Raw genomic sequence first — 144179 nt, 5'->3', positions numbered from 1 at the left:
TCACAATGACTGAAACGAACAATTAAAAGGGCATTCTCTGATGATGTTCCAAGATGTTAAAAACGCTACGCTGATCATAGACAAACAGGGGAAAAATTAATATCTACCGCACCGTCAGGTTTTTTTTCTTATCATAGCCTACAAATGTCTTCGTTCATAGTCTGACATATATTAGAAGCAATGTGTCTGTCATGGATTTGCACTGATTCTCAAAAAAACGGAACAAAGGTAACAAAATCACTAGGTCGGTACTCCCGCCTACGTCATGTGGCGCATCGCAGAGCTAGTGCAAGATGAGCATTTGTAGTTTTTAATTTTTTTTTTTTTTTAAAAGACCCTTATTCCTCGGCTGGGATAGTGTAGAGCCTTTGAAGCTGCATTGAAACTTCAATTTAGACCTTCAATTTCTTTTCGTCTGAAGAAAGAAAGACTTGAATATCTTGGATTACGTGGGGGTGAGTAAATTATCAGTCAATTTTAATTCTGAAGTGAACTAATCCTTTAAAACACAGACCACAGCTGTTACAACAGGAGCAACTTCATTTACATTAGTAAATGAAACAGGATAAACTGTAACAGGATAAAAGGTTTGAGATTTGGATGTTCTGGGTTCATTCTGACACCGGTGAACCCAAGGTGCTTCATGTACTTTGTCAATATGCTGCAATTAACTTCTTTGAGATCTTCAACATTCTCATATTTTTTTCTTACATTCTCTACATACTTGCTTCTAGTTTGCTCAGGAGTAGAAGCAGTTTCAAATTCATTCAGTCTCCTTTCATAGATTCACTTGACTATGGGAACATCCTCCAGGTGTGATGATTGTCTGAAGCCTGTGTTATGGCTATTCATTGGCCGATGGCGTGAACGTGCACCCACTGAGGTGTTCCTCAACAGGACCTGTCCGTGCCATTACTACTCAGATTTCTGTTCTTCAGGAATACCAATCTGCCAATGCTTTTTGAAAAGCCTTGGGTTTATTATTTCATAATTGGATGTTTGTATCATGTTTCCTGTAGCGTTTTGTTTTTCCTCGAAGTAACCTCTCTGGCGCTAGAGGCCGTTCCCTATCCAGCTGTCTGCAGTGATCACGAGACAGCAGAAGAGCAGTGAAGCAGTCCGGACTTCCCCTCAAAAACACTCAGGTCTGTGGACTCACTTTGCAGTGCAGTTACACTCTCGCAGGAATGTAGACCTGAGGTCAGCAACTAAGGTTTCCCATGGGTCCAGAGCGCCATTCCTAATCAAATGGCCCAGAAATGGGGGAAATGGGGTTTGGGGGATTGTGTCAAACTGCAGAAGCGTATTTGCCTTTCCTCCCTCTAGATTCTGTTCTGTCAGTCCCAGAGTCTTTAGAGTTTCGGGCAACAGCAGACTGTGAGACTGTGTGTCTTGAATCTTCTCGTCATGCTCCATGCGATGATGCCTTCATAGTAGGGTACAAAGGCGCACCAGGGTAAAAGGTGCCTTTGAGTTTATTTTCGTTTCCACTAGATGGCACAAAAACTTGCCGCAGTACTTTCAAAAACATCCACTTTTCAAGATGCACGTGGAAATTTGGCTGAGCCTTGACTCGATCGCGGACAGCAACGCAAAGTTGATTCTGCGCTAATTTGATCTATTATTTATTGTTTCTTAAAATGTTGTAGATTTAAGTAACAAATAAAAATCGCTAAAATTATTGAATATATTTTGAGACAAAAGTCTTGTTAATGATTTTCAGTTTTGTCCAAGGTAATTAAAGCAACAGTTGTTCAAACGTAAGAATATGTAAAAGTATGGTATGTGGGGTAAAAGACACCCCTGCTGTCGGGGATAAAAGGCACAATAATTAACATGATAATAAACAGCTGGCTGACTTTAGCATTTGTTGACATGACATGGTTAGATTCAGATGGTAAATATAGAGATTATCACTATTTATAATAAAACCATCATATTTAAAAATATGATATTAATCATATTATATAATAAAATATAATTTATTGTTACTACTGTAAATCTTTATTAAATTATAATGGGATCTCCTTCAATGCTTTCAGAATCTTTATTTTTTTAAATAATTTTGTTTCTGTATTTTAAAAATATATTTTGATATTAAAATATTTTAATGACAGTACATTTATTGAACAAAAATGAATTATTTTATTTATCAAAATAAACAGAAAATAGTACCAACTTTGCTGTTTGTGATTGTTTTGAACAATTATTAACTTAGATATGATTAAAAACATATTATTTTACCTAAAGCAGTGGTTTCCATCCACGTCCCTGCAACACTGCACATTTTGCATGTCTCCTTTGTCTGACACACCCATTTCAGATCTTGGATCTCGTTTTTCACAGCTAATGAGCTGATGACCTGAATCAGGTGTGTTTGATTGAGGACATGCAGAACGTGCAGTGTTGGGGGCCTCCAGGAATGTGGTTGGGAACCACTGACCCAAAGTATTTGCAATAATGTGTGGGGTAGAAGGCCCACCTCATACATTCACAAGATTTTTAAACAAAATAAACCACTTTTATGATTTATTTTCACACAAAATCTGTTTCTCCATCAGTGTTCAATACAAACATTTTTCGTAAGGTGTGCCTTTAGCCCGTTGTACCCTGCAGGAGATGTGCCTCGTTTATGTCATTTCAGACGGTCTCCCTGAGACTGGGAGGGGTTTTCCCAGTTCAAGGAGGTCTGTGTAAGCATAGAGCGATTCTGAATGCCTCATACATAACAGGCTTTCTCTATTCTGCACGCCCTGTGCCCCAACCCACTGACAAGGTGTCTGTCGTGACCCTCCTGCAGCGACAGACTCTCCACATTGAAACACCTTAAGCCAAGAACTGGGGTTGTTTCCATTGTAACAGGTTTTGGTTCTCGGATCTGTGTCTCTCTTAAAGGGGCAACCTTGGAGGATCCTAATCAGAGCAGATCTACTTTCCCAGGTTGAGCGCACTGTGGTGGCGTCCCCAGCTGGAAACATGGAAACATTGTTTGTCTGTTAATGTGCATGTGGCGATGATTGATTGTCTTATCTATAGTCAGGCAGCCAGGGTAACTCATGTAATCGATAGTGTTGTGTGCGTTTCACCTCATATTCTTTAAGATGCTGTTTTCAATGGTTTCGTGGTTTTTCATTGGTTTAGTTACTTAGTCTGAACCTGAGTTCAAATCCACCCACATCCCACTGCCCCCACAGACCTTTTTTATTGTGTGTTATTTGGTTGTGAACTGTGATATTTTTGCATAATCATTATGAGTATGTGATAGCTGCAATTATTTACAACTGTATCTCAGGAGATGACACCTAAATCACTTTATTATTGAACTATTTGTCTTGAACTACACACTGCATGAGATCCAAAGAGTGTGAGGTTCTCTGAAAGCCATTTATTTGGAGACAAGCAACACAGACAAATGCACTATTATGATAGTAATCTTACTGTAACTGGGAACATGCAAATATTGCGAAACGCAAACTATACGGTACATCAAGTTAGGATTGCTTTCACTTGTGAACCATACCAAAGTTCAGATGAACTGCACCCAAATCAAATAAGATACAATTGCATTGAAAAACAGGCATTTCAGTTTGAGTAGGATCTTATTGGATTCTTAGCTGACACTATTAGGATCCCTATGGATTGTCAGTTCTGATTTATAACAGACTGTTATTGCAATTTTTACATTCCTTCAGGAATCTTGTTGCTCAGATCATCTGGTTTGAATTCATTTTTAGAAGTGTCTGTACAGGATTACTGGAAATCTGATCAGTTTGAGACAAATAGTTGAGATCTCCTTTGAAGGTTTGGGATCATTAGCCCCGTTTGCACTGAGTAGTTATAGGAACTATGGCCATTTTCCTTGTTGCATTCACACCGCCAATAGGAACTCTGAATATTGATGAAAGCCACGTTTGTTGTTGTGACCTTTATTTTGACGACAGATCCTGAGAACAGTGATCCCATTCTCCGTCTTTAGTTTACGATCTGTTTAACTGTCCTTATTAGACAGAACTGTTATACACAGAAAGTAGACATTATATAAAAACGTATTAGCGTTTGCGTGTGGTTGATGTCCAGTGCTAGCTGAGCAGAACTACATGTTAACTTGGTCCTCTCAAAATTGTGTTGGATTTTCTCCTCAGCGTAAAGGTTGAGAGGTCCATCTATCACTGTTTTCCATGTTCCTAGAGTTAGTTTGTGGAGTAAATATATAGGCGATAATAATCTTTAAATGTTTTGCATGTGCTCGACCAATCAGCCTTCACTTCAGCCTCAATGGTAGTTCCTACTGTGCTGGGTTAGACCCTACTCTGAAGTAATTAAGGGGCTGTTTACACAACACTGTTTTTTAACTAAAAACGTTAAACTTTTTATGCGTTTTGGCCGTTCTTTTACACGACAATGGCGTTTTGGGTGCCTGAAAACACAAACCTTTGAAAACGGGTTTCAAAGTTCTAATTTTTGAAAACGGTCTCCATGTAAACCACAAAAACGAGAGTCTCTGAAAACGATGGTGTCATGCACATGCGTATTATATATATGTTCAGTCTATAGTGTCTATAGCATCGCCATCTAATGGCCTGGCAGCAGAATACATGGTTTTTAGTCGTTTTCGCGGATCCGTGTGAATGGGGATCGTTTGGCAATGGTGTCGTCTGTAAGCGGAAAACTCAAAGGAAAAACGTTTTAAGCATATCGTTGTTATGTAAATGTACCCTTAGTTCCTTGAATTAAAATCACTCCCAGTTCCAGCGGTCCAAACACACCTAAAAGCAGGTACTTCCGTCATTATTTATAGGAACTAAGAAAAGGTTTGTCAGGTGCGAGAGCCACTTTTTTCTCTGTAGAAAACTCAGACAAGTAGGACACTTTTACATTTGAACTCACTTCTGTCTTGAAGAAACAATCGCAACATTAACGTGTCTAAAACATTGGGGGAATTTTTTTTGGGGGGGGGGATTTTTTCTGTTCTGGGGGGAAATTAGTCTTTATATTTCAATTAATTAAATAATTAAAGGATTTAAAGGGATTTAAGGGAATAAACAAAAAGAAATAGAAACGGTAAACAGCTCTATGTCTAATTTTCGTTATGAAATATTCTATTTACAAATAATATTTTATTTAAAAAACTCGCACACATTCACTTTTATTCACATGTCTAATATCTCAAAAACTCAAAACATTTCTTGTCTTGTCACATTCAGTTATGAATTACATAAATCATGTAAATCATTCATACAGGCAACTCTTGATAAAGTTTGAGTATATACTGTCAGCTTTAAACATTTCTACCGTAAAACAGTTGTCAAATATTAAATGTTTAGCTCTCCATATCTTACCCCGCACTCTTTCAGTAGTAAAACTAAAGCATTGCGTTGGAATTCGCACTAGTCTTTTGTGGAGCACCGCCTCCTTTGATTTGATTGGCCATCTCAATCTTTTTGACATTTATGATACCGTTAGACCGCTGAGGCAGGGCAGCCTAAAAATATGAGTTTAAAAACTTTTAAAACAGAGAAGTGTGTAACAGAGTGCGGAATATCAAGTATTGGGGGGACAATTGGGCCATATCTAATTATTGATGGAGACTAGTCTATGGTGGTTATGGCCCTGCATTAAAGTTTAATAATTTTCTACTTAGCAAACAGCTAAAACAGAAGGGACACGCAGCAAAAGAAAAGCACAGGTCATCAGTCCCGAAGCTGGAGAGTTTCTTCCTCTCTTTCTCAGGCTCAGCAGATAAGTTTCAAACCCCTCTCTGTCACTGCCTACTTTACTTAGTAAAGCTGCTCAACTGAGGCACCATGAGGCACCAAAGCTGTGCGCTTTCCTCTGAGGATGTGGATTATTAGGGTGAATCAAATGGAAAAGTCTAAGTAAAAGTCTTTGAAAAACCCCATTATGATCATTGGGGGATATATCCTCCTCAATGCCTATGATGATTGTGACTTTGGCTCACGGGAGTTCAGAGGCGGGCCGAATGGCTTAACAGCTGCGCCTGGACCTTATAAATAACACAAGCACACAATGCAACAAATGATACCGCTGGCCAGAGTGAAGGATCGACAGTAACACTGCCATTTAATGCTTAGATGTCTTTTAAAACCCACTGTAATAACATGCATCTACGACACACATAAAGTCGATATGAAATGGCATTTGCAGCCTATTTTACTTCTGCAGTTAGACATATTTCCAATTAAAACAGGGAAGTGATATGATTGTTTAAAGTCTGTGTTACGTAACAGTATTTTTCTTCTTTGGAATTAAATGCAGTGATGATGAACAGTAAGGCCAGGAACGAGTATTAAGAAAAGTCCAGCTAACCATCCATTTTCCAAATTGCTTACAGGGTCGCGGGGATGCTGGAGCCGGTCCCATGGCCAGATGGTGTTTCATCTCCATCTGATTCAGCCTGTGCGGTGTCTAAGTATCATTACATTTATTAGCAAGATCTATGAGCGTTTGCAGCATGTGTTTGAGATGGTTGGCTGTAGAGTTGTCAAAAGTACTAAGTCGATACTGAAATTTAAAAAATGTGACGATACCAGCATTTCCCTCTAGCATTTTCTTAACCACCTCTGATTGGCCATTGTGTTCACACGCTCAACATATGTCTGTGATTGGCTACAATGATCAACGCTTCCAAAGCATGTTGTAAATAGACATCTTTGACGCTCTTCACCAAGCGCTTACATCGATACACACGGGAGTGTTTGAAAGCAGGCCTCTATCAGCGGATCCCTATATAAACTCATAGACGTCGCTTTCAAACGCTCCCATGTGTATCTGTGCAAGTCGGTACTGAAATGTGGCGATACCAGCATTTTGAGCGCTGTTGAATGGATTCTTAACCCTTCGTGTGGCGGCCAAAAATGACAGAATTATTAAAATACTATATTTTAGTTTGACAATGTTTTTTATTTCATATTTTTAGGGGATTTTATGGTGCTACATTTTATTTACGCAGTAGTTGTAATCCATTTATTCACGTTTTGAGCATAGACCTGAAAATTTAATTTCCAACTTAAAACTGTCGTAAATCTTGAATGCTTTAAAGCACAGACTTAAGTTTGATCTCTTTTTAAAGACGACACTTGGCAAACTATTGCTGAAGTGAAAAAAGTTTTTAAAAAGTGAACTTTTTGAACGCAGTACCAAAGGTTTTCACTCGATGAAATCCGTCTCCCATTCATTTCCAATGCGCTCATTTTTGACCGTGAGGAGCACAAGTGTGACTATTTTGTTTCAGGACCATTTAACCTTTTCGAATCATGTCCATGATTTTTTTGTGTGTTCACATAGCAAATGCCAAAACCTTTAGTCTCTGATTGGCCATTGTGTTCACGTGCTCAACATATAGTCCTACAGTATGTCTCTGATTGGCTACAATGATCAATGCTTCAAAAACATGTTGTCTTTGACACTCTTCATCGAGCGCTTGCACAGATACACACGCGACTGTTTGAAAGCGGCGGATATATTAGGGATCCACTGATAGACGCCTGCTTTCAAACGCTCCCGTGTGTATCTACGTAAGCGCTCGATGAAGAGTGTCAAAGATGTCATTGTTGATCATTGTAGCCAACCACAGACATATATGTTGAGCGTGTGAACACAACGGCCAATCAAAGGTGTTTAAGGATCCGTTCAACAGCACTCAGAATGCTAGAGGGAAATGCTGGTCACATTTTTTTAAATTTCAGTACCGACTTGGTACCAAAGTAAGTACTTTTCACAACTCTAGTTGGCTGTACTGAAGTGGGGTTTCAGGTCGTCTGAAACCTCACTTTCTCTCATCATATTCCAGCTCAGAGATGTTGATGTTTCAGACACCTGGACGATAGCCCTCGTGTCAGTGATCTCAGGTTATCTGTTTGAACTGTTGAATGGCTTCTATAATAACTGAGCTTTGAAGACGTGATGTTCCCTCACTGGAGTGAACTGTGAGCTGCTCAGTGTTCCAGCACAATCTTAATTAGATAGATTAGACACAGCAACACAAAGGCTGGTTGGGTAATCTGCTTTGACTGAGCTGGTTATAGGTTTGTCCTGGTTTTCACGCTTTGAAGTCTCGGCGGAGAGGACGCAAGAGCAAAATGAAAGCGAGAAACCGGGAGGAAGCATGATAACAGAGGGTTCAGCGGAGAAGAGACTTTGGGGGACGGAGATTTAATAATCTGATCTAATGCTTCCGTTTTTCTTTACTTTCACTAAGCAAAGCAGATCTGCCAAATTCACCCTTCAAAAAATTGCTTCCAGGGTTTATAAGACGGAATAAACAAAACAAAATTTAAGTCAGTGAATCTCATGCTGTTTCTGGCTGTTTTTACATGGGCTTAATCTTTTATGCTTGCAAATTGGTATTGAATATAGACATTTCTCTGGTGAATAAGGCTCAGAAATTGAGACACGAAAGACTGCCTTATCTAAATACAGCATTCACTGTTGCTTTCATTTAAATTTGACTTCGTTTTATTGATGAAACTGGAAATGTGTTTGTACAGTATATCATTTTTGGCCTGTTTCGAATAATGTTCAAATACATTAAATGCATACATTTGTTTTATATTTAGGACACATATACCTGTTGAATAATTGTGTTTTATTCATGCTTTCATAAAGACACTTTGAGGTTAGCAAAACCGACTATCAGGAAATTAAGATTAAGGGATTAATTTAATTTCTGATTGACATAAAATAAATGACTGGATGATATTTATTATCCCAAATGGCATCTCATAACTAAAAGCCCACTGCAAGATTTTGTGTTACAGTTTATAATTCAAGCCTGAGATTACAACGGATGTGCTTGTAGGAAATACCTGAAATTTAAAGCTCTAAAAAACACAAATCACACACACAAAAAAAAAACCCTAATCTCACCTTCATGAATTAAAAATATAGGCTCTTGCTTAAATATCCAAACATCAATTACTGAATATAATTGATGATACATGTATTATCATTACATATGAATAAGATAAATTTCAAAAGACATTAAATTCATTAAACAACACTAATATTAGTATATGAAAAATTAGAAAGGTAAGCAACTGAAATGTTTGATTGATAATAAACAACAAAATACAGTATGGCTATGGTTCAACTGAACTGGAAACTTGACTTTTCTGAACTCACGTCCTCTAACCGTACACACATATGAAACACTGAAAGCTTCTAACACAGCCAATACAGCCCTGATACTGTCAGGTGACGCTATACCGTTCTGCTCAATTAATGCCTACTTTATAACCTTTATAAGCCTTCACAGTTCACTAGATGTATAATGCTAGTTAAAAATTAACATAGTGTGACACGTGAAAATCCTCAAAGCAAAACACCTTTTTTTCCACTTGAAATATTTTGTATTATTACATCTTTTGGTCTCACAGTGACACTTGAATATCCACATGCAGTAACTGCATCTATTTGTAAAGAGGGTTTTATAACCTTTGGTTACACATTGTACTGACTCTAAGTATTAAGGGTAACACTTTATTTTACAGTGTCATATATGTTACATGTACTTAGTAGTAACAGTAAATTATGCATAATTACATGCAACTGACCCTTTAACCAATAGTAAGTACATGTTGTTAATTAATATTACTCAGTACTTAAATACATAATTACACTGTAACAATGACACCTTAAAATAAAGTGTAACCGTATCAAGTAATGTTAATTAACTACATGTACTTAAAATAGAGTTACGGTTAGGGTTTGGTTTAGTTACTTGTAATTATGCATAATTTACTGTTATTACTATAGTAAGCACATGAAGTAACTATACGTCACCTCAAAATAATAAAGTGTTACCAAATCTTTTTAAATGCTAAAGGATTCCCTCTCCTTTTGGCTTCAGGGTTACACATGATGATAATAATGACTTAATCTATTTCTCATCAAAAAATGGCCATCAGCTCAAAAGCTTTATAATACGTCCAACAATTTGGCTGACAGAAGAGAAGCCCTTTCAAATGGCTCAAACCTCCTAGATTAGCAGATCATTTCCGGACAAAATATGACAACAGAGCAACACTGTGTTTCTCACAAGCTGTGAAAGCAGAGAAAGGGGAAGGCAGTCTCTTGGTGAGGGGAAGATCAATGGGGTTCGAGAGGTTAGTTGAGAGACATTAAGGGCTCGGACGTGGGAAAGTCTGGTGAAGGTGGTGGGGTTTGAGATCTAGAAGCTTCTACGTGTATTGCAGGTGATCTCTGGTCTGGGAGGCGGGGAGGAGACGCAGGAACACGGGTGTAAGTTCACTCACGGTAGAATACATATTCGGTGTAGTTGGCCCAGATTTTGTCATCAGTCTGCTCATGGGCGAAGGCGCAGGTCCCTGTGGAGTTGCAGGCCACCATGTGGAAACCGGCGTCGGCTAACCTGTCAAACGCCTGCTCCAAGAAAGTAAACTTTAGGTAATAGCGCGACGTGTAGCGCTCTGGGGGGCGATCAGGGTCACGGCTTTCGTTCAACGTCTCCCCAAAAACCTCCTTGGCAAGAGAAGTCTTCCCGCACACCATAATGCGAGCCACTCGTCGAAACTTGGCGTCTGTTTGACTGTCCCGGCCGAGAGTGTAGGAGCCCCGGTAGCCGATGGTGATGAACCCGGAGCACTTGCCGTCTCCGGACGGCAGGCCTGAACACGCGGCCGCCCCGAGGGAGGCGAGGTTTCGGGGGATCTCGGCGCTGGGCGAGGGATCCTCGGGGTCGCTCTGGCAGCCCTCGTCGCCCAGAGAGTTCTGCTTACTGATCTTCGGTGCCAACAGTTTAACCAGATCCGGGAGGTTGAAGAATTCGGCCTCCCGCTGAAGCCGTCCACGCTCCGGGAAATGATCCGGCAGGACGAGCTGCTGGTCCCGCATGTAGTCCAGAATGTAGCGAAACAGAAAGCCATCTCTGTCGACGAAAAAACGACCTTTGGTGTCACGAGCCAGGTTTTTGGTGCTCTTCTGGCTAAACATGTCCCACAGGAGGGAGTCTGGCACACTTGTTAAAGTCGAGTAGCGGGTTATATACACCTGACCTCCTACGTTCAGTTCGATAATTTCTGGAAAGGCCAGTTCCTCTACGGGAATGCCAGAGGCGTTGTCGGGTAAAGCCATAATTCAGAATACTAAGACGACACTTGGTGAAGGATTTAAAAAGTCTGTCGACCTGGAACAACAATTCACACTGTGTAGATAGTGGAGTAGGCTATTGTAAGGTCAGAGATATGTGACAAATACGTCTCCAGTTCACAATCACAGTTGCAAAACACAATTTATACATAATAATCCTTCAGAAAATGAGTTCAAAATTCATGTAAATTAGCATACATGGCTCAGAAAAGCTCACCGATGTCAAACACTGCCGAGCAAATGCACATAGTTCTCAGATGATGTTCCTTTCAATTATCCATGTCCATAATCGAAGGTTTTCCAAACGTCCAATTCACAGACACCTACCGTCAGTCACTGTTGAAAATGCCATCTAAAGGGCTGATTTTGCGTATTACATGTCCGTGGAAGAAATAGATGTGGATAATAAAGCGTTGTGATGATCCATTTCTCACAGGATGAGTGTAACGGAGCTCCACTCGCTCATTCTCGCACTCTGTGCTGCGCACTGCAAACTGGACCATAATAATCCCGCGCTCTGGCCACGCCCCTATATTGCCACGTCATCGACGCTAACCCCGCCTCCGCGTTTGTAGCGTCATCCGCAATCGTGTATTGTAAATAATGCATAGGCTACTACATGAGATGAAAACTCTTGCTGCTTTACCAGAAGTCTTTTAATTTGCAATTTCTCACACTTTGTTAGCTCTTAAACGTATCATTGCAAGAAATAATACATTTTAAGGCGTTTCATAATTGTGATTTATTTTTCTATATTCATCATTATCACTTATCTTTAATAATAAAGTTTTTTTTAATATAATTTATTACATTATTTCTCTACTAATAACATTATTATTAGTGTTACTAACATTATTATTCAATTGATCTAATTTTTTGGAAGTTTTTCCTGCATTTTATTCGCATTAGTTAATCATATATTTTTAGTATTTTTTTTTTTTTAATTACATTCGGATTAAGTTTAGAAAGTACCACACAATAATACAATTTTATGAAACACTGACATCTAGTGGATAGAAAGCCCTGACCAGATGTTTCAGAATCACAATCTAAAAGAGCTTCATTACTCACATCTCTCTCTCTCTCTCTCTCTCTCTCTCTCTCTCTCTCTCTCTCTCTCTCTCTCTCTCTCTCTCTCTCTCTCTCTCTCTCTCAGTTTTAAACCAGTTTTAATGATAAAAGTATGGGACTGATTATCTAATTGCACAAGCGATGTTTTCCTCTAAAAAATATTTAACCTAAGGCTCGCAACTAATAATATGAGTATTTTTACATATAGGAGTCAGAAACCTAGTTCCTTTAACACAGTTTGTACAGTTTTTACACTCTCTTACAAATATCTTCATCAACATGGACGGTTAAAATGATAACTATTGTTTTGTTCAAAATTAATTGACCATATTGCAAAAAAAAGAAGAAGGAAAAAACCCGCAATGAAATGAAATCAACGTGACACGGCCTCGCTTCATTCATCAGAATGGAGAAGCTCGGGCTTTAATCAATTGCACCCTGCGTTCAGTGTCAGCATTTCTCCAATCTTTTGTTTCTGCTCTGTAAACTGCAGAGAGTTCTTGGTGAAAGCTATTGAAGCTTGAAACTAACCTTGAACAGACTATTCTGTTCCACTGAATGAAAGCAAGTCACAAGGGCATTTTGTGATTTATTTTCTATTTAATCAGAAAAGCTGGTGACTGCACTTTGTGCCATGCAGGTGAAAAATGGATCCCATTCCTCTCCCCTTTCCATCATTGTCTGTAAAATAAGAAAAAATGAGACTATAAAAGAATGAGCTAAAATCATAAAACGATTTCTGAATTTGTAGTCAACAAAACAGACGCAGAGGTTGAAACAGAAAGTGGCAAACCGAGACGACTACAAAGGCTTCGAATTTACATTAACAAATGTGACAAAACAAGCATTTCCAGATGATAGATTAAGTTCATAATGCTGCAGACTAACTGTGAATATTTGCTGTTCTTTCTTTTGCTTCAACATTATTGGGTTATTGTGGGAGACTAGTCACTGAAACACTGAATGAATTAGTGATTGCAATCAATCACTTACAGTTTACAGAGGAGCTTGTTAAAATCACTGCAAGCTTATTTTGATAAGAGCGTCAGGTGTATGGACTGAGAAGGTCAACAAAGGGGGCGTCCTCAGCCCACATATCCTTCATGAGTTTCCCCACACACTCTCTCAGCAAGAGAGAGAGAGATCCATCGCATTCACTCATCCTCAAGTATGAGTTTCTTCCTTCTGCTGAACACAAAAGAAGATATTTTGAAGAATGTCGGTAACCTAACAGTTGATGGACCCCATTGACTTATTTTTTTTCTTACTATGGAAGTCAGTGGGTTTCATTTTTGTTTCAATGCTCAAACTTTAAAAAAAAAAAAAAAAAAAAAAAAAAAAAAAAGCAAAAGCAATTGAAAATTACTGCTTCACAACGTCATTCTATGACATTAAAACCTTTAAATGGAGACGTTCTCTTATCTGTGACTCATGAAGACATACAGAATGTGTGTCCCTTGAAACCACAAAGAAAATAAAACCCAACACAGATGTGTGGCGGCTCTCTTGAAGCTACACACAGGTTGCTATAAGAAGCCTTTAAGGGCTTCGAGCCACTTAAACAGTGCTGAAAATCTATTGGAGGAATGACTGTAAATCTATAGGGGAGGAAGTAGATGTCAGAAAGACGAAAATACGTTCAACCACCTCCTTCTTCCGCTGAACATCTAACCGCGTTACAGACATGTTGTTGGTCATGGAAAGAATAGCTGATTTGTATTTGAATGCAATACTGCGCCTATTTAAGAAAGCATTTATCCTCCTTCGTGGAAACTAATAAACATTTCTGTCTTTAAGCCAGCATAAGCATAATGCAGCCAACTAGGCTTATCACATTAACATCAAATGTGTGTGTGTGTGTGTGTGTTTTATTTATTTATTTATTTATAGTTAATGATTGTGGACTGAACTATGTGTTTGAAAGATTAGTGCAGCTTCTGTGAATAATGCAGTAGATTCTGCAGTATATGTTTAGAGACAGACATAAGGCACAAGTAAACAAAGAAGGTATATTTTTATGCTGAAAATGTATATTTTTATTTTTGAAAAGACATGCTAGGAGGAACTGTAATAAAGTTAATGAAGCAAAGGGGTTAAAGGTATAGGTTAATGATTAATCGGATAACTAGGCCTATTTTGCTTGATAGAACAGCTCAGCTAAGGGTTGGATCATCATATAAAATATATAAATGGTAGGCTACAAGTAAATGTGTGCAGCTCAATATTTTTTAATATCATGATAAATTATGTTTTACTAAATATTAAAATAGGCCTGAAGATCTCAAGCTGACCAGATGTCAAAGGGATATTTCCTAGTTCAGTGCTCAAAATACCATTGAAATTTCACTTTGTATAGGCTTTAGGTTGAAGTTTTTATATCTTTACTTTATTTTTGTTTTGTTTTCTTTCCTTACACTAACACTCCAGTCGGTGGCGATGATAAAGTTCATCTGGTTTGTCAACCGCCATTAAATCGAAGTAGAAGGAGGAGGCGTGGCCAGCAGGTGACGTCACGCGCGCTCCGTCTGAGATCAACAATGGCCGAGAGGTAGTGGAGACTCGCACTTTGGGATCGACATCGAATAGAACATATATCAACAATTACACCTCTCTCTGTTTATTGGGATCTACTCCATTTCCTGTACGACCTTTAAAAAAATAAACAAACAAAAAAATGCCCAATATTAAAATTTTTAGCGGGAGCTCCCACCAGGATCTGTCCCAGAAGATCGCGGACCGCCTCGGACTGGATTTGGGGAAGGTGGTAACGAAAAAGTTTAGCAACCAAGAAACGTGGTGAGTTATTCCTAGAAATTATCTGGTTAACATTATATGTTAGTTTATGATGTTGGAGTGCCGTTACTCGCGGGCTGCTGTGAGTTGTAGTTCACATAAAGAGCACCAGCGGACCACGTGGGTTTGAAAACACTACAATTCCCAGAATGCTGTGCGTCCGCATGCGAAGCGATGCCTAATATGCTTCAGTTTCAACGTACATTTTGTGACTAAAATTGCCATTAAATATTATTTAAATACTAAACGTCTGTTGAATGGACAATTATATTAGTATCGATTGAGTTTATGCACCTTGAGACCAAGAGCATTCAGTCATTCTGTGATTGCTTCGCTTACGCTCCCCACCCCACATGATCGATTTAATTACATTTCCCACGATGAGAGTCTGGTGGGTCACTTAAACGTTGTCACAGGGCCGTAATGTGCATTTATTCGTTCAATAGGGGAATAATTCTTTGTCTGCTTTCTGACTCCATGTGAAATATCCCTGAGCGCGCTGTGTGACAGTAATTACTGCTTATCGGTTTGCTATGAGAAACATTGATAAAGAATGTTTTATTTCATAGCACGCCTTCGTGCACCGGTGTACTTTTACAAAACAAGAACAATGTTTCAGTGATGGTTTCACGGTTATACAGTAGCTTAGATGTAAGACGATACTTAGTGATTAAGTTACCTGATTCAGATTGCATAACTTACACGTTGCCCCACGGTTACATGGTGATAACAGTGTTTATCAATATTTTTTGGCAATGTAGCTTATGATATACTCCAAACTTTTTGCCTCGCATCGTTAAAGGTGTAGTTCACCCCCCCAAAAAAGAAAAAAATACTTTTTATTAAGATTTATCATTTACTCACCCTCAAGTTGTTCCAAACCTGTACACGTTTCTTTCTTCTGTTGAACATAAAATATGTTTTAAAGAATTAGACAAACAAAACAATTGATGTGCCCCATTGACTTCCATAGTATAATTTCTTAGTTTTACTATGGAGTCATTTGTGTTCAGTACAAGAAAGAAACTCATACAAGTTTGGAACATGAGGGTGAGTAAATGATTTTTCGGATGAACTATTATTGGGGCGATATGACCAAAATCCATTATGATATGAGTAAGTTTATTTCATGATAACTAGCCTATCACAATATAGTTATTTTTGCTGTAAATAAGGTTTTTATGATATACATTTTTGATAACCACTAAAATGTAATAATTCTTGTCACCACTTTAAATATCACAAAAAACTAATACTGGCCTAAGTACAAAAAATAAAATAAAAAGCTTACTAAGCTCTCCAGCTTACTGAAGAAAAGTAAACTGTGATAAAGAAAGAACAAAGAAACTAACTTCGAGCATATAGGAAAACAAACTACAATAGAAAAAGACACAAATGAAATAGACCTACCAGAAATAAATACATTTGAATTGTATAAAATAATCAAATGTATTAAAAACACTGCATAGTCTAAAAAAAAAGTTTATTCTTTTTAAATTTACAAAAGTGATTCAGTCAAGTGCAGTGAGATATTTTCTCTCTTTTTTTGTTGTTGTTTGATTAGCATTAATAAGGACAGCAGGTAAATTAGGCTGCTGTCCCTTTAAGACCGACTGCACGGATCAAATACACTTGTGCGTTTTCTTTCTCAACTGTTCACATTCACTTATGTACGTGTTTACTTGCAAATGCATGGTCACTTTAATACACAAGTATGTGTGTTTAACTGTTAAACAGTTGCTCAGACAGCACGTGCATATAACGAAATCAGTTGTATTTCGCTGCTTACTCCGCTTCAACATTTAAAATCACTGTTTTTTTAACCGCAATACTTAAAAACGCAAGCCTTCATGACCACAGCAACGTCACATGAGCTAAAATCTACCGGTGGACAAATTTCACCACTACATGAAACAAATGTTCTATTTGTAAGAGAAGTTTTATTTGTTGATGTTCAAAGTGGGACATCTAAATAGTGTAATGTTTTCCAGTATAATGTACCCGTTGATTTGGGTCAGGTCTATACGCAGAGGTGCTTTGCTAACTTTGACCCGTTCCTCCTCGTGTGCAGTGTGGAGATCGGTGAGAGTGTCCGCGGGGAGGATGTCTACATTGTCCAGAGTGGCTGTGGTGAAATTAATGATAACCTTATGGAACTTCTGATCATGATAAACGCCTGCAAAATCGCATCAGCCTGCCGAGTCACAGCGGTCATCCCATGCTTCCCGTACGCCCGGCAAGACAAGAAGGATAAGGTGGGCTGAAGGTTAAATGCCATCATTTGGGATGTAATCTGTGCACATTTGTGTGCATGCTTGCTGGATGTTTTGTAGTTTGTTGGAAAGTAGGTTGCATACTTTAATGAATCAGTCAGTTGTCGTGAAATAATGTGTGATCTTCTCATTTGTCCTGTGCAGAGTCGGGCACCCATTTCTGCCAAGTTGGTGGCAAACATGCTGTCGGTCTCTGGTGCCGACCACATCATAACCATGGATCTGCATGCATCTCAGATACAGGTGGGTTTGATGGCACTGAAAACCGTTCAGTGATAAAACAAACAAACTTAGTGTGTTTTAGATTGACAGGAAAAAAAAGTGCAGATTATAGTGAACACACTTCCTCCTAGATTTTTGGTGTAGAATGAGAATAAGGGGCAAAAAAAGGTATTTTTTCGATAGTTCCCTTTAGACGTCCAGGGCTTGACATTAACACACATCAACCGCCAAATGTGTGTGTGTGTTTCAGCAGTGGCGTGTAACACAGTCACTTCTGCGAGCCACTTTGGCGGGTTGAATTTTATATATAATGTATACATTTTTATATTGTAGTCTTTTGAAAAGGCATCTGAAATAATAAACTAAGTGCAATGTAGTGTTGTCAAAAATAACAATACAATACATTCAATACATCTCAACACTAAAATATCTGAAACGCTTCCAATACAAATTTTGGTTACACTTTATTTTAAGGTGTCATTGTTACAGTGTAATTATATATTTAAGTACTGAGTAATATTAATTGATTACATGTACTTTCTATAGGGTTTGGGCAGGATTAGGATTTGGTTGAGGGTTAGTTGCATGTAATTATGCATAATTTACTGCTATTACTACGGTAAGTACATGTAACATATGTAACAAGGACGCTGTAAAATAAAGTGTTACCCAAATTCTTTTGCAGAATAGATACATGGCACCAGCTGCTCTTTCTCTCATTTCTCCGACAGCAAGTGAAACACAAACCCCGTCTCTCTTCACTCACTCGATTCATTTGCTCCGGATGAATATTGTTGGTGTTAGGGTGCTTGGGAATGCACGTATTGCGCATAATTTGACTCATTCTGGCTAGTTTTGTGCTCACACCCAAAGTGCAGCACATAAAGCCTCTCAGTACTAAATTTAGTTGCGCTTAAACAGTCAAATACACACAAAATAATGTCAAAACACAAGTCTTGATGTAAACACACAGTCAGTGATGCTGAAGTGAACAGAAAGAAAAGGCATGTGTAACAATATAATGGATCCGTGCGTCGGGTCTTAAAGTGACAGCAGCCTAATAAACCTCATGCCAAATTATGAGACAATATAAAAAATACAAAATAAATTTCTTATGGTATCGATGTCAAAATTGTGGCCAGCGAAAACGCTGAATGGCTAGTAACCTTGGAAAACCACTAGTGGCTGGTGAACATAAGTTGATGAACTATAAGTAACTTTGCAACTACATGTCAACTAACTCTGAGTATTAGTACACTGTTAGGTTGACATGTAGTCACAAAGTTACTTGTAGTTAGTGATGCTATCTTTGTACCTACACATTATCTTTCAGTAACCACTAATGACCAGAATGCATGAAGAGGTGTGGGAATCGACCTCAAAGATCTGAATTGGTTCTCCTCCTATTTCAGGGGTTTTTCGACATTCCAGTGGACAATTTATACGCAGAGCCGGCCGTTTTGAAATGGATTAAGGAAAATATCCCAGAATGGAAGAACTGCACTATTGTGTCACCTGATGCTGGAGGAGCCAAGAGGTCTGTCGGCCGTCTGAATTATGGCATGTTCGGTTTTGCTCTTAGCACGTGTAACTGCTGACTGAGCTGTTTCTCCATTGACAGGGTGACCTCCATTGCAGACAGGCTAAATGTTGACTTTGCCCTTATTCACAAAGAAAGGAAAAAGGCAAATGAGGTGGACCGCATGGTTCTGGTTGGAGATGTGAAAGACCGGGTGGCCATATTGGTTGATGATATGGCAGACACATGCGGTACCGTCTGCCACGCTGCTGATAAGTAAGAAACTAGCACATATAATAATAAAACATGTTATTTGAATAGCAGATGCTGTTCAGAATACTTCACTGGTCATGGAGAAAAAAAACAGTTAAAAGCAATATATTATTAAAAATTGTAAATAAGAGAAAAAAAAAAAAACATGGCTGTTTCCAATGTTTTTAGTATATATTGCATCATTTATTTGTGTTTTTCTTGTGTAATTTAAGAGTTTAATGGATTTTTTTTCTTTATTTCTGCATTAAGGTTAATATCAGCGGGTGCAGTCAAAGTATACGCCATCCTGACCCATGGCATCTTCTCTGGACCGGCCATTTCACGCATCAACAACGCTTGCTTTGAGGCTGTAGTCGTGACCAATACCATTCCTCAGGAGGAGAAGATGAAACACTGCCCCAAAATACAGGTTTGTCACGCCAGGAATCTTTCATTCAAATCGAAGCACTGAATTCAGTCTGTACTGAATCATCATAGTGTTTTTTTTTCTTCTTTTTTATTTCAAAATGGATAATTTGGTCCAAAACAGCTAAATGTCTAAACAAAGGTGGAGATGAAAACAAAAAGGTTTTTTTATTAGTTTTCCCTGTCATGAAAAAAAAAAAAAAACTCTGAACAAAAGCACAGATGCATTAAAAGTTTGGGTACCACGGGGATAACGAAGTTACCTGGGCCAAAATAATCATGCTTATTTGTCAGCAAAAGGGGCATTTTAAGTTATCCAGGGCACAGATCCAGGGCATCCGTGAAATATACAGTTTGTACTTCAGTATTTCTGTATCGCCGCTACGGACAGTCGGATCAACAGAGGGTTATTAACAGAACAGATATTGTAAGAGTAGGTTTATCACTGAGAACTGTATCATCATACCTTGTCTACTATTTAAACGGCATTGTGGCATAGAGGTGTAACGATTCACTCAAGTCACAATTCGATACTATCCGAATATTTTAAGCCAAAATAAAGAAGAGTTTTTTTTTAATCATTTATTAGTCAAGTCAAGTCATCCTCATTTATATAGCGCTTTTAACAATGTAGATTGTCTCAAAGCAGCTTTACAGAGACAAGCGTATAATTTAAGGTAAGATTGTTTTGGCTTTATAGCGGTTCTTTAATAAAGTTATTTTCCAGCTAAAGTTAGTTTTGATTGATTCGCTTCCGTCGCAACGATCATTTATTATTAAATTAGGGGCCGCTAAGACGACACCATTCTCTCTACATAAACTTTAAACACGAACCTGTGAGAAACGCTGATGGCGTTCACATGCGCATTAAGAATTGGTTCTATAGTTATGTGCGTTTGAATATATGTGCGCAGGTTTGGAATTTCCTACAGACCAAGCCTAAACAAAGTACTGGTCTTTCCTTATAAATTTTGATACAGAATTTTATTTTGTCACTTCGGGGTAGGTACGTGAAACGAATTTTCCCGACAACGCTTTATCTGTAGAGTGGTAGTGGGATCCTCCATAGGGAGAGACTAGTTGGCACTTCAGCACTGCGTTGTCATCGGGTCCAGGCGAAGGTCCTTCATCAGATCTGGATACGGCCCGGATCCGGCAGGCTGCAGGAAAACCTCGGGATAAACACAGACACTAAAATTAGCGTAGATGCCATTCTTCTCATGATGTAACAAGTACATCAGGATTTATGGGAAGTGTTCCCGGTTCCAGCTGACCTAATCTATGCAGCCTAACATTAAATTATAGAAGTCTATAATGTATTATGTGAACGCTAGGTCAAAGAGATGTGTCTTTAATCTAGCTTTGAACTGACAGAGTGTGTCTGCTTCCCGGACAATGTTAGGAAGACTGTTCCAGAGTTTTGGTGCTAAATAGGAGAAGGATCTACCGCCAGCAGTCGATTTTGATATTCTAGGTATTATCAACTGGCCGGAGTTTTGAGATCGCAATAGACGTGAAGGACTATAATGCGTTAAGAGCTCACTCAAGTACTGCGGAGCTAAACCATTCAGTGCTTTGTAAGTCATCAGCAATATTTTAAAACTGATGCAATGTTTAATAGGGAGCCAATGCAGTGTTGACAGAACCGGGCTAATATGGTCATACTTCCTGGTTCTGGTAAAAACTCGAGCTGCTGCGTTTTGAACTAGCTGTAGTTTGTTTATTATTACATTTATTGTTATTAAAATTATATTATTATTTATTATTATCAGGACCCACATATATTCCCTCACTGCATTTTTATACATTATATTCAGAATTATATATATAATAGTTTAATGTCACTGAAACTCTTCTCACGCAGTTCTCACGCTTTCAGTTCAGGCTGAAAATAACCGGATCCTGTTTTCAAGTTTTGCAAAAATCCTGTCTATTCATTGTATGCTTTCGAAATATAGAGTTGGCTTCTGTTTTAATATACCTAAAGTGTACCTAAAATAAAACGAGTTTAATATACAGGTTTGTGGCACTTAATTTCTTTTTATTAATTAACCATTTGTAAACTTATGTTCACTGTTCTTTTTTATAAATATATTTGTATTAAATCTATATTCATTGAGTCGAATCGGGAATCGAAATCGAATTTAGAATCGAAATCGAATCGAATTGGAACATCTGAATCGATACCCAGCCCTAGGTATAAGTGACTCAAACTCACAGCGCTTTAAGACGGAGCAGCGTTTACAGAGCCGTACATCAATGACAAGCTGCGCATAAAAAAATAAAAAAAACCTTTGCACTTTCAAAATCGCGATAAGCCAACTCGATTTAAGTCAAGTCATCTTCATTTATATAGCGCTTTTAACAATGTAGATTGTTTCAAAGCAGCTTTACAGAGATAAAGTATAATTTAAGGTAACAGAGAATGTTTTGGCTTTATAGTGGTTCTTTAAAGGAGAACTCCGGTCAATTTTAACATTGAGCTAATTTTTTTGTACATTTGGAGTGCTGTCAATACAGAGAACAACGACAAAAATCGGTGTTGCCTACACCGTGTTATCCTCTTTTTAAAATTTGCACCCTGTTGACTTCAATGGGGCAAGTTTTAAACCTGCTTTTAGCCTCTTAACATCCTTGATGTGTCATTACAAGTGCACAGGTCATGTGAGTGATTCCTTCGGAGTGAACGCGGGTGAATCTGACTGCAGTAGATGTGAAAGATATGAATAAAAATGATATTTATTTATCCAGCGCTCATACCTCTATTTACATCCTGTTTTCGGTCAAAGTCCATAGTAATCGATTGTCGAGTTCACGCGCATGATCATAGGTACTAAACCAATGCGCGTGAACTCGACAATCGATTACAATGGACTTTGACCGAAAACAGGATGTAAATACAGGTATGAGCGCTGGCTAAATAAATATCATTTTTATTCATATCTTTCACATCTACTGCAGTCAGATTGACTCGCGCTCACTCCGATGGCGTTCACATGCGCATTAAGAATTGGTTCTATAGTTATGTGCGTTTGAATATATGTGCACAGGTTTGGAATTCCCTACAAACCAAGCCTAAACAAAGTACTGGTGTTTCCTTATAATTTTTGATACAGAATTTTATTTTATTTTATCAATTCGGGGTAGATACGCGAATTGAGTTTCCCAACGACGCTTTATCTGTAGAGTGGGAAAGGGATCCTCCATAGGGAGAGACTAGTTGGCACTTCAGCACTGCGTTGTCATCGGGTCCAGGCGAAGGTCCTTCATCAGATCTGGATACGGCCTGGATCCGGCAGGCTGCGGGAAGACCTCGGGATAAACAAAGACACTAAAATTAGCGTAGATGCCATTCTTCTTGTGATGTAACGAGTACATCAGGATTTATGGGAAGTGTTCCCGGTTCCAGCTGACCTAATCTATGCAGCCTAACACTGAATTATAGAAGTCTATAATGTATTATGTGAATGCTAGATCAAAGAGATGTGTCTTTAGTCTAGCTTTGAACTGACAGAGTGTGTCTGCTTCCCTGACAATGGTAGGAAGACTAACCATTTAGTGCGATTACATGTAAATTGCGTTTAATCGTGCAGCCCTAGTCATTATGGGAATGATCTGACTGCATCTGCATCTGTGTAGGAAAGCTAATACTGGCATTTGGGTGATAGATAAATAAATATGGGAAAAAATAGATTCGTGGCTTTTGAGAATCGATTTTGAATCGACCACATATTTAAAAAACGATGAATCGAAAAATCAATTTTTTTGCCCAGCCCTACTTATAACCAGGGTTCCCACGGGTCCTTGAAATCCTTGAAAGTTTGTGAATCTGAAAAAAAAGTTTTCAAGGCCCTGGAAAGTTTTTGAAAATGTCCTTGAAAGTGCTTGAATTTATTTTGTGCAAGAAGTTTTCTTTAAATTCCATATTATTCCCTCTGATCCGCTAATGTTATTTCGTCAACACTTCGTGGCCTGTGTAAACTAGCTTGCTTGATTTACGTTAGTTACACGCATTTACGCGTTACGTTGCTTGAGGTACTTTGTGTTGTACATTGCCATGTTCACGCCATGCGCAAAACTGCAACGATGTATCTTACAAGGTAACACGATGTAACCTTGCTCTCACTTGAAACGTGTCCCCACATTAAGTCCTTGAATTTGAGGGTATTGGACCTGGAAAGTCCTTGAAGGGTCCTTGAATTTGAAGTTAAACAAGGCGTGGGAACCCTGCATAACGTGCATTTGAAAAAGCAACACGCGTCAAACCGCTCTGAGAAGCATTTAATAACCTCCAACAAAAGACATTTAATAACATGCTTTTACTCTTAACTCACTTCATAACGAGAGCTGAGCTCATTCTTCTGTGAGATGATGTGCTTCTTACACAGAAGAAAGCAGTCGTGTGTTTATAAGTCGTGTTTCAATCTTCTGTTTATTCAGCTCTAGCGATAGGGATTTCCTGGAATGACGTGCGTTATCTACTTCTGCGGCGGGGCATATTTGGTGTGTGTGTGTGTGTGTGTGAGAGACGTCCTCTGGTGTTCAGATGGATATGTGGTGTGTGTGTGTGTGAGACGCCCTCTGGTGTTCAGATGGATATGTGGTGTGAGACGCCCTCTGGTGTTCAGATGGATATGTGGTGTGTGTGTGTGTGAGACGCCCTCTGGTGTTCAGATGGATATGTGGTGAGAGACGCCCTCTGGTGTTCAGGTGGATGTGTGTGTGTGTGAGAGACGCCCTCTGGTGTTCAGATCATAGACAGTATGAGAAGTGGACAGAGCCATCTCATTGGAACTCAATTGAGACAAGTGAAGCCCATTTTTAGCGATTTTTTTTTAGCACTTCCATTCCTGACTCAAACCGACTCAAACTTAGCTTGATGACGTGAGCAACCTGTCTGACAGATGTAAATCTTCTAGTAGCTGTGCGTGCAAACTGCCAACGTTAATCTTGCAGAGACGGCGAGCTTGAGCAAAGAGTTCTTTGGCGTGAGTGAGCAGGAGTAAGTATTCTGATTAATTATTATGTATAGTATTTATTTTAAAATGTATCTATGTGCTTCTCCCTTGACGTCCCCCCGATTGCCCGCGAGCTTCTCGCGAGGTAATTTCTTTACTGTGCGACAGAGAGTCGAGTGGTTATGACGCAATCGTTAGCCTATTTTTACAAAAACTGTTTCTACGGGGCCATAATGTAACATAGAAGGTAATGGAGCCCTTTATACATTGTTGTGTTTCTTTAGAAATAAATAATGGACAAATGGAGTCTTTAAACGCCTCAGATGTAAAGTTATTCGCTGTCAAAGTGACGCCAAAATGAATGGGAGTCAATGGAATGCTAACGCAAGTGAAGTTCTGCTACAAGATGGCGGCACGCGGCCGGCTTCAACTTCCGGTCGATGGATTACCCGCCTGGTTCAGATGGATGTGTGTGTGTGTGTGTGTGTGTGAGAGACGCCCTCTGGTGTTCAGATGGAGCAGCGTTTACTACCGATCAGCCGCTGCACTGACAAACTGCGCATAAAATAATTGCAGCCTTTGCCAAATCGCGTACGGTTTCAGTGCGATTAATTGTGCAGCCCTAATAATGACCAACACAATCTACCAGGCAGCGTCTGGTTTAAGACATGTTTTTTCTGGGCGGTAAATAATGCCGCAAACACCAGTAGATTGACGAGCGCAAACCTTAGAAAATCAACTTGCGAGATTCATTTAAATACTCTCCTCCCATAAATAAGGTCAGCTGCAAAAATGACCCCGTCCACACATGTTCAGCGCTAATTTCTCACTTCAGGAAATCCTGACAGTAGTTTTTTTTAACACCAAAAGAGTGTTCGTAAATCTGTCCCAAAAGACACTGTTCTCCACTCCTCAAATACATAAAACATTAGTCTTTCCACACAGTGTTCAGAATAAAGAAAACTCTGAACTTATTCATAGACCACCTTTATTTACCCTGGCACTGCAAACAAGCAGAGACAGTCTCCAGTACAGTCTCTCTGTACGAGCTTTAATCACAAGCTCTTAGTGTTTAATTCAAGCTCTGGTATATAGTATAGGCAAAAAATAACTTTATTAACCGGTATTTTTTCTTATCAAACTGTTTTCAGAACGGTAATGTTACAGCAGGAACGCATGAACAAACGTTAAAATACTGATTCTGCTCTGAGTGAATCCATTTCATTTTCTTTGTTTTTAAGCCCTGATTAATACAGATTATTATTTGCTACATACATCTAAATATATTTTTTGTAAATAATTAAATATTAGATCAGATTAGCACAGATTTGCCCATGGTTGTGTGGAGGATCAGCATAGTTCCCATGTACTGAAACGTGCTGTGGCGAGTTTTTGTGCAATCTAGTGGTTTAAAAGGGAATCATGCGCCTTTAGCTTCCCTATAAAACAGAAGAAATGTCATTTAAAATGTTTTAAAATGCATTCGAGATGCTGTCATACAGATGTTCTGTCTTTACGATATGATCTGATCTCTGCAGGTTATCGACATTTCCATGATCCTGGCGGAGGCCATCCGCAGGACCCACAACGGCGAGTCAGTCTCGTACCTCTTCAGTCACGTGCCGCTGTGACATCTCCAGCTCCGGCTCCATGACTGCGTTCATCATTCCCAAAGAGATCCCACCTGACGCCATGTGTTTCCAGAGCAAGACTTCAACCGTTCCCTCCTGAAAGTTAAACACGGGATGTTTTCATAGTCTGTTTTACTTACAAATCGCTGTTACAATCTGTGACTGAAAGTTAGACGTTAGCTTAATCGTGACGACAACCTCATTTATTTATTTGCATCCATTTCTATGCTTTGAGAAACGTCAAGTCACATTATGAATAAGTTGTAGAGAGAAGACTTTGACAGCCTTCTTCAAATGGACACGGTTTATTTTGAAATTCAAGATTTTGTTCACTATACAAAGGTGATTTTTAGCTTGTTCCTCTTGCAGGCTGGAGCTCAACAGTAGAGTCTGAAAGAATTGGCTGGTTTTATTTCATTTTCCTGATTTTATTTTGCAAAGAATGTTTTTATTAACTCTTTTTATGAACATTTCTATGAACAATAAAAATCTTTTTGGTTACATTACTCCATTCTGATTTCCCTCAGATTTGTTTCTACTGTGTGGTTGATTTCTTTGATGTCTTTATTTGAATTGGTTATCATATTTCAGAATACTGGGCTAAATGTAAAGAAGTGCTGTGGTGACACATTTGCTCTGGTAAACTTTTACTTCAGATCGCTTATTTTGAAAGCATTTGAATGTGTTTGAAATTAAATGCAAGCAAGCATTGCTTTTTGCTAATCTGTTTAATAATTAATTTATTATGAAACGGGATGTGCACAGATTACAGGAAGTAAAACCAAACCAAACCATTAAAAAAAAAAAAAAAAAAACCTGTTTACAAGAACGAGTTGTACCGTTATGTTGGAGGTTTGGCGTGAATAAATTATAGTCCATGAGCCAGGGCCCCAAATTTGGTCCATCGGTATCAACAGGGGGGCAAATGCTATCATTGTTTTTTGGCAAGGTATACACCCCTAGTATTAGAAAAATCACGATAGCAGTGCAGGGGTGGTAGCGAAATCACTTTTTTGAGCTCATGAAGTTACTAACCCCCTAAAATAAATTCCGTTTTTGAAATCTGGTGTATATCTGGTTTAGGCTCATGCCAGGGATATTGTCAATATTCTATAATATGGTGCTTGGTATCGTTGGAAAGGGGACCTTTTAGGCTTTCATTTAAGACCAGTACTGAATCTGTCTGACAAACACAGAGGTCACATGACTTCTTTAAACCAGAAATAACACACATTTTTCCACAATTTCCGCCTAAACTGTATGCTTTCTTTTATCCCTGTGGCATGAAAGAACACCACGGACACAAAACTCAACAACTTCAATACTCAAGGCACTCTGATGACTCAGAAAATGTATAATATACCCATACTATTTATTTGTGAGAGCCTTAAATTAGACGTGTGCAGCCAGTACAAGTCTTCAAAATAGAATAGAGCCAATAGAATGGACAAATAGAATACCCTATTAGTCCAGGGCCAAATGGCCTATTTATTCATGCACAGTTGTAATAAAAAGTAATTGTTTCAATAGTGTAGTCAATGGTGTTGTCAACATAACACTTGTAAGTGGTTTAACAAAATGTTTCTATCATGTATTTTGATATTCACCCACTTTCAGTTAGAATGTCAGAAAGTAGCTCATGCACGGAATGTTGATGGATTTTGACAGTTTGACGAGGTTTTGTCAGTTTTGTGAAAAGATTGTTGGTTCAGTTGACTGGTTATAACAACACTACCAACTGTGCCATCTTCAATCAACTTCCATTGAGTTCCAGGGGTATTAAATGTAAGTACAAAATACTTTTTCTCTTGTGCTTGTGAATTGGTGGGGAATAGTAGCAGTAGCTAATGTAAGCTTGGTGTTTTTCACACTTAGTATACTTCTTTTAAACTTAAAATAAGAAAGTATACTTTCAGTCTACATTTTATGTACTTCTCAGAAATATACTTAAAATTACACTTCAGTGTAGGCCTACTTGATTTATACTGAGAGAAAAGTCCAGGGCCCGTATTCATAAAGATTCTAAGAATCCTCTCAGAAAACTCTTAAAGGACAAGTTCGGTATTTTACACTTAAAGCCCTGTTTTCAGATCGTTTCTGATGAAATAGAACGGTTAAGATTGAAATTTGGACACATGCTGCTGGCCTGAGAATTTTCGGTTTCTGTGGTAGCACGTGAAGACGTGAAACTCACCGAGTGGTCAGGGGTGTTCACTGATATGCTCACACAAAAATAGCTGCAAAAGATGCTTTCCAACAGGTGTTTTACCATTCGTTGTAAAACTGTGGACCTATTTTTCCAAACGCCTCACACCCGTACATTTTTCCGTTGAGAGCTTGAATAATAGATACTCCGGCAGCGGAGTAATACCGTACCTCACAGCACATCCAATACAAGTCAATGGAGTTGGACAAAAACTACGATAAAACCTGTTGGAAAGCATATTTTGCTGCGATTTTTGTGTGAGCATATCAGTGAACACCCCTCGGTGAGTTTCACGTCTTTGTAAACGAAAGTTGAATGTGTTTTAGGAAGGATTGTTCCAGTGCACCTATGCAGCCATTGTGGAGGTGGAGGTGGAGGTGGAGGTGGAGGTGGAGGTGGAGGTGTGGGGGGGGGGGTTGCTACCACAGAAACCGAAAATTCTCGGGACAGCTGCATGTGTCCAAATTTCAATCTTAACCGTTCTATTTCATCAGAAACGATCTGAAAACAGGGCTTTAAGTGTAAATTACCGAACTTGTCCTTTAATTTAGCTTAAAAACTTTTACATAGGAGTCTTAGCTTAAGAGCGATTCGGGGCCAATCTGAGAGCAACTCTGAGCAAGGAAAAGACAAAAACTTTCATCTTAGTGAGGAGGCGGGGCTGACCCCGTTGCTATGTATGACACAATCTTTTGAAGACTGTGATTGGCTGGTTGTCCAAGAAGGAAAAAAAGAGTGATTTTAAGTATAGGGTCTATTCAAAGCCTTCACTTTGAAATTACATGTGACTGTGTACATTACACACTGCTGCATTGTTGCATTTTCCCAGTTGCCAAATATCGTAATGTAGTGATTACTTACTTTCATTTCTGGCGCTATGGCATTTCTGCGCTGTGTCGGAGATGTTAGCGCGTCTCTATAAGATCTGTCACAAACATGATCCCTGCACGATCTAATCTATAGCGCCTTATTAACTCACTGTCATCCATTGTCTGCAACACATTTCTTCTCCCTCTTCGTCTTTCTGCCATGTTCTCCTCTGCTAAAGAAACTCTTCAGCCTCTGAAAAGTCCTCGTCCGTACTCCTTACAATTTTGACCTTAAGACCTCTTTTAAGGGTTAAGATGCTTTCTGAATTACTTTTTTCTTTACTGGGATTTTTTCTTTCATTTTAAGAGTAAACGCCCACATTTCTAAGAATTTTCTTAGAATTTTGTCACTAGGAGCTACTCATTGCATTAAGATTCTTTTTGAATACGGGCCCAGGTATATTTGGCCTGTACTTGAACTCAATCTTTTGATCCAGATATACTTAAAAGAATAATTAAGAATTCAAAGTATACTTGTCTTGTAGTTGTGTTAACTCTTTTGATTGAGTAGTCAATTAAATATACTTTTTTACATAGTTTTTCATATACAGTCTTATGAAACTTACATTGTTTGAACATATTGATTAGAATATTGATATAAAACAGATATGTTTCTAATTCTGCATATCTGAATTTTTGTGTAGGCTAGTCCACTGGTAGTGTATAGCAATTTACTCTAATTCTACTTTTTTGTTTAAAATGTTGCCTTTCTTTATGAAACTTACTGACATTCAAGTGTTGATTAAAAAAGGATGCATGAAGCTAATACAATGTTTTTAAAATTAAAGTACAGTTAAAGGTATTTTTCAAGTGCCAAAATAATATATAAAAATAGTAAACTATAAGTATAATGTTATGTTCACTTAAAGAAAACTTACAAGTATACTTGCAGTATAAACTACGAAACTAGTAGTTTACTGAGAGTACACATCAGTGTGTACTTTCATAAACTAAACAATGTACTACTTGTATTAAAATAGTAAACTACTAGTATACTTATAAGTTCACTTGTAGTACAGATGCATTACAAATGAGAAACCTAGTTGTGTACTTAGTTTACTACTCTTACAAATACTAAAAATACTAAAAGTGGGCCAATTTAGTCCCAAGCAGTATTGAAATAGTACACAAGTTTACTACAAGTACACATTGATATTAGTATACTTAATACATAAAGTATACTTAAAAAATATACTTGAAAATTACTCAAGTATACTTCATAAAATGAACATGAAGACATGCACTTTTATGATGAAGAGATGCTCTTTTATAATGGATAGAGGCACTTTTATGATGGACAGATGCTCTTTTATAATGGATATATGCACTTTTATAATGATAGATGCACTTTTATGATGGATAGATGCACTTTTATGATGATAGATGCACTTTTATAATGGATAGATGGACTTTTATGATGGATAGATGCACTTTTATAATGGATAGATGCACTTTTATGATGGATAGATGCACTTTTATAATGGATAGATGCACTTTTATAATGATAGATGCACTTTTATAATGGATAGATGCACTTTTATAATGGATAGATGGACTTTTATGATGGATAGATGCTCTTTTATAATGGATAGATGGACTTTTATGATGGATAGATGCACTTTTATAATGGATAGATGCACTTTTATAATGATAGATGCACTTTTATAATGGATAGATGCACTTTTATAATGGATAGATGCACTTTTATGATGGATATATGCACTTTTATAATGGATATATGCACTTTTATAATGATAGATGCACTTTTATGATGGATAGATGCACTTTTATGATGGATAGATGCACATTTATGATGGACAGATGCTCTTTTATGATGGATATATGCACTTTTATAATGATAGATGCACTTTTATAATGATAGATGCACTTTTATGATGGATAGATGCACTTTTATGATGGATAGATGCACATTTATGATGGACAGATGCTCTTTTATAATGGATAGATGCACTTTTATAATGGATAGATGCTCTTTTATAATGGATAGATGCACTTTTATGATGGAGAGATGCACTTTTATGATGAAGAGATGCACTTTTATGATGGATAGATGTACTTTTATGATGGATAGATGCACTTTTATGATGGACAGATTATGATGGAGTGATGCACTTTTATGATGAAGAGATGCACTTTTATGATGGATAGATGCACTTTTATGATGGAGAGATGAACTTTTATGATGGAGAGTGTTGGAGAATTTTCCTTGATTCGTGTCTAAGTATGATGCAATGAAAATGACAAGCATGAAAAAATAGGTCTGAAAAAGATGAGAGAATGGAAAAGTACCCAGTATGCTTAAGAAATGCAAAGTGTCAAAATACTGTATGATACAAAGCACCATTATGTGAGGTTTGACCAATAGAGAAGACATGTCTAACTGTGTCAAGGTCACCAGGCGTGACAGAGGGGAAGAGATAGATTTGAGGGTGCCCATTGGGCACCTAGAGATAAGAAAAAGTATAAGACATGAACACTGGCCAATGTAACTTTAGATGTCCGGACGGCCGGCCGGCTTCTCACTTTGTTGCTTGTCAATAAAGTTAATTCTTCTGACCTGGAACCTCGACTCTGAGAAACTACTTTGAGACCTGAACCAAAAAGAACTATGAATTTGTCACAACAAGAGATGCACTTTTATGATGGATAGATGCACTTTTATGATGGATAGATGCTCTTTTATAATGGATAGATGCACTTTTATGATGGATAGATGCACTTTTATAATGGATAGATGCACTTTTATAATGGATAGATGCTCTTTTATAATGGATAGATGCACTTTTATGATGGATAGATGCTCTTTTATAATGGATAGATGCACTTTTATGATGGATAGATGCACTTTTATGATGAACAGATGCACTTTTATGATGGATAGATGAACTTTTATGATGAACAGATGCTCTTTTATGATGGATAGATGCACTATTATGATGAACAGATGCTCTCTTATGATGGATAGATGTACTTTTATAATGGATAGATGCACTTTTATGATGGACAGATGCTCTTTTATAATGGATAGATGCACTTTTATAATGGATATATGCACTTTTATGATGAACAGATGCTCTTTTATAATGGATAGATGCACTTTTATGATGGAGAGATGCACTTTTATGATGGAGAGATGCACTTTTATGATGAACAGATGCTCTTTTATAATGGATATATGCACTTTTATGATGAACAGATGCTCTTTTATGATGGATAGATGCACTTTTATGATGGATAGATGCACTTTTATAATGGATAGATGCACTTTTATGATGGACAGATGCTCTTTTATGATGGATAGATGCACTTTTATGATGGAGAGATGCACTTTTATAATGGATATATGCACTTTTATGATGAACAGATGCTCTTTTATGATGGATAGATGCACTTTTATGATGGATAGATGCACTTTTATAATGGATAGATGCACTTTTATGATGGACAGATGCTCTTTTATGATGGATAGATGCACTTTTATAATGGATAGATGCACTTTTATGATGAACAGATGCTCTTTTATGATGGATAGATGCACTTTTATAATGGATAGATGCACTTTTATGATGGACAGATGCTCTTTTATGATGGATAGATGTACTTTTATAATGGATAGATGCACTTTTATGATGGACAGATGCTCTTTTATAATGGATAGATGCACTTTTATAATGGATATATGCACTTTTATGATGAACAGATGCTCTTTTATAATGGATAGATGCACTTTTATGATGGAGAGATGCACTTTTATGATGGAGAGATGCACTTTTATGATGGATATATGCACTTTTATAATGGATAGATGCACTTTTATAATGGATAATGGATAGATGCACTTTTATAATGGATAGACAATAATAGATTTTTACAGCGATTGATTCCTGCCGGTTCCATAATGAGACTGGCGCGGCCAGAGACATTTTGGGCGCTGCGGCATATTAAATATATTATAAATAGTTTTTCCGCGTGAGAAATACAATGTGTGGCGAGAGGGCCGAAATGAGTGACTGTCACGTGACACTTGAGAGCCCTGACTGCACTGTAGCAGTTACTGTTACACTGTTTAACCTGCAAGCTAGCTAGCCTGCTAGATAGCTAGCCTGCTAAAAACACCAAGCTTACATTAGCTACTGCTACTATTCCCCACCAATTCACAAGCACAAGAGAAAAAGTATTTTGTACTTACATTTAATACCCCTGGAACTCAATGGAAGTTGATTGAAGATGGCATAGTTGGTAGTGTTGTTATAACCAGTCAACTGAACCAACAATCTTTTCACAAAACTGACAAAACCATGTCAAACTGTCAAAATCCATCAACATTCCATGCATGAGCTACTTTCTGACATTCTAACTGAAAGTGGGTGAATATCAAAACACATGATAGAAACATTTTGTTAAACCACTTACAAGTGTTATGTTGACAACACCATTGACTACACTATTTACTATTACTATTTACTATTTACACAATTACTTTTTATTACAACTGTGCATGAATAAATAGGCCATTTGGCCCTGGACTAATAGGGTATTCTATTTGTCCATTCTATTGGCTCTATTCTATTTTGAAGACTTGTACTGGCTGCACAAGTCTAATTTAAGGCTCTCACAAATAAATAGTATGGGTATATTATACATTTTCTGAGTCATCAGAGTGCCTTGAGTATTGAAGTTGTTGAGTTTTGTGTCCGTGGTGTTCTTTCATGCCACAGGGATAAAAGAAAGCATACCGTTGATACCGATCAACCCCCCTGGCTCATGGACTATTAACTGAAAAATATTTTACGTAAATAGATTCTTGAAATATCGCGCCAGTTATTTCGGAGCTATCATTTAAAATATAATAATAGTCACTTGTTTATCAGTCAAAACACATTTTCAAGAAGGACAGGAAGCATGACATCACGCAAACGTCACGAGGAGCTCGAGGAGCGTCAAGTGCTTCGACAACATCTTTAGTCGTGGGAGAGATGATGTGTATCTGTCATATTGCAGATTGTAAAGTTGTTTTTCTTTTATTTCAGACGAGTCTCTTTAAATAACGCATGTATATTCTTAAAGTAGGCTATCAGAGCATTCATTCGCCCAGAAATCTCAGATTGGAGGTAGTACGGTTTTTTTTTCTTTTTTTTTTTTTCTACATTGTAATCCTTCCACATTTCCTCAAAATGATTTTTTGTTCTTTTTTTTTTTTTTTTTTTTTGTCACTTTCAGTTCACTTGAAGTATCGCTGTATAGCGGTATATTTATTATAAACAGCACGCGACTTATCAGTACGATTGAATATAAGATCACTCGAATGAATCTGTTTTGTTTATCATTTTACAGGAAACATTTAACTTAAAGAGACCTTTTCAAAGGTAAGGAACATTAAAAAAATTAATACTGTCTGCAATAAAAGCTATTGCACATTTACACTGTTACTGCTATCCTCATTTGTAAGTCGCTTTGTTTGAATAAAAGCTTAATGAATTAATGTTGGCTAATGACATTAAGATATATTTCTGTTTTTTTTTTAATCATCACTATTAGCCTACAATTCATGGGAAGATGACACAGTTTAAATGTATGTTTGTGTAAACATAATACATTCGCTTTCGATATCATTAGAGTAGCCTGAATAAAAATAGTGTAACATTTAAGCATCTATAGCTAACCGATTTCACTGCAAACTGATTATATTGAACTGTATAATAAGCTAGAATGAATGTATATGCATTTTGTTTACTACTAGTCTATCTAATCGAACCGTTTACACCCATTTTAATCAATGAGACCTAAAATATTTTCTTATCACGTGCCGGCTCCCTCTGGTGGACAACATTAGTATCATGGCCTTCATCTATCATTCCCATTATATACTTGCAAAGAAGGACTTGCTATTTATGTTCGGGGTAACGGGGATCAGCCAATCAGCGCTTTCGTTCTGGGGTCACCGAGGGCCGAGGGGACACCTGTTTGCGCTGACTGATAAGTTTCGTTTTGAGAGAGTGGCCGGGAAGCACCGTAGATATTTCTGAAGTGCATAGTTGTCGTCTGTGTCGCTATCTGTGCATGTGTGCGTTCCATAGACAGTATAAGAAGCGTGCGTTCAGATACATAACCACACATACTGTACACTCACGAAGACATAATCATCTGCTGGCTGTCAATCCATTGAAGAGGATTAGAGCATTCGATTGCATTCTTACCGATGCACCACAGTGGTCACCGATTCTCAACTAATTAAGGCAATCGGTGTCCTCAAATGTAAATAAGTTAGCTTAACTTATTGAATTTGACTTTGTGTGTGACATTGTGAGCTAACAGGAACAGCAAGTGCTCTGAGTTCATTTAAAGTTTGTCATTTCACTGTTTTTACTCAATAAAGTGAAGTTTTTCAGCTATATAAAGTATTTAAATGCAGTGTAAAGTTTAATTGTGTATTAAGAAATATTATTGTTTTAGTGAACTCGATTAAAATAAGTTCAGAGTACTCATAACTATTGTTTTTATAAACTTAATTGAATTGAGGCAATCGGTTTCCTCAAATGAAATGAGTTAGCTTAACTTGTTGGGTTTTACAGTATAGCTACAGTTACAGTCCTAGCTATCAAGTCACCATTACAATACTTCTAAATCTTTTCTTTCCCGTATTTATTTTTAGTGCCAGAGATTGTTATTTACACTGCAAAAAATGCTTTTCTTACTTAGTATTTTTGTCTTGTTTCCAGTCCAAATATCTAAAAATTCTTAAATCAAGAAGCATTTACTAGAGAAGTAAAATGACATAAGAAATTCTGTTTTGTTTTAAGATAAAAAGAACGTAATTTAAGTAATTTTTGCTTAAAACAAGCAAAATTATCTGCCAATGGGGTAAGCAAAATAATCTTGTTTTCCATTTGAATTAAGATTTTTTTTTCTTGTTTTCCATTCTTAATCAGATTTTTTTGCTTACCCCATTGGCAGATAATTTTGCTTGTTTTAAACAAAAATTACTTAAATTACTTTATTTTTATCTTAAAACAAAACAGAATTTCTTATGTCATTTTACTTCTCTAGTAAATGCTTCTTTATTTAAGAATTTGTAGATATTTGGACTGGAAACAAGACAAAAATACTAACTAAGAAAGCATTTTTTGCAGTGTAGTAACCACACGCGTGTGTTTACACGAAGATCTTGTGTTGGGGACAATAGAGCTGATAGATGATTAGCAAATAAGTTTGAAACAGCTGCTGTAGCCTATTGAGTATGACCGATTGTTGTTTACTGCGAGTAAATTAGCACTGCATTGAGTGGCTATACAGGGTTTTATATCCTATTACAATTGTGCATTGATTTATCGTCCTCGTTATAACTTATAACACTGACATTTTTTATTTGACTTTAAGGTCTGTGTGATTAATTTGAATAATAAAAGCAGGATTTTTGTCTTGGGTTTAGTAATTCACTTGATCTTTATGAGTTTCTAGTGTTATAGTGGGTTGAGCTTGGCTGTACGAAATGGTATGTCAATATGATTACTATTGAATAATCAATTGGGCCTAGGCTGTTTTCTGGCACTTTCGTTTTTGGGAGGTTTTAATAGAATTATTTGGATTTATTGTGGTCTATTTATTAACTAATCTTCATTGTGTGAATTTAATGATAGTCCAAAATGACTTTCATTCAGGGATTGAATGTAGAACTTTCTGAGAAGTTTCTAGATAGGTGCACCAAAGAACAACTTTTAGACATCGCAGAGAGTCATGCAATCATTTTGACTGGCAATGATAAGAAGCGCAAGGAGGATTTGTTAAGGGCTGTTAAAAGCCAGCCAAGGGAATTCTGGTTGTAATAATAATAATAATAATTCGTTACATTTATATAGCGCTTTTTCTGAGACCTCAAAGCGCTTTACATAGATGGGGGAATCTCCTCAACCACCACCAATGTGCAGCATCCACTTGGATGATGCGACGGCAGCCATATTGCGCCAGAACGCCCACCACACACCAGCTTACTGGTGGAGAGGAGACAGTGATGAAGCCAATCAGTATATGGGGATGATTAGGAGGCCATGATGGACAGGGGCCAAGGGGCAAATTTGGCCAGGATGCCGGGGTTACACCCCTACTTTTTTTCAAAGGACATCCTGGGATTTTTAATGACCACAGAGAGTGTAGGAGATGAAGCTGGTCTTGGTAAGTGTATCCACTTGTTGAGAGAGATTTAATGTCCATAGAGAAACAAACACGGTTTGAAACAGAGAGACTATCGTTTGAAGGTACTCAAGCATTAGAAGATTGGGAATGGGAAAACGTTTTCAGTTAAAAAAAATTAGAGCCTGAACAAGAGCGTGAACGTACACAATTTGAGTTGAGGAAGTTAGAGTATGCATGTGAGATTGAACGTGAACATAGGCAGTATGAGTTGAGGAAGCTAGAACTTGAACTGGAAGTAAACAAGCTGAAGCTTCAAAATCCGTTCAGTTTGTGCATTCTTCTTTTGATGTTGGTCGAAACATTAAGATGGTTCCCCCATTTTGTGAACGTGATGTGGACAAGTGTTTTGCCCATTTTGAAAGAGTTGCTTCTTCTCTAAAATGTCCAGGAGAGGTCTGGACTCTACTTCTGCAGTGTGTCCTGACGGGGAAGGCTCAGTAAGTGTTTTCTTCTCTTTCTGAAGAAGAGAGTGTAGATTTTAAACCAGTCAAAACAGCCATTTTGAGAGCGTATGAGTTAGTACCAGAGCCTTATTGCCAATGATTTTGTGGTTATAAAAAACCTGAAAACAAACATTGAATGTTGAATTCGCTCGGGAAAAAGAGATTATGTTTACAAGGTAAAACGTATAAAGGCTTTTCAGTTGTAGAACTCACTATAGGTGTAATTTTGATGCGAGTTGGTGTGGATCCTCAGAATGCCCTGTGGTCTGTGTGTATCAAATTTTGTTAAGTTTGGACGTTGCAATCAGGAGATATAGGTCAATTCCTGAAAAAGGTTTGCTAATATTTTTGCATGAATCAAATCAATGAATCAAAATTCTTTTGATAATGTTTTTTGCCGGCACCGTCTCTTGCTGTTGTGAGTAAAATTTGGTGAAGATCGGACCAATGGCCTAGAAAGAGTTTTAAAAAAATTACATTTAAAACAGCCTAAACATTGATAGATGGAGATGAAACTGGAGATATACAAGTACATCTTTGACTTTGTAGGGTTTGACTCAAGGAAAAAATAATAATTTTGATTTAAAACACGAACCGCCATCTTACTTGGTGTCGGATGGATGTGTGTCTGTGTGTCAAATCTATGATTTGAGTCCTGACCTCACAATCTTCCTCCGAGTCCAGACTTTTGTGATGTAACACCGCTGTGACTGTCTGGTAGAAGTTCACTTCAGTGCGGGATCGGCGAAAGTGTGCATCAAAGGCACATATTGACCTAAAAAAAGGGGGCATTTGTGACCAATCTTCTGAAACCTATAATGGCATTTGGGACACCCTGCAGTCTTGTGGACTTACAGGGATAGTTCACCCAAAAACATCTGTCATTAATTACTCATCCTCATGTCGTTCCAAACCTGAAAGACTTTCGTTCATCTTCAAAACAAATCTAAGAGATTTCTGCGTAACACGAGAATGAACCTCATTGGGTCTCTCGCGTCAAGCGAACATGCTTGAGCTTCAGTTTACCACAACTGATGTGTGCATTGATGAATGTGTATATGTGAATAAAAGCCTAAATTCAATCTGTTAATTTCACTGAAAATGTAAACCGCTCGATTCAAATCGATTAATTTTACGATCTCTTTGTGAACTTTTTGAAGTGTCAAAGTGTTAGTTGCGTAGCTGAAGGAATGGAGGGACAGAAATCTCTCAGATTTCATTAAAAAGATCTTAAAATATCTTCATTTGTTTTTTTGAAGATGAACAAAAGTCTTACAGGTTTGCAACGACATGAGGGTGAGTAATTAATGACTTGTCTTGTCCCAAATGGCACACTGACGCCTATAAAAAAAAATTTGGGACACAATTTTTGTTAGTATAAACTAAACTGATGTTTCGTTTTTCTATAGTGTTTCAACTCTCACTGGTAGTGGGGCGGATTGCAACAACCACACTGTTTGTGCTTAACGTTAATTTACAGGGCCCTATCTTGCACCCAGGCAAATTGACTTTGTACACCGACACATGTATCATTCCTATTTTGCACCCGACGCACAGCGGACTTTTCCCTCCACAGACGCACGTCTGTAAATTACGGAATGAACTTGCGCTCCTGGGGGGCGATTCAGCGAAAAGAGGAGGCGTGTTCCAGCGCAAACGATCCCTGGTGCTATTTTGCAGTTTCAGAAAACAATTCCGCCAGAGACCAGGAAAAACCTAGTCTAAAGTCAGTGGCGCGATATTCAGAAGCTATTTTAAGGGCGTATGCTTGGCCATAATGTAGTGTGTGCACAACGCGCATACACTTTGCTTCTCTCATCTACACAGACGCAGCAGTTGCCATTTTTGCAAACCATACATAATTACAAGGAAAAATATTCCACACGAGGGAAATAATTGTGGTGTCCATGAAGATGTGAAAAAATAGGCATAAATCTAGTTTACAGATTTACCCAAATTATTATACGCCTCTGTAACTTTGTCACAATGTCACTTCTCTGTCTTTTACGGCCCTGACGAGAACGTCGGTCTCCTCGGCTGTGAACCACTCCTGGCAAATCCGCCGTTATAATAGCAATCCGCCATGGAACAAGCGTGCCTGCTCTTAAAGGGAATGTGAGACGCTCTGATTGGTTTATTTCAAGTTACGCCCAAACCACACCTATGAGTAGTGAAGCTACTTCAGACCAACCCATTTTAGATTTGAGATCCATCGAGATCCGCCCACAAAGTTACTTTTGTTTCACGTTTGATTCTTGTGTTTCAGATCGTTAAAATAGGGCCCACAGAGTTTAGGGATAAATTGTAGATTTCAAAATCCAATAAAGCAGATAAATGTGGGGAAATTATCGCAAAGTTTCTGATGAATGGCGAGTTACAGACTTTACTGCAAAAATGTTACAACCACCACCCTACTATATAAAAGATTCATCTGTATTAAAGATAACATACGAAAATATCGCTAAAAACTGAAATTAGAATGTATGAATTGTATACAATTGCAACGTGACCGAATCAGGGTTGCTTTTTGTTCACTAGTTTACCAACAAACAAACAAAAAAAGGTTGATACTGCATTTTTTACTTTCTTAAAGTATTTCCTAATGTAATGTACCGTATATTGATGCAGTTTGACTTGTCACTTGCCCCAGCAGATCCGGAGATGGCAAGCAATTCGCATCGTAACCAGGACGATGTCCTCAAATCTGCCGACTCCACGGCCTGGTTTCGCAGCTACTTGCACGGAGGGACGTCTAGCCTGATCTCCACCCTCATCACATTCCCTTTGTACAAGACCGTCTTCCGCCAGCAGCTGCACAGCACTTTAGTGCGAGAAGCGGTGGCCCAGTTGTTCAAGGAGGGTCCAGTGAAGCTGTACCGTGGAGTGGCGCCACCCTTGCTGATGAGATCCCTTAACGGGACGCTTCTGTTCGGCCTCCAGGACACCTTCCTTCATCAGATTTCCCTCTTCTCTACGACTCCTCTTCCCAGGAGCGCTCTCCCTGCCCTGGCAGGCTTCAGCGCGGGTGTGGTGGAGGCCTTGCTCTTCACCCCGCTTGAGCGTGTGCAGAACGTCCTGCAGAACAGCAGGAACGACAGTCGTCTTCCCACCTTGAGAAGCATATTGCTCAAACTAGCTTCGAGACCGTTAGCGTCTGGATACTACACAGCCTTTCTGCCTATACTCGTCCGTAATACCTTAGGGAGCAGCCTGTATTTTGGCCTGAAGGACCCCATGTCTAACACCCTCAGGGATAATGGATGGTCTCCGGTTGCAGCTTCTTTCATGGCTGGTGCTTTAAACGGCGCGGTGATCAGTCTACTGCTGTACCCTCTTTCTGTTCTGGTGGCCAACATGCAAGCGCAAGCAGAAGGAGGAGAAAGAGGAGTGAGATCCAGCTGGAGGCATCTCTGGGCGGCACGTCAGCACAGATTGCCTCTTCTGTATCGCGGAGGATTCTTGGTCATCCTTCGCTCCTGCGTCACCTGGGGAATCACTACGGCCATAAACGACCAGCTGGGCAGACACTCGAGGTGACGATCCCAAAGCCCAGAACATCTCAGGTTAACCGGCAATGCTGGCGTGCAGCGGTGTCATACACTGCACTATTAAGATTTTCAATGTTTTTAAAAGAAGTCTCTTCTGCTCACCAAGGCTGCATTTATTTGATTGAAAATACAACAAAAAATTGTAATATTGAGGAATATTATAACAATTTAAAACAGCTGTTTTCTATGTGAATATACAGTAAAGTGTAATTTATTCCTGTGATGGTAAAGCATCATTACTCCAGTCTTCAGTGTCACATGATCCTTCAGAAATCATTCTAATATGATGATTTGATGCTCAAGAAACATTTATGATTATCAATGTTGAAAACAGTTATTTATATTTTTATTTCAGGATTATTTGATGAATAGAAAGGTCAAAAGAACAACATTTATCTGAAATAGAAATGTTTTGTAGAAATGTCCTTGATGTCCTGGAGCGTTGGTCACAGGAATAAATTACATTTTAAAATATATTAAAATAGAAAACAGTCATTTGCAATTGTCATATTATTTAACAATATTACTGTTTTGTTTTTATCAAATAAATGCAGCTTTGGTGAGCAGAAGAGACTTCTTTTAAAAACATAAAAAATCTTACCGATCCTGAACTCTTGACTGGTAGTGTGTGTGATATCATGTCTGCTGGTTGAAGTATTTATTGATGCACAGATTGAAGCAAGAGTTGACGTGTGTACTGTATATCGGATGCAATGAAAAAACCTGTACAATTGTTCTCTTCTACTGAAATATGTAACAACCCAAAGGAAAATGCCTGTTTTAGTGACCACAGCATTACCCACATCCTTCTTTACTTGAATATACCTCAAATGCTGTTTGTCCAGCACGAGCATGTTATTGTTTTTAATAAATGATAATGATAAATATGGTTTTATTGGAAGATTTATCTGGGACGAGGGTTTTCCCATATTTTATGTAGCACAAAAACTTTAATTTTGGTCTGTTGTCATTTCTATCATTATTTGGCTCTAATCCCATATGGGATCCTTTAAAGGGATAGTTCAAAATCAAATTCTGTCATCATTTACTCAACCTCAAGTTGTTCCAAAAGATGAATGTCTATCTTCTGCTTTCTTAATATATTTAGAAGAATATGGATAACCAAACAGTTTATATGTCCCATTGACTTTCATAGTATGGAGAAAGAAAGAAAAATACAGGTTTGGAATAACTTTGAGGGTGAGTGATTTTAAGTTTTGGGTGAACTATCCCTTTAAGAGAAACGAAAAGTACTGTATTTTATCCATTAGGATATTTTTTTTAAAATTCAGACTATCCAGTGGGCTCTTAGTTGATTTTATTTTAATTGAAAGAACATTCTTGTTTGTTCCCCTTAGAAGTGGTAAAAAAATATATGAATTTGTGTATTTTGCATCAGCACCTGAAGGAGTTAATGGCCACAAGATGGCGCTGCTGGTGCGTTCACTGCCTCTCTCTCTAGGTAGACAAGTGTTGGTTTCGCCACGGAGTTAAACATTTGAAAATAGTATTGCGATTCTTTTTTTATCTAGCAATTATGACTTTTTCCCCCACAATTGCGAGTTACAACGGCAGAATTGCGAGATATAAACTCGCAATTGCTAAATATAAAGTCAGAATTGCGAGATATAAACTCGCAATTGTGAGGGGAAAAACATCAGAATTGCGAGATAAAAAGTCGCAATTACCTTTTTTATTTTGTGTTCAGTGGTGGAAAAAAAGCTTCCGTAGAAACGTCTAGTTAAGATCATAGACTGTAAAAAAATAAGATGCAGTATTTTGATTCGAGGTGTCTCTGGAAACCATAGACTGTAAAAAAAGAAAACACGTTCACTGTGTTTCACTTTCACTCACTGTATAATCGATTTACCGTTACTTCACTGCGCTGCAGGATTATCCAATCAAAATGCAGAAACGCTGCAGATTTGTCCAATCAGAACACAGTAGTGAGAGATTGGGCCAATCAGAGCGAGCGGATTACACGCCTGCTGTTGCGCAACGGGATGTGATGGCTATTTAAACCAGTTTCCCACCTTGAGCCCTGCACAGAGATTCTGTTTGAGATATTTTGTGTATCACAGCTCCAAGGCCAACGCCAGGTAAGGCTCTCGAATTATATCTTTATTTAATATGAGAAAGAGACTCTGCGGTGTTATACCAAATCATAGTTTTAAGCATAACATCAGATATTATCACGGACGTACGTGTCTCTTTAAAAGTGTGCATGTACATTATACAATTGTAAACATGCGATTATGAGATAATATACGTTTACATTACATATGCATTTCATATGTATAGTAATAATATGAAGGGATCTCATGTTTTAAAATTCAAGGAAGTGCAGCATATGCTTGTGTACGAGAATGCGTAGTGTGTGCGTGAGCGCTTGCAGTTTAATTATTAAGCTTACTAGTTTGTAGTATCGAGCATTTTGCGGTGTAAAAGAGATGCGTATGCCTTTGCTTTGCGCAGTCTGTCATAAATTCTCATGGCGCATTAAAACCAGTTGCAGTAAAACGCCACTTGGAACATTTTGCAGTATTTGGAAGTGTTGCAAAATCCCTGAGACTAGATTTGGCGCCGAGTCAGATTGGGTGTGGTGAAGACATGAGGATTTTAACGTGATCATTGGTTCATGCAGTGATCATGATCACACCTTCTTGTTCATTTACCATACGTTTGTGTGTGTCTGTATCTGCTTTGAAAGTGTTCTGATGTTGTTAAAATAATACTGAGGATGTTGTAGCCTATGTGTCATCTGCAAATAAGAACATTAAGAGGAAACATCGAAGTCTTCAACACACGAATTAAAGGCTTGATTAGCTAAACCAATATGTTTTCAGGGTTACTGTGTTCATTGTGCATATCATATATCTGTCTATTTTGGAGAAATCTGATATTAAATTATGACTAAAAAGTGAATATGATCTGGCCCTCAAAACGAAATTATTCAGTCATATTAGGTAATAGCTAGAATAAAACCAGTTAATTTAGATAATTTTGAATTGTATAGCAAATTATTTTTATGCCATGGAAAATCATATGGTAACAAATTACTTTAATGAGTCTACTTGAGTGATTTGGTAAAATCACTTCCTGGTGTTGTACAGATCTTTCTGTTGCTTTACCATTTTGCTGACCTTATCTGTTAAACATACTTGCTTCAGCGCAGTTAGATTTTAATTGTTCTGCAAATGCACAAAAACCATACAAATAAAAAAAATCAATAATGTATTACTATTTGCCAGCCTGTTGCTATAATAAGGGGTTGTGTAACCTGGGTTTTGTACACACACCTGAGGGGCGGGTGGGGCATGTCGACGTGTCCATACACAGTCAGGAAAACTTACACCTTTGAGGAAATAGCTCTTGGGTAGTTAAGAATGCCACTTCTGCTTTTTAAAAATGTGGTTTAACCACGGTTTAGATGCCGTTATGTCTTGCCGGCTATGTTTGGCAACAGCAAAAGAAACACAAATACTGTCCAAACACACATTTGGTTTGACCAAAGCATTAGAATGTCAATATGTCGAATAATTTGTTTAAAGAAAGTTTTGATTTGCGAACAGAGCTATATTTTTAATGATTAATTAGGAAAAGATTAAGCAGACATTGCATGTAGAGAATGAAGCTGTCTAAAACGTATTCAATTGCTTGGATTCTCACAGACTCTCCAAAATGAGTGACAACAACCCCGTTAAAGAAGAAGTGCAGAAATTTGACAAGAGATGTCTAAAAAAGACAAACACAGCGGAGAAGAACACCCTGCCAACTCAAGAAGGTAAGCGGGTTTGGCAGCCTCGCCCTCATGATTCATTGTTTCAGATCACAGCTCACCCTTGCACAGTCTTGTGCCGATCTGACACGGCAAAGCAAACATTACAAGAATATACACATAGAGGAATTCTGCTGAGATAAGAGCTGAGCTGAAGAGTACAAGATAGAAAGGAGTGGCTGTTGAGGGACTCCAGTGATTACCATCCAGCAGCAAGATTTACAAAAGCTTGTTATGGACTTTAAGCTTCATTTTCATTAAGTAATATTGATGTAACACCCATACTCACAGGTATAAAATGTAACTGCATACGGCAGGGAATGAGAAGATAAGATCTTGGATGTGCACACTTAAAGGGTTAGTTCACCTAAAAATGAAAATTCTGTAAGACTTTCGTTCAACTTGAATGAATAACTTCATCAACTAATAAAGTCAATTCAATGACTCCATTGTCAGCTACGCAACTACCACTTTGACACTTCAAAAAGTTCATAAAGAGATCGTAAAAACTAATTCACATGAATTGAGAGGTTAAGACATGATTGCTTTATATGATGAACAGATTTAGGCTTTCATTCACAAAAATGAATCAGAGAACATAAGCAGAAGCTCAACCGTACTTGCTTGACCCTCGAAAACAAACCTCTTGCAGAACCTCAAACGTGCTGCGTAACACGAGAATGAACCTCATTGGTTCTTGCTGAAGCTCAAACGTGATGCGTAACACAAGAATGAACCTCATTGGTTCTTGATGAAGCTCAAACGTGCTGCGTAACACAAGAATGAACCTCATTGGTTCTTGCTGAAGCTCAAACGTGATGCGTAACACGAGAATGAACCTCATTGGTTCTTGTGATGCTCAAACGTGCTGCGTAACACAAGAATGAACCTCATTGGTTCTTGATGAAGCTCAAACGTGCTGCGTAACACAAGAATGAACCTCATTGGTTCTTGCTGAAGCTCAAACGTGATGCGTAACACGAGAATGAACCTCATTGGTTCTTGATGATGCTCAAACGTGCTGCGTAACACGAGAATGCACCTCATTGGTTCTTGTGATGCTCAAACGTGATGCCTAATACAAGAATGAACCTCATTGGTTCTTGCTGAAGCTCAAACGTGATGCGTAACACGAGAATGAACCTCATTGGTTCTTGCTGAAGCTCAAACGTGCTGCGTAACACAAGAATGAACCTCATTGGTTCTTGCTGAAGCTCAAACGTGATGCGTAACACGAGAATGAACCTCATTGGTTCTTGTGATGCTCAAACGTGATGCCTAATACAAGAATGAACCTCATTGGTTCTTGCTGAAGCTCAAACGTGATGCGTAACACGAGAATGAACCTCATTGGTTCTTGCTGAAGCTCAAACGTGCTGCGTAACACAAGAATGAACCTCATTGGTTCTTGCTGAAGCTCAAACGTGATGCGTAACACGAGAATGAACCTCATTGGTTCTTGTGATGCTCAAACGTGATGCCTAATACAAGAATGAACCTCATTGGTTCTTGCTGAAGCTCAAACGTGATGCGTAACACGAGAATGAACCTCATTGGTTCTTGCTGAAGCTCAAACGTGCTGCGTAACACAAGAATGAACCTCATTGGTTCTTGCTGAAGCTCAAACGTGATGCGTAACACGAGAATGAACCTCATTGGTTCTTGTGATGCTCAAACGTGCTGCGTAACACAAGAATGAACCTCATTGGTTCTTGCTGAACCTCAAACGTGCTGCGTAACACGAGAATGAACCTCATTGGTTCTTGATGAAGCTCAAACGTGCTGCGTAACACGAGAATGAACCTCATTGGTTCTTGCTGAAGCTCAAACGTGCTGCGTAACCCAAGAATGAACCTCATTGGTTCTTGCTGAACCTCAAACGTAATGCGTAACACAAGAATGAACCTCATTGGTTCTTGCTGAACCTCAAACGTGATGCGTAACACAAGAATGAACCTCATTGGTTCTTGCTGAACCTCAAACGTGCTGCGTAACACAAGAATGAACCTCATTGGTTCTTGCTGAACCTCAAACGTGCTGCGTAACACGAGAATGAACCTCATTGGTTCTTGCTGAACCTCAAACGTGATGCGTAATACAAGAATTAACCTCATTGGTTCTTGCAGAAGCTCAAACGTGCTGCGTAACACAAGAATGAACCTCATTGGTTCTTGATGATGCTCAAACGTGCTGCGTAACACGAGAATGAACCTCATTGGTTCTTGTGATGCTCAAACGTGATGCGTAACACGAGAATGAACCTCATTGGTTCTTGATGAAGCTCAAACGTGCTGCGTAACACAAGAATGAACCTCATTGGTTCTTGCTGAACCTCAAACGTGCTGCGTAATACAAGAATGAACCTCATTGGTTCTTGCAGATGCTCAAACGTGCTGTGTAATACAAGAATGAACCTCATTGGTTCTTGCAGAAGCTCAAACGTGCTGTGTAATACAAGAATGAACCTCATTGGTTCTTGCAGAAGCTCAAACGTGCTGCGTAACACGAGAATGAACCTCATTGGTTCTTGCTGAAGCTCAAACGTGCTGCGTAACACAAGAATGAACCTCATTGGTTCTTGCTGAACCTCAAACGTGATGCGTAATACAAGAATGAACCTCATTGGTTCTTGCAGATGCTCAAACGTGCTGTGTAATACAAGAATGAACCTCATTGGTTCTTGCAGAAGCTCAAACGTGCTGTGTAATACAAGAATGAACCTCATTGGTTCTTGCAGAAGCTCAAACGTGCTGCGTAACACGAGAATGAACCTCATTGGTTCTTGCTGAAGCTCAAACGTGCTGCGTAACACGAGAATGAACCTCATTGGTTCTTGCAGAAGCTCAAACGTGCTGCGTAACACGAGAATGAACCTCATTGGTTCTTGCAGAAGCTCAAACGTGCTGCGTAACACGAGAATGAACCTCATTGGTTCTTGATGATGCTCAAACGTGCTGCGTAACACGAGAATGAACCTCATTGGTTCTTGATGAAGCTCAAACGTGCTGCGTAACACGAGAATGAACCTCATTGGTTCTTGCAGAAGCTCAAACGTGCTGCGTAACACGAGAATGAACCTCATTGGTTCTTGCAGAAGCTCAAACGTGCTGCGTAACACGAGAATGAACCTCATTGGTTCTTGATGATGCTCAAACGTGCTGCGTAACACAAGATTGAAAGTCATTGGTTCTTGCTGAAGATCAAACGTGATGCGTAACACAAGAATGAACCTCATTGGTTCTTGCTGAACCTCAAACGTGCTGCGTAACACAAGAATGAACCTCATTGGTTCTTGCTGAACCTCAAACGTGCTGCGTAATACAAGAATGAACCTCATTGGTTCTTGCAGATGCTCAAACGTGCTGTGTAATACAAGAATGAACCTCATTGGTTCTTGCAGAAGCTCAAACGTGCTGCGTAACACGAGAATGAACCTCATTGGTTCTTGCTGAAGCTCAAACGTGCTGCGTAACACAAGAATGAACCTCATTGGTTCTTGCTGAACCTCAAACGTGATGCGTAATACAAGAATGAACCTCATTGGTTCTTGCAGATGCTCAAACGTGCTGTGTAATACAAGAATGAACCTCATTGGTTCTTGCAGAAGCTCAAACGTGCTGTGTAATACAAGAATGAACCTCATTGGTTCTTGCAGAAGCTCAAACGTGCTGCGTAACACGAGAATGAACCTCATTGGTTCTTGCTGAAGCTCAAACGTGCTGCGTAACACAAGAATGAACCTCATTGGTTCTTGATGATGCTCAAACGTGCTGCGTAACACAAGAATGAACCTCATTGGTTCTTGATGATGCTCAAACGTGCTGCGTAACACAAGAATGAACCTCATTGGTTCTTGCTGAAGTTCAAACGTGCTGCGTAACACAAGAATGAACCTCATTGGTTCTTGATGAAGCTCAAACGTGCTGCGTAACACGAGAATGAACCTCATTGGTTCTTACAGAAGCTCAAAAGTGATGCGTAACACAAGAATTAACCTCATTGGTTCTTGCTGAAGCTCAAACGTGATGCGTAACACGAGAATGAACCTCATTGGTTCTTGCTGAAGCTCAAACGTGCTGCGTAACACGAGAATGAACCTCATTGGTTCTTACAGAAGCTCAAAAGTGATGCGTAACACAAGAATTAACCTCATTGGTTCTTGCAGAAGCTCAAACGTGCTGCGTAACACGAGAATGAACCTCATTGGTTCTTACAGAAGCTCAAAAGTGATGCGTAACACAAGAATGAACCTAATTGGTTCTTGCTGAAGCTCAAACGTGATCCGTAACACAAGAATGAACCTCATTGGTTCTTACAGAAGCTCAAAAGTGATGCGTAACACAAGAATTAACCTCATTGGTTCTTGATGATGCTCAAACGTGCTGCGTAACACGAGAATGAACCTCATTGGTTCTTGATGATGCTCAAACGTGCTGCGTAACACGAGAATGAACCTCATTGGTTCTTTCTGAAGCTCAAAAGTGATGCGTAACACAAGAATGAACCTCATTGGTTCTCTCACGTCAGGCGAACATGCTTGAGCTTCCGTTTACCACAACTGATGTGTGAGTTGATGAATGTTTATGTGAATAAAAGCCCAAATTAAATCTGTTCATCATTTAAAGCGATTGAGTCTGTTGACTGAGTCTCTGGACTAAACTGTTCAATTCATATGGATTAGTTTTACGATCTATCTATGAACTTTTTGAAGAGTCAAATTGTCAGTGCATGGCTGTCAATGGAGGGACAGAAATCTCTCAGATTTCATTAAAATATCTGGTTACACTTTATTTCAATAGTCCACTTTAGACATTCTACTAACTCTAAGTAACTTTTCAACTACATGTCAACTAGCTCTCATTAGAGTTTTAGTAGACTGTAGTAGACTGTTAGGTTATGGTTAGGGTTTGGGTTCGGGTTAGGAGAATAAGTTGACTTGTAGTTGCCAAGTTACTTATAGTCAGTAGAATGTCTGTTGGGGGACCAACAAAATAAAGTGTTAGCAGATATTAAGCAGACACTCTACTAATACTTTAATGAGAGTTAGTTGACGTGCAAAGTTACTTATAGTTAGTAGAATGTCTAAAGTGGACTATCAAAATAAAGTGTTACCAAATATCTTTATTTGTGTTTTGGAGATGAGCGAAAGTCTTACAGGTTTGGAACGTCATGAGGGTGAGTAATTAATGACAGAATTTAAATTTTTGGGTGAACTAACCCTTTAAGTAATGATCGACTCTTCAACACCTACTAAGTAGATTTAAGCATTTATTTTCTCCAATAATTGCCTTTAATATCAGTTTTCAGTACAGCTTGTCAGAAGACTAAAAGTTATCTGAAGATGCTCAGATCAATATGTCTGACGTGAGAACTACTACTAATAATTGTAAACCTCTTCCATGTGATCCATTTAGATTTGTTTCCACAGTGTTTTGTTTTTATGTGCCTGAAGTTGTCCTTTGTTTTTCTCGTTCAGTGGAGGTAATTTAAGATAGGCTATGCTTCATTTACATCTCACTTTGCATTTACAGTTTCCTCATAAAAAGAGAAAGAAATAAACAAGAAAATATCTCGCAGATCTGGATGCGCTGGCATTGTAATGATGATTTAGTCAAGCTACTTTTATTTATATAATGCTTTATACAATAAAGGTTGTTTCAAAGCAGCATATAATGTGCTGGAGTACCTACAAGTCATGCTCCAGAACAGTGTTAGATGTCTTATGAATTAAAACAGCTCATTCCACTCATTCTGGGAGGAGCATCCCGAGGAAACCCTGATCTATAACATTGTTTCTCAAAATGTGTTCGGTGGCCAGAATGAATTTTTTTTAAATACCACATGATATGGAATATGTAGCATTTGTCGCTTGAATTTTATGGCGCTCATATTTTTTATGCTACTTTTAAGGCCACTTTTCACACTCAACGATTACACAACACCATTTTCAACTAAACTGAAAACGTTGTATGCGTTTTGGCTGTGTTTTTACATGACAGCAGCATTTTGGGGCACATGAAAATGCAAACCTTTGAAAACGGGTTTAAAATTTCTGTTCGGGTTTCTGTTCAGTCCAGAGATGGTTTTATTATTGGGAGATACGAGGGTCCGTGGATCTACCGTTGGAGAAAGCGTAACAGCTAAATTGGATCACGTGTGCCTTGATAACCAGTCACATTACAGCCTGGACATCATTGAGTTTCATTGAGAGTTGTGTGACAGTCAGTCACTAGGTGTTTCTCAATGTCAAGGATACTTCCTTGGCAGGACTGGTCCTTCCAAGTCACTTCCTTAAGAGGCTAGGCGAGGCTCCTCTTTAGCATTTGGAGAACACATTTTTCAACGGCTCTGGAACAGGCTAGCAAGTGCACGTCATTGCGTCATTACGTCAGTGAAAATAAAAAACAGCGTTGCTATGGACGCAGTTCTGTTCACTCAGGCAATATAATCGTTTTTAAATCAATGAACTCCTTTTTAATCATATTGATTCTTTGACTGTGTAGTGTGTTTAAACGGTGCGGGTCAATTTGACCCATAACATAATGGATGTAATTATTTTTTTAAATAAATGTTTGGTAACGTAAATATACTTACATTTGAAAGCATATTGCCCCGTTAACGCTCCGACCTCGTTAACGTCCAACATTTAGAATTTTTTGAAAAAGATAGCAAAGCTGCGCGCATAGGATTGTGGGTGATAGAGCGCGAAGAGCGTGAAGAGCCCGAAGGCTACACATATGCATCCTTTCCTGTATATGGGATATTTTTCGAACGAAGGACTCAGTCCTTGGTTGAAATTCCGAGGATCCTCGACATTGGAGCAGTCCTTCGACGGATGTCGATGACGTAGCATCCTCGAAATTCTGGCTTCCGAGGATCCTTCCTTGACATTGAGAAACGGCTACTGTTTGCAGATGCTATAGACCTTATGTAGCCCCGCCTCTTTTCAGCGCTGCGCTCATTGTCTTTTGACTTCCGGTCTGTATTTTCACAGCGATTTTGCGTGTTTATTATGAACGGTTCGTTTTAAAATCTTCCCAGTCGACTGACATTAGTTTAGTCACCTGCTTTAAACATTACAGTCCTCATGATAACTTTCGTTAACTTTACTTTAAGTAAATCCACTTCAAGAGCTAATTACTCCTGGACAGCAATACCATAGAAATATACAGAGCGACCGCAAAACGGAAGTTAAAAGACAATATTCTAAAGATGGCGGCGCCCTCGTTTCTCTGGCGCATAAGGTCTATGAAATGAATGAGAAGTGTCGTAAACTGAATTATACCTGTCGCGCAATTGTCAATGACTTCTCTCATAAAACAGCATTTTTTTTCGGTGTAAACTCTAAAAAGAGATCAATCCAAAATTAATGTTTAAGATCACACATGTTGAAGATTTGCCAAAGGGCTGTCGATTCAATAAATGATAAGCTTTTCCTCACAAAAGCGGTTTATTCAGCGTAGTGAAGCCTGTCCTTTATTGACATCCATTAAAACAAGTCCTCTTGTCTCTTTCCCTGCGTACCAGAATGTTAGCAGGAATTTAGTTTTTTTTTTTTTTTCAGTTACAGGCTTGCCTTCAAGTGACATCGCCACCTACTGGCCTGGCAGCAGAATACAGCGTCTTTAGTCATTTTCGCGGATCCGTGTGAACGGGATAGTTTTGACAATGTTGCCGAAAAAACGCAAAGAAAAAACATTTCTGTTTTTAGTACATTATTGTCGTACATTATTTGTACGTCGTTGTCGTGTAAACGTACCCTGAACAGTGTTTAACCCTGGGTTATGAAGCTTGAGAAGGCCATCTGTTTCTCTTGTTATGCTCATTGTTGCACCTCTCTCATTTCATCTGTTCACAGATATTGAGCAAGAAAAGAAGGCTGGAGATGGGGCGAAATGAATCCTGCCACGGCTCTTCTCACATCCTCACGCTCCCCTTCCCGACCCCCGGACGTCTGCTCTACTCCTGCATATCAGATCATTTTTAAATTGATTGGCATTTTTAAAAGGACGAGAATCATGTATTAATTGAACCTGTGGATATTTTCAATCTTTTTAACATGTGTTATTTAGAGAGGAGATGATGAGGTGGGCTGTTAATGAGCACATATCTGTATCCGTCATTACCAACTAATGACTGCCCACATCAATCTGGTGCCATTCCGCATTCTTCAAATGACATGTGAGATGATATTTTTGTTTAATAAATAATGGTAAAAAGTTCTAAAATGTGTCCAATCGCTTTATGAAAATAATACTTAGTAATGGTCTCCTTGAGAAAAAAAAAAATATATATATATTAGTGCTGGGCAACGATTAATCGCATCCAAAATACAAGTTTGTGTTTACATAATATGTGTATGTACTGTGTTTAATTATTTTGTATATAAATACACACACATGCATGTATATATTTAAGACAAAATTATTTATATATTAAATATTTATATATATATATATATATATATATATATATATATATATATATATATATATATATATATATATATATATATATATATATATATATATAAATTATGTATAAATATATATAGTATATACATGAAAATATTTCTTAAATATATACAGTATATGCATATGTGTGTATTTATATGTACAAAATAATTTTACACGGTAGACACACATATGATGTAAACACAAACTTATTTTGGATGTGATTATTCGTTGCCCAGCACTAATATATATATATAGCTGCCTAATAATGCAGTTAAAAAAAAAACTCACACCTAAGAGGTTGTGTTTGGATACTAGATGATGTCACCCTCTTGGTGGTGTCTACCGCGACCACGTCACTCTTATCTTGGTCACAAACCGCTTCCTCTACTCACATTACTCAATTCCTGTAAAGATCTACCTTTATAGATTCAGGAGGAGTCATGTAGGCATATAATATTCTCTTCTTTGATTATAATGCTTTCCCATGGCCAACTCTGTTCTGTCTTGACTGACTTTGTAAAGTCGGGATATCGCTATTACTAACTTTTTCAGACAGTATTTTCATGATACCTCAAAAGGATTCTTACTCTACAGCAATAAACAGACTGGGACAATACTATTCAGAGTTTTGAGGGCAGTCCTCATTCTCAATTTATTATTTCTTGCAGAGGCTAAAGCTAAATACACCATGGGCCAAATACACAATTGCATTTTAAGGCTTGCCCTGTCTTTGTTCAATATATGATCACTCTAACAAAAAGGTGTGTTTTTCTGAGGGTTGTGGTCAATGGCTTCTCTCTCTCTCTCTCTCTCTCTCTCTCTCTCTCTCTCTCTCTCTCTCTCTCTCTCTCTCTCTCTCTCTCTCTCTCTCTCTCTCTCTCTCTCTCTCTGTCTCTCTCTCTCCAGAAGATCTTTCACAAAGAGAGCTAAAAAGGCCCCATTTTATAATCCCTAATGACACACAGTATCTCTACATTTGCGTACATGTTGCTTCTACTTTATTTGTTACATTACTCGTCGTTGCCTTTCCTGTTTGCTTCAATGGCATTAGCAATACACGTTTCTTTTATTGAACATTTTATCAAATTTCTACCTTTCTAGGCATTTAGTTACACACAACAATGCTCCTGTTCCCCAGAACCCATGTTCACCCACACACACACATAATGCAACATACGTCATCTTTATCTTTGTGCACAGTATATGTTTTTGTCACCTGATGAAAACTTCATGGCCCCAAGATCTGTAATTCTCTGCATTTTATTAAATATGTTCTTATAATTTAGATCTTTATCTAATAGTTTAGAAGAGAGCACTTCATTTCTCATGACAGATGATATAAAACATGTAGACACTGTAATCACCAATACTCACGGTTAGTGAACTTCTGCTTCATACTCATCCTGCACAATGTGTGCTAGTGACATGAATGATCACTCAAAACGTGCAGCTTGATGAGGGGATGTCTGATATTACTTTTAATCATATATTATTTTGACTTTTCTCTGATCAGACAGATGCATATTGCCCGCTGAACACTAAAATGATGTGGTAAGCAACTCGCACGAACAGGAAACACTCTAAATAGTATGTCATTTGTAACTGAGGAGATCGCTAGAGATAAACAAAGCACATACAAATAAAGACAAGAAACGACAAGGGACAACTGAAACTCTGCTATATATGTGTATCAGGGGAAACTAAACTAGACACAGGTGTGCAAATCATTGGTAACCATAGAAACTAACAGGGATATAATCAGTAACATAGAAAACCAAAACTAAAGAGAGCGGAGAAACAGAAAACTATCAACATAAAAGTCCACATAACTATTGATTGGCAAAAAAAAGAGGATTTTTGAAACTTTTAATCTATTGAACCAGTTGCTACACAACATGATTCCTTGTTTCACTGTTTTTATTGATTGTGTAATCTATTAAATGCAATTAACTTATCATCTAATACCATTAAAATATGAAGGGTCTATCTATTATGCGTTATTCAAATTGTTTGGTTAATGGAGAGCTTGATTAATCAGACCAATAAGAGACTAACTAAAACTCTTCCTTTGTATTATACAAATGTGTGTTAAAAATGCACCTTTTGAAAAACCAGACACTGGCTCATGGCTTCGTATCTGAACGATTTGTTCATGAACCAGATCTGATTCTCAAGCGTAACTCGCACGATCTGCTTGAAGTTGTCATCAATGAATAACTCCTTAAATATAGGCCTGTTCTCCACACGAAGCTACCATAAAATTCTAGGTTTTTTTATGATACTAATAAAGTACTTTTTTGAAGCTTGAAATATACAGTCCTTATTAATTGTAATTATATGGAAAAGAGTGACTAGTACAACATTTCTCCTTTTGTGTTTCATGCATGCCAGAAAGGCTACAGTTTTGAATGGTGTAAGGCTGTTAAATTTAAATTTTGGGGCAGGGACCATTGCTTTATTTCTTTTGTTATCTTATTATAATGTACCACACCTTTATGCAGTTGCATAAAAGCCACTCGTGCCAAAGGGTGTGAGGGAGTGAATTCTCAGGGATAGTGCATGATAACTGTCTTTTATAGTACAGTCTAACACATTTTAGAATGAGTTATTGTCATTTGTAAATCTAGAATGAACTACAAAAATGCAGGTTTTGGTTTATTAAGTGTGGCAACATAATGCAGCATGCTTAGAAACTACATGTCAACTAACTCAGAGTATTAGTAGACTGTCTGCTTTATATCTGCTAACACTTTATTTTGATGCTTCTCAAACTAGTAACTAGACATTAACATACAGTAACTAGAAGTAACTTTGCAACCCCTGGCAAAAATTACCCAGATTTTTTACTTCATAAACAAATCACAGATATGACACAAAGAAGGTTTTATTCAATAGCTTAACATTCTGACTTCATGAAACATTCCTCAAACAAATCCACTTGGATTGTCTTTTTCCAGACTATGTAGAGGGGAAAAAAGTATGGAATCACTTAATGTTGAGGAAAAAATGATGGAATCGTCAACAAAAAAACACATTTAGTACATTGTTACATTTTTCTGCATGGCTTTTGACAGCCTGGATTCTTGGAGGCTTGGACTTCACTAATAAAAAACAATATTCCCCATCAAGCTAGTTCCAACTTTCCCAAACAGCGTTTGACAGATCAGCGTTGCAGATCAGCTTTATGGACCAGTATTTTTCCACCTTAAATTTTCAGTTGGATTGAGATCCGGACTGTTTTGCTGGCCATGTCATTCAGTCCATGTGCCTTTCCTGAAGAACAGCTTGAACACTTTTTGCTCTGTGACAAGATGCATTATCATCCTGAAAAATTATTTCATCATCACCTAACATATTTGGTAACACTTTACGGTTACACTTTATTTTAAGGTGTCATTGTTACAGTGTAATTATATGTAATATTAAGCAACTACATGTACTTACTAGGGTTAGGATTAGGATTTGGTTGAGGGTTAGTTGCATGTAATTATGCATCATTTATTGTTATTATGGTAAGTACATCTAACATATGTAACAAGGACACTAAAATAAAGTGTTACCCACTTTACAATAAGGTTCATTTATAGTTAACTACCTTATTTAGCACAAACTAAAAATGAACTGCACTTATACAGCATTTATTAATCTTTGTTAATGTTAGTTTCATCATTTACTAATACAGTATTAAAATCTTGTTAACATTAGATAATGCACTGTGAACTAACATGAACAAACAATGAATGACTGTAATTTTATTAACTAAAGCTATAACAAATATTAACAAATACTGTAACAAATGTATTGCTCATGGTCAGTTCATGTTAGCTAATAGATTAACCAATGTTAACTAATGAACCTTATTGTAAAGTTTTACCACATACACTGTAAAAATGAATACGCTATATCTAATCAATAAAATTGTGGCAACAGATTACAAGCAATATTATTAATTAAATTTAACAAATTAGAATTGAGTAATAATTAATCAAATGAATTCCTTAAAAGTTAACCATTTAAAATGAGTAAAATTTACGACAATTTTTTTTAAACAATTTTTTTTTTATTGCCAACATTGAAGACACCTGGTGTTAACAAGCAGAATCACTGAAGAAGAAAACCGTACTTTTTAGTCACCATTATGGTGCTCAGTGTTTGTTTTAGTTGGGCTCTAAATTTTAGACACAGCTGACTGGGAACAACCAACTTCTTTGGCCCATAATCCGTGTTGAAATTCCTTGTTGGAGGAGTGTTGCAATCCTTTTCATTGTTTCAGCTAACAACTCTTTTGTTGTGGCCATATTTCCTTTCATTTAGACAAGTCAAACAACCTGTTAAGGTGTGTTGGCACTCTCTTTTAACTGTTGACTTATTAGCATTTTTAGTCAATTTCTACTAACCCTAATCTAACAGTCTACTAATACTCTAAAGAGAGTATGTTGTAAAGTTAGTATGTAGAGTGTCTAAAGGAGACTATTGAAACAAAGCGTAGCTTTTAAATGCTTTTGAAGCACCATAAGAACTCACTGAAAGAGTTGAAAGAGTGTGAAAGTTAACTTTGATAAATTAGTGAAGATGCTAGGCTTTCACTAACACAAGAATGTGTTTCACAACACGTGGACGTGTGTGGTCATGTCTGAAGGGAACGTATTTGTGCGCTGGCAGATGTTTGTGTGACAGAGTGTATGCAGAGTTACATTTGATCTCCAAACACAAAGAACATTACAAATATCACTATAAAAAGTGACCTAAGTACTGAGAAATGTGTCCCAACGATTGTAAAAATAATAATAATAAAAAAAAATGGGTAGAAACTGCAATAAAACTACATTGATCCAAATGCCAAAGAGAAAAAAAAGTCTTCAGTAAGGTTTTACAACTTTTAACATCAGAAGACAGCCTATACCAGCAATTTGAAATTTCATTTGAAACCAATCTCATTTATAGAGTTGTTTTAATTATTATAATTTTTTTGAATCTGTTGATAATGAATAGACTATCAACACTTCATTTTGGCATGCAGGGTTTGTGTGTATGTGTGTGTGTGTCTGTATGAGATATATATATATATATATATATATATATATATATATATATATATATATATATATATATATATATATATATATATATATATATATATATATATTTACACACACACACACACATATATACATATATACAATATATACACACACACACACACACACACATATATATATATATATATATATATATATATATAAATATAATTTCATGAATAATGCCTATGATGTTTATTCTACTCTTTAATATTATAAATAAAAATGTTTTTAAAATAAGCCAATCGCCACTCCAAAATAATGCATACATCTCACTTTTCATGAAGTTGTTTCAACGAAATAGCTCTCAGAAAAATGGAGAAAAAAAACTACTTTTCACATAATGAGTGTTACTGTTGTGTTCATTGATGTTTTCATTAAACGGTAGCCTACATATGTGTTAACATCTTAAAAACAGCATTTTAGGGCTTCATGACCCTTTAAGGGCCTAGAACATTTCCTTAAATTTAACCAGTGTAGTGAAGCAGGACAGGAGAAATGTTCCCACTATATAATTCGAGTAAGAAGCCTGGCAGCAGCAATTTATATAATATGAAGGCGGGACAAAGAGGATTGAGCCAAACCAAGGTATACAGTGAGTTACAAATCCAGCCTGAGGAAACAAAAATATTAATCACTGATAAAAAATGCTTTTAATTTTGCGATGGATCTGAGATGATAAAAGCCACTCTTCACCACTGAATTGATTTGTTTATTGAATTCACCGTTATCAAAAGCCACTCCCAAATTTCTAGCATGCGCATGAGAATTCACAGATAAAGGACCCAGATTGTTTTTATCTGTTTAATAGATTCTGGTGGTCCAAAGACTACGATTTCTGCTTTCGATTCATTCAGCATATGAAAGTCAGCTGCCAGCCAGCATCTTACCTCTGCAAGACAGTCCAACAAAGAGTGTATGTCATAATTTTCAACATGTTACAAAGGGAGGTACAGCTGTGTATCGTCCACATAGAAATGATACACAATATTATGCTTCCAAAAAAATTAACCTAAAGGGAGCAAATACAACGAAAACAAAAGCGGACCCAAAATTGATCCCTGAGGTACACCACAAGTTAATGGTACCATAGAGGGAGAAAAATTCCCAAACTCAACCGAATTTTCTTTTTTGAGAAAGATACGATTTAAATCAGTTCAATGCGGTTCAACCAGTTCAACCCACTTACTTAACCGTTCAGGCAAAATGGTATGGTCAATGGTGTCAAAAAAGCCACTCTGAGATCCAGTAGGACCAGCTTTGCAGAGTCATCTAAATCCACAGCAAACAAAAGATCATTTAGTATAAGCAACACTGACTCTATACTGTGGTGCTGTCTAAAACCAGTTTGATACTTGTCTAATAAATCACTGTCATTTAAAAATGCAGACAATTGATGGAAAACATCCTTTTACGATATGTTAAATAGAAATGGTAATATATCTAAAATATATGGATCTAGACTGGTCTACTAATTTAAGGCTGTTAAATAGAAGTCCTAAACTAGTTTTTTTTATAATATAAATAAGTTAGCAAGTTGGTATGAGCAGACACAGTCATCAAAAATATAGAAAACAACAAAATTGTAAGGGAATACCAGACTCAGAGACAGGCTTACCATCAAACCCAAACCGGTGTTTATTGAACAGATGCACAGATGAAACAGGGGAGTAAAAACGATTGATGAATATTGAATAACAGTCCTTTCCTTTATACTATCTTGGGATTTGATGATGACCTGTGAGTGGAGGAGACTGGAAAGCATACAGATGGTTGGGATTGTTGAGTAGCGGAGCGGGGAACAGGTGAGGAAACACAGGTGCATAATTGGAGAGTCTTAGGCGAATGCTGGAGGAATACGAGGAGATCTCAGGAGTGTGACTGGGAACCCACAGGAGACAACAGGTAAGGAGTCTGTAATCCACATTGATTACAGAGCAGGCGATGAGTGACTGAGAAGTAAGTGTTTGAGTGGGCTGGTGCAGGAGATTAGGATCTGGTGAGAATGAGCACTGTTTGATGGAGTGACAGAAAATGAAAACGAAGTGGTATTTGGGGTTAAGATTATGTAAACTACAGCTACCATGACATGAACTGTTATCGAAACATATGACGCTGATTCTGATGAACATCATACCTGCATGCAAATCCTTCCCAGCTAACACACGAAAATGTATTGGATACGTAATTTATTGGAAGTGTAGGCTACCATTTGGTAATTCCGTGACTTACTGACAACTTTGTATGACCTTGCATGCTTGTAATTTCATTCGCTCTTTATATATAATATATATACAGCACGCATGAAGAGAGTGCCCCGCGAGCACAGGATGCTCTGACGGGACAGGGAAGTTTGTTTTTCTGAGGTATGAGACTTTTTATTTCTTTACAAGTGAGCAGACACTTTCTCAGGTAGGCTACGCTTAATTAAAATAAAATGACAATAAATTATAGGTAACACCGATATGTGAAATAGCGTATAAATCTAGTTGGAATTCCACTAGATCCACGAGACCTAAGACATAAACTATAATTTTTACACCAAATGTTTCAGAGATTAGGGTTTCAGGATTTTTTTATAAAGCAGCCCTTTCGATCATAGATATCACCCACATTCAGACATACAAAGTTCACTTTTTATCAGTCCTCTATGACGTCATCACACACACACGCACACACACACCTCTAATAAAACTACATCGTGTCTGATGGCATGTTTTTCCTCAGCTTGCTCAGTCTGGACCTGATCTCGATCACTCGTGCCTCTACATGTCAGTGCTTCACTGCTGTCTATTTCTCCAGCTTTCAGCATCAGTGATTTCACACAAACTCTGCAGGTCCATGATTGTGCAACGCTGTAATGAAAGAGAACTAATGCATGTATAGTTCACTATAGCCTATACTGTACTGTAACCTATTGCAAAGGAGATACAGGAAAAAGTCAGAGCAACAGTTACCATCGCACCAGTATTTAGACACACTTAAATGTCTGAATGCGCATTAATTTGATGTGAAATATAAATAAAAGCTAAAATGTTGTGCTATAGTCTAATACTTTTTGGGTATTTCAGGCAAGATGAAAAATAGTGTTAATAGAGACATTTAAAAAAATGATTTTGTTTTTAAAGCCCCCCTGTGGTGAAAATCAAGCTTTTAATGTTGTTTATATGTATATGTGGTGTTTTTAATATGGTTTAAGACAAACCATGTGCAATTAAGTCGACACCATTGCTGAGTATTTTCTCCTTAAAACTGCAATGAACCAAAGACAGTCTCAAAAACACGCTTTGAAATCGCTGGTGTTTCTGACGTCACAAACGACCTTGTAACCAATCAGATCAACGTGTGATCGCCAACGAGTGGATCTCTGAGCTGAGTGAGTGAGTGGAGGCGGGGCTCATTTGCATATTCATAGAACCGCGTATACTAAATGAGGCAAGGGTGTAGAGTTACATTCAAGATATTTTAAGGCATGACAATATTTTTTTCAAGGAAAAAAACGTTTAAATATGTAATTTTAAGGGATACAATTATTGACTACAGGGGGTTTAATGCGTAGGCTACCATTATGCATGTAGTCAGAGGGGTTTGAAACATATTGATATGAATACGTAAATATGCATTCAGCCAACAATATACACTTCAAGACACAGTAGCCTAGCTATAACACAATGACTTTCAGTGTGTGCGGATATGTGTAATGAATGGCCAGAAGATTCAGATTTTGTGCTGGGTGTCCTGTTATAGATTTACACAATGCAAATATAAAGGCCTCTAAATTATCAACACGATCAAAACGTTGTTGAAAAACCTGTTGTTCACGATCTACTTCATGCCTTCTGTTGTCTGGCTGATATTTTTAGCAAATAAAAGCCTTTTAGTATAACAGTGAAAACATTCGACTCGTGCTTCACGTGTCTTTTTGCTGTGAAGTCTTTACTGATTTTTATAAAGTAAACGTAAGAATAATTTGCATATTGAAAGTAATATTTTAAGATGAAGATCATGTTCATATATGCGAGTATCAGATATATAATCCATCAGGCTTTTGAGGAAGGTTAATCCTTGTATTGCATGTTTTAAAGTAAAGCTTTGATCATAAAACTAAGCATTTAAATATCATCTTACTAAGGCAGATATAGTGACAACTGATGCATTTCATAGAAGTAATCTGATATAGGCTACTGTTACAAAGATCAAAATTTCATCGTACTTTTGGCCATGAAAATATCAGCAACTGCACCAAATGCCGTATTTTTGCTCAGTTTGGGCCTCTGAATAAAACTGAGGTGTTTTTCTTCCTGCATGTGAATATTCTCATATGAGCCTTTAAAGCCTCATTTTTAAAACATTACAAAAAAAAAAAAAAAAAAAACGGCAATATAGGCTGCTTACATTTTTTTAAATATACATTCTGTCTAAAGTTTCAACAAACAGTTCCATTAAAAAAAAGAAAGAAAAAAATGTCGGACTATTAATAAACAATAAAATACCTCCGGTAAAAATATGCATGTTACAGTATTACATCGTAATGCAGGTTCAGGTCCTTTGAATGAAGAAGAGCAGTATTTTACCCATATTAAACAATTCCACTGGTCTCAGTTCAATAAAAGCACACTTGGCATTGCATGTTGTAGCCTACAACTCACAAAGTTTCATAAAGTATATTCAAAAATTCAAAAAACAGCAAAATTGAATACAGTATATTCAAAAAACAGCAAAAATTCTGTATGCATCACCAGATGGTCAACTACAAATTGTCAAAATGTGCCTAAACAAGTAGGACAATGCATGGTGTAGTGTCCCACAATGCAATTCATTGAACTTCTTCCTGTTAAAACATTTCTTCGTCCAGCATTACTTGCAAGATAACTGGCTAAGTGACAAAAATGTAGAACACTTTTGTTTGGAATTTATTGTTGCATAATAATGGCTGTGTTGTTTCACATTCTTACAAAAGTAAGCACTAGGCAGTGTTCAGGAACTTGCACACTAGTATTTTATTGTGAACAAAAACGTATATTTCGGTCTACTTCGGCCTTACCAAATAACTTTTTTTATATTATATATATTTTTTTTATTGCATTTTAATAAGAACAAAACAATTTACATACAGGCAACATATAACCATACATGTCAGGGGTAAACAAAAGGGAAAAAAACGAAGAAACCCGATTAACAAAGCTGCAGTGTGTACATTAGTATCGTGCCTCCACCTGCCGGACAGACCCTGTTACTGCAGTCAATGCTCAAATACCACAAGCCTCCAGTAGGCGGAGCTACACTTCCATATATGGTCAGTCCCTTACTGCAGTGGGCGGGACCTTTCATTCGATTGGTTCAGGGGGTGTCAATCACCTCAGGTCGATAGCAAACGAGCTAACTAGCTCCACACAGGCAAAATACTGTCTGAATCATAACAGCGAAAAATCGGCGGGTTACTTATTTAAATGTATTTATTTATTTTTTATATATCGAAACGTTAGATCGGAAAATTGCAGAAACTGGGGCGAAAGGAGAGGTATGTTGATTATTGTGTCAGTAATAAGTTAATTGGAAACAGTAGCTCAGCTTACACGCTACTAGACACAAACATATTAGCTAAACGCTGATGCAAATAACTACATCAATATTTCGGTGTTATTAAACACATACTCGTTAAAGATATGAGCATTGTTTAATCTCTACAGAATAATTCACGTTCTGTAAGTTCTTTCATTAAGTATATCCTTGTTAGTTTAAGTAAACCTCATTTGTTTGCTGGTTTGTTTATTTGTTTTGCTAACTTGTGTGCCGTTGTTGTTGTTGTGAACATTTTATTAACATTATGTGTATATAGTATAATATATCTGTCGCCCTGTATGGCTATATTAACCTTCTAGTTGAAAAAGCTCGCAAGTGTAACAGATCTAGATTTAACCTTACATTTCTTGACCATCTCTACAATAACATCTATAAACGTAATATGTGTTATGTTTACTATCAAATAATCATATGTAATTTCATTTATAATGATAGTAATAATGGTAAAAATATAAAATAAAAACACTATTTAAAGGGATAGTTCATCCAAAAATGAAAATTCTGTCATCATTTACTCGCCTACAAGTTGTTCCAAACATGTTCAAGTTTATTTCTTCTGTTGAACACAAAAGAAGATATTTTGAAGAATATGACAAACCAAACACTTGATGAAGAATGTTTTTATATATATATATATATATATATATATATATATATATATATATACTATGGAAATCAATGGGACATTCGTACAGGTTTGGAACAACGTGATGGTTGGTAAATGACAAAATTGTAATTTTTCGGTGAACTATCCTTTTAAGTGAGCACAGGCTAACAAGTGTGTGTAAAATACATTCACGTGTAAGTTTGTTAAACACACGAGAAGATAAAGCCCCTGTTAGCCGTTGCTGAATTGTTGTTTTTGGCTGTGATCAAACTGCTAACATAGAAGCCTCTGCAGATTAGTATCGGATAATAAAACAAATAATGATATTAATAAATAATTTGTATTTTGATTGAATTCTGTTAAATAAGTTGCGGTTGATTTTTGTATTTAATAATTATACTTACTTTATTAACCAGCTAGTATTTCTATTATAGCCTACTCATAATAAAACACCTCAAAACGGTTTACAAACTGACTAATACATGTGTTAGTGTACATAAATAAATTGAACGGTAGTAAAGAAATTAAGAAAATCCCTATTGAAGAAGCTTTGTGAAATGCAGTTTTCTGTAAATTTTTTTTTTATAATTTATCTTGGTTTATTTCGCTCTGTAGGAGAATGGTCGTCCCTGATGGTGGAAGTGTCATTCAGCCAGCCGATAATGGTGACGCCGACGGGACGATGTCCAGTTCTGAGCCCGAGTTCGGGCCGACCCTGACCGCAGAGGAGCTCGAGGAGGTCCGAAAGCTTCAGGAGCTGGTGCGACGCCTGGAGGTCCAGAATCAAGCCCTGCGCAACAGGGGTAGCAAACTAGCCAACAGCAACCTCACCACAGGGAGTAACATCAACAACCTGCACGAGGTCATGGACACGTCTCCCAGAGCAGAGGATGCTGGGAACTCGCTGTCTCCTCCGGCGGGCAGCAGCAGCAGTGAGGACATGTCTCCGCTGCCTGACGCCTGCAGGCCTGAGGATGAGGACGGGTTCTTGAGCTCACCGCGTGCTTCTGGCTCCAAACACACACTGGCACGCTTCAGCGCTGGTCTGTGTCCAGAGGTCTGCGACTCTGAGGCGCTGGGAGCGGGGCACGCGGGAATGGACCAGTCCGCCCTGGACGAGGTGGATGTACTTGACTTGGAGACGTGTGCTGAGGCCGACGACGAAGACTGCTGGTGGGTTTATTGATCTTTCGGTAACACTTTATTTTACTGTGACCTCCTTTGTTACACATTATAGTAATGACTATAAATTTTGCATAATTACATGCATCCACTAACCCTAACCCTTATAGCGGGGGTGACCAGTCCTGTTCTAGGAGATCTACCTACCGACAAAGTTCAGTTCCAACCCTGATCCAACAAAACAATTATCAAGTGCTCATGATGATCTTAAAGGGTTAGTTCACCCAAAAATTTTAATTAGCCCATTATTTACTCACCCTCAAGTCATCCTAGGTGTATATGACATTCTTCTTTCAGACGAATACAATCTGAGTTATATCCTGGCTCTTCCAAGCTTGATAATGGCAGTGAATGGCTGTTTCTGTTTTGAAGTCCATAAAAGTGCATCCATTCATGATAAAAGATCTCCACACTAGCGATATTGGATAAAAATGACATTGCAATATCTTTTTTTTCTGAGATGTATATTGCGATATGAAGAAATACAGAATTTTTCACTAGATGTCTTGATTTGCTCAAGAATTAAATAATTATTGGGGCGATTTTGTAGGTAACTGCATCGTCATAGAAAATAAATAATAAAAAATATATTAAAAAAGCTGAAAAATTACTTTTTGATTTCTTTTGGCTTGTTTAATACACTGTTTGACTCACCATATTATTCACTCTTCTATCAATTCAGGCAAGTCAAGGATTTAAAATGTCATGGTATTAATAATGTATGTCGCTTACTCTAAGATAAGGGATCCTGGAGTTTACAGGAGGCTAGATCTCTGCACAGGACAGGTTAAACAGAGCAATACACTGAAGAGGACACTTCATAATCACATAAGTAATTTAACATTTTATTCAACAATTACAAACCTCTTTTTGAAAATAGAAAAGTAGCAAACCTCTTTTAAACAAAATTTTAAAAACAAAATGTATAAACAGCTATACACCACACACCACAAATTGGTTTACAAAAATACAGTATAAAATACATATTTTTTATAAAACAAATAAATTGCAATAAGCTAAACTTGTTGTAATAAACAACAATTAACATATAATAAAAAAATAATAATAATTTCTTAGCAACAGTGCCAAAGTAAAACAAGTGGTGGTCATCATAGCTAACAAATAGAGATTAAATTAAACTTTTCAAAAACTGTATAAAAAAAAAAACTTATTTCTTTCTAAATGGAGTGCCTAGGCGATAAATATATTAAATACAACATTAAGAAGTTAAATATATTTCTTTCTCACAACTGTTGCATAATATAGTAAATATAAATGTTCAAATATACCAATTTGCCTTTTAAGCATCTATGCTTAAGCGTCTATACACCATCGCAGGCTTGAGATTTGAGTGTTGGAAAGTGACTATATTGCCTCTTGCACTGAAAAGCCTCTCTGAGGGGGAACCTGTAGCAGGAATACATAGATATTTGCAGGCAAGCTTGGCGAGATGTGGAAAGCTTACTCTGTGTGTGTGTTTCACCATGCAAGTGGATCTTGCTCTGTGTCTATGGAAGGTGTTAGCAAGTAGTTGCTTAATTCTGCTTCCACAGCATCCTTGAAGGTCACAGAGGAATCACCCTTTGCTGCAACGCCGCTCTGTTTAAAGAAACTTCCTAAGGACTTCTTGGCTTTTCTTTGCCTGGGACTTTCAACAACCTCGGGCTCCACCTCACACCTCAGTGCTGCAGCTTAATGTCTCCTCCTGGCCTTCCCTCATCTCTGATGCAACTCTGGCCTTCACTCTGGGCTTGTTGCATGCACTGATGGAAGTCCATCTCGAAACGGGGATCCGAACAAGAAGCCACGTCAAGCAGCTCCTGAATAATGTCATCTTTATATTTCTCATTATTGTAGTACAACATCTCCTTCAAGGTCTTGGTCAGGTCTGTGTCTTCCTCTTGCATTAGCAGCACTGAAGTGTTGAAGAGGTGAAGAACTGGCTTCACATAGGAGTCACTGACAATAGCCGCTTTCCGACCGGAGGAACCTTTTCACAGTTCCTAGAACTATTGGCTAAAGTACCCGGATGTCGGCGTGTTCGCACCGCAGGAACTAGGAACGATTTTAGTTCTAGGAACTCCATTTGTAGGAACTAATTTACTTCTCCTTCAGAGTAGGGTCTAAACCAGCACTATAGGAACTACCCGTGACGTTTAGTGTACGCTGATTGACCGAACGCACGCAGAACACCAGCACCCGCCATTTTTAAAACAGCTAGAATGTAACACACAGATTATAGCCTATATATTTACTCCATAAACTAACTATACAAAGTTTAAACATGGAAAACAGTGATAGATGGGTCTTTAAACCTTTATGCTGAAGAGAAAACCCAACGCAACTTTGAGGGGACCAAGGCAAACATGATTATGTTTATCTGCCCAGCTAGCAACACTGGACATCAACCACACGGCATAGGCTAATAACCTATTTTTCATATACTGTCTACTTTCTATAACAGTTCTATCTAATAACATATTAAACAGTACTGTTAGACTGATCGCTAACTAATGAACACAGAGAATGCGAGCATTGTTTGCTCTGGCGGTCTCAGCGCTGCCAAAATAAAGGTCCGTCGCGCCGTCAAAATAAAAGTCACCGTGCTTGCGTCACTCCCTTACCCCTCCTACCAGTTCCTATGGCCATTTGGCCAGTGCGAACGCAAACAGCAAAACCGAGTTTGGGGGAAAGTAGTTCATAGAACTGTTTAGAAGTGGACAGTTCCTAGAACTAAGTTCCTGTAACTACTTGGTCGGAAAGCGGCTGTAGTCTTCTCCTGACACTGCATCTGTGAAGTCCAGCAGTGGGCCCAGTGTCTTGCTGACAGATTCCAGGACATCTATATCTTGCCAGGTTGGAATCAGATGCCGTGCCTTCTTGTCCTCAGACAGGACCTGAGTTAAAGCCTAACAAATTAAAATCAGTTTGCCTTTAACAATAAATGGCTTACAAAACTAGCATTTATGAAACTGATTAAACTTAGGAAAATGTTATATTTCAAGTCAAGTCATGCATGGCATAGCAATTGTCTGTTGTAATGCAGACTAGACGTCTCTCATCCAGGCCCCAAGCAGCCAGTGCTTCTCTCATCCCCGTTGCGATGTTCTCACTTGTATGATCCTGCGGGAAAAAGGCTGTTTGTAAACCACAAGTCTGTTGTTGCTGCATAATATTCCACATGTGACAGCTCGGTTTCAACTAGTGCCTTGTGTTTCTCGTACAGCTCTAGGATGGCAACTTGAGAAAAATAGGTTTGTGATGGTATTACATACCACTTGTCAAGTGACCGGTTCATGCTTTTAAAACCCTCTTTGGTAGCGGTGTTAACTGGTACCATGTCTTTCGCGAGGTGAAATGTTATCGCATCAGTGATATCTTTCTGCTTGGAACCCTTCTCATATGGTGTAACACTGGCAAACGAATCCAAAATGTTTTTTTTTCTTTGGACTGCAATCAGATCTGGCTTTGCACTCGTCACACAGGGCTTTGTGGTGCCGACTTTAATGATCAAATTAGTCGTGTTTCCGCGTGTTGTGGCAACAATTCCAAGGCACTCCCGACAAAGCACCTGCTTCTGGTCAACATCATTCTTTCTGAAGCCAAATTATTTCCAGATAACTGATGATGCGTTTCTTTTTGCGACCAAATCTTCCATTTCTGTGCTTTTTTTCCTGTTCCTCGCTCATTTCGCCATTCGCATGTGAGCCTGCACGTCAAAAACACGTGAACTCTGAACAATGTGAACCAACTCTGCTTTGTAAATGTTTTTTTTATTTTTTAATAAAGGCTTTCTGAAGCAATACGATGAGTTTGTGTAAGAAAAATATCCATATTAGCTTTAGGTGTAAGTAGACTGTGTTTGGCCGGAAGCTATAATTTTACTTTGTAATGTGTTAAATATGAATATTTTTCTTGTACAAACTCATCGCTTCGCTTCAGAAGGCCTTTATTAACCCCACTGCCATTATCAAGCTTGGAGGAGCCAGGACATTTTTTTTATATAACTGATTGTACTCGTCTGAAAGGAGAAAGTCATATACACCTAGGAAGACTTTAGGGTGAGTAAATCATTGGGTGATTTTTGTTTTTGGGTGGACTATCCCTTTAATCACCTGATTCATTTGTCTGATAAGGGTTGGGCTGAACTTTGCAGGAAGGTAGAGCTCCAGAAACAGGAGTAAGTACACGATTGGTGATTAATGTTACTCAGTACTTAAATGTATAATTACACTGTAACAAGGACACCTTAAAATAAAGTCTAATCGCTTTTATTATTATTATTATTAAGTCATGTAGCACTGAATATAAACTACACTTTTTCTTTGGAAAATGTAGGAGTGTCAGCTCCACGATGCTAGGGTTGCTGGGTTGTCGTATGCCATCTTAGTATGTTAGCTAAGTGGCTCCTTACTGGATCAATTTAAAAGAGCCCTCCTTTAATGTACACCCAAAAATCATTAACTCACCCTTAAGGGCCGTACACACCGGGACGAATATCGGTGCGCGTTATTCGTCAGCGTTTTTCAACGTGTTTTTTGTGTTCACACACCCAAGCGATTTTCACTGACGATGAGCCGAGTGAACATGCAAATTCATTCCCTGACATTAGATGGTGCTTAATGTAAAACAGAAATACCCCGTTACAAGCCTATGTAAATGAAAGACAATTAAGTGAAATGAAACTCATCATCAAGGCCCATTTGCTCTGCAATACCACTCCATAACAGTTCTCTTGTATCAAGATTTTTGTAGTCGCTGTCGCGTTTGTCATATAGTTCTTTTTGTTCCGAGACCAGCAGCTCTACATTCATCTTGCCTTGCATCTTCCTCGTCTTATTTCTTCCCGGCAGTGTAGACGCTACTTGTATATCTTCTTCGCCGTTACGTATGTGTGCTCGGCAAGACCGTTTTGTGTTTGAGCGCCCCCAAGTTGTGTTTTACTGTAACTTCAGAAGCTCCAGACACGTGAGCAAAAGCGCCAATCTCATTGGTTGGATAGTTTTTAACGCGGCGCGTCAAACCAAAAAAACGAACCCGAGGCGTTTTTTAAAAAAATTACGATTTTACGCGTGGCGTTTTTCGCGTCGGTGTGCACACTCACATTGGCACCCTTTGTTTAGTCACGAGGCGTTAAACGTCGGCGAATATCGCGCGTGAAATTCGTCCCGGTGTGAACAGGCCTTTAAACCCATAAGACTTTGGTTCATCTTCAAAACACAAATTAAGATATTTTTATTAGCTATGTTTCCATCCTATGTGTTCAAGAGAACAAAATCGAAATTTCCTCTATCATAAATGACTTGAGGCTCAGAGTGCACATACAAAACACAAACTCATTGGGCCGCGATTAAATTCAAGTATCAAAAAATGCCGGAACTCCGGAAGTGCCGCTTTCCACAGACGAGAATCCATGAACCGTGTTATTTGACCGTTTTATAAGGCTGCACAATTTATTTAAACCATTTAAAAACATAATATAGCAAAGTGCCATTGTGAAACCACAAAGTCTGCAATTCAATTTGTATTTGTGCAGCGGGTTTCAAAATGAAGCCGGTGTCAAATGCATGCAGGTTACGTTTCTCAGAGCTGCTCCATTCCACAGTAAGCGCTGCTCCACACAAACTCAGTCTCTGCATGTGCTGTTTGTTTGGGTTTCCAGTAACATGCATTTGAGAAGGCATATAAAGTCTGATGCGCTTTGTGTTTCATAATGAACTGTTGCGCTGTTATCATTTACATGCGTCTCAGCAGCTCGATTAACAAACTCCATCTCTGGGAGTTTTGGGTTGCTTAGAACGTTCATCCGGGAACGCAACAAATGCCATTTCACCAGATTTGTAACGTAAATCATTTATAAACTTACGCCAACACAGGAGAATACATAAATATGTTTCTAAATATGCAAACTGTTGTTCATTGCGATTTCACAATTAAAGTTTAAACCCTCGTTGTAGCATTTCTGTTGTAAAGGAGAGGCCAAATATCGAAGATTAAAGGTGCTGTATTTAAGAATGACAGTGCAGTCCAAATTCAAAATCGGCGAGCGCAATTGATGATGAAAACCGAGGCGACTTAGACTGTAAGTTAATGAGTTGATTTATCCGCGTTTTAATTTGCTCTCGTTCATAGAGATTTTTAGATGGATACCGAGGCCTTTTAGGTTGTGTGGAATCTGCAGTCTCTGACCAGCTTGTTTGCTCGTTTCCAAGGCTGCGATACGCTGTGTTTCCTGCCAACTGGCATCCCGGGGTGTCGAAATACTATTGGGTGAACAGGCAGTGGGCGGAGTCACACAGACCAAAACAAAACCCGACTGACACAGAACGTGTAAAATAATAAGTAAAATAACTGGCTGTAGAAGTGTTTTTCAGAGAAACGAGTATGTGAACTTGTTTCCTAAATATCTGCAAATGGTATTTTTATGCTTTAGTAGAGTAAAAAAGTTACATACAGCACCTTTAAGTGAACATTTGAATTACATTTTGTTTGGCCGATATTAAACAAGGATTTGATCTGCTGTAAAGTGTAACAACGATCACCCTTGTTGGCGCCCTCTGCCGACATTTGTTATAATACGTAATGTGCAGAAGTTGATTGTTTATATTATGTATATGACATGTATTTTAAGTGTTGTTCAATAAAACCATATGATTACTTGCTTTTAAAACTTTCTTTGAACCGATTATTTTTGATTAATTGATATTATATATGTATTTTAAGTTGTGCATCGAGGGATTTTTTTTCAGTAAAAGTAAAAGCATTTTTTTTTTTTATGCGAAATCCCATAATATGCATAAAAATATGTAGATAGAAACTAATGAAACCTGAGAGGTTTCTGTCCCTCCGTTGAAAGTCCAGGTAACCTGAACTTAGAAGTTTTATAAGGAGATAAAACGACTGAGTGTACCGCTCCCGCTCACTTTTATAAAACACTTTCAAACACTTCTGTGCGTTGATCATTGTAGCCAGTCGGTACTTTTTTGACAAGGGCATCACACTTTAAAACAACAAACCTCAATAGTTCTCATGCAATACTTTGAGTTTCTGTGTTCATCATATGTGATGTGTTTTGTATGTGAATAAGAGTCTAAATTAAATCTGTTCATCATATAAAGCTATCAGATCTCCTCACAAAACTTGGATTAAACTCTCAGATTTTCATTACAAATATCGTGGTTTGTGTTTTGAAGATGAACCAAAGTCTTATGAGCTTGGACTGACACGAGTAAAGTCATTTATTCTGAGATCTTGTGATTGCTGTCATTCTGAATGTAGCCGTGATGCATCGGTGAATGGCCGTGATTTGAGAGGGGCTGAGAGAGTGGATCTTCCTGTGTAAACACAGGACGTCCAGTGGCATCTCTAGAATCAAAGTGGAAGCCTGGCCTTGCCATGTTAGTGCTGGGGTCAGCTGTTCTTCTCTGTGGTTGAGCTGTTTTAAATCCACTTTGGATATTAGGGAAGGTCAGGCTGAAAGGTGCAGTGCCTAGATGAAGTTTTGTTTAGCCCAATGAATACATTTTACTCTTGATTAGCTACTTTTTTTTTTTTTTAGCACCAGTTTTAATTTTTAAAGGGATATTTCACCGCTGGAAAGATGAATGTGTATTTAAATTGGGTCCTTTATGTAGTAGAAATGTGAAATTATTTTAGAAGTTGATGCCAGAAAATGTATTTTTGGCTCATGTGGTTGAAAGACAACAACTCCCAGAATGCACTTGCTTCGCTGCCCTACGAGGACACTCCCAACGCCACGCGTACCGGTTACAGAGGGCAGTATCAGAAAAAATGATACAACTAGGCTACTAGTTGACTCAAAACTGAAAAGACGGCGTTTTATGGTGAGATCCCCCTATGGGCGGGTTGAAGACATGCGGAACGAGCTCCTCCTACTGGCTGTAGTCTCTCGCCTCTGGACAAAAAAGCCTCCGATGACGCTAAATGATGATTTTTGACACAATACAGAAATCTCTCGTCTCAGGGGGACATGAGGGAGGGAAGCACGGTCATTTGAAAATACTTCCGGGTTTCTACTGATACAAAGCTCAAACTCGACATGAAATCAAAATTGTCCCTATTTACTTTGTTAGCGCATATTACTAGTCTTGTGGTGAACAATTAATCCGTGCGCATGACTCACTGGATAAACAGTTTATCAGCTGTGTGGTTTATTTGTAGTGTAACCTTACATACAGCCCATAACTAAAAACTGGCTGCGTGTCAAGGATTACTGCAAGAGGTGGTTTTGCATTAGGGCTGGGCGATATGGACAAAAAAAAAATCAAATATCGGTATGTTTTGGCTGAATGACAATGTACACTAGCCTATATATCTTGACATCTTCAAATTTTTTCTACTTGGATAAAAATAGTTGAAAAAAATCTAATTATGTAAAAAAAAAAAAATTTCACATAATTAAACTGCCCAATGTTTTCGTACAAACAGTGCTCATACTGAAGGCTATGAAATATAGTGAATGTAACCATGTAGGCTATGCTATACATTACGCTTGTTTACTGAAGTCTAGTTTATCAGAGACTCGTTTGCTTGAGGCTCGTCCACTCCTGACAGCAAAATGGAAATATTTACAAGACTTTCTAACATTTAAAGATGGAGAATATAGCTGTGAAATGTAAGTTATGCACTGAGAAAAACACAACATCTCAAACGCATTAAACCCCACTGTAGTCCGAGCATCTGACGCGGAAAGGCCTTAGTATTTTTATTTGTTTATTTTTTATTTGACATGGACATTACAATTACATTGGACGAACCATATGCATTTGCTTGGATGTTTTAGCACACATGCTAATTTTCAACACCTGTCCACGGGAGGATATAAAGCATGACTCGGGTTTAGGACACATTGGATTACGCACTTTCCCCACAGCAACTCACTGCTTGTCCTCTGCTATTTTTCAGATGTGCTCGTAGTATCAAACTACGGCATATCTATATAAACTGGATTGCCTCGTCCTATATATTACGATATAGCGTACAAACTCGATATACTGCCCAGTCCTATTTTGGATTCAAATGTGCGGGAAATGTTTCTAAAATAATATTTATGAAAAAAATATCTAATATGAACAGATAACACTAATGAAGCCGAAGTGTGATCTTGAGATACTCGCCAAGACGGGCATTCTGACAGAATTTTGTGTAAATTTGTCCTTTCAAATACAAGAAGACCTGAAAGAGAATTCAATTTAATATTCGCAAGAGGCTTTCTGAGCGCTCGCTCCTGATGTGTGTGTACACAGAAAACCAAATTGAGTTCTCTTTTGCGCTTTAAACTGGCAAGGCGTAAGAACATGTGCAAATGATTAATGTTTGTGAGCAAAACAAAAAAAATAATTACCACATGGTCTAGCCGTTTTAACAGTCTGTCACAGACTGCCGGACTTTGCCAATTGCTTTAGAGTTGTTGTTTTTTTCGCGACTAACCAACTAATTAATATTTGGTCGACTAAGCTTCTTTTCACCGACAAACGTTTAGTTGACTTTTAGGGGGCAGCCCTAAAAAGATAGATTTTCATAAATGTATTTATTAGGCTAAAGGCTGTTCTGTTTAGTCCATCTCTTGTATTTTATTCTGCATTGATTAGTTTAATTAATAGAGAATTCCTAAAAACAAAACAATAATAAGCAGCTAATCGCTTTAATGCAGCTTTAATTTTAAGCAGAATAATCCAGCCACTAATCCTCCGGTGGATTGGCATTGGCCAGCAATTATCCTCTCCGTATGAGCATATCTGGTGCTTGAGGCTAATAGAGCTTTCTTTGGCACGTGGTAAGCAGCTTTTGGTGGATTTATGCTTCATGTGATACTGCTCATTCTAGACGGTGAAAAAAAGAGGATTGTTTTGACCTGGATGTGGACTGACTAGAACAGTTTTCATAGGATCCATTATATAAAGCTGCAGTGTGTCATTTTGTTTGGCATGTTGTTAACAGTGTCTCTCATATATCAGTTTAATGTGAAGTAAGTCATCTAAATATGTACCAGTAAAACATTCATAGGCAGTTGTTGTACTGTGTCTTTCAATATGCCTTCTAATGTTCATTCATGTTTATTTCCTGCTGTGACTAGTCGTAAAGAGGAAGAGACGATTGGCGAACTTGCGTGACCGTTGTATTCCACATTAAAGAGCATCAAATCTACATCTATTATTAGAATTTCATTATGAATTTAAAATATCAGACTTTTTCATATTAGGAGTAACAGCACAAAGCTTATTGTTATTACTGGATGGCATGTGCGCTACAAATAATATTTGATAAAGTTTTGTTCACGCGTTAACTGAAAACAGCACAGACTAAAAGATCTTAGTTCATCAAAATGAAGATTGATTAAAAGTGAGAAATCAATATTGTCAACCCAGCCCTAGCTTCCACACAGCTGACATTAGTGGTTAACCAATGGCTCGCCAAGGCAGATATTTAGCTTTTTTTTTTTTTTAGAAAATCATCCGATAAGTTTTTCTTTTTGGCCAATGTGTCGGAAGCAGGACATTTATTTTAAACACACTGAGAACGCCAGCATCAGTGTCGGGTTTCCCATTATTCATTAGTTTACTGTCTCTGTTTAACTGTTCTGTCTAATCAATTACTGGACACAACTGTTAAACAAAAAGTAAACTGTATATGAAAAATTATAGCATTTGCTTTTCTATTATTAGTAATAGAAGGCAAACGCACTATAATACTTTCTCATCCACCGTCAGCATTCAGCAAATGCGCATTTATATCACTTAAACAAGTGAATGTCTAAAAAAAAAAACAATTAATTTCTCAAAACTTTCAACTCCGGCTGTGAGATCTTGTGAAGTGTGCATTTGTAAACTGCATAAAAACATGTGCATCGTAGGGATGCACCAATATAACAATTTTGGCTGATGCCGATAATTCTTTTATATGAGAAAGCAATAACCAATATATTGGCCGATTAATCTATATCCAAGTTTTTTAATAACTTTTGAGAGCCTGATTACATAAACAAAAGTCTCACCATAAAATGCATGTCCCAAGCACACAATGATAATGCTCTCATTATAATTGTATGCAGCCTATATGACAGACTATATTTTCCTTTTTTGAAGTGATTCCAGTCATATTTCAAGCAATTCAAAACCATCATGGCGAACAGTGCGCATGAGAAGTGTCTCAGCCGAAGGAAGGCTTTAATATATCGCCCAAATTTTCTTATTGGGCCGATAACATTAAAAATGAACATATATTGGCCGATAGCGATATGGTGGCCGAAATGTCGTGCATCCCTAGCGTAACGGTTGGTTCATGCGAATCAAATGCGGACAAGAGAGTTCAGCTGTCACTGGACAAGTATGAGCGACAAACTACAAACCCTTGATTTCAAACTCAAGGATGCTCATAGTTAACTGTTTAACAGTCAGTAAGAATTGACTGATTAATACTATCAGACCTCTTGTATGTCAGAAGTTTATTGTCATGACCCCTTTAATTCAAATATGTCTTGTATATTTTAACTTCTGACAATCCTTCAGTAATCCTCCAGCAGTCCAGACTCTGCTTTCAAATAGGATCAGGAATCTTATTGCCATTGTTAAATTCTTCCTCTCAAAAGGAAATGAATGTTTGTGTCTGTCTAGAGAGAGAATGAGCTTTATCAGAGCAGTATTTATCGGCATGTGCAGCATTTTGATGAGCTGCTCATGATGGATGGATTCTTCACCAGTGAACGACAAGCATCTGTTCCAGTAAACACTGTCAGTCCCACATAAACGACTGTTTGATTTCCCATATATGTACATTTGAGCAACAATCATAACAGGAATCTCTGCTGTGCCATCTTTATGGGATTATACGTTGAGTCAGTGTAAGACTTGGTGATGATTGTAAACAGTCTGATGGGTAAAGACATTTTTACATAATTTCTAAGTTCTCCCCCCAAAACGAATTTTACCGGTTTAATTTCATGGTTGATGTTTATAATTACTGTCCTGTTTTTCTCTCTTCAGGTTGTACGTGTCCCCAAAGAAGCATGTTGTGGCAGAACAGGGCCCTGAATCACCACTGAAATGGTGTAGAAAAGTTCTCGATCACCCCAGTCCAGAGACTGAAGTCGCCTGTCGGACGCTCATCAACCGACTAGACCAAAGTATGGACACTTTTATGGCCATTTAACTGATGTTAACAAAACTAAGGGGTTGTTGTATACAGATGAATATAGAATGATCCAAATGATTCAGGAACTGATCACAAGTGGACGATGACGAAATGCAGGTGTAAAACCTGATGGAGTTTTTCGGTTCCTTGCCACTGTTGCCTTTAGCTTGCTCAGTTGGGGATACTTAATTTAATCAATCAATCAACAATACTATTGATCAGCATTACCAAACGTGGACGTTTTACACTAGAAACAAACACTGATGTACTATTTTATTTAATACTGTGAAGCTGCTTTGATACAATCTGCATTGTGAAAAGCGCTATATAAATAAAGTTGACTTGACTTGACTTGACTTAAAACGCTTTGAGCTTGTCGACTTTTGACCACTCCCAGGTAGTCGAAAACGCATTCGACTGGATTGCTTTCGTAGTGTAAACGCTCATGTGGTCGAATGTGTTCAAACAGCCACAAAAGACTGCCTACCGAGTCTGACCTAACATGTAATCATTATGGCAAGTGTGCTAGCCAGACGGTATTTAAACTTTGTCGACCCACATTTGGTTTGAAGATAAAAAACATACCAAGCTCAATGTTCTCTCACTATTCCTGATTTCTAACACACACTCACAGCGTTCGGCTGGTCTTGCTGCTGTCAGAGCAGAAACAAAAGCTGCTGTTCTCCGTATGTTTTACGTCGTCTTCGTGTGCGTTTTAGTAGTTATTTCGTCTATTACTTTTAAAGATCTGAAAAAGCCCATATGTTTACCCGCCCATAGACCCTCCCCTCGAAAAAATCAGGACAGAAGTGGTTGAAAGTGGACAAAAGAGACGAATTAAAACACCAGGTGTAAATGGGAATGTGTCTCCCTCGTCTCTCTGTGATCCCATTCTCCAAAACGCATTTTAATACCAGATGTAAACGGGGCCAGAGAGATACAACAATTATGACATTTTGATTAAACATTACGCAACATTTTTATAAAACATTAAACATTTTGAATTGTTCACAATAAGATCTATAACATGCACAGGGCTCAACACTAGATTTTGTCTAGTGGCCCCGCCACAAACAAGTAAATAAAATAAAATAGTTACTGTTTTCAATGTTTTTGACTCCTGTAACCTTGTATTCTAATAAATAGGTTTATTACTCTATTTTAAATACTAGTGAAATTTCACAATTCTTGTTTCCAATTTCGAAACCACAGCAAAAACTACTTGCCAAACTAATTTAAGTCCAAATTCAAGTTCAAATCACGATAGACAAAAATCAAGAACTGCCTTGTATATTTTTTTAAATATCAAAATATAGGAGAACAGACTATCGCAACTTCCATTTCATGCGGACTTTAATGTCACCATGTTAAATTTACCATTAAAGACCATTAAAATACACTACACTGTGTGCCAAAAAATCTGTAGAATATAAATGTTACAATATAAATTACGTATAAGTATGTATTTCTTTTACACACCTGTCCGCAGTTTGAAAGCAGCAAGACAGTCTCTGAATTGTAAGTATTAGATTCATGAAAACGCAATCTAAATGTTAGCAGGTACAAATGTCGATTGTTCTACAGGAACAAACACATAGTAACTAGTTCATGTATTTTTTTTCCCCTGAAATCTAAGAGTCTCTTTTTATATAATTCCATTAGTCACATTTCTAATAAGAATAACTTCTTGATGAAAGTGCATATTTATTAACGTTATTGCGCTTCTTTCTTTGTTGTGTCAGTTGCTCTGTCAAGTCTTTGAAGTTTAATGCTCACTGTTAACTGTTTTGTGAAATGACAAATGTAGAATTTAAAGGGATATATCACACAACAATGAAAATTCTGTCATCATTTACTCACCTTCATGTTGCTCCAAACCTGTTTGACTTTCTTTTTTTTTTGTGGAGCACAACATATATTTTGAAGAGCGAGTGAACTTTGAAAAGTTAGTGTGGTCCAAAGCAACACTGCACCCCGCCTGACATTCATTTTCTGGACATGTGGGTGAATAAATGATGATGTTTTGTATCTGGTTGTTAGACATGGTCATTCAATGATTTGATTTTTGTGTTTTGCAGCATCTAGATGGAAGAACGTGTACAGTAGCCCATCTCAGACAGCCGAGGCTGGCGTCTCAGCATCCTCTTCTGCTGGGTACCTCAAATCAACTAACAAAACACTACTAACCTCTGGCAGCTCAGGTATGGCATTAACCCACGCCTTACAGCCTCTCACCACAACACACACACACACACAGACACACCCATGCAAGCGTTCAGTGGTGTGGGCAGAGCTGCTTCGACTTTGTTTGTGTTCAGTACACATAAAGCATATGACAAGGTCAGATATCACGCATGATATCACGAGGTTTATGGCTGGCAAATTCCTCCTAACTTAGTCTTCGGCTATGTGTGTTTTAAAACCTGTTTGGTCTGCAGTGTGTGTGAAAGTCATGAGTAACTGCCTCTGCATGAGTTTCTGCTGTTTAATGAACCACATTGGTGGCCAGAAATGATTTTAGTTGCTTTGCTGCAGGCATGTGACTCACTTGCAGTACTCACTGACTCACTTAGGCCGCGCGATATGGACCAAAAATCATATTTCAGTATTTTTTCGGCTGATGGTGATGATTTAATGTCTCTGTATTTTCTGTGGAGTGGCTAAATGTTTTGTTTTTATGAGGCCCACCTTTGGTAAATAAAGCTCGCAAAGCACTTTGTGTTCTGGTTGTGATGGTTCACAGCTGGGGTTTCAGCAGCAACATGAAGTTTAACTCATTCTTCGTACTGTAGTTTATGCTGAAAGAAACCTGTTTATGACATTCTCTACAGATTAAATGGTTTTGATGCTCATCTGATATTTTAAATTTGAATAATCTCCCAATCATGGCTCAGAGCTAAGGATTTTTTGTTCTGGCACAGTCGGATTTTTACTTGCCCTAGTAACATTTCCACTGGCCTCACCACAAAAAAAGTAATAAATAAATGAAAACAATATCTTGGCCTATTTTATTATTATTTTTTTACAGCTGAAACCTTAAATGAGGTTATGACAGCAACAACTACTCTCATAAATATTATTAAAGACAAGTAAACAGTCAATAATAAAATAAGAACAAATAATAAGACATAACCAACTATGCTTACAGGGGAACACGGTGTTAATTTTGACAGCAAATTTAGATTTAGTTTTAGTCATATTTTCAGATTTAGTTGACTAATAAGATAAGATTTTAGTTGACTAAAATCTAATGAGTTAAGTTAAATTGTAATGCATCAATTAAGCATTTCTCTAAAACATTTCGAAACTCATTATATACTCCTGGAGAAAACATATTAACCTGTTATATGAATGATATTAAGGTTTGAACAAGCAATACAGACACAGATAATAGCTGCTGTGACTTAACATGTCTTTATCTTAAATGAAACCACTTCTCAATAAAGAAACAAGAACTTGGTCTGTTTTAAAATGAATGATATGGTGAATTCAGGTTGATTGGGACACTTTTTTGCCATTGAGATGACCTGAGATAACCTGAATTCACCCCGATGCAGTCTTTATAACAACTTGCAACATTCTTCAGTCTTTCTAGCAGACATATTTATTTGTAGAAATTAAATGGAGATAAATCCTTATTAAAGCTATAAAAAGTTTATAGTTTATCTTTTGTTTTTGTTGTTTGATTAACATCAATGACAGCAGCAGGTTTATTAGACTGCTGTCACTTTAAAGTCGAATGCATGGATCCAATACACTGATACACATTCAGTGTTCGCCCAACTCTGTGTGTTTACGTGAATACTCGCCAAAACAGACATTTTTACATAATTGTGTGTGTATTTGTCCATTCGAGCGCAGAAACACGTGAATGAGGGCTCAAATCCGCACTCGTGTGCTGTCTGAGAGGCGGCTTTCTGTGTGCGTACAGAAAACTGGACTGAATTGAGCTCTCTTTTTTTATGTCGTCATGCTTTTTTACAATTTATCCATATGTCTGCTCTTCTTTCTACCACGTTTACATTTTTGAACATTTGAGACATGCAGTAAGTGTATGCCAACTTGTGTCCCGCTGGGTAGATCAGCACGTTACAATTGAAATGTGTATCTATCACTCAGGACATCAGTTCTAACTGGAGATCTCTTCCCAAATCGTCCCTCCCTAACATTTCCGTCTTGTTTTTATTCATTTATTTCGTCATAGTTTTGGTCATTCAAAACAGTTTTTTAATTTAGTTATAGTCTCATTTTCGTATGTGAAAAAATGTTGTTGACTTAAATTATGACAAATTATTCATCAACTAAATGAACACAGCATAAGACGACATGAAAGAGATTTTATTTGTGCACCGTCTGAGATGCGGCTTTCTGTAATGTAATACGCACACACATGACGTCACCGTTTTTACAAATTCATGATTTTGTAGCTTGACACCTATGCAAATAGCATGACAAATAGCATATTTTGTAAATATAACAGTATATTTTTCAAAAAAATTAAACCCGTTTTCAAAAGTGTGCGTTTTTTGGCCCTCAAAACGCCGGTTTCGTGTAAATGAACAGCCAAAACACATAAAAAAAAAAAAAAAGTCTTGTAAACGGCCTCAGAGACTCTCTCAACTATCAGGATGAAACTTTATGCAAAATAGACAATACTCTAACATTACAGATAAGAGTATAACAGTCAAATGCAAGTGGTGGCCTGGGGAAAACGCATCTCAAATGTGTTAAAGCTTAATATAAAGCTTTCTCTCATGTTTGCGGCTCTACTTGGTTCCTACACTTTTCCCACAGCAGTTCAGTCAGTGCCCGGTTTTCCACAAATGTGTTATTCACATATTAAAAGTGTCGTGACTCGCAAATATTCTCTGTCCACAGCACGCAGATGCGATTAATCGATAATCAAATTCTCTGACGATTAGTTGTTGCAGCTCTAATATTGAGTGTTTTCTGTTGTTTCCAGGTCACATGGGCGTCCACTCTGCTCTCAGCTCACAGTCCTCTATTGACAGTGAGTTAAGCACCTCGGATGACTCCATCTCCATGGGCTATAAGCTTCAGGATCTGACTGATGTTCAGATCATGGCTCGTCTGCAGGAGGAGAGTAAGTATGCTTCGCTAAGTATGCGACACACTTCCAGACCCTGACTGGTTTTTACCTCGGCACAATGCACCACTTATTCATGCAAAATGCAAATAAATGTAGGATATGAAAATGCTTTCTATTCTTGTTGTTTGTTTTGAAACTCGTTGCTTCAACAGAATGATCTGATTATGGTTCAGGCAAATTGTAGACAGCTGTTATTTGTGTATCGAGAACACCTTTTAGAGATTAACTTGAGTCTCTTGTGTAACTATTACACAGTAGTTGAAGGTGAAAGCACACACGTTTTATTATTTGACAAACCACAGGGGTTTGTAGTCTGCAGATGATTGGACAAAATATTTTCTGTCAGAAATGTCATTTCAAAAAGGCAGTTTCATGTTGGAAATGTATACGGCAGAGCTCGGTCTCAAAGAGTCTTTCATTATAAACAGTGATTGCCAAAAACTATAAATCTGAAGCCAACATACTGTTACTAAATACTGTAACTTCTACAGCTTGCAAGCTACATTCACCAAACTCAGCATAGCACACTGTCAGAACGCACTGATAGTCTATGGCTGAATCTGACATCGCCCCCATACCCTCAAATAGGGCGTTTTTGAGGGAACAGCCATTTGCAGTGGTGTCCGAAACCATAGTGGACGATGAGTGCACTTATTCAATCCCACAATGCACTGAAATAACGAGTGTACAACTGATGTACGCTCAGCGGCTGTCCGAATTCGCTCACTCGTTTTCATTCACTCCTTCAAGTGACCAGTATTAGTGGACTAGCGTAGGGAAAAGTGGATGAGGGTTTAGGAGGCGATTTCGGATTCAGCCTTTGTCTTTTTTAACTGATTACGCTTAAAATCCCATAGACTTCCATAGAAAATGCCTTTTTTCCGTAATACCTTTTAGAGTGTTCAGCCTGTGTCGATCAAACTTGGCACTAGGGATATCAGCACTACAATCAAAAAGATCAATACCAGTGTTGCTACAGACACACAGACGGCTGCTTTCCATGTGTGCATGTGTCCTGTGAAGAGCGCTTGTGCCGAATAGTCAAATGCACTTCAAAATCGTTAGTACTATACCAACTTCAAAGTGTTGATTTTTGACTTTCCAGTTTTTGTTGTTGTAATACTACTACTAATGTCATTCCATCAGCAGTTTCAAATGAAGCTCTTTTCTTCACCGTTACAGTCAGCGGCTTGTCTTTGTGTGTTTCAGGTCTCCGGCAGGACTACGCCTCTACCTCGGCCTCGCGCCGCAGCTCGTCGGCCTCCCTGCAGTCTCTGCGTCGAGGCACATACAGCGATCAGGAGTTTGACTCCTACAGTCTGGAGGATGAGGAGGACGAGTGCTGCTCTCTGCCTCAGCGTCTCCAGCGCTACTCGCCCTCGCCGCACAGCTCTCCTCGCTGCCTCTCTCCCAACACACTGGCGGAGTACAGCCGGCTCGCCGCCCCGCGCCCGCGCATGTCCCGCCGCTCCCTGCAGGGCCCGGGGTCCAAGAGCGAGGGTAGGACGTTTAGTGTTCAGCAGATTCAAAACAGCATTTTGTGGGATACACTACCAGTCACAAGTCTTGGATCGGTAAGATTTTTAATGTTTTTAAAAGAAGTCTCTTCTGCTCACCAAGGCTGCATTTATTTGATAAAAAATAAATAAAAATAAACAACAGTAATATTGTTAAATATTATGACAATTTCAAATGACTGTTTTCTATTTTAATATATTTTTAAATGAAATGTATTCCTCTGATCAAAGCTGAATTTTCAGCATCATTACTCCAGTCTTTTCAGTGTCACATGATCCTTCAGAAATCATTCTAATATGATGATTTGATGCTCCAAACACATTCATTATTATTATTATTATCAATGTTGAAAACAGTTGTGTGCAAATTTTTTTTTTTTTGTAAAAAAAAAAAAATCTTTTGTAACATTATAAATGTTTTTTTATTTTATTTTTATCACTTTTTACTCTTGAATCAATTTAATTCATCCTGGATGAATAAAAGTATTGATTTATTTTATTTCTTTCCCCAGAAAAATACAATAAAAAATCTTATTGACCCCAAACTTTTGAACGGTAGTGTGTAATGTCACAAAAGCTTTCTATTTCAGATAAATACTGTTCTTTTGAACTTTCTATTCATCAAAGAATATGAAATAAATATGATATTAATCAGAAATGTTTCTTGAGCATCAAGTCATCATATTAGAATGATTTCTGAAGGTTCATGTGACACTGAAGAATAAATTACACTTTACTATATATCCACAAAGAAAACAGCTGTTTTAAATTGTAATAATATTCCACAATATTACAGTTTATTTATTTATTTATTTATTTTTAAATCAAATAAATGGAGCCTTGGTGAGCAGAAGAGACTTATTTTAAAAAACATTAAAAATCTTACCAATCCAAAACTTTTAACTGGAAGTGTACATGAGCCTGGTGTAAATTTGCTTGTATAACAGAGCTGAATGATGAACTGTGTTACGGATACACTGCCCCTTAGATATTAAGGATCATTGCTGTTGTAGAAGGATACATTGTCATGAAAGGTGTCATGAGGAATTTTCAAATCTTTGTTTCTGGATGTTAGCTTATGAAGTTAGCAATGTTTTTGCACCAAAAAGTTGAAATATTTGCAAAAATGATAATTTTCCAAATGTTATGTTGTGTCAAGGGTTTACAAATAGCCAAGTCAAGTAACCTTTTATTTATATAGCACTTTATACAATACCGCTTCACAGGAAAATAACAATCAATGATGCAAAAATTCTGCAGTAAAGCAGCTCTAAAGAAGAAATTATTCAGATCAATTCAGTTCAAGTTCTGTTCTCATCCGATAGTGTGAGTGCAGTCAAATCAATAATATTACTGAATACTAAGCGTCTTATAAACACCAACTTAGCAAGCCGAAGGCAACAGTAGATGAACTACACCTGCACATATTTAACTTGAGTAAACTTATGTATCTATGCACTGATTTGATTAACAGAACTCTAACATGATACTCTTGGTCTCTTAATAGCGTTAAAATCTGGCATAACGCTAATTACAAACACACTTAAAGATTATAAATTAATGTACTGCCGTTGCCTCTGAGGACCAAATACTTGGCACTGCTGTAGCTTTCAGTGCAAGATATTTAGGAAAAACTGGCTGCATGATAGACTGACATGAGTAGTTAAGAGCACACCTCCTTAACCTCGGATCATAGGACAACTGCGACTTCTTTAGATGTTGGTATTAGAAGGAAATTAAAGTCTAGGAGGCCGTGTACATGAACTAAAAACTAGGGCTGTCAAAAGATGAATCGCGATTAATCGCATCCAAAATAAAAGTTTGTGTTTACATAATATATGTGTGTACTGTGTATAATTATTTTGTATATATAAATACACACACATGCATGTATATATTTAAGAAATATTTGCATACATATACTGTATATATATTTATATAGTTTATATTATATATAAATATAATTTTTTTAATATATAAACACATTTTTCTTAAATATATACATGCATGTGTGTGTATTTATATATACAAATTTAATTATACACAGTACACACACATATATTATTAAAAACAAACTTTTATTTTGGATGCGATTAATCGCGATTAATCTTTTGACAGCCCTACTAAAAACTGAAAACTTTGTATGTGTTTGGCCATCCATTTACACGACAGCGGCATTTTGGGGGTCTGAAAATGCTAACTTTTGGAAACTGGTTTCAAATTGCACGTTTTTAAAAACAATAGTCATCTCTGTGTAAACAAGACCACAAATTTGTGAAAACGGTGACGTCATGCGTATTACTGAATAATACAGCATTTTTGTTTTCGTGGATCCATGTAAACGGGGATCGTTTTGACAACATTTCTTTTCAGTTTAGTACATCGTTGTCATGTAAATGTACCCTCAATTTTTTTTATTGAACTAATTCGGAGTCCTTGAAATTCTATCATCAGGAACCTGAAACTATGTATGACCACCTATTTACACAGCGATCTTGTCTATTGGGTAACCCGTAACTTTGCGATGAGGTGGCGAAGTGAGAACTGAATAGATACTGTTATTCCTAAATACTAGAATAACTAATGATGAAAGTAAAATGCGCAGGGGCTTTCGAACCGGAGGAACCTTTTCATAGTTCCTAGAGCTATTGGCTAAAGTACATGGATTTTGGCGCGTTCGCACCGCAGGAACTAGAAATGATTTTAGTTCTAGGAACTCCTTTTGGAGGGACTAATTTATCTCTTACTTCAGAGTCGGTCTAAACCAGCACTATAGGAACTACAGTGACATTAGTGTTCGCTGATTGGCCCGAACGCACGCAAAACAACACCATTTAAAAAAAAAAGGTGTTTGCACACACAGATTATAGCCTATACATTTACTCTACAAACTAACAGTGATAGATGGGCCTCTTAACCTCTACGCTGAGGAGAAAATCCAACGTGACTTTGAGGGGACCAAGTGAAAGATGATTATGTATTTCTGCTCAGTGACACTGGACATCAACCACACGGCACACGCTAATACCTTTTCATATACTGTCTACTTTCTATGTATAACAGTTCTATCAAATAACGTATTAGACAGGACTGTTAAACAGATCATAAACTAGTGAACTAGCTCTGGCGTTCTCATCGCCGTCACAACAACAAGCGCGGCTTACGTCACTTCAGAGTTCCTACTGGCGGTGCGAATGCAACCAGGAAAACGTTCCTAGGGGAACATTAGTTCTCAGGGTGGCTAGTTTCTATAACTAAGTTCCTAGCACTATCCGGTGCGAAAGCCCTTAAAGTGATAAAGAGGTGCTCCGAGGTCTTAAAGGCTCTGACCCTTAGGATCAAAGGTTTTTATCCAGAGGGTTTATCATGAAAGTGGTCATGATAAACTAATATAAGTGGACATCTGGGAAAACACAGCATGGTACAACCCCTTTAATATTATTGACTGGCTGATCAGCATTGCACCTGCATGTATTCCTTCTGCATCTCAAACAGCAAGATGTTCTCAATGGGCAGGTAGTGTGTTAAGCAGGCTGTGTGTGTGGTTTTCAGAGGAGCTCAGGCACAGCATGCCTAACCTGACCCCGCGCACCAGCCTGCACTCTCTGGAGGCAGTCAGAAACAGCCGCAGCATGGAGGCTAACTTACAGAGCTCAGGCAACCGCACGTCCCGTCTGCCCCACTCCCCGACAGGTTGGTACCCCGCTCCTCTGCTTCTCCTTCTCCTTCACCCTGATCCCTGTTCCTCAGGTACAGATGTGTGATGATGATGTGCCTCTAACCCACTCTTTCAAAACCCCATAATCCCCATCACAGTGGTGAGGTGAATGGATGTTGAGTTGTACAGGTGTGTGTCTGGTTTCTGTACGACCACTCCTTGAATCTGAACCATTGTTGAACTAACAATGCACTATCGGTCCAGTTTCTCCTCCCCTCACCCATCATCCATTATTTCTGCTCTTAAAACCTGTTGCTCCTGTAGTGGCTGTTTGAGCCACTATAGCACATCCTTTGATGTCCAGGGATGATGTATTGTTGTTGGCCCACCTGGAAGTTAGTATCAGCCTTGATCCCTTGACAAAAAACTATTTGTCATGAAAAAGTCCCGTGACCAACAAAGGTTTATGATAGGAGTCAATATGATAATCTTAACAACTGAACACCATTTTATGAATCTTGAAGCTTATATTCAATCGGCAGAAGTCAAAAGCTAAACATGATGGGCTATAACAGTCACATGACTTAAACATCACCATCACTAAGCTTCCAACAATGCTTTAAGTCTATGTCAAAACAAAACAAACATTTTCCCTAAAAGTTAGTCAGAATAGTTTGCTAGAGCGTGATTACAGCGAACTAGCGAGTAGATGAGTTTAGCTGTTAGGCTGATGATGTTTAATGTCCCCGACAAGCTCTCTGGTCCCATTTAGCCACTTGTTAGCAACTCCATTTTCAAGTCAGGTAAAAGGTTTAATAAAATCACGAGGGGGTTTTACTAGTGTATTTTATGCTTTAGAATAAAACTTGAAAATATATTGAGCTTGTGTTCACCACAGACCTTATTTCAGGCATGACTTCAGGACGATGGAACGGGAAGTGCTAAAATGCGAACTCGTTTCTGTGTTTTGGCCTATAAAATACGTCATCCCTGCAGCACTCCAGTACAGTTTTGCCACTACCCGGTTAGGTGCAGTTTAATTTCATCATCCAATTACTAAGAGTAATGTGACATGAATGTGGGTAGTTTCGACCTACAGCCAACTCATGTCCTTTAAGAGGACAAGGCCAAAAAACTGCCATTGCGATGTCATTTTACACACGATTTAGACCCTGCAGGGCTCCAGACTGTGACCAAATGTTCGCATTTTGTGACCTTTTTTCCTGCTAGTTAGACAATTTTGTTAAGAGGTCACACTGGAGACACCACCACATTACTGATAAGAGCTGCCATTTCTGTTGCATAATGAGAAACATCAAACGGCAAACCAATCGAAAGTGGAACGAAACCGTGCTAATTGTTTGAGGTGCGTGGACTGTTTATCAGCTCGGAGCAATAATACACGTGATATACGTGAGCTCGAGCACGTGACACCATTACTACACAGCGCTGCGAGATTCAGTGAAAAGTGTTCAAATTCAGCCCAGAATTCTCTGTTATAAACCGTATCGGATCAAACAGAGCTGACGTGGAAACCAGGAGAAACATTGTGCCATGAACTAACAAGTTAGAGAAGGCTTTTCAGTCCACAAATCACCAACATTCACCATGGTTTTAATGTTGCAACGCTAACTGAACTAATCATGGGATTGTGGCTGAAGTAGGCGAATGTTTTTTACATTATTCAGTTCAGGGTTCGTACAACCTTTTTGAGAGTGAATTTCAAGCACTTTTCAAGGGCTTTCAAGTGCTTCACACTTTTTCCAGCACTTCAAAGCTCTAAATATTATCCAATTTTAATGTTATTTTTAATGTGATGATTTATAAACTAAAAGTTTGAAGAGAAAGGAAAACTAACTCCTTTTAAAGAAGGAAAACTAGCACTATGTGGCAAACAAACACCTTTTTTTTTTTTTAAATACCACTATAAATTACCACTATAACCAGTAGATGGCAGCAGAAGATTACTTGTTGACTTAGCCATTTCCACTCCCTAATATATGGAAAAAAGTAGGAAGTCACAAAGTCTCATGAAAAACAAAATCTTTTCTTAAAATTGTAACTGAATTACACAGAAAGCAAGTAAAGAGCGCTTCTTTTATAATCACTGAAATTGTCTGTGTAATAAATAATACTATATTCTACTCTTATTAAATGCACCTTTCTTCTTTTATAGTATATTTATTACAGTATGTTTAAATTTTCCCTATTAAAAAATAGGTTTTTGCATGTTACTGTTGTTAAGCTCAAGTGTTTTACTGTCAAATTTCCAATAACCAAACCTGTAATAATGTAATATTATTAGTAACTTCACTTACTAATGTGAAACAAAAGTAATTTCATAATTAAATTAACTTCCAAAATCCCCATCAGCGCTACCAAATCAGATCTATCTGCAGAACTGCTCTCATCTGTGAGTCTGGAGCCCTTCCCTGGTCTCTCCTCTACACACCCGGCCTAAAGAGTCCATCTTGTGTTGAGTGTTTCATCCCTCTCTCTGGATATCCTGGGGCTATTCCTGTTACCATGTGTCCTAGCTTGATTTGGTGCACTCTTGTGTGTGTGGTAAACAAGATCTTTTACACGCGCCAGTCTTTCCTGGAGGTCGCCCAAGGTTTTTGCCTTCAGTCACTCCCTTTGAGACTGTTGTCTTGGACAGATGTCTTGCTTCATCAGATGGCATCCAGCTTTCCTTGAGTATCTCATTCATGAAACACACATACAAATGGATCCTAAATTCCTAGGTTTTCATCAAAAGTGATGAGCAAATCAGGATTTAAAAAGGCGTAGGTCCACTGAATTGCATGCATATTAAGTAATTAAACCAGTGATTAAAGTAATCCAACATTGTTTATTAACATGTGATGAATATAGAATCATATCTGATTATTGTCTAATGCATCATGTCCAGTCCCTTAATATTATATGTGCTAACGAGCCGCATAATAACTGTTTTGTGATAATTGCATCACTGAAATGAATTCATTATGTTTCTGAATTCCTGGAATATCACACACACTTGGCCAGGAACCTGGCCATGTCTGGCATACATGTGTTTTTCTGGCACACATATGTTTTCCAGGAGAGTGCTGTGATTTTATTGCACGTTCATCTAAACCATGACGCCATATTTGTGAGTGACTGTACTCGTTCTCACATTGCGCATGGATTTAAGATGAACAGCGATTTATGCAGATTTTTGTTTGTGTGTACAGGCATTTTAGAAGCTGTTGTACGTTCACATTAGGATCATTGAACATTGAATTTTCTGTCGAATTTGAACCACTGAATTTGTGGAAGCAAATTTGTAAAGCGAAATAAAATGGACCGGAAATTGCCTGTCGAATACAATAGGTTGTATTTTTAAACAAACCTAATATTTTGGAAGTGAAATCTGAAAAGTGAATATGGATCATTTCATTTTTAACAATGAAAATGAGTGTGGAATGTTTTGAATCGAAATATTCACAAATATACGACCATGTTGAATTTCAGCCTGTAAAAATGCAAGCCCTAAAAATACAGTGCATTAAAATTAGTGCTGGGCAACGATTAATCACATCCAAACTAAAAGTTTGTGTTTACATAATATGTGTGTGTGTGTTGTGTATAATTATTTATATATATAAATATTTTATATATAAATAGCACATTTTTCTTAAATATATACATGCATGTGTGTGTGTGTGTTTATATATACAAAATGATTATACAAGGTACACACACAAATATTACGTAAATACAAACTTTTATTTTGGATGCATTTAATTGTTGACCAGCACTAATTAAAATGCAAGCATGGTTAATGCTATGCGTATTTTTTCAATTAGTGCAATTCAACAAGCTCTTTTGTATCAAAAACATTTGCCATTCATTTTCTTCCACAGTCCTCATACTTGGTGTTTCCTGCAAGTGTCTAGGATTTTCTTGTTTGTCAGTGTGAAAGTCTTTCTTACACGTTCTGTTAAATGTACTTTCTGCTGGTTAAAATGCAGCATTATTAACATGGATGAGGAAATTACACGAGTGTGTGTGTGTGTGCTTGGGTGGTCTTGCAGGTGTATCATCTGCACGGATGAGGGGCGATGGCCAGTCCCCGCTCTACCTGCGGGCTCCCATGAAAGCTCTCGGGCCCGTGGGCTCTATGACCGGGGTGCGACAGCATGCCAAAGGGCCTCCAGGGGCCCAGGGAGGGATGAGGAGGGTTCAGTCCCCGGGTCCCAGCAATGGTGCGGCGTACTCGGGCTCCAGGAGCGCTGCTGTAACCAGACAGACACCCGGAAGAGGCATGACCCCAACATCACCTTCTTCCAGAAGCAGACTTCCACAGACACCCAGAAGGTAACTCACAATCAGCCAAATACACTGTCGTTATTTCCAAAGTTATCTGGAGTTGAGGTTATTTAGCTTATTTCCCTCTATAGCAGATCGCTGGGAATGACCAAACCCTGTGCTCCCTTCACTGATGAATCCTGGAAAGACGGCTGTTACTGAAGCTCTGAGAACTCCACCTGTCGTCCTCACAGTGAAATCCAACGCGGCACCACTGCCTAAAAACCAACACCAAGGCCCAAAACACGAGTGTGAACGAATCCAGAGTCTCAATGATAAGAGCAACTGTGGAGGAACGGTGGATCTGACAGAGACTGCTACATTAATTGTAATATTTGCTCGATTTTTTTTTTTTTTCTTTTTTCTAAAACATCAATGTGCTTTTCATTTCATGAGAATTGGTAGGTTTGAAAAACTGAGAGAACTTGAATAATGAAAAAGGTTTGTGTCATGTAATACATGTAGTTTTTGTGAAACAACGTGTGGAATTTAATTCATAGATGCTGTGGAATAACCTGCTGTTGATTTTGCATGTTTAATCTATTTTTTAGAAATGAAGGATATATGATTTCTCTGTGGGGGGAAAAAAAAGTGTGAGAATTTTTAATGTTATGAAGGAATAGTTGTTTTCTGTAAAGCAAGAAATTTGTCTGTTTTGTGTCAACAAGACATAACAGAGCAATATAGAAGAAAAGTGTTCTCAAAAATGTATCCCGAAGGAGAAGAAAATGTACATTTTTTTAATTTTTACTGAGATCACATCAATGTGCCAAGGTACATTAATTACTACTGCAACACTGTTTCTTAATTCAGAGTGCTTACTACACTTTCACTCCATCTGGAGGGTTGAATCTCAGTTTTGATGTCTGTGTAGTCTAGGTTTTAATATGCACTAAGCCAGTTAAATTGGAACTATCTGGGTATGCAATGATAATGGAGTGCCTCCGAAAATCAATAAATCAATTTCAGCAATAAAACTAAATGAAGAGCAATTTTATTCATTCTATAACACTAACACATTACAAACTCCATGTTTTAATGTTATCAAAACCAACCAAAATACATTTGCAGTGTATGAGTTGTGTTGTTTGAGCGTGCAAACGTACAGAGGGGAGGAGGATAGCACAAGTGTGTGAGAGCAGATCTTTAATTCATTACACCATAACGCCACTTGCACCGTAACTTATTTAAGTAGATAGCGCAATGTTGTCGTATGAGGTGACGTAAAGTGTGCCGCGCGTTCGCTCTGCCCCACCCGTTGCTGTTGTCAACGAACATTCTGATTGGCCGAGGCTTAGAAACGAGCAATCTGATTGGTGGAGGCGACGAATCGAGGAGCGTGATTGGCTCAGGCCTCAGGCCTGGGAAAGAGCGTTCGAGGATCCTCAAATGTACAGGCCGCAGTAGTGCTACCGTTGGAAAATTAACTATAATAAATTACGACAATTTCGAGGGGATCGGAAACTCATCAACGCTCTGAAGGCAGTCGCGGAGTAGGTAAAGCGTTCTGGATTTGTGCAGCGTGTGTATGAAACGGTGGCCGTCGGCCCAGTCGGCCTGCGTGGGCCTGGTGTTGTGTTCAAGCGCGAGGAAGCGCCCAGCGCGCGCTCCTGCTAGCCGGACCCTACGCAAAACTAGCGAAAATAACGGTTGTGCGTCTCGCATTTGACGCATTAATCAATCATATATTAAGTAAATACAGAAAATGCGTCTGGGTTGCACATTTTTGTGATACTTCGGGTTGTGTTGTACTCAAATACATGTTGACATATTCGTTAGCTAATGCTATTAGCCGTTTAGCTTGTGGTGTAATGGCGGAGGGCAAGATGGCGCAGTAACGCGGCTGCATTCTGCGCAAACTGTTAACTACGTAAAGAACTGAATTCTCCTGGAATATTAAAGTAAAATTCGAAACGTTGTATTTTGTAAAGGTTTTTTAACTGTGCCGAGTCAATGCAACAATCCAAACTTTGTTTCGCTTGAAATGTCACATGGACTAGTACGCTCAATTACTAAGCCCACTATGGCGAAGGCTCATCTCACGAGCGTATCAGAGTCACGTGACGGAATTAATATTAATGAGTCCACCTTTGTCATAGTGGGTTCAGATTACGCCATCATAGCATTGACTGTAAAAAAAATAAAAAAAAATAATCACTGTCATGAGCGTAGCGCTGACAACGATTTCGCACTTTTTCAGACATGGAAATCTTTTAAAAATAAGGCGTTATACTTCTGGCACTCTTTTTAGGGACCGTAAACATATAGTAACGTTACTCAATTTCCCCCCACAAATAGAGATATGACGTCATGTTGGAAACCCCCTCACATAATTGTTATGCTTATCACATTGTAATTACTAATGAAGTCTAATGTAATATTAACCGTTTGATTAATTTATTATAATCAACCACTTTCTTGGTATCAAGTTAAATTATTATTTTCTGCGTTTTATATATGTAAATGTTATTTAGGTTGTTATTATAATGTTAAATTAATTAAATTAAATTAAATAAATTACTGCAATGTGAACTTTCTGGAATGATAAACACAGTTTATATGTTTATAAATAGTTTTATTTTGTGCTACTGTGCTTGAATTCTTTGTTCTATGTTTTAGGATATTTTGTTTTCTCCACTTTTTATGTTTGGAAACAAAAAAAAGTATTTGTCGTTATAAGTTATAAAAAAATAATGTATAATGTATCATAATTATATAAATGTTATATGCATTTCATTTCATTCTCTTCTGTTTCTTTCAGACACTTTCCTCCCAGATGCCAGATTCACAGTTTTTCTTAATATTTGCGACACTTTTATGTGAAGGGAACCACTGTCAAATGTGAAGGTTTGTTAAATAGTAGTTTTCACTCACAGTGCCGCTTGCTTGTGATTCGAAAAGAAAACCTTTTTGAAAAATGAGTTGTTTAATGACTATTCATATGAATTCAGTGTGTTGGATTGAATTTTCTGTCATTTTGTGTGGGGCTGTCCACTAATATTCGACAAGAAGAGGCTTAGTCAACCAGAATTGCATTAGTCGGTTAGTTGTAGAAACAGGGACAGAACCTTAAAGGGATACTTCACCTCTGGAAAGATGAATGTGTATTTAAAATAGGTCATTTATGTAGAAGAAATGTGAAGAATTTTTTTAATTTGGAGCTTTCTAGACTGAGAAAAGCCAGAAAATGTATTTTTGGCTCATGTGGATGAAAGACAACAACTCCCAGAATGCACTTGCTTCGCTGCCCTAGGAGGCCACGCCTACCGGTAAGAGAGCGCAGTTTAAAACAAGGTTAGGCTACCAGTGAGTCTCCGTGACGAGTCTGCCTGGGATTTCGGGATCGCCCAAAATGTCCGGGATTCGGCTTTTGCGTTCTACAGTCGCCATTCATCATGTTTACTGTGGCGAGCAGGACGAGGCTGACGGCCGCGGGAGAACGGTGCGAGGCCGGTGGCGTCATTACTGAGACGTGCCGGTCTCGCAACGGAGGTGCCAGAATTTTCTTAGCAATGTTAAAACGCACATCAACCGATCACTTGTTTAGCGTTCATGTAAACACTACATTCAGATTCACCGATCGGAATGAATTCAGTTAGATTGAAACAAGAGGTGTGCATGTATGAATGGCGACCGCAGAAAGCAAAAGCAGAATCACGGACATTTTGAACGATCCTCGCCCGCCGGACAAGTCAGGGAAAAGGAGGATGGTAACCCCTACTTTCTCAGCTTTCTCCTACTATTCAGCTTTCTCCTACTACTCAGCTTTCTCCTACTACTCAGCTTTCTCCTACTATTCAGCTTTCTCCTACTACTCAGCTTTCTCCTACTACTCAGCTTTCTCCTACTACTCAGCTTTCTCCTACTATTCAGCTTTCTCCTACTACTCAGCTTTCTCCTACTACTCAGCTTTCTCCTACTATTCAGCTTTCTCCTACTACTCAGCTTTCTCCTACTACTCAGCTTTCTCCTACTATTCAGCTTTCTCCTACTACTCAGCTTTCTCCTACTACTCAGCTTTCTCCTACTACTCAGCTTTCTCCTACTACTCAGCTTTCTCCTACTACTCAGCTTTCTCCTACTATTCAGCTTTCTCCTACTACTCAGCTTTCTCCTACTACTCAGCTTTCTCCTACTACTCAGCTTTCTCCTACTATTCAGCTTTCTCCTACTACTCAGCTTTCTCCTACTACTCAGCTTTCTCCTACTACTCAGCTTTCTCCTACTATTCAGCTTTCTCCTACTACTCAGCTTTCTCCTACTACTCAGCTTTCTCCTACTATTCAGCTTTCTCCTACTACTCAGCTTTCTCCTACTACTCAGCTTTCTCCTACTACTCAGCTTTCTCCTACTATTCAGCTTTCTCCACAGAACAAGAGCCTGCTAGCTTAGCTTCCAAAGAAAGACGGCTGACACTGTTTACATTCTGTGAGTGAGATCCCACCCTCTATGGGCGGGCTGAAAACATGCGGAACAGCCCCTACTTCTGGCTGTAGTCTTTAGCCTCTGGACAGAAAATCCTCCGATGACGCAATATGACGATTTTTGCGTCATCGGAGGATCTTTTCCAGACAAAAAATACATAAATCTCTCCTCTCAGGGGGATATGAGGGTGGAAAGCATGGTAATTCGAAAATACTACAGGTTTTCTACTAATACAAAGCTTAATGCTAAATCCTGAAGTATCCCTTTAACGGCGGGTCCTTGTTGTCCAAACGTTCGCATTTCATCCATCGACCTCAAATATATGGCTTACCATTTGAAACACTTAAGTATCAAAAGTAGGGGTGGTTAATCTGTCTGATTTCCCGATTCGATTCGATTACGATTATTGAAGTCCCGATTCGATTACAGTCGATTTTCGATTATTAACGATTCTCGATTAGCGATTATTGATTTTCCATTTCACAACAGTAAACGAAAATACACTACAAAGTGATTGCAGTATTAAAAAAAGTGCTTTAAGTTGTTGTTACTCAATAAAAGAGTAACAACAACTCAAAGCACTTTCTGTGTCGTGTAGTTATAACTTCAGAATGATTTGTATGTAGCTTATGTTCTGTAGAACACAGAAATAAATACATCACATTGTGTTGTGACTCATCAAGTTGAACTAAACAATAACAAATAAATGAAAGGCTTATTTCCTTTAGGAAGTAGATCAGAATCAACATACTGTAGAAATTGGACAATTTTCTTCTAGAAAGACAAGGTGTTCAGGTGGAGGAAGACTGCAGTTTGTTAAGTGAATGAACATCTGCAGAGAGCACAGTCAAAATGTAACTTTTTGTGACTGAAATTGCACATATTGCAGTATAACGTACGTATAACAGATCGGTTTACACAGTGTACTGATGTGAAAACTAAGCAATACAGAAAGCAGCTCTCATACAAAAATACTAAATAGGTAACAATGAAATTGCCAATTTTACATACGTTAGCTTTTAACGAAGAAGGTGCCGTTCGAATTTGGCGCTCAGCCATCATGAGTCTGTTATGTATGTGAGCGCCACAGACTGTCCGCGCACTGCACGTCCGCTTATAGTTCCACCTTTTGCGTTCCGTCAATATTACGTTATTAGAAAAAAAAAAAATATTTTTTTAGAAAATCGATTTTTTGACATTTGTGAATCGATTCAGAATCGTCCACGTCCGCATCGCGATGCATCGAAGAATCGATTTTTTCCCCCACCCCTAATCAAAAGGCGCGTCCACTATAGGCTACTTCAGAGATGACTAGTCAGCATCATCAACTTCATCTTTGCAGCCGACACTGACTCAGAAAACACTAGTTTATTAATAAATAACTCAAATGTTTCCTTGCTATTTTTTTTTTTTTTGACACATTCATTATCATTACTTTTGCCGGTGCTTTACGGCAAGCTTTATGTGTGCGCTCCAGTGCGGAATAGGCTATATTACGCCCCCCACCCCTAATATATAGATTTTAGTAATTAAATTATTATAAACATGCGATTAGTCAACTAATGGCTTAAATGAATGACTACTATTCGACTAGAAAAATCTTTAGTCGGGGGCAGCCATAATTTCATGTGATTAATTTATATTTTCATCACCTTCCTCATATAGCAGTCCTTTTTTTTTTTAATGTTTTCACTTTTACAGTATTGTGGAAAAATCCCAGATAATGGATCACGGTGGAGGGATCCTGGAGCTTCACAAGGATTTGAAAATGCCCCATACAATGATAATGCCAGATTTTGGTAAGGAACCGTAATTTAAATAATGAGTCAATTAATTGCCTGATGTTTGGCTTATTTTAGGTTATGACATTGACTGATCGTTTTATAGAGTTCTTACTGTAATTAAAGTCTTTCAACCTCATTTGGTTTTAGGTTTGTATTTAGATGTATGTGAATAAATAGTGAGTGTTTACACCTAGAGCAATAACTATTTATTTTATTTTAGGAGAGTATATTTACTTATACACTTATATTTAGGATATTTATTTATTTATGAATCTTTTTTTCATTTGTATTAAATGATATATCTGTTATAATGTTTTTTTTGGTGTCCCTACATAATTTGGAATGCATGTATGCAATAATGTTTTGTCTTGTAGAATTGAAGTGTAGTATTTGTGTTTTTCTTATGCTGCTGTAATGTCTAAATTCCCCCTTATAAAGGTTTTTTTTTTTTTTTTTTTTTTTTTAATCTTAACTATAATAAATTGTTATTATAGTTAAAAAAACAAACCCTTATAAAACTGCAAAGTTGTAATAATCATTGTAATCCCATGACAATGAAGTCCACACGAATAGAACAATAACCTCACAGGAATCACTCTTATGCCTTTCCAAACCCATAAGACTTTGCATTTTTGGGGGTGAACTATCCCTTTAATGTGGGGGTTTATAAATATTGTTCATTTGTTTTTGTTTTTCATTAAAGGGATAGTTCACCCAAAAATGAAAATTCTGTCATTGTTTACTCTCCCTCAAGTTGTTCCAAACCTGTATGACTTTCTTTCTTCTGCTGAACACAAAAGAAGATATTTTGAAGAAAGTCGGTATCCAAACGACTGATGGACCCCATTGACTTCCATAGTAGGAAATAAAAAATACTATGGATGTCAATGGGGCCCAGCAACTGTTTGATTACCAACCTTCTTTAAAATATCTTCTTTTGTGTTTAGCAGAAGAAAGGAAATCATACAGGTTTGGAACAACTTGAGGGAGAGTAAATGATGACAGAATTTTCATTTTTGGGTGAACTATCCCTTTAAATACTTTGTCAGTTTTGTAAACATGTTTGTTGTGGTCAGTTGCAGGGATGGGTGGCATGGCCCACATCGACGGCGATCACATCGTGGTGTCGGTGCCGGAGGCCGTGATGATCTCGGACGAGGGCATCATGCTGGAGACTGACCTGGAAGCTGAAGTGGTGGAAGGGCCTGACATCTGTCACGAGGACGTCATCACCACCGAGGGAGTGATCCTGTCCGAGTCGATCCTGGGGGCCGAGGTGGCCATCCAAGAGGCTCTGGAGACAGAGCCTGATCAGGTGTTCGTGGCGGACCTCATGTCACCTCACGATCAGAGTCCGCTGGAGCACGACCTGGTGTCTGCAGAGGTCATGGTGTCGGACTCGGAGACGGTCATACAGTCACATGACACCATGCCGTCTGATGTCTCTCTTAAAGTGGACGATGAGGAGGATGTGAAGAGCACTTCAGAGGACTACCTCATGATTTCCTGTGAGTTTGCTTTTACATGCCAGCTTGGATTGTAGGGCCGGGACAATAAATCGATGCATTGTGAATCGAGAAACTATTCTGGATTTATTCTAAGATTTTCCGAATGCATCGCGACTCTTTCTCTAATCGATTCTGAGCTTAGTTTTTAACCTCAGATGGCACTGCGTGCTTTAGAAACAGCCGTACTCTGCTGGCTTCCAATGTCTTACACACACCACTTGAACCTTCTATAAAGTAATCATTCATAAATAGGGTTGGGTACCGAAACCAGGCACTGATATGGAACCGGTACCTAAGTAACCGGTATGTAACCAGACCGAATCAAAACGCAGATTTCGGTGCCACTTAAATGCCTCAGCTGTCGGTTGAAATATCTGCCCTCCGGTTCTCCGAAACAGACGCAAGAAACATCATCACCGCATGTGGTCACTAGTTAACCCTTTGACGCGTACGATCGTTCACACTGGTGTGATTAGAACGTTCATATCGCATGATCATCAACTTCTAAATTCAAATCTGCGTTCGCCTGTTGGCTGGCGCGGAGCCAAACAACATTTATAGTTTGTAAAATACACACTGATGTCCTTGGAAGCTGCATTAACAATCCTTTCAATTATAAATTGATGATGTGTTTAGATACACATTGTGTAGGCAACTATAAAATTAAATCTATTCTTCTCACATTTCACCAGCCACTTACTTTAATGTATTTCGGGAGAAGTGGATGAATTGACGTGTTGTAGGCCTAAATCTGTAGTACTAACATAGCGCCCATTGTGCGTTATAGATCAACTAACATGAATCATGACATGATCATTTTAAAGGTTTCTTAAATGACAAAACACATTCACCTACTGTACATGTATTTAAGAATAAAAATATCAGACAAGGACTGACTGACATGTAACGCAACCAATCATAGTTCGTTTTGTTCCACGTCATGTTTAGTGTGAAAATGTAAAGTCGATGTCCCTACAATAACAGACCGGCGTACATCTAATAAATTATTCATTCAAGAACGTTGTGCAAGTTGACTGCAAGAATAGAGCTGCGAACCTCACGTACTTTTGAAATCCAGCATTCAGTCCTGATGAGAGCGCTCATTGTCACAGTTGTAAACATGACGGCGTTCTTCCACGAGGGGTTTCGTGTCACAGCATTTAAGGTGATGCGTTCTAAAATAACGTTCACCTTGTGCAGGACCTGCAGTAAGTCAGGAGAGGTGTGTATTTGGCCAAAGAAGGCCAAAAAATGTGAAAAGAATTGCTGAAATTTAAAGCTGGTTCGTAGCAAACCAAGAATACAGACTACTTTGCTGTTATTAGTACTGTAGTGTTATTTAGTGTTAAATTATTGTATTTGGGTTAGGTTGCTTAGGTTTTATTGTGAATTTGTAATGTAAATTTGTTGTTTTGTATTTAAACTACTTATATTTATATCTTTACTCTAAAATTGTAATATATTCAATTTTAAGAATTTTTTATTTTATTTTATTTTTTCAATAAAAACCCATTCTTTAATGTCATTCACCATCATTTTGAGGCTCTCTTTTTTTTAAAAAGTTTCCGTTTAGGCACTGGTACCGGTTTAAAAGTATCGATTTGGCACCGGTATCGAAAAAACCCTAAACGATATCCAACCTTATTCATAAAGTTCGAAAAGGTTGAAGCGAAGTACAAGGGTGTTTGCAGTGGGCTGTTTACATGAATCTCGCGTCATAAAAGCGTTCTGAGGTGCAAGTACATTCTCAGCCTCAGCTGAACGCACGAGCGCTCTTCTTCGTGAGCATTTGTGTGCGGCTAAAAACTAGCCTAGAGCGCCATCTGCTGTTAAAAACTAAGCTCAGAATCGATTCGAGAGAGAATGGCGATGCATTTGGAAAATATTGGAATCGATCCACGAATCACGATGCATTGATTTATTGTCCCAGCGCTATTGGATTGATTGGATCTACAGCAATGTTTGATATTTGGCTTCATTGCAGTGGATGAGGTTGGGGAAAAGCTAGACATTGGTGATGCCTCTTTAAAGATCAGTGCAGATGTGGGCCAAGATGACGACGGCTCGAAAGAGGACGAGTTCAGCTCTGAGGTCATCAAAGTTTACATCTTTAAGGCCGATGGAGATGAAGATGTGGAAATTGGTAAGGAACACATTTCAGATATTTACCACAAGCTGATTGCTACCACTCATACTCAAACTGTTATTTTATTTTATTTTTTTTTCAGAAAAAAATTCCTTGTTATTTAGAAAACAATACAATATATCGCACTATGGGAATTAAAAGGGCAGGCCTTAAAGGGTTAATTCACCCAAAAATGAAAATTAGCTCATGATTTACTCACCCTCAAGCCATCCTAGGTGTATTCGTCTGAAAGAAGAATGTCATATACACATAGGATGACTTGAGGGTGAGTAAATCATGAGCTAATTTTCATTTTTGGGTGAACTATCCCTTTAAGGTAGCCAATGATGTGCTATTTTTAAGTCACATGACATTTGAATATCCCTCCAAAACACTCTTTCCCACTGTCACCCTCACACGGAAAACACCTGTTCAAGTGCTCCAGAAATTGCTCTATTAACCTCATTTCTAAACATCTCTTTTTTTTTTTTGCCTCATCTTTGATAAGTAAATTAGATATTTTTATTCACAAATCAACTTTGTCTTAGATAGTTTTGCTGTAAATTGAGAAAATATCAATGTTTCCAAATGGCAACGCTGTACCACAGTGGAATTGCAGTAATGTATTTCGATTACGTAAGCGTGGCAACCGTAATCGCGATTGGAAATTTGATGAATTGTGCAGCCCTAGTGTAGAGTAACCTCTTATGAGTAAGTATCAAGGACATGTTGATTCTCCAATCATGCCCTGCAAGATGAATATGTTTGTATGGTGTTGTAGGCAGCACAGAGGTGGTAGCAGAAAGTGATTTCCCCAATGGGCACGCGGTGCTGGAGCCAGTGGTCTCAGGCCGGCTGCCCAGAGAGAAGATGGTCTACATGGCTGTGAAGGACGCCTGCCATGGAGACGAGGATATCAGTGAGTTCTGGCTCTTTTTAAGAAGAGTTAAGGTCCTTGCACACCGAGTCTGAAATTTTCACACGTTAAAAAAATAAATATGGCCTCATGTTGTGTCATCACGTTTACACACTGCCTCCAAAACTTTCATCTGTCATAAAAAAAATAGGATCAGGTTCAATTTTCTGCATTTTTCGCATCCGTAGCGAGCATTTTGAGACGTGTTTTGACAATTCACATCCACCGAATGACGAATAAGAAAAAGCTAATACAACTCAGTGTGCAAGGACCTTTACATGTGCCTACAGCATGTCAAAAGCTGTGCTTATGTTATACTCTGTCCTGACTGTAGACTGTTCGGAGATGACTGACCAGGTGTATATGGAGGTCATTGTTGGGGAGGAAGAGGCTGCTGGGATAGCAGAAGCACAGCTGGAGGACACACCAGTTAACAAGAGCTTTGTTCCTGCTGCCTGGGCAACTGCTTATGGTCCTACACTTTTTTGTTGCAGGCAGAGATACAAATTGTTTTAAATTAATAGTCCACCCAAAAATGAAAATTCTGTCTGAATTCGGAGCAGCACTACCGTCCTACCCTAGTATTGTGACCATATTTAAGTCTTCTGAAGCCGTACGATAGCTCAGGGTCTCCAGAACATTTTTGTCAGCCGAATCCCCGATATTTGCACTAAGCCATATGGCGATTTCAGTTTTAGTCCGATTAACTGTGCAGCCTTATTTATTTATTTATTATTGGCTTTTATTCAGCTCACGCCTAAGGGCTCTCGAACCCTTGATTGGAAAACCCTGCGAAAACCGATGACAGAATTTTCATTTTTGGCTAACTGTTACCTTAAAACTTAACATTTATAAAAAACATTCTCCTTTCCTTTTAGTGCATTTATAGGGTGTAAATGTCCGATGCAAACACCTTACCAGTCATGGCTTTCCTACAGGAAGCAGTCTAGAAAGTAAGAACGGCGCAGGCACTCCCTACCTGCAGATCTCTGACAGCATCAGCTCAAGCCGAGCTCTCAAGCAAAAGATCAAGAAGAAGAGGAGAGGAGAGACGCGCCAGTGCCAGACAGGTATGATCTTCTGCTAGTGCCACAAACTGTTTTTAAAGGGTCATGAAACCCCAAACCCCAAAACACATCAATGTGCCCTCAACCCTTTGTTTTTCCCCCTCCGCTTATATTTTAATATTCATTTGTCTGTATAACGAGTGTGTTGCAGGTCTGTGTTTTATTGGTTGTTGTTGTCTCCCCTCTTCCCTTTATTGCCATTTTAAATGTTTTTTTTTTTTTTTTATGAAGCCAGTGGTTATAAAAATCCTAATATTTACGCACAAGCACTGAATTGAGTTCTTTTTATTGCGCTTAAATGGTCAAATACACACAGAATTATGTCAAAATGCCCTTCTTGGCGAGGATCCTAGTAAACACAGTTGGTTTTGTCTTAAGTGTAACGTAAACAGTTGAGTGTTTGTCAGTATAATAGATCTGTGCACTCGGTCTGAAAGTAACGGCAGCCTAATAAACCTGCTGCTCTCTGTGTCATTAATAATAATAATAATAAAACAACAAAAGACAAACAGAAAATCACTCGCTGATCTTGACCGAAGAACCTTTGAAGCTTTAATAAGAATCAGTGTATTGTATTCACACAGCGATGACTAGTGTTTTATTTTTTGTTTTACATTTTGATCATTCAATTCTGTAATGTTTCTTCAAGTTTTTTCAGGTAGGTCTATCTAACAGTAAAGCACTCTTTGTTTCATTTGTGTCTTTGTCCTATTGTATTTATTTGTCCTTTGTTCTTACTGTTTACTTGTCTTCAATAAGCTTGAGGACTTTTTACTTAGGCTAGTATTAGTTTTTGCTGTGATGCTGAAATTTGTATCAGTGGTATTGGTATTAATGTCATCTAAAATGTTGGCATTGTAACAACCTTATTTTCAGATCTATATTGTGATATTGTTATCAACTAGATACTGAAGTGTGTTCATCTAACACAGAAACAAAAAATTACAGTAAAATACGTTTTCCTTACAACACTCTGTTATATGTAGCTGACCCATATTTAGTAAAAAGTAACTGCAAGCATGTATGCAATATTGCTACTCTGGGTGTCTGAGCATTAATTCCAGTTAACCTTCATGTAATAGAGCAAATATACCAAATAATGATAGATTGAACAATAAGCATCACCATTGGGACATTGAGATGTTGTCGAGGGTGAACTTGACCTCTATACCGTGCTCAAAAGTCATTTCTAAAAAAGGATTTTGGTGTCAGTGTTTCAAAAGGGAAGTAGTCCTTCCTTTGTCTCACCACAAAAATGCGCTACAGTAAAATGTTGACCTGCCTGTTTTCAGCATGTGCTCCTCTGTTTTAGCTGTAATCATTGGTCCTGATGGGCAGCCCCTGACCGTCTACCCCTGCCACATCTGCGGCAAGAAGTTCAAATCACGGGGTTTCCTCAAACGCCACATGAAGAATCACCCGGACCACATGTTCAAGAAGAAGTACCAGTGCACCGACTGTGACTTCACCACCAACAAGAAGGTGAGTTTCCACAACCATCTGGAAAGCCACAAGCTCATCATCAAAAACGAGAAGATCCCCGAGTACACGGAGTACACGCGGCGCTATCACGAGGCCAGCCCGCTCAGCTCCAACAAACTCATACTGCGTGACAAGGAGCCCAAGCTGCACAAGTGCAAGTACTGCGAGTACGAGACCGCCGAACAGGGACTCCTGAACCGCCATTTGCTGGCTGTGCACAGCAAAAACTTTGCACATGTGTGCGTGGAGTGTGCCAAGGGCTTCCGCCACCCTTCTGAGCTTAAGAAGCACATGCGGACCCACACAGGCGAGAAGCCCTACCACTGCCAGCACTGCGACTTCCGCTGTGCCGATCAGTCCAACTTAAAGACTCATATAAAGAGCAAACACGGGACTGAACTGCCCTTCAAGTGTGGCCACTGCCCACAGGCGTTCGCCGACGACAAGGAGCTCCAGAGGCACACTGAGATCTTCCAGGGTCATAAGACTCACCAGTGTCCGCACTGCGAGCACAAAAGCACCAATTCCAGTGACTTGAAGCGTCATGTCATCTCGGTGCACACGAAAGACTTTCCACACAAGTGTGATGTGTGCGAGAAGGGCTTTCACAGACCCTCCGAACTGAAAAAACACGCTGAAACGCACAAGGGGAACAAAGTACACCAGTGCCGGCACTGTGATTTTAAGACATCGGACCCCTTCACATTAAGCCGCCACATTTTGTCCGTTCACACCAAGGACTTGCCATTTAAATGCAAGCGTTGCAAGCGCGGCTTTAGGCATCAGAACGAACTCAAAAAGCACATGAAGACTCACAGCGGTCGCAAGGTCTATCAATGCCAATATTGCGAGTACAACACTACGGACGCTTCAGGTTTCAAACGGCATGTCATATCCATCCACACTAAAGAGTATCCGCACAGGTGTGACTATTGCAAGAAGGGTTTCAGGCGACCGTCGGAAAAGAACCAACATATAATGCGACATCATAAAGAAACCCTACTATGATGCTCTTCCATCCCCAAAACAAGATCCGACGCTCTTCAGCTGCATATGTCATTTAGATGGCCTGCATTTAACAACCTTCTTATTTAATGTTCCGCTTATATGTAAAGAAACAAATCAAAACTGAGACGCGTAACAGTAAGTGGCTAACAATATGGTCTTGGTCAAAGTTTTCATGTCACATCTCTCACAGCCTTTGCTTTCCCTGGAATGGAAAAGTAAAGAAAACAGTCATTCAGGGTCTCAAATGCCTATATTTTTATATCCACTTTGCTGTAAGCAAATCACATCCTTTAATAAAGGGATAGTTCACCCAAAAATTAAAAATCTGTTGTCATTTACACACCGTCATGTTGTTCCAAACATTCTTTTGTAGAGTTTAAAAGATGTTTCACAGAACGTTCATGCTGCTGTCGCTCATTAACTGACAAGTGGCCGTCAAGCTTCAAAAAGGATGAAGAATCACCATATAAGTGTCATAAATGTAGAGTTTGTGCTACACATTTTGTGTGCCTGGTCACTGTATGCTTTCGTGTGTTTGTGTGTAAAAAGCAGCACAATGGTGTTGTGTTCCATGGGTTTGGAATAACATGAGGGGAGTAAATAATGACAAAGTTTTCTTTGATGGGTGATTCCTGGTCAGAGCAATCATCACAGGCCGTAGTCAGGAGAAACGCCATATTGAATTTTACGCAGATGAAAGCGAGGCCAGACTTTAAGTCTTTACAATGGCATTCACTGTATAAAGATCCTAGATAATGTCACTTTTAAAACTCGCAACTTTCAAAAAGTTTTTGTCTGCTGAAATTCTTTGGGAAAGATGTTCCATCAGATGAACCATTAAGTTACGTTGTACTTTTATCCTTCACAGCCTTTATTTAAAAAAACTCAAAATGAAATATGGCGCTCCCCTGACTACGGTCTCACTTTCCTGTTTTTCTCTGAAGTCATTAAATCATTAGATGTATTTTACCGACTGGTATGTCCAGGTTTTACTGTACCTTTTACCATTTTGTAACCATCATGATGTTAATTTGAGCAATTTCTTTTGTGGTATCTGAAATTGTACGATTCAAGCCAGTGCGTCTTTCCAGCGTTTCCTTACCATTTGCTCTCTGCGATCCTAGTGTCTTGAGCGCTCCTTCGCGAATCAAGCGATTTGTTGTTGTTAACTTTCTGAATACCACTACAAAAATTCAATGTTTATGTAAAATGAAGCGTTAACAACACGGCGAACATGCACATACTGCCAATTATTTCGGATCTCCTGCGTCATGCCTTACATGTATTTCTTTTGCACTGAATTCAGTATGAATCGATTTGTGAATATTTTTAACAAGTTTCAGTTGTGCTATGATAGATGTATACATTTAACAAATGCAAATCACATTAAGAGCACCTTTTGCTTTTAAAATGTCACTTCTCCGTTATTTATTTTTTAGTGGGTGGGCAAACATAGATGCATCATCCTAAACCAGAAACCATCCAACTTCCCGCCAGTAAAAGACCTCAGCGATCAAAAGAGGCTTGTCTTGATATCTAGCTCTAATAATTGGCATAGCTATGAACTTGTAATATGACTGTAGTTAACATCAGCACCCAGCAACTGTAGGACTTCACAGCGAACCGTACATGGTGGATTTCATTCATGGGTGGAGGTGGAGAAAGAGTTGTACTTGTTAATCATGTTTTTATTGTCAGACTTCCTAATGTAACAGTCACTCCAATGTTGTCGTGTAAAAGCCTCCATTATAAGCTCTGTCATAAGGAGAAAAGGTGTTTTAAGACTTAATTAGTGAAAGTGGATGATTTAAAACAATTAGTTATGTTTCTTGAAATTACAAAACGCCACTTCTAAAGGTTCGTCGTCTGCACTGAAAGAAATATCACTAAAATTTCAGCATGTTGTAAATCTTGCTTTTGTGATAGACCTCTTTATTCACAATTAAATTGGTTGTTTTATGTTAGAGGCAGTAAAACAGAACATTGTTTAACTGATCAAGAACTTACAAAGTAATCCATTATCATTTGATCCTTGGGACCTTATTTGTGCGCGCGATTACATGACGTCATCAGACGCTCAGGTAGTGTTGTCAAAAGTACCGACTTTTAAAAAATGAAATTAAAAAAATGTGTGGATACCAGCATTTAGCGTTTTGAGCGCTGTTGAACTTAAACACCTCTGATTGGCCATTGTGTTCACGCGCTCAACATCTGTCTCTGATTGGCTACAATAATCAACACTTCCAAAACATGTTGTAAATAGACATCTTTGACGCTTTAGCCAATCAGAGACAGATATGTTGAGTGTGTGAACACAATGGCCAATCACAGACATATGTTGAGCGTGTGAGCACAATGGCCAATCAGAATCCGTTCAACAACGCTCAAAATGCTAAAGGGAAATACTGGTATCGTCACTTATTTTAAATTTCAGTACCAACTTGATACCGAAGTCAGTACTTTTGACAACTCTACTCTCAGGCTGTCATTCATGAATCACAAGGAGAACTCTGTGTGTGTGTGTGTGTGTGTGTGTGTGTGTGTGTGTGTGTGTGTGTGTGTGTGTGTGTGTAGTTTGTATAACCATTCTTGCGTAAATTGATGCACTGAATAGATGCAGCAGTTTGCGAAATCGTTTTATGAGCGATTCACAAATTGGTTCTGCTCGTGTTTTGTGAATGAGGTGCGTTGCTGTTGTGGCTTCTTGAATTATTCCAACCATAGTTCGAAACTCTCCTGTACAGGCAGTGGTTTGGCGGAAACCAAGTTGTGAAATGTGTGCGAGCAGTCTAGATGTTGCTGTGTTTGTTACAGTTGTGGTTGGAGATTAACATTCTTCATGAAAATAAAATTCATGCATTTAAATTATTTTCTTTTTGGTATCGGCGACAGGTGGACTACTGGTGAGGACGAATCAAAATAAATGCTTTTCAAAAAGGATTCTTTTGCTTTCAGAAATGTTCACACTCAGGTATTTCCTTGACATTTAGCAAATAGCACTTTTCAGATGTAACCCAATTAACACAAGTCTAAATAATTCAATGGAAATCGTTTTAATCTGCTTATTATAAGTGTTGTATTATGCCATTAAAGTTAATCATAAATACTCTTCTGTCACTGTTCTATAACCTTACTATGTGTGTGTCTCATTCAGCTCCCTAGTTCAGTAGTCAGGGCTCATTTTAAGGGCCCTCAATCGCAGAATCCTTCATGTGGTTGAACTGTTTGCTCTCTAAGAGAGTCCCACAATTGATGCTCACTATGTTTCCTTAACAGAAATCCTGAAGCACGAAACAAATTAGCACTCGATAGTCATCATGACATGCGATAGAAGATTTGAAAAGACAAACTGTTATTTAATTATATGTCAGCATGAACACACATGGCTAGACAGGTAGTGAACTTAATCTAGTTCAAGTGTAGGCTAATTGAAAATTTGGCGCTGCCTGTTGTTTAAAATTTCCAGTGGTTTTTGCAAAGCAAATATGTAGCCATGTCACCGTAAGCAGTCATGTGTCCCGATGTTTACTGAGAGACAGTCCTTGACCACTGTTCGAATTCATGTACACCAGCGAACTTCAAGGGGAAATTAAAATGAAAACTAAATACATTTCCAGTTATTCCAGACTCTAAAATATTTTTGGTTGAAATATTGAGTAAAACATTTTTAAGAATCCTTATCCAGTAAATTATGAGCAACTAACTAGTCATGGAGCCTTTGAATATTAATGTGAAAAAGTCCAAAATGTTGATTACCTCAACTTTCGGTTCCAAAACCTGAGGTCACTTTTAGGGAAAGTAACCATGGCAACTTACTGTCTGAACTGAACCTGCTCTGGAGCAGCTCATGGTCCAGGGTTAGTTCACTTCAGTGGGCGTGACAGATTCCACACAATATTATATTAAACAGATATAATGGCTGTCAATATATTGAAAATTTAATCGCACACTTCTGAAATTAAGCATACACCATTTATCTTGTTTATTTTAATACGTTTTGTCATCATTTGCTGTATCCAGCAAAGTAAACCATCAGTTTGAAGGACAATTCAAACAAAACTTTTTTCAAGGTATGTTTAGGTGTCTCTCCAAAAACACTTGGAGACTCCAAAAAAACACTAAATAAGCAAAAGGAATCCATATTGTCGATTTGCGCCATTCTAGATGCTCTCGACTGCTAAGATCATCACTGCCTGATGTTAATTACATTAATGGTGCAATTTTGCATGCTTCAGTAATTTATTTATTTAAATGTTTTATCGCGTTAAGGTTTTTGAGTTAATCGCACAATAATGCATTAACGTCAACAGCCCTAATAGATATATACATATATTTATTATAAAGCACTGTTATTATAACATAAAGCAATGTATATTTTACTCTTATTTATTGTATTCTAATCTCACACTTTCACACACTTTTTTATTTATATATATATATATATATATATGTATGTATTTCTATAATAAAAATACATCTGTGAGACATCTCACCTTTCAAGAAATGTGGAAGAAAAATGGCTAAACATAACAATAATCTTATACAGCCATACTACCTTTGCAATCTAAGACCTGTTTTTAATCAATCTTTATTTTACTTTTATAATTAGCATCAAACAATATAATTATACGATACAGTTCAAAGTAATAAAAAAAGATAGAGATAAGATTAAATGAAAGAAGTGTGGCATGCTTCTTCGCGTCTGTGACTCCTGGATCCGGCGTTCGGTTGAGAATGTCTGTGTGTGTTCACCGTTAACTCTGATCTTCACACTCCGGGTTGACTGAAATTACTCCAGACCTTCATACCTCGAGTAAGCAAGCTTTGGGTTAACCAACTCAGAGTTCAGGGTATATGTGACGGTAAGTTAACCTTGCTTTCTGGAATACCACCCAGGCATGCTGTATTGGATAATCATTTATTTATTTCTATCATAAGTACAAAGTAGTTAAATGACACCCATTAAGTGGTGCCCACTGAACTGTACTGGCCGAATAACAGTGGCAATAAAATATTTGAGGTTATGAAATCTAATATAAAAGATATTGCTATTAAAAGATTCCCTGTCACTATTGTTCCTATATTATAACACTATAATGTGTAGTTTAATGTTTATTGATTAATAGAAACAAAATCCTGCTGTTAAACTGCACTTAGACATTGTACTTTGTACATTGCACTGGTTGCAAAAAAGACGGTTCACATAATATTTCGATTTATGGTCAGCAACTTTTTTGACCATAAAATAAAATTGTAGAAAAAGCCTTGAAGTCATTCCCGAAACTTAAAAATGAACAAAGCCAAGTGATACATCAAAATAAGACTTGTACATGTAAGCATGGCCAATTTGTTCTGCCCGATGCTCGTTATTTTGACTTGAATAGCCATACAGATATTAAATTAACACCTGATTAAACCAGGTCTACTTTGGTGTTTTACGTATGAATTACTGAATGACTTTATGGATTGTACAGGCAGACCTTTTGCTATCAGTTTTTTTCTTCTGTTTTATTAAATACTGTTTAGTCAATTTATCGATCTCATATTTCCTGTACAACTGCTGTTGTTGTTCAAAGCAAATGTTGTCCTCCTGAAAATGAAGTTACTTTAAAAAGTCAGCAGCAGTAGTAGTGTAGTGTTCTCATATCATTGGGTCCAGCATGAATTATGTTGCCAAATGCCAGAAAGCTGAAGCTGAACCAGTGTGAAATGACTTCAAACTAACTACAGCAAACCACTGAAAATATATAGCTCAGAATGTAGGAAGTCAGTTCTTTGATTGAAATCCTTGTGTTGTGTGAGGAGTGAGCAAACAATTCTACCAGTTAAATACATGAAATAACCTTCAAAACACATTTTATGTTATGTAATCTGAGTGGGTGTTTTAGTCCAGAATGGAGCCAGTGCTGTTGTGTGGCGACTCTTGCTTTGCACGTTCTCGAGGTGCCATCATCAGCAAATCATGGTTTGGCTCCAGAATGGCTTGTCAAATTATACTTTTGGGGGATTTAGTCTCACAACTGACATTGAGAGGAAAGGGTACTCAAACAAATAGCTTACAGACAACATATTTTCCACAGCAGACAAATTAATTGCTTTTTTTAAATCAATCAACTCAATAAATTGTTTATAAATTGTAGTCTGCACATTGTTAAAACATTAATAGGCTATAGAGATACGAGATTTCAACTGTAAAAAGCATTCACGTCCTTGTAGAGGTTGAACTTGTAAGCTGGGATTGTTCTCAGAGCTCCAACTTATATCTCCTGACTGCTGCAGATTCATTTAGGCATTGGATTGTATGTTTCATTAGAAGTGCATAATTCCCAGTCTGAGGACCTGCTCAGATCCGAGTAAAACGTCATGTGTTGTCATCTTGAAAATATTGGTAATTACGACATGGCGTGAACGCAGCATAAGTACAAATACAGAGTTCTGCATTAATGTAGTTTACAAAGTATCATTGTTAAATTAGCTCATATGTAAAGAGTTTTATTTTTTATTTTATTTTTTATCCTGTGTATCTTAACCCAAACTGATGTATTTTAACAAGGTGATCTGAAATATTTGTATGCATTTTACGTAAAATGTGGTTCTACCATATGTACATTTATTTACATTTGCATAGTCACAAAAACACAATATTGGTTCATTGACAATACATAAATTATTTACACTTTAGATGCTAACAACTTTACAACCATACAAATCTTTGCAATTTAATCTATGATTATTGAATACATGTTATGAATCTGTTCATTCTATTGAATTTGAGATTGTTTTCACATTTCTGGTGAGAGAAGCTGTGGTTTAGACAGGAGAGGGATTAACAGCTAAAAAAGTCTATGTTATGGTTTATTGTAACAAAACTTATTGTCAAAGTAGTATATATTTTTCTGCCAATTAGTTTTTGTTGTTGTTTTTTAAGGTTTAGGATTGGGCATAGGGTTAAGGGATCTACAATATATCTACACTGATGAGCCAAAACATTATGACCAGTCACAGGTGAAGCCGAATATCATCGATCATCTCCTAACAAGGCCACATATCAAGGTCTCGGTAGGTTTGGTGGCAAACAATCATCTCTCATAATCAACGTGTTGGAAGCATAGGGTGTATACTGTGGTACAAGTCACACATTTTTAATGATGGTTAAGGCTGAAATGTGTGACAACACAGTGCATCACACTCTGCTGCATATGGGGCTTCGCAGACCAATCAGTGTGCCTATGATGACCCCTGTCCACACTGTCAAAAGCTCCTACAATGGGCACGTGAGTGTCAGAACTGGACTTTGGAGAAGTGTAAGGTCACGAGTCCCGTTTTCTTTCACATCACGTGGACGGCCGTGTACGAGTGCGTCGTTTACCTGGGGAAGGGATGGCGCCAGGTTTCATGTGGAGAGATTGTGATGCTCTGGACAATGTTCTGATGGGAAACCCTGGGTCCGGCCATTCATGTGGACGTAAATTTGACATGTGCCAACTACCTAAACATTGATGCAGACCAGGTACACCCTTCATGACAATGTGTTGCCTGGTGGAAGTCTGCAGGATAATGCACCCTGACACACTGCACACATTGATCAGGAATGGTTTGAGGAACATGATAATGAGTTCTAGGTAGTGCCCTGGCCTCCAAATTGCCCAGATCTCAGTCCATTTGAGCATCATTGGGATGTGCTGGACCAACATGTTCGATCCACGGCTCCACCTCACAACTTACAGGACTTGAAGGATCTGCTGCCAACGTCTTGGTGCCAGAAACTACAGGACACCTTCTGGGGTCTTGTAGAGTCTAGGCATCTGCAGGTCGGTGCTATTTTGGCAGCACTCGAAGGACCAACAGCATATTAGGAAGATGGTCGTGATGTTTTGACTCAATGTATTTTTGTGTTTCAGCATCTATCCAAACATACAAAAATTTTAACCTGTAAATGTTACAACATACAAATATATACGTATAAACAATGAGATCAATCTGATTTAAAACCTGTAAAGGGGTTAATTTAATGCTTCATGAAAACATTAAGTTATCAATTAATAGTGTATTTGTAAACATTTAGGAACACTTACTATAAATAGTTTATGTCTAATAGAATAGGTTTAAAGCACTTAATTAATGGTAATTGGTGGTCGATAGAGCTCAATGCGCTGCAACTTAAGAAAACACATGCAAATAGAAAAAAACACCAGCAAACTAAGAAATCAGTTTAACAACACATGTGCTGCAAATACTCACAAAGCAACCAAATACAGAAATACCGCAAATACCACAGAAATGTTTCAAGGGGACCTCAAGTGACAAACCTGGCTGGGACTGCTTATTGTTTACTCGTCAGTGGTGTTGTTGATGACCTGAAAGGTTGTGTTGTGAGTATTTGCAGTGCGTGTTGCGTTGTGTGTATTTGCAAAATGTTTCTGTATTTGGTTGCGTTGTGAGTATTTGCAAAATGTTTCTGTATTTGGTTGCGTTGTGAGTATTTGCAGTGTGTTTCTGTATTTGGTTGTGTTGTGAGTATTTGTAGCATGTTTCTGTTTGGTTGTGTTGTGAGTATTTAAAGCATGTTTCCGTATTTGGTTGTGTTGTGAGTATTTACAGTGTGTTTCTGTATTTGGTTGTGTAGTGAGTATTTGGAGCATGTTTCTGTATTTGTTTGTGTTGTGAGTATTTAAAGCATTTTTCTGTATTTGGTTGTGTTAGGAGTATTTGCAGTGCGTTTCTGTATTTGGTTGTGTTGTGAGTATTTTGGGCGTGTTTCTGTATTTGGTTGCGTTGTGAGTAATTTGCATTGCATTTCTGTATTTGGTTGCATTGTAAGTATTTGCAGTGTGTTTCTGTATTGGTTGAGTTATGAATATTTGCAGTGCGTTTCTGTATTTGGTTGAGTTGTGAGTACTTGCAGTACATTTCTGTATTTGTTTGCGTTGTGAGTATTTGCAGTGTGTTTCTGTATTTGGTTGAGTTGTGAGAATTTGCAGTGCGTTTCTGTATTTGGTTGCATTGTGAGTATTTGTAGTGCGTTTCTATATTTGGTTGTGTTGTGAGTATTTGCAGTGCATTTCTGTATTTGGTTGCGTTGTGAATGCGTTGTGAGTATTTTCTGCACCCTTCTGTATTTGGTTGCGTTGTAAGTATTTTCTGCACACTTCTGTATTTGGTTGTGTAGTGAGTATTTGCAGTACATTTCTGTATTTGGTTGCTTTGTGAGTATTTGTAGTGTGGTTCTGTATTTGGTTGCGTTGTGAGTATTTGTAGTGCGGTTCTGTATTTGGTTGCGTTGTGAGTATTTGTAGTGCGGTTCTGTATTTGGTTGCATTGTGAGTATTTGCAGTGTGTTTCTGTATTTGGTTGCGTTGTGAGTATTTGCAGTGTGTTTCTGTATTGGTTAAGTTATGAGTATTTGCAGTGCGTTTCTGTATTTGGTTGCGTTGTGAGTATTTGTAGTGCGGTTCTGTATTTGTTTGCGTTGTGAGTATTTGCATTGCATTTCAATATTTGGTTGCGTTATGCGTATTTGCAGTGCGTTTCTATATTTGGTTGTGTTGTGAGTATTTGCAGTGCATTTCTGCATTTGGTTGCGTTGTGAATGCGTTGTGAGTATTTTCTACACGCTTCTGTATTTTGTTGCGTTGTGAGTATTTGCAGTGCATTTCTGTATTTGGTTGCGTTGTGAGTATTTGTAGTGCGGTTCTGTATTTGGTTGCATTGTGAGTATTTGCACTGCATTTCTGTATTTGGTTGCATTGTGAGTATTTGCAGTGCGTTTCTGTATTGGTGAAGTTATGAGTATTTGCAGTGCGTTTCTGTATTTGATTGAGTTGTGAGTATTTGCAGTACATTTCTGTATTTGGTTGTGTTGTGAGTATTTGCAGTGTGTTTCTGTATTTGGTTGAGTTGTATTTACTAGCCTGGAAATCCAGACCTAAATCTAAAAGATTAATGGTCGAGGGGCGGCACCAAGCATGCATTTGAAAATCTCCCTGCACGCAATTGGATAACACTACGACTAATCACAACAATAAACCCCATACCTTAGCCACCAGCGGAGTTAACTGGTAGATTAGACTCTTACCGTATCCGGTCGGCAAAACAGCAAAAACGTCCTTCTTGCAAAGGAACGATTTGAGCAGCGACTTCTGTTCCTCTTTTAGATAAAAAGCCAAGTCTAACTCGTTCATTGTAACTGCCAAAGCAGTTTCAAACAACTGGTGTTCATCCATAGCCATCTTGCAATGTTTACTAATGACTTCGCCATCACAGCGCTGTCGTCATCTGTTTAGCTCGCCTCTGGCCCACCTATATCAGATAACCCGATGTGATTGGTGCAGCTCAGATCGAGGGGCATATTTAATGAGCATCATTACTCGACATCAGAGTAACTCGCTGAGCAAATTCAACTTGTGCTCTCCCGAGAACTCTGGATTACCAGGGTAAGTATTTACAGCAGGTTTTGTCAAACCTGATAAAGAAGTTTTCTTAATTTGCTGGTTATTTTTCTATTTGCATTTGTTTTTATTAGTTGCAACGCAAGAGGCTAGACTAGAAGGGACTTAGTCGACCAAAATTTTATTAGTTGGTTATTTTATAAGTCAAAAAAAAAAACCTTGCTGCAAAGTCTGTGAGGAACAGATCGTAAACGGCAGTGTGTCGGGCAGGACAACCAAATGTTCGCATATCATCCATCGACCTCAAATATGGCTTATCATTTGAAACATTTAAGTAGAATCTTTACATGGCTGCTCACTCTAACGTTAACCTAGATAAATGTGTGCTATTATTAGGCGCATATCCAAGTGTTTGTGTGGAGTGTGGAAGCTGAAGTATAACACGCTTCATAACATGAAGCCGTCGGCGCGATCACTTTCCCAGAGAAAACAACTTAAAATACTCTGTCATTTTTGGTCATACAGATAAGAGTAATACATCATTCGAAAAGGGTCTACTTAACCTCACAACAACAAGAAAATGCAGTGCCTTTGTCAAATAATGGAACCAAACGAGATGCGCTTTCTAACGTCTTGGTCTCTGTGAACTGGAGGACATCACATAAATGAACCGAAACTCAGCATATAGGCTACTTGCCTCACAGACGTGGGAAATATATCTATAGAAAGCTTGAAATGTCTAGTTTTAAATTAACCAATTCTAAACGAAAAGAAACTCTGCTTATGTGTTCCGTATGAAAGATATATTTCTCTGTATAGGCGCCTTCACTACTTCAGAGATGACGAGTCAGCATCATCAACTTCATCTTTTCAGCCAACACTGACACAGAAAAATGAATTTATTAATAAATAATTCAAATGTCTCCTTGCTATTTTTTCCGACTCATTCATTATCATTACTTTTGCCGGTGCTTTGCGGCAAGTATTATATGTGCGCTTGAGTGCGGAATAGGCAAATTACGCCTATATATTTTAAACGCTCATTATGGTTTAGTATAGCCTGACGCCATCATACTCTAGTAAGTGACGTATGTTTAGCGACGCATAGTTGAAGGATGGCAAAAACATCTTTCTGATCGACAAATGCCTTGATTGCGTTTCTCTGTTCCTCTTTTAAAATGAATGCGTTGTCGATATCTTCTATAACAGATGCGATTGCGGAATCTACACATCTCAATTCTCCAGCAGCAGCCATCTTTGTTGTAAATAAATTCAACCCAAGCGCTCTTTGGTGACGTGGATGATTACGTTACTGTTGATCATCTGTCCATCATCGTATAAAGCCCGCCCTGACAATTTGATTGGTCCAAACAGCTCTGGTTCGAGCATAGTTGCTCCACAACGGATCAAGTCCAGACCGAACTTCCCGACCTCAAATGTTGTGGGCGGGGCTAAGTTCGGCTGGCATCCAGGCTAGGTTTAGTATTCTCCTCAGTATATATTTCAGTAATTAAATTATTATAATCATGCGATTAGTCGACTAATGGCTTAAATGAACGACTACTAGTCGACTAGAAAAATCTTTAGTCGGGGTCAGCCCTACTATACATAATGTAATAACAATGTACAAACTACAATTTATAAACTATGAATTAACTATAATAGTTTGCAAATGATTAGTGCTTTGCTGCAGTATACTTTTTATAGTGTTACCGATAAGGGTAAGTCAATATCAATATATTAATAATATTTTTTCAGAATGCACATTATGAACTCAACCAGTGGATTCATAGCCAAAACTATGCTGAAAATTTTACTTTTAATACTCTTTATTGCTTTAAACATGACCTTACACACAAAAAGACCACAGTGAAGCAAAAACACTGACAAGAACTCAAAGAACTGAATATGACCACATACAACAAAAATGAAGCATAGTGACAAATCTCATTTTGGCAATGCAACTTGTCTTTGACAGAAAATATGTTTAAAAAATAAAAACATGTATAAACATGATGATATTGTTTACTGTAATGTATTTTATAAAAATAAACAGGTTCCGTGCTTTATTATACTCTAAAATATAGTTACTATTAATTTGTCTCAGGTATATAATTCTATAAATCATAAGATACATGTTGTGATTTCTCTTTTCTAAAAAAATTATTTTGATAAATATATGCAATGTTAGGTATTCTCAAAAATGATTTTAAGCTTCACAAATATGTTCATTACAATTTTTTTTTTTTTGTTAAGTTGAGCATAGAATAATTATACTTTTATATGGAAATATTGTAAAACATTCTATCTGTACTATTGTTGACCGTTTAATGATACAAGTTAATCTAAATCTAGCATTAAACAGTCTTTCAGGTGCTGGCTTGACAGAGCCCACTTCATTTAAATTCTATTTTAAAGAAGGGATAACATGCAAGACACCAAAACAATGAGATGTGAATTGTTTAAACTTCAAAGTAGAGCCTTATATGGATTATAAGACCACAGTTTAACCGTTTATGTCCTAGATTGGAAGAGGAGACAGAAAAGTTTTCAGACATAAGACAGCAGTTGGTTTTATTAAAATACATATAAAACTATTCTGTGTGGGTGTGTGTGTGGGTAGGTGAGGGTGGAGGGATTATGTTCTCAGGAGTGCACAATGAATGACATCACATGAAAATTAAAAAATAAAGTTTCCTACAATAAGACATTTCAAATTATGGGAGAGAAGAAAAACATTAAAGCAATATTCAAAAAAATATTGTGAAACATTGGTTATCTGTGTACTTATATAGGCTATATGTGAAAAAAAATGTTTTAATTTATATACGCAAGCATTTGCTTAGTGATTGCAAAAAATTATGAGGTTATTAATAACCCAGCCCACTCCCCCAATACAAAAAAATATGCTATGTTTTGTCTCTACATGTATGAGGTATGGAGCTGGATGACTATGTGGGTGTGAGAGTGAAAAATTATTTATTTATTTATTTTCTGTGCATTAGAAAACAGGAGCGCCCTTTTTCATTTTGGTCATAGATCAACCGTTGTATCTATTCAATTAATATTCTGGTGAATTTGAATTTGCTACATTGTCTACCCTGGGCAGGTGTTTCCTTCCTCTATCTTGTTAGTGGGCTCTTGTGTTCATAAATATTCATTAAAAAAGTGTCAATTCAGACCCTTGCAGAGATACAAATCCAGACATTGTGAATATGATATTGTGAAAAGGGAGTATTTCATGTCACAACAAACAAAACTGAAAAGCAAGCACATTACCAAATTACCATTTCTCTCTAATTTACAAAATCTGTTACCATTACTTTTTCTGTGATTTTATGTTTTTAGATTATGTAGCTATAATGTCTACAGTAATTGTAATTGCAATAATGATAATATAATTTTTCCCATAATATATTATAGAAACCATTCTTAGGACACAAAATATCTAAGGCCCTATCCCCACCAGCCCTTCCCAAGGTCATTTTGTGATTTAGATATAGGAACAACTAAACATACAAAAACTAAGTCCATTTCACAGTACCCTTTCTCTAAGGACATGAGAGTGAACAGCCCTGTTGATCACCCATAATGCACAGGATCAGTTGTATTTTTTTTCTTTTTTTTTTTTCAATTCTGTGCACATATAATGTCAAAGATACTTTGTGAGTACAAGTTGGCACAATCTTCATAAACATATAACAGTAGATAGTTATGCAGTTATGGAATTTAGCAGGCAGTGAAAATAAAGGCGAGTAAAAATGTAAACCAATGAATGACCCGAAGAGATTACTGCCAGTGTTGAGCAGCTGTCTTTCCGGCCTGCCCCACAATCTCGTGTAAATGAGTCATTACTTGCTGGGCAAGGTTTTGATAGAGCGATTAAGAGAGCCCATGTTAGTGGATGTATGGAGCTGAGGACTTGTACTCTTATTAGGGAGGCTACTAGAATGTCCCATTGCCTCTTCAGCAGCCCGAAGAAGAAGGGTGTAGTTGACAGCTACCTCCTCTACCTTACGTAAAAGCTGTAGTTTTTGAGTTTCAGATCGTACACTCCTGACCAGCCGAATGAATGTATGAGTAAGGTTACACAGCACCTGGAAGCTAGCTGTGACGGCACTTAGCATTCGTGAGGGACTTTTCTCAACACTTGCCACTCGTCTACATGATGCCCTGAACTCTTTAAAACGGACTGCAAGTTCTTGCTTGTACTCTGCCAGTCTTGCAGGGGGGATACGAGGTTCCCCCTCTATTTGGGGACTAATGGCACACTGCCTTAAAATTGAGAGCAGCTCATTGGCATCAAGTTGTGCGTTTAGGAATCCATCAGGTAGCGAGAATATTTTGCCCTGCAAGGATTGTACTCTTGCCAAGCTAGTTTCCAGGTTCCCGCAGGCCCTCAGATCAATCCTCTGTGTTTGTGGCTCCTCTTCTTCTTCCTCCTCCTCCTCCTCCTCCTCCTCCTCTTCCCCACTGCAATCCTCTGCATGAAGTACCTGAAGAGTTTTGCTGACTACTGGCATTGCCCTTGAATCTAGATGCATTCCAGGCAATACCTGCAAGGGGATGGAATAAGACAGTTCATCTTTTTCACTGCTCTCATCAGCAGCTTCACATTTGCGATAACAGAAGCAGAAAGAGCAACATTTTTCTCTGTCCTCAGTATCCTCACTTGGCAACCCTAGAACCTCAGCAGTACCCTCACGACTTTCCTGAATTAGCTCTTCTCCCTGAATAAAAAATATCCCTTTTTTCTTTGCATCCCCATCTTTAGTATGTACAGGCTCCACTGGAGTTGGAAGTCTAAGTCCAGTGGCCCTCACTCTTTCCATTTCTTTCTCAAGGCTCTTTGCTTTTGTAGTTTTAACCTCAGCATACAGGGGAGTGCTGTCATTATTATCAATCTCCCCTATACTATATCTTCTTTGTAGCTTTTTATATTGTGGCGCACTCATGCATTCTGAATGGGTGGTGCAAGTAGGCAAGCATGATGTAGGTGTATCTCTAGGTTCCCTAGACTCAAGGCTTGTGGAGCGGATTCGAGTGGTTTTGATTTCCAAAGTTTGAGGTTTCCGTAATTCTCCTTGAGCATGTGGAGACTTCGGAATTGCTGGGGGTGTTTTAGAGATTGCCCTCTCTCTTCCTCTCTGATCAGTTGCAGAACCAACCGCTGTATCTGGGAGACGCATTCCACGGCACATTCTCTTACAGTCGCAGCTGCGTCGCTGTTCTCTTGAGATCCCAGGAACTTTCTGTACAGGACTTGTGCGCAGTTGGCAGGCACAAGGGGTAAATGATGGAACAGGAGAGGATCCCTGTGGAATGAACTCTCCTTGTGATGTTTTAGGTTTTAGAAGCTCCTCCAGGAACTCTAGCTCGTACTGCCTGACTTTTTGAAGCTGTGCACGACGCTCATCTGTCTCTCTGCGCAAACGTGCTGGGAAAGTGGCTGAAATTAAGTTCCTAAAACTCAGGAATGGAGTACGCTGGGATTTGGCTTTGTTATTTGCCTGTTTCTTGTACTCGGCTCCTGGGATAGTTGCACCCTTTTCCACACAACCTAAGACGTGTGTTGGGTCTACCAGAACAGGCACACTTTTAGGGGTTTTCTGTGGTTCCACAGGGGCTTTACTCTGGGAGTTCTCTGCCTTTGCCTCTGACATCTCTTTCTGTTCTGCTTTAACAGGCATAACTGGTGAGTACTTAGTTGGAGGCAGGGTGCTGGGCTTCACCAAGCTTGCATCAGATGTTTTCGTTGTGTTCTCTTTGTTGCTAGCTAACTGAAGTCCTTTGGCACGGAGACGCTCATCGTCTGTGGGAGACGAGTGAAACACTACCACTTTTGGGGCCTGTGGATCTTTTAGACGCACCTGTGGGCCAGGCTCTGGTCGTACTGGACATGTGCAGAACAAGTCAGAAGCTGGCAGAAGGCCCTTTGAACTTGAAGGCTTCGTGGTCTCACTTGAGGCATTCTCGGCATCTTGGCACATATTTGTTGAACAAATTTTTGCAGATGCAGTTCTATCCACAGGCAAGAGAACCGGTAAGGCTATACTGGTAGTTTCTAGGGTAACTGTACCAGAGTCTTTTTCCTGGACACCTTCTGAGGTAATAGAGCTTGGTTTTTCTTTATCAGCAAGAGGCAATTGATCTGTGTTGACTTGGGGAGCACAAACTTGTTCTGATGCTTTTAGTTCTTCAGATGCCTGTTGTTCAGACTCTTCCAAACACTCTTTTACAGGGGCTTTTTCTGATTTTTCTATATCCTTCTCACTTTTTGTTTCATGGCTCTTCCCCTGCTCCACAGAGTTGTCAGAGGGACTAATTTCTTGACTGGGACAAACTTTCAAGGGCACAGTCTTACTTAAGATCACAGGCTTTGGTGGACATCCGCCACGGATCTGACTCATTGAAAAAGCCCCTCCCCCAATTGCTTGTGTTGTACAGCCAGGGATTGACAAGGGGAAGTCTCGTCGACTGAAAAGTCGTTCTTTGTTGATGTGGTGGGCAAATAGATATGCCTGGTTCTGATGCTGCTTCATGGCAGACACCATCTCAGACACATCAGTTAGCTCTGATGAATTTGTCTCATGTCCAGAGTCTAGGGATGATTCAGGGGTTATGGCAGCAAGCACAATCAACCCTGTAAGGGAACAGAAACAAAACACAACCATGCTCGTAAGAAATCACGTAAGCTCTTGTCACTTCACGTAAGCAAAATTACAGAGACAATATACTGTTGTTCTAACAAAATTAAATATTAAACTAATCTAAAAATGTTGTTAATGTTGTTGAGGAGTAGTTAACACTGCATTGATGCTTGTTTTGGGACGGTCTAGCTTCATATGTCAGGCTACTATAATTTCAAGATAATTTCAGGCTACTATAATTTCAAGATAATTTATCAAAAAGTGCACAAACCACTAATTTTAAATGAATACTTATGATTTAAAAATTTAATTTACTCATAGACATGGTAAAGAACCTGCACTTTTAATAGTACGTATGTCCACCTGCTGTCTGTGGTGTCTGCTGGTGATGGTGTGGGTAATCCTCCGATGCAGCTAGTGCTTCCAGTGCCTGGAGGGTGGATACTAATGCATCATCTAACTCCTGAGCATGGTCTTGAACTGTCCTAGTGGTCACATTATCAATCAGTGTTACAGGAACTTCCTCTTGACCCTCTGCCACAGCAGCAGATGCTTTGATTCCTTTCCGCCCCTTTTTCGGGTCATCTTCGTCAGAGCTGTTATCACGAAACCCTGGGGGTGGAGCTGCTATGCCAGGAGGGGGAGGCTGCAACTTTCCTCCTCCATCCTCCAGCTCTTCATCTTCCTCATTCCCAGGTAGTGGTAAGGCAATGAGATCAACAGCAGCTCCTTCACGAGAAGCACATGCATTTTTGCACTGCTGCAAAATGAGCCTTCCAGCCTCCCCAGTGTCCGAAATCAAACCTTCAGCTTGGAGTTTTGCCTTGCAGGAGTCACAGAAAAACCTCTGAGTAGGCTCCATTGTTTTCGCTCTGCTCCTGAAGCTTGAACTGTCACCAGTGGGACCATCTTGTTCAGCCACAGATTCAGTGCTCTTTAGAGTGGGGTCAGACTTTGTGCGTGAGCGACTCTGTACCTGTGAGATAAGGTTCTCATTAATGTCAAGCTCCTGCTCTGCTTGTATCTGAAGGTCTTGCATCTGTTGTTGCTCTTTTAAATGGATGTGACACAGGCCAAGGTGCTGAGATATGGGTGATGCTGATGTCTTCTGTGTTGCCTCTCTGGACGCCCCCTCTCTCTCTTCGCGACGACTCCCACTTAACACAGTGGCTCCGGAGCGGAATTGGGCATGGGAGCTTCTGGAATCTAAAGGACAGAACTGTCTGAGTGGTTGAACGAGTAGAAAACATGATGGATGTGAATGAGTCCAGATGACAAACGTGAATCTGTTGAGTTCTCAGAGATGGAAAAAAAGCCTTGGGGATGTGATGGTATGCTGTGATCTTTCTCATTGGCAGACCACAGGAGACGCCAACATCCAATACATGGTTTTGTGATACAATACAATATATACTGAACTTTCAGATATATGAATTTATCTAGATCAGAATTTCCGCCACACTCACATAAACTGACACAAGATGAAGATGGAGAGCTCAAGACGATGGAGAGGTCAAGCTGGAATTATGAATGATTGCCATGATAAATCCTTAAAATAATCAGAAATTCCTTTTGGAAGAAATCTGATCAATTCATGTCATGATTTATTGATTGATTTTTCTCACTATTAGAAACAACTTAATGACCAGCATATATTTTAGATGCCACCATGGACATGTTCTCACCATTATTACATATATTTTGCTTTGAAATGTCCCAAGCTGCATATGTAACACAACATATTTTAGTTCCTCTTGTCATTGAAAGATGAAAGCAAAGCAAATGCACTTTCAGAAAATGATATGCAATGACTTTTTTTTATATATATATATTTTTAATGAAATTGCAACAATAACATTTTTAACATACCTGCCTTGATCATATAAGGCTGACCAGGTATCCTGCAGTAGATTGTCCTTTTAGGGTCCACAAATAGCTTGTAATAGCCAGAGATCAAACAGGCAAAGTTTGATGCATCTGGCCACTCCATTAACAAGACCAAGGGCTACAATAATTAGTATGGAAACAGATATTAGTATAGTATTACCTTTAAGAATGTTATATATTGCAATACTGTTTCTCTCTCTCTCTTTCTCTCTCACACACACACACACACAATTACCATAGGGTTAAAACTATAATATAAATTCATTCAACTTTTTTTCATTTCTGCATTTTTTTTCCACACCTTTGCTTCCAGAATAACAACTTCAACACGGGCTACCCCGTGATGCTCTCTAAAGAGCTGGACTTTGGCCACGCGGCTGAACTCTGCTAAAACAGTTGTTAGGTTGTTCTTCAGGTCAATTACATGACTGATACCGTGTCTCGGGCCAACCAACAATGTAGTGGCTGACTGCTTCTCATCCTTTCAATAGAAAAAGAAAATAATCAGAAATTGAATGAGAAGTACAGACTTTTTTTTTTTTTTTTTAAAGCTATTGAGATATTAAAACATTTTTGTAAATCTTTAAAATCAGTGCAAAAATTTAAAGATTATTTGTATAGTCTTGATTTTTGGTTGAGAAGCTATGTCAGATTCATGTTACCAAGCCAACTGTGTGAAACAAGAAGCCTCCAAATGGCGGGAGGTCATTCAAGACACGCATATACTGCAGTTTTCCTTGAAGAGAAGAAACCTGCATGGATGAAGAGAAAATAAAACTGGTGAGTTGTGCAAGTGCACAGAGGGTCATATTCTAGCCAGCAGAGGGCAATGTTTCGCTGCTATAAGGTGTGCGATGGCTATAAATGATCAGTATGTAGAAATCAATTGAACACAGCATATCTCTATTCCAATATTACACATTTCAGATATGCTCTTAGGTCATAAAATTCACACAAATACAAAAAGACTACATTCTGCATTAGATGACATAAATGGTTTCTTTGTGACATGTTTCTTAAGTCACTATTTAAGATTTATTTGACCCAAATATTCTTAGTAACCAGGTATACCTTGTTACCAGCTGGTGGAGGATGCTGATATGTCTTCAACAGCTGTGAGAGAGTCTTGCAGACGTTTTTCTCCTTGACGGTTGGCAACAGAGTCAAAGGAAGGAAAGGTTCCAAACCCCATTCTTTCCTAAAGAAAATTATGCAGGTTTAAAGCATGCAACCAGCTACAAGACCTTATAGTACACTTTGATGGTTTTATCAGCGTCATCTGCCACTGCCACTGGTGGATAACAGATTATTTTCGGTATAAAAGTATATGCTGCCTATGAGGGCTAAAGTCCTGTTCACACGAAAATTATGTCATTATTCAAAATTCATGCATGTTTTAAGACTTACTCAACGTGCTTTAGAGAAATCTTCTGATTGGGTCTCGCCATAGACACAGTGATGTAGATGTGAAGGGCTGCCAACCTAAGTGTAACGTCGGACTTCCAATCCATTCCATATCGCTCTTTAATGACGTCATTGCGGCTCTGTGGGAATTCAGAACAAACAATAGATCAAAAGGCTTTATACTAATATCAGACTACCTATGTGAACATTCGTTTGACTCATGACTAAAGGACTCATGAATAAATCCACCTGTATGTAGAGGTACTCAAATGCTGCGGGGTCTCTCCTCAGTAAGTCAGCAGGGTCCTTTGGGAAGAAGCAAATGCGGAAAAGACACTTCATTCCTTGGAAGTAGGTCCTGTGAACTACCTGAAAATATAGAGGAAAATGAGAATTCAGAATTTATTATAGAATTCACCTTTAAAATATAGCACTAACAAACATTCCAGTTCTACATTGTCACATTCCATTCCTTATGCAAGTAAGGTTATGTGCTGCTGGCAGCCATATCAAATTTAATTCAACGTCACGTAATTTAGGTTTTCACAGTTCTTAATGACAAAACAGTTGCACTGTATATTTATATATGACGACATCCATAAGTCTGAGACCACACTGAAAATAAAATCCATGATTCAAAACCAGTGAATAAGGAACAATGGAATAACTTAATTTTACTGAAAATTTTATTTCTGTCACTATAATCAAATAAAAGAATTAGCAACTGAGCATTTGAATTGAGCAACAAGATGCTCTTTGGAATATTTTCAAATCATGCTGCGTAACATGGATCCCTGGATAACATGGATCACTGGTATTTAATTACCATTAAATGCAAATTAATTTAAATTACTTTTTTTTTAACATGCGTTGTTTGTTGCAACTCGCAATAGGAAGCTAGAGTACCTTGTACCACACATTTAAGGATTTCTCTTAAACCCTTTGAACTTTAGAGTGAAGGTAATGCATCAGTCATTGGTTTTTGGGTGGCATTTACTCACATGAGACAGTGGCTGGTTTTCCTGGAGCAGATGCAGCCTCTGATTCTGGGCCAGTCCACCGGACTCCAGCACCAAAGCAAAATGCTCAATGTAGCGTAGAGAAAGGCGATCCTGCAGCGATGATATCACATCCTGTGGCAAAAGGGAAAAGCAGTTTGATTGGTTGGTGTTATTAGCCCCTAAGGCTAAAATCATGAGTTCTGCTATATTACAATATCTCAGATATGCAATGCAAAGTAAATGTAGTGGAAAGCATTGGTATCAGCAGTGTGTAAACTATAGGAGGATGGGCTTGACATTTCCATCAGTGCTAAAGCATTGAAACCAGCACTCTTAATCACTGTACCCCGCTCTGAGAATATCTGTCACTGGAGACAAATGTATGAGGGTTTCTACTGACTAGTGGCTTTACTTCTGAAAAGACTCCAAATATTTGATGAGGTTTCCATGTGACTAAAGCAAATGCTGTGCTTCAAATGCGTGCTTGTCTGGAGCGTACTGACCAGTGTGAAGTGATACATTATATACTTAGTGTTTGATGATAGTAACTCTCGCAATGGGAGATAGACAGATTACTGTGTTGTGTACAGTCTGTCACCAGGATTGAGATAATCTGTTTGGTGATATTGACCAAAGGCTGAAGATATCATCTCGGGAAGGATTGTGAAAAATGTGAACCTCGCTGTGAAACCACAAATGTAGGAAAGGCAAAAAACTTACTAGGTTTAATGCCATTTAATCTTGTTTATTTGCATCATTATCAGTACTTTGATATTGATAGTACCGGATATATAGTTGTCCTGTTTGACTTGAACTTTCAAAAATGTATAGATCCTTTGATGCTGATGTAATTGTAAAAGTTGTGTTTTACATGTTTCAATTGATTATAGCCCCTGGAAAAAATGCAATTCACCTTTTTTTTTATCTACAATCTACATTATGTAGATTTAAAAGAAAATGTCAATCTTACAAGATCAGCTCTGCAAATGAAAAGTGCTGACGTGTTTTTCCTCTTTTGCTTTCAGAATGAAATGTAATAATGTTGGCTAATGAATTTTCTAAACCAAGTTAAAACTTAAATGTGCAGGTGTCAGTTCGGTTATAGAATGCTGCGTTGCCATACTAACCATTAGCATCTGTTCTAGGGAGTCTTGTTTTGTGTGAAACATGACAGGGGATTGAAGATGAACACAAACGTACAAATGCCTTCCATGTACAACAATGTATCTTCTTTGTTTGTGTTACCTGCCCAGGGACTATGGATGTAAATTAGCAATACTACAATCTAGCATGTTCATTAACATGCATTAAATAAACAAACAAAATTAAAATAAATTCATAGGTGAATTCCCCCCATTGTGTTTCTAGTAGCAGGGAACAGTTTTCCCATAACACTCACCCTAACAGTGGTGCGGCTGTCAAATGTAAAGGATTTGATCTGTCCATTTTCCAGAAACACCTTCAACACATTTGGTATCAGAAGCAGAGACTCGTCTTTAAGCATGGTCTAAAAAAAACAGGGGAGAAAGAAGGAAGAAGCAGTCAGTGAACATTGGATGAGATATTAAGGAAAGAATCTCCTAAGGATCTTCTAAGAGTCAAAGAAAGAATATAGAAACACATGAGAGGACTTAGACTGCTTTTCTTTAAGGTTTTCCATTCAGTTAAAGTCTAAAACAATGGTTAAAGGGAAGATCTTTGTCTAACTCATATGCAATCATTTTTAATGAATTGGAAATATGACCAAAACTAAATACACATTATGACTCATTAAGAATTAAGCATTAGTTGTATCACATCCATTCCATATCCAATACGAAACCATGTTCTATAAACAAACACTGAATTCAGTTGCAGCATATATTTGTAGCAAAAAGAGGAAATCTTCAAGGCATCTACTTTCTAGCCAATAAAAAGTTAAAGGTGCACTAAGTCATTTTTTGTATATGTTGAATTGGCTCATTCATTTTACTGGTTCAAAAGCCTACAGCCATGCTGTCATCGCCAAAACCAGAACCGACTCCAAATCATTGATCCTCATTAAACTGAAATGGTATGCTGTCTTTGAGTCACCAGATCCATGTGTCACTGAACTGAAATGTCTCGGGGCATTAATAGAAGTACACTGTACTGAGTTTGACCTCATGGCAGAGCCTTCAAAGTTTCCTGGAGAGGGTTTCTAATTCACATCAACTAACAGAGAGCCTTAAGGTTCAGTGCTTGGCGCCTTCCTCTTTAGAGTAGAAAAATCAGACCCTACATGGCTGAATACGCTGCACAGCTATTGTGCAGACTCTTGTCGTCTCAAGACTGGACTACTGCAGTGCTCTGTTGGCCAGTGATACAGAACACAGCAATGGGTCCGGTTTTTAAATCAACCCAAAAAGGTCCATGTCACACCCGCCCTAGTCTCACCATTCCTTCTGTGGTGGAACAAACTTCCAGACTCCACATGAATGTTTGCTAAATGAATAAATATAAATCTTTCTGAACAACCAAAGACAACAACTTTAGATGTTATCTTGACAGCTGTCTCCGAAGATGCGGTAAATTGTAAAAGCACAGTTTATGGCATTTAAGAAATATCCCATTTAGATGCATAACTGTCACCCATATTAATTTATCTTATGATGTAAAGTGCCAGATAACAATGAAGTCAAGTGAATGGCATTTTCTGATTTCTATGCCACTGATGTGACTATCATTTGAATTATATTTGCATACGACTTAGAAAAAGTGGGGGGAAATGACTTAGTGCACCTTGAAGTGAGTGAGAAACCTTGAAGGCAATTGTGTATGAAGAATGAGAGGTCATTAAGTTTAGTAGCATCCCGACACCTGCGTCATATTGATTTGGACCACGTTCCATGTTGTTGTGGGAGTACGTGAGACATAAGGTTTACTTTCTATCAGCTGTCCACTGATCTTCCACTGAGTATCAATAGCGATTTCATGTAATCAAATGCTGACATTCATGGGTGTATCAGACCTCATTCAAAGTTTCTATATAATCGATTCAGTACGTTTGGCAAGTGTTTTACCCAAAGGCTTTAGGCTTGCTTCTGGAAACGTGTAAAATGCCACTTTAAACAACAAATACAGAATGGAAACAAATAAGCAAGCATCAATTTGGCATGTCATTTGGGACCATGTTATGACATGTGGTGAAGTGAGCAGGTTGGCTAACTCTGTTTCATACATTCAGCACAATCCCAATCAATTGCTCGTTAGCTACGGCGTGAGATGATGTGATATGAATAATAAGTCCCACGTTGGCATTTGTCTTTAAGCCTAACCCCCTTAATAAAACGTTTACACTGCTTATGTACTCTGTGCTGACAGGCGAGTTTTAATGAAGAAAGCCCTGCTGGCCCCTGCTGATCACACAAGATGGATTGACATGATTAGAGGAGGCTCAGGTGAGGGTGGTTTGCTCTTTACCGATTTTGGCCCTCTAGGCCTGATCAGCAAGTTTCTTCTTCCAGGAGAGCTGCACACCCCTCCCATCGGTCCGCTTTATTAAATTGGTGCGACCAGCACCCAAGGGTGTAGTGTTGACTCTTCCTTGCTCACAAGGCAGATATCAAACTGTATGGGACATAATCCATGGACATTGACATTAACATGGGTGCTATCGACCCATGTTCACCAAGAGGAGATGGCAGCTGTAGTGCTAATGAAAAGCTACGAATGAATGAATGTCTAGTAACAACATTAAAGGTTATGGGGAGGCTGAGTCTTTTCTCTAGATGCAATGCAACCTTATTCTATTAGTTTAGTAGGCTGGAATTGTTAAAAGGAAGCTGACACTAATTTCCTCCACGTAACTCTGTTACCCTAAACATCTCAATCAGAACCAGAGGGAATTGACCTATCGGTAAGCCCCGCCCCTCTTAGTTACTGTTGCTAACTCGGACAAAGAAACAGAGTTGCTAACTGTTTTACAATGACAGCCGTCAGTGTGAAAACTTTGTCCCAAGGTGTTTTTGATCAATTTTGGACACAGAGGGACCACTTCTCATCAAGGAGCATTCAAGCGGGACTCAAATATGCCATGGAGGGATATATAAAAGATTTTAAAATAAAATGTTGGATAACAAGATTCATTTTGAAGCAAGGGTTTACAGATCACAATGCAAGCGGGAGAAGCCTCATGTTACGGTCCTCACGGTCGCAGATGACAACATCCAGGATCAACACTGTTCATGTAGGGTAAGGTTAAATTAATTTACATTTAATCAGTATACATTTAATTAATATAGAGAGGCACTGAATTGTAGACCTTCGTTTGTGTGTTTTTGACCTATACTGTACATGACGTGAGAACAGTTAGCTATTTAGGTTTGTACGTTAGCATGGACTCACTAACTTCAAATGTAACTTAATAAGAGTATGACAACCATAAAGTGAACGTATTCATCTTCATTGGGATTGGGGTTGAATCCTTAGGGAATAAATAAAATGGGCTTCAGTCGTATTGCACAGATAATTGGTCCGTTCACGCAAATCTTATCACACTTTTGAAACGTGCTGGTGAACGCGCGCGCAGTACAGGGATCCAATACATGAATTCAATACATGAATACCCATGCCCATCCTCTCGGGATACCTGAAATCAATGTTACAAGTACCCCAGGCACATAGTTTTACCATTTTTGTAGCATAAACAGCATCAAACCGATGAGAGCTTCGGATCTTCCAATGTTTCTCTATGGCGCTGAAACCTAAAGATGTCCGAGTTCCAGTCCCCGTGCAAATGATACTCAACTGCCATTGGCTCATCTGCGTTCGAGGTAATGGGCTTACCGATAGATCAATTATTCAAAGCACCTGCTGTTAGAATTTCCTTTCAATAGCCATGAATTGCTTCAATTCAGAAACATAGTTACATAGTTGCAATACTGTTGCATTTGTGTTCAAGTCAGTCAAACAAACTAGGATGCATATGCAATTCATAAAAAGAACATCTGTCAAAATCTGCCCGACTGACATCTTTGCAAATCTACCCTACGAATATGAAAAAGAGAAAAACTGGAGCCCTTTCATTCCAACCAAACCATGCGTAGCCAATTCCAAGCCCTGTGTTCTCATGTATGTACTTTAATATAGTCTTGAAGATGAAATCACAGAAGAAGTGAACGTTTTGAATTTATCCTTTTAGCTTTTCGAAATGGAGGACCACATCTAGATTAAGGAAGCACAATAGGAGAGGGATTTCCGCATTGGCCCTCTGGGTAATAAACCTGCAGTCTGATGAAATGAGATGAGATGTGGAGGGAATCGCACTTCAGTATTTAAACTCTGAAATGACAGCCATGTCACTCTCAAAAGGAGACACTAGGGATGGACACATTCACTTTGCCTTTGGAAATAATAACAATTATAATCATAAACAGACCATGAACAGTCATGTCACAAAATACCTTGAGACCGTTCGACAAACTCAATCCAGGTCTCATTTCAGCACATAAGGAAAGCTGTGTTAGCACAGATGTGACTGGGGTGTGATGTGAGCAAGAGGCAGCAGCACATACTGAGTCTGGGTCGCTGATGGACACTTGCTCAGAAAAGCGCACTTTGGGGGGATTGGTTCGCAGACGAGCTTTCTTGGCTGCACTTATGAAGGCAGACTTAGGTGACTAAGGAAAGACAAAGGGAGGGAGGGTGGGAAGAAAGAAAGAAATAGACAGGAAAACTGAAGTTATTTAGAGTTAAAAGCTTTAAACATAACAAAAATATTCTTATATATTTACTTGAAAAGAGTTGTGTAAGATGTAAGATTTGTTTTCTGGTAATATACTGTATCCCCATTGGAAAATAGTTTTTTTTTTTGTTGTTGTTGTTGTTTTTTTACACATTTTTGGAATGCTTAAAACTAGACAAAAAATTGCAATCGGGATAAGAAAAACCTAATTCAAGATATATTCTCTGCAAACATGTCTTAATCTTTTCAAGTAAAAAAAAAAACATGCAAACTTAAGACATTTTTTTACTGGAAAACAAGACAATTCAAAAATGAATACAATAATATCTAGGAGTGTATATTTGAAATCTTTGAATACATTTTGGTAATTAACTTAGACTGCTAAAGCCCATACTTCAGGCCTTCAATGCAATTTTATCATTGATTAATTTGCATAGAATATCTAATGTGTTTACTGTATATGCTGATTATTCTGTTTTAATATCATGGTCTGGTTGTACCACCGGAGCTGTATACACAAAGGATCAGTGTTTTCTTGTCAACAGCTGAGGATTTGATTCGGCTCCGCAAGCTCAGTAGCAAACAGGTCAAAGTTGAAATTGTTTAAACTTTTAAACGCTGCTACAGCGCTCGACCTGCATGCAATGTGGCAGCATGGTTAATGCTGTGGCTTGGTACTTTGCTCCACTGAGCTCAAGGCATTGGGGAAAGTTGACACAAATCATGTGGGCCTTAAAAGAGACATTTCACATTTTCACTACTGAGCTTTAGTCTCAATGCACTAATTATATAAGAATGTGACTTTGGCACAAAGCAAATGGTTTGTGTTTGTACACAAAGCTACACCTAAATTTTGAATTCCAGTAAAAATGTACAGACAATATTGAAATTGGCATAGTAGTTTGACAACGGCACTGAAAGGGACTGATTTAATGTAATTTTGATTGGAGAAGACATAATGTCCTTAACTACCTGTTGTGGTTGCAGCACAGTGAGAACAATCGAATCCTTGCACCGCCTGCAGAAGAAAACGACATTTTGGCTAGTGAGCTGCAGAATGTAAAAAGAGTGTCTTATCTGAAATGAAGTCTCTTATCTGATGGAGACACATGGAATAGAATTATATTAAGCACAGTCATGCGTCCAGACAAGGCCCTTCCCTCTGGTGACAGTAAAGGGTGTTACCTTACAAGGTCTATGACTTTCTCCCGGGGCGCGTCGCTCACGAGTTCCTGGTTGATGGCTAGGATCTGATCTCCGGGGTAAAGCTTGCCACTTGATGGTCCGTCTGTAAATGAGACATGTTAGAAACTTGTGTTGTACTTAGTGCCTGATAGAGTTGATTAGTTAAAGTGCCCCTATTGTGCTTTTTCGAATATTACCTCTCATGTATTGTGTAATACTAGCTGTTTGTGAATGTAAAAGGTCTGCAAAGTCTTAAAGATCAAAGTGCACATAAATAAAGTTATTGTTTTCCAAAAGAAAAAATCGATTCTAAACTGCCGAAATGAGTCATCAGCAATTCCAGTTTTACTTCCCGTTACATACCTATGGTACAATCAAACAAATTTGCATAATGTCAGTCCGGTTGGCTGACCGTCTACATCAGGGGTGTCAAACTCAGTTCCTGGAGGGCCACGACCCTGCAGAGTTTAGCTTCAACCCTAATTAAACACACCTGATCCAGCTAATCAAGGTCTTCAGGATTACTAGAAACTTCCAGGCAGGTGTTTTTGGAGTTGGTTGGAGATAAACTCTGCAGGACAGTGGCCCTCCAGGACTGGAGTTTGACACATGTGGTCTACATTGACCTGCCCTCAAACACTGTAGCTTGTAGACCTCACTCAAAAGCTGAGGTCTGGAAAAGTGTTTGATTCATGTTGTCAACGTGTCGAAAAGATGCTGTTTTCAGCACTGTGAATCCACTTTACATGCACTTCATAAGGATGACTCACGCTGGAATTGATATGTTAAAACTGACGCTATTGTTTGTATCAAGGACGTCTCCGGAGCTGAAATTCAGATATGATATTAGGCGACTCGTTTCCGACATGCTCTGTAAGCGGTAGACCAATCACAACAGACAGGGCCATCTGACCAATCAGAACAGAGTAAAGCAATCACAACAGACTAGGCCGTCTGACCAATCAGAACTGAGTAGACCAATCACAACAGACTGGGCCGTCTGACCAATCAGAGCAGAGTAGACCAATCACAACAGACTGGGCAATCTGACCAATCAATCAGAGCAGAGTAGACCAATCCAGGCCCGGACTGGCCATCGGGAGCACTGGGAGAATTCCCGGTGGCCTGCCGACTAATTTGGCCTGCTGCCAGCCAGCGTTTTTTTTTTTAATTTTTTTTTTTATTTATTATTATAATTTTTTTATACTACTACCTTTACCAGTGTCCAGTGATCATTTTCGAATTCGTCATTCAATAAAATTGTTATTATAAGATAAAATCATGAATCTTGACTGGCAAGGCTACGATTCCACTTTAAGCCTCAGCCAAACGGTTAAACAGAAAATGTGAGCAGCACCCGATGATGGAGAGAAAACAGCCAGGTGGAGCAGAGAGGGAAAGGACAACGAAAAAGAAAGCACTCCAAGAACAAGCAGCAAAATGTTGCAAAATGAATGACCTGTTCAGGGCTTCAGGAGCCTACAGGTCAGTTTCATCTGTAAATACGGTACTTTTTTCTTCGTTAACTTAGAATTGAAATGCTAGCAAATGTAAGCGGTAGCACCCCTATTACTATCGTCATTCAAAATACTGTATGCTAAAAGAGATTAATATTATTTAGTGTAAAGTTACATTAGTAATTTAGCAGACAAATATGAACATTTATGTGGTACTGGGAGCAGGGAGACAGGAGTGATAGTGCAGACATCAACAAAAATAATGCAATAACATTTTATTAGACAATTTAGAAAATTATGTCTGCCCATTTGTGATGGTTAAAACTTTTTTCCAATTTTTTTCCAATTTTTTTTTTTTTTTTTTTTTTATCAAATGAAGTTGGAGACAGTCAACCTAGCACTAGCTGTGGTGCAATGATCACACATTCAGCCAGGGAGTGAGATGACATGTAGAAGCAAAAATAAGATTTTTTTTTTTTTTAACATACTGTATGAAATATAGTGTTGCTAAATGTTTGGATATTTAAGTAATTTTAAGATGAAAACAACAACATTTTGTCATATAATACTTTGATTTTTTACTAAAATAAATGTAGATTCTGGGCAAACAAATTATAATAAGGTGATTGTTTTGCACCAAGGTGGAGACAGTTCTGTTTGTAACATGAGGCCAGAACAAGTGACAGGTGAAGAAGTGACAGGTGAAGAAGAGACAGGTACAAGAAAAATATGCACACTTCATACATGCATACATTATATATATATATATATATATATATATATATATATATATATATATATATATATATATATATATATATATTAGGGCTGTCAAACGATTAATCGCGATTAATCGCATCCAAAATAAAAGTTTGTTTTTACATAATATATGTGTGTGTACGGTGTATAATTATTTTCTATATATAAATACACACACATGCATGTATATATTTAAGAAATATTTGCATGTATATACTGTGTATATATATTTATATTATATATAATTTATCATTTTTCTTAAATATATATGCATGTGTGTGTATTTATATATAGAAAATAATTATACTCCATACACACACATATATTATGTAAACAAACTTTTATTTTGGATGCGATTAATCGCGATTAATCGTTTGACAGCCCTAATATATATATATATATATATATATGCACTTTATTTAGTGTATGAGGCTGATGATACTGGTGGAAGTGAGAGACATAGAGATATTAGGGTAAATGAAGAGAGGGAAAAGGGAAGTGAGAATACTGTTCAAGAGAAAGCCTTTAATTATTTTACATGGCCCTAGCCTAAGGATTTAGACCAATAAATGTAATTTAGGAAAAAATATTGTTGTCCGTGTTTCTAAATTTTATTTGGGTTCATGGGATGGCCTGGATGGGTGTGGGATTTCCCGGCCTGAAATTGTGTCCCAGTCCGGCCCTGGACCAATCACAACAGACTGGGCCGTCTGACCAATCAGAGCAGAGTAGCTTTCGGTAAGGAGGTGTTTAGAGAGATCTTTGAATGAACCGTTTTCAGACTCTTTGAGAAATGAGGTGATGTGCAATGTACATTATGAGGAAAATTAAATTAAATCTTGGATGCATGTAAACCTAATGTAGGAGACTCCAAAACAAAATTAGGAACCTTTAAAATAGCATAATAAGGGCACTTTAAAACCCCTGACATTTTCGTCTTCTGCTTCTCTTGTCTTAAAATATATGTTGATATATCACAAAATCATATTAGTCACACTTCTTTCCTAAGGCAGTTGCAATAACCTGTCCTACAGTGGATTTTCACACTTATCTTATCAAGGCATCAAATAGAAAAATAATCATACACCTCAAGTATCTGAATTCCCATTTGATTAAAGTCATCTAAAATCTGAACAACTCAAAAGCCTTTAAAAAGAGATGAAGCTGATTGGCTGGCACAGCAGAGCCAGGGGACAACAGACATCTGGCCCATAGAGACATGTCTTACCCGCTGAGACAGAGCGAACAACGACAGGCCGTTCGCTGCCGGCAATGAAACCAAAGCCGTGGCTTGGATGGCGTTGGATGCAGACCTGTCGAGCTGAGCCAGGAGTCAGGCTACCACTGTCCATGCCATCCTGACTGTCCTCTAACATCACAGAGCTGAGAAACAAGACAACAGAGTGCTCCAGTATCCATGAAGTGAATCTCATTTCTAGAGTGACACGAATGGTAAACATGCTTTTTATTGTCCAATATTTGCATAACTACCCCAGCACAAGGACCGGCAATTGCATTTATACAGAGAGTTTTCTCAGTATCTCACATAACAGCTGGTCAATAATAAAAACATCAATGCTTTGTGCCATTATTTTGATTCAGTGTTGAGTAGATGAGGTTTCCTCGCTGCGTGTGTGGAGATAAGGTAATGCCTCTTTTATGATGCCCGTTGTTCTCATTTGACATAAGAGGATTATTAATGACTGCACCTGTCATATTCCTCTGTGTGCCCATCCTGGACCCGGGCCATCCCCTGAAAGGACAGAACCGGACTGGGTGAACCGCTTCAGGAGGCTGGCTCTGTTTTGTACACATTCACCTGGGAGGACAAAGATGAGAGAAGATGAGTTATAATTGATAAGAGTTCTTATCATGCATTTTTTTTTAAATCACTTATTTTTTAATGATTCACACATTTTTTCCCGCTTCATATAGGCACAACAACACTCCATTTCACAAATAAATGTATTACAGTGTATCAAAACTGCTTCCACTTGCCTACCCATAACATGCACCTTTGACAATTATGCATAGATTGCTAGAACAAATCTAATACAAAATAAGGATGTTTGCTTTGTCTGTGTTTTAGTTTAGTTTCCCCCCACCCAGTTTGCACACTTGTTGAATTTCCAGGGTTTGTCATTGAGTTGTAACACCTGCTTCTCATTTCTTTGATTAGTTTGCTTTTGTAAATCTAGCCTTGTGTTTGTTCTGTTTGGGGTCTGATCTCAGCGTACCATAAGTGGTTGTTCTGTTTCTCATGTTTTTTTATGTGAGTATCCTAAGAAGTGTTGTCCTGAGTTTGTTTTCTTTACAACTGTACTGATTGCGACTAAATCCAGCCTTTTATTTTTGTTTTATTGCATCCACTGTGTGACAAGAAGTACATTTTTATGTTTTTTTTTTTAAAGGTAATAGGATGATCAAATATATTATTCCTATTCTTATATTGCATCTCCAGGTTGCTACCCTGTATCTTCAATAAACATCAAATATTTTCCATCAAATAAATGTCCATATTTTTCAAGTAATTTATAAGACATTCTTTCATATGCTGTCACCTTCCAGTCAGGATTATGTTTTTTTTTTTTTTGTCTTCTCGTGTTTCTTGTTTCCATTCAGTTTTCCACGTACAGACTAAACGAAAACGACTAAAAAATGCTGTATCGTTTAATTTCCTCGTTGACTTGTTTGTTCCATTAGTATTAGTATTATTAATATTATCTCTGTCTCTATTATCCCAATTCTGTAACCCCTTCTTGAAAAGACGGTGACTCCGTCTCTCTAGCATAATACTTATTTGGATCCATTTGCTAATCTCAACATTTAGAGCACAAAAAAGATGGATCCCTAGTTCATAAAAACTTGACTAGCAAACTAGCAAAATGAAAAGCAGCATATACTGATACTTCTTGAATATAATCATGATTCGTGTATTTTAGATCAGGACCAGAGCATGTATCAGTTCTCTGTCCTCACTCTCACATCGCCAACATTCAGTCGTCCTTTAAGAGTCCTTTAAAACCAAGTCTGAAAAACCTGCTGGGAGTCCAATAATAGGGATTTGATATTTTAAATTGTCATAATCCAAGAATTTTTGTCTACATCACTAAATGCAGCATCAAATCTCTGGTACACTTCTTTTATATATTTAATTTTGCCAAAAAAAAGTGTTATCATTTAGTTATAATTAGTTGACTTTTTTCCACTCTCTCTCTGACCATTACAATTAAACTACATTAAACTACATTAGGCTACATTAAATTATGATAAGCTCACACAATGAATGGCTTTAATATGCAATGGGATATTGATACAAATGAACTGTGAGCAATTAACTCTTTTATTTCAAAGGATCAAAGACTTCTAGTATTTTAGACTTTCTAAATGGTAACATTTTTCTGGCAACCAACTATAAACCAGCCATTTCTGATAACATTTAATTAGCCGTTTAGCATAGATTCCACAGAATGTCATCGGTATGTAGGTTTCCAGAGTTTACACCAATTTGTACTGCAAAATTAATTACTTCTCTGTTTCATCAATCAAGTATGTGTGCTATCTTAGTTAATAATACACATGGAACTGTTATGGTACATTGCTAGCAATGCATGAGTCTCTCTGTTAAAGTCATGGCTTATGTAAAATACTTGATTAGTAAACAATATTCAAAGCCCCTATGGACTACTCTAAGATACATTATGCAAAAAGCATTTAAATCTCTTAGAGCCAGTGTGAACCTGCACATCACTCAAGGCCACACAGATAGAGGGTGAGAAAAGAGATTTCAGCCAAGACTCCTTTTATTCTGTGCAGTGGATTTATTTAGAGAGTGAAAGAAAGAGACAAAGGAAGTAAAATATTGCAGGCCAGGCTGAGATTGCTGACGTCTGGCGGTGAATATGTCACAACAAAGTGACAATCTTCAGTCATAAAGTGCCTCCCGGCAGTTTCTGAAGGTCACGGCTACTTCGGCTTGTTTATTCACCCCAGACTCTTTCTAGCGCTTTCTTCCCTCTGTATGTTTAAAACACTTCGGGCTGCTGTGGAAATCTGTATTTGAGGCAGCAGTAACCTTAACATCACCCAGCACGATGACTCATATGCTGGAGGGGAACTGCACTCAGGATGGGACGGGAAGTGTCACGAGGGCTTACTTTCCATCAGGTGAATGCCATGATACATGTGAATGCGTGTGAAGACCTCTGTCCAGTATGGATGGATGAGAGATGTGGACCTTCACCAAGAAGCATAGCATCCTCCGGTCATCATCAGCACAGTCCCAGCAATGATTCACTGGGAAATGAGGTCAAGTCGCGAGTTGAGCAAAGTTTACAACTTAACCACTAACACTAAAGTACTATGAACAATAGTATTAGTGATGCTTGCCTTTGTACTATACTGTATATACAATAAGTATGCATATTTTATTATTTCATGTATGGTACACTTATGCATAAAAATCGTATTTGGCCTAGAAACTTGACAAAGTTTAATGTTATTGCTATATATACAGGCCAAAAGTTTGGACACATTACTATTTTTAATGTTTTTGAAAGAAGTTTCTTCTGCTCATCAAGCCTGCATTTATTTGATCAAAAATACAGAAAAAAATGTAATATTGTGATATATTATTACAATTTAAAAGAGTTGGTTTTCAATTTATTATACTTTAAATTATAATTTATTTCGGTGATGCAAAGCTGAATTTTCAGGATCATTACTCCAGTCTTCAGTGTCACATGTGACATCCAGTCAATCACATGATCCTTTAGAAATCATTCTAATGTTCTGATTTATTATGAGTGTTGGAAACAGTTCTGCTGCCTAATATATTTGATGACTAAAAGGTTAAAAAGAACTGCATTTATTCAAAATATTTTTTTTTTATATATATATATAAATCTTCTTTATTATCACTTTTTATCAATTTAACACATCCTTGCTGAATAAAATTATTGATTTATTTAAAAAAAAAAATAAAGAAAAAAATTACTGACCCCAAATTACTGACCAGTAGTGTATATTGTTGTTATAAAAGATTTCTATCTTGAAAACATTTGCTTCTTTTTTTTTTCTTTTCTTTTTTCTTTTTCTTTTTTTTATTCATCAAAGTATCCTAAAAAAGTATCACAGGTTATGAAAAAATATTAAGCAGCAGAATATTTCCAACTTTGATAATGAATCATCATATTAGAATGATTTCTAAAGGATTATTTGATAGACTGGAGTAATGATCCTGAAAATTCAGCTTTGCATCACCGAAATAAATGATAATTTAAAGTATAATAAATTGAAAACCAATTATTTTAAATTGTAATAATATATCACAATATTACATTTTTTTTTCTGTATTTTTGATCAAATAAATGCAGGCTTGATGAGCAGAAGAAACTTATTTCAAAAACATTAAAAATAGTAATGTGTCCAAACTTTTGGCCTGTACTGTATATATATTATCATATATAATTTTTCCTGTCCTATGGGATGGGGTATGGTAAGTTTAAAATTTAGGAAGCACACAATTATATTATGATATTAATTCTAATGAATCAACATGGTTTATAAGGATTTGTGAGTTTGGTTTTACACAGATTAAATGGGCACAAGACTTTAAGGTTACACTTTATTTTAAGGTGACGTTACATTGTACTTACTTAAATAAGTATTGAGTAATATTAATTAACTACATGTACTTACTATAAAGTTACAGTTAGGTTTTGGTGTAGGGTTAGTTACTTGTAATCATGCATAATTTACTGTTATTACTATAGTAAGTACATGTATGTGTAACAGTCACCTTAAAATAAAGTGTCTTAAAATAAAAACGACTTAAAAAAAAAATATATATATATATATATATATATATTATATATACAATATATATATATTGACATAGGCTATGTATTATAATTACCAGAGGTTGCAGACACTTGTTTGCTGACAGGTTTAGGTTGACTGATACAGTATTCTGGTAAATAATGGTAATTTAGAGAACATCAGTTCTAATTTGGTTATATAATACTGTAATGACATTGGTGAGACGACCCAAAAGAGCTGGTGTCATTATCCGTTAATCAAATCTATTCTTCTGCTACATGCCACACAGACAAGTCACAGATACACAAAACAAGACAAAAGGACCAAGAAGAGAGGACACACATGCATACAAAACAATGTTACAGCATTGGGCCAACCTTTTCAGCAATGGAGACAGAGTAATACTGTCAAGAAATGCATCCCAAGGGCATGACTAGCTGAAGTGTTGCCATGGATACAGCAGAATTGAGCTGATGAAAAGTGAGGTGTCTGACCGCAACAAATGATGGCTCCACTCAACCCTACCATCACTGAGACCACACACACACCATCTTCACCACTCTCATAGTCATCCTCCCAGTGTCTGCATGCCACTGCTGGGTTCAACAG

The 144179-nt window shown here is 38.0% G+C and overlaps 7 protein-coding genes across 20 annotated transcripts in view; 5 read left to right on the top strand and 2 right to left on the bottom strand.

The window, feature by feature from the left end:
• Positions 1 to 7726: 7726 nt before the first annotated feature.
• Positions 7727 to 11617, bottom strand: kctd12b (potassium channel tetramerisation domain containing 12b). The gene has a single exon (XM_079892781.1). The coding sequence runs from the start codon at positions 11110 to 11112 to the stop codon at positions 10267 to 10269; it is 846 nt and encodes a 281-aa protein (XP_079748907.1). The 5' UTR covers positions 11113 to 11617; the 3' UTR covers positions 7727 to 10266.
• Positions 11618 to 14668: 3051 nt separating this feature from the next.
• On the top strand, positions 14669 to 27068 carry prps1b (phosphoribosyl pyrophosphate synthetase 1B). Its single transcript, XM_079892710.1, has 7 exons — positions 14669 to 14994; positions 17063 to 17246; positions 17409 to 17507; positions 18899 to 19023; positions 19108 to 19281; positions 19528 to 19687; positions 26180 to 27068. Exons 1-7 carry the CDS (start codon positions 14873 to 14875, stop codon positions 26270 to 26272), a joined length of 957 nt encoding a protein of 318 aa, XP_079748836.1. The 5' UTR covers positions 14669 to 14872; the 3' UTR covers positions 26273 to 27068.
• A 7223-nt stretch (positions 27069 to 34291) lies between these two features.
• LOC307170549 (solute carrier family 25 member 53-like) lies at positions 34292 to 43648 on the top strand. 4 transcript variants are annotated; one of them, XM_079891674.1, is made up of 3 exons: positions 34292 to 34479; positions 34703 to 34734; positions 40652 to 42431. In XM_079891674.1, exon 3 carries the CDS (start codon positions 40663 to 40665, stop codon positions 41536 to 41538), a length of 876 nt encoding a protein of 291 aa, XP_079747800.1. In that variant the 5' UTR covers positions 34292 to 34479; positions 34703 to 34734; positions 40652 to 40662; the 3' UTR covers positions 41539 to 42431. The 4 variants fall into 4 exon arrangements, with proteins under 4 accessions (XP_079747800.1, XP_079747798.1, XP_079747799.1 ...); XM_079891672.1 differs by having other exon boundaries at positions 34303 to 34479; positions 40655 to 43648; XM_079891673.1 differs by having other exon boundaries at positions 34317 to 34479; positions 40630 to 42425.
• tmsb1 (thymosin beta 1) lies at positions 43522 to 53359 on the top strand. The gene is made up of 3 exons (XM_079891676.1): positions 43522 to 43648; positions 45221 to 45333; positions 53186 to 53359. The coding sequence occupies exons 2-3, from the start codon at positions 45231 to 45233 to the stop codon at positions 53224 to 53226; spliced, it is 144 nt and encodes a 47-aa protein (XP_079747802.1). The 5' UTR covers positions 43522 to 43648; positions 45221 to 45230; the 3' UTR covers positions 53227 to 53359.
• Positions 53360 to 64194: 10835 nt separating this feature from the next.
• On the top strand, positions 64195 to 93733 carry LOC307171108 (SLAIN motif-containing protein-like). 6 transcript variants are annotated; one of them, XM_079892515.1, is made up of 9 exons: positions 64195 to 64382; positions 65667 to 66224; positions 78236 to 78375; positions 80462 to 80584; positions 83347 to 83487; positions 84703 to 84993; positions 88563 to 88703; positions 92727 to 93009; positions 93096 to 93733. In XM_079892515.1, exons 2-9 carry the CDS (start codon positions 65671 to 65673, stop codon positions 93160 to 93162), a joined length of 1740 nt encoding a protein of 579 aa, XP_079748641.1. In that variant the 5' UTR covers positions 64195 to 64382; positions 65667 to 65670; the 3' UTR covers positions 93163 to 93733. The 6 variants fall into 6 exon arrangements, with proteins under 6 accessions (XP_079748641.1, XP_079748640.1, XP_079748644.1 ...); XM_079892514.1 differs by having other exon boundaries at positions 93093 to 93733; XM_079892518.1 differs by lacking the exon at positions 88563 to 88703.
• A 502-nt stretch (positions 93734 to 94235) lies between these two features.
• Positions 94236 to 107891, top strand: znf711 (zinc finger protein 711). Of its 3 annotated transcripts, none has more exons than XM_079893051.1 (9): positions 94236 to 94497; positions 95762 to 95847; positions 99146 to 99224; positions 100286 to 100717; positions 102702 to 102860; positions 103624 to 103761; positions 104093 to 104230; positions 104697 to 104828; positions 106138 to 107891. In XM_079893051.1, the coding sequence occupies exons 3-9, from the start codon at positions 99149 to 99151 to the stop codon at positions 107313 to 107315; spliced, it is 2253 nt and encodes a 750-aa protein (XP_079749177.1). In that variant the 5' UTR covers positions 94236 to 94497; positions 95762 to 95847; positions 99146 to 99148; the 3' UTR covers positions 107316 to 107891. The 3 variants fall into 3 exon arrangements, with proteins under 3 accessions (XP_079749177.1, XP_079749176.1, XP_079749175.1); XM_079893050.1 differs by having other exon boundaries at positions 94238 to 94493; positions 99127 to 99224; XM_079893049.1 differs by having other exon boundaries at positions 94238 to 94497; positions 99127 to 99224.
• A 10970-nt stretch (positions 107892 to 118861) lies between these two features.
• Positions 118862 to 144179, bottom strand: part of frmpd3 (FERM and PDZ domain containing 3) — a 184169-nt gene continuing 158851 nt past the window's right edge. The window contains exons 3-17 of one of the 4 annotated variants that reach the window (XM_079892511.1): positions 139460 to 139569; positions 138979 to 139133; positions 135535 to 135637; positions 135322 to 135367; positions 134180 to 134284; positions 130045 to 130152; positions 128646 to 128777; positions 127894 to 128013; positions 127648 to 127784; positions 127312 to 127438; positions 126903 to 126992; positions 126542 to 126721; positions 126223 to 126358; positions 124717 to 125559; positions 118863 to 124346 (exon numbers count right to left, since the gene is read on the bottom strand). In XM_079892511.1, coding sequence (XP_079748637.1) covers positions 121555 to 124346; positions 124717 to 125559; positions 126223 to 126358; positions 126542 to 126721; positions 126903 to 126992; positions 127312 to 127438; positions 127648 to 127784; positions 127894 to 128013; positions 128646 to 128777; positions 130045 to 130152; positions 134180 to 134284; positions 135322 to 135367; positions 135535 to 135637; positions 138979 to 139133; positions 139460 to 139500 — 5115 coding nt within the window. In that variant the 5' untranslated portion in view covers positions 139501 to 139569 and the 3' untranslated portion in view covers positions 118863 to 121554. Of the gene's footprint in view, positions 124347 to 124716; positions 125560 to 126222; positions 126359 to 126541; positions 126722 to 126902; positions 126993 to 127311; positions 127439 to 127647; positions 127785 to 127893; positions 128014 to 128645; positions 128778 to 130044; positions 130153 to 132086; positions 132218 to 134179; positions 134285 to 135321; positions 135368 to 135534; positions 135638 to 138978; positions 139241 to 139459; positions 139570 to 144179 lie in introns of those variants that run through there. The other 3 variants (XM_079892510.1, XM_079892513.1, XM_079892512.1) reach the window with 3 other exon arrangements.

Source organism: Squalius cephalus (assembly GCF_949319135.1).
Source record: "Squalius cephalus genome assembly, chromosome: 14".
NCBI classification, from domain to species: Eukaryota; Metazoa; Chordata; class Actinopteri; order Cypriniformes; family Leuciscidae; genus Squalius; species Squalius cephalus.
This window is presented reverse-complemented; position numbering and strand designations above follow the sequence as displayed.

Excerpts from the sequence above, each read along its gene's own strand:
- kctd12b (XM_079892781.1), bottom strand. The coding sequence starts at position 11,112 with ATGGCTTTACCCGACAACGCCTCTGGCATTCCCGTAGAGGAACTGGCC.
- LOC307171108 (XM_079892514.1), top strand. The coding sequence starts at position 65,671 with ATGGTCGTCCCTGATGGTGGAAGTGTCATTCAGCCAGCCGATAATGGT. Across the intron at positions 78,376-80,461 it reads CATCAACCGACTAGACCAAA|CATCTAGATGGAAGAACGTG; the intron begins GTATGGACACTT and ends TGTGTTTTGCAG. Across the intron at positions 80,585-83,346 it reads ACTAACCTCTGGCAGCTCAG|GTCACATGGGCGTCCACTCT; the intron begins GTATGGCATTAA and ends TGTTGTTTCCAG.
- znf711 (XM_079893051.1), top strand. The coding sequence starts at position 99,149 with ATGGATCACGGTGGAGGGATCCTGGAGCTTCACAAGGATTTGAAAATG. Across the intron at positions 99,225-100,285 it reads AATGATAATGCCAGATTTTG|TTGCAGGGATGGGTGGCATG; the intron begins GTAAGGAACCGT and ends TGTTGTGGTCAG. Across the intron at positions 103,762-104,092 it reads CCATGGAGACGAGGATATCA|ACTGTTCGGAGATGACTGAC; the intron begins GTGAGTTCTGGC and ends TCCTGACTGTAG.
- tmsb1 (XM_079891676.1), top strand. The coding sequence starts at position 45,231 with ATGAGTGACAACAACCCCGTTAAAGAAGAAGTGCAGAAATTTGACAAG. Across the intron at positions 45,334-53,185 it reads CACCCTGCCAACTCAAGAAG|ATATTGAGCAAGAAAAGAAG; the intron begins GTAAGCGGGTTT and ends ATCTGTTCACAG.
- LOC307170549 (XM_079891672.1), top strand. The coding sequence starts at position 40,663 with ATGGCAAGCAATTCGCATCGTAACCAGGACGATGTCCTCAAATCTGCC.
- prps1b (XM_079892710.1), top strand. The coding sequence starts at position 14,873 with ATGCCCAATATTAAAATTTTTAGCGGGAGCTCCCACCAGGATCTGTCC. Across the intron at positions 17,247-17,408 it reads GGCAAGACAAGAAGGATAAG|AGTCGGGCACCCATTTCTGC; the intron begins GTGGGCTGAAGG and ends TGTCCTGTGCAG. Across the intron at positions 19,024-19,107 it reads GATGCTGGAGGAGCCAAGAG|GGTGACCTCCATTGCAGACA; the intron begins GTCTGTCGGCCG and ends CTCCATTGACAG.